This window comes from Coregonus clupeaformis, unplaced genomic scaffold (genome assembly GCF_020615455.1).
Source record: "Coregonus clupeaformis isolate EN_2021a unplaced genomic scaffold, ASM2061545v1 scaf0416, whole genome shotgun sequence".
In the NCBI taxonomy this organism is placed as follows: domain Eukaryota; kingdom Metazoa; phylum Chordata; class Actinopteri; order Salmoniformes; family Salmonidae; genus Coregonus; species Coregonus clupeaformis.
This window is the reverse complement of record NW_025533871.1, coordinates 253,299-381,535: the sequence shown is the minus strand read 5'-3', so window position 1 is coordinate 381,535 and position 128,237 is coordinate 253,299. Positions and strand designations below refer to the sequence as shown.

Sequence of the window (128,237 nt, the reverse complement as noted above, 5' to 3'; positions counted from 1 at the left end):
TCTCTCCTTATCAACAGCGCCGGAGAAGATGGCTGCCGTTTTACAGCCCTCTAACCAATTGTACTATTATGTGTGTTTTTCCGCGTTATTTGTAATTTATTTTGTACATAATGTTTATGCCATCGTCTCTTATAACCAAAAAAGAGCTTCTGGATATCAGGACAGCGATTACTCACCTCGCATTGGACGAAGACTTTTTCTTCAACGAGTCGGACGCGAAGGATATTCTACAGACACCCGGCAAGGCCCAGATCCCCGTCATTCGCCTGAGGAAGAGACGGAGATATCGTGGACGTAGGTCGGGGGTGCCTTGTAAGGATCCGACGGCGAGCGAGTAAACTGCCTCTCCCATCAATACTATTAGCCAACGTTCAATCTTTTGAGAATAAAATTGACGATTTAAGATTACGGTTATCCTACCAACGGGACATTAAAAACTGTAATATCTTATGTTTCACGGAGTCGTGGCTGAACGACAACAATGATACCATTCAGCTAGCAGGCTACACGCTACATCGGCAGGACAGAACGGCTGGCTCCGGTAAGACAAAGGGTGGCGGTCTCTGTATATTTGTAAACAACAGCTGGTGTACAAAATCAAATACTAAGGAAGTCTCGAGGTTTTGCTCGCCTGAGGTAGAGTATCTTATGATAAGCTGTAGACCACACTATTTACCAAGAGAGTTTTCAGCTATTTTTTTCATAGCTGTCTATTTACCACCACAAACCAATGCTGGCATTAAGATTGCACTGAATGAGTTGTACAAGGCCATTAATCAACAGGAAAACGCTCATCCAGATGCAGCGCTCCTAGTGGCCGGGGACTTTAATGCAGGGAAACTTAAATCCGTTCTACCTAATTTCTACCAGCATGTCAAATGTGCAACCAGAGGGAAAAAAACTCTAGACCACCTTTACTCCACACACAGAGACGCATACAAAGCTCTCCCTCGCCCTCCATTTGGCAAATCTGACCATAACTCTATCCTCCTGATTCCTGCTTATAAGCAAAAACTGAAGCAGGAAGCACCAGTGATTCGGTTAATAAAAAAGTGGTCAGATGACGCAGATGCCAAGCTACAGGACTGTTTTGCTAGCACAGACTGGAACATGTTCCGGGATTCTTCAGACAGCATTGAGGAGTACACCACATCAGTCACTGGCTTCATCAATAAGTGCATCGATGATGTCGTCCCCACAGTGACCGTACGTACATACCCCAACCAGAAGCCATGGATTACAGGCAACATCCGCACTGAGCTAAAGGGTAGAGCTGCCGCTTTCAAGGAACGGGACTCTAACCCGGAAGCTTATAAGAAATCCCGCTATGACCTCCGACGAACCATCAAACAGGCAAAGAGTCAATACAGGTCTAAGATTGAATCATACTACACTGGCTCTGACGCTCGTCGGATGTGGCAGGGCTTGAAAACTATTACAGACTACAAAGGGAAGCACAGCCGCGAGCTGCCCAGTGACACAAGCCTACCAGACGAGCTAAACCACTTCTATGCTCGCCCGAGGCAAAGCAACACTGAAGCATGCATGAGAGCACCAGCTGTTCCGGACGACTATGTGATCACGCTCTCCGTAGCCGATGTGAGTAAGACTTTTAAGCAAGTCAACATTCACAAGGCCGCTGGGCCAGACGGATTACCAGGGCGTGTACTCCGAGCATGTGCTGACCAACTGGCAAGTGTCTTCACTGACATTTTCAACATGTCCCTGACCGAGTCTGTAATACCAACATGTTTCAAGCAGACCACCATAGTCCCCGTGCCCAAGAACTCTAAGATAACCTGCCTAAATGACTACCGACCCGTGGCACTGACGTCTGTAGCCATGAAGTGCTTTGAAAGACTGGTCATGGCTCACATCAACAGCATAATCCCAGAAACCCTAGACCCACTCCAATTTGCATACCGCCCCAACAGATCCACAGATGATGCAATCTCTATCGCACTCCACACTGCCCTTTCCCACCTGGACAAGAGGAACACCTACGTGAGAATGCTATTCATTGACTACAGCTCAGCATTCAACACCATAGTGCCCTCTAAGCTCATCACTAAGCTAAGGATCCTGGGACTAAACACCTCCCTCTGCAACTGGATCCTGGACTTCCTGACGGGCCGCCCCCAGGTGGTAAGGGTAGGTAACAACACATCTGCCACACTGATCCTCAACACGGGGGGCCCCTCAGGGGTGCGTGCTCAGTCCCCTCCTGTACTCTCTGTTCACCCATGACTGCATGGCCAGGCACGACTCCAACACCATCATTAAGTTTGCCGACGACACAACAGTGGTAGGCCTGATCACCGACAACGATGAGACAGCCTATAGGGAGGAGGTCAGAGATCTGGCCGTGTGGTGCCAGGACAACAACCTCTCCCTCAACGTGACCAAGACAAAGGAGATGATTGTGGACTACAGGAAAAAAAGAGGACTGAGCACGCCCCCATTCTCATCGACGGGGCTGTAGTGGAACAGGTTGAGAGCTTCAAGTTCCTTGGTGTCCACATCACCAACGAACTATCATGGTCCAAGCACACCAAGACAGTCGTGAAGAGGGCACGACAAAGCCTATTCCCCCTCAGGAGACTAAAAAGATTTGGCATGGGTCCTCAGATCCTCAAAAAATTCTACAGCTGCACCATCGAGAGCATCCTGACTGGTTGCATCACCGCCTGGTATGGCAACTGCTTGGCCTCTGACCGCAAGGCACTACAGAGGGTAGTGCGTACGGCCCAGTACATCACTGGGGCAAAGCTCCCTGCCATCCAAGACCTCTATACCAGGCGGTGTCAGAGGAAGGCCCTCAAAATTGTCAAAGACTCCAGCCACCCTAGTCATAGACTGTTCTCTCTGCTACCGCACGCAAGCGGTACCGGAGTGCCAAGTCTAGGTCCAAAAGACTTCTCAACAGCTTCTACCCACAAGCCATAAGACTCCTGAACAGCTAATCATGGCTACCCGGACTATTTGCACTGCCCCCCACCCCATCCTTTTACGCTGCTGCTACTCTGTTAAGTATTTATGCATAGTCACTTTAACTCTACCCACATGTACATATTACCTCAACTACCTCAACTAGCCGGTGCCCCCGCACATTGACTCTGCACCGTTACCCCCCTGTATATATAGCCTCCCTACTGTCACTTTATTTTACTTCTGCTCTTTGTTTTTCTCAACACTTTTTTTTGTTGTTGTTTTATTCTTACTTTTTTGTTTAAAATAAACGCACTGTTGGTTAAGGGCTGTAAGTAAGCATTTCACTGTAATGTCTGCACTTGTTGTATTCGGCGCATGTGACCAATAAAATTTGATTTGATTTGATTTGATTTGATTTGATTTATTATGTGACAAGAATGTTTTATACACCTTTATGGGATTTTCTTACATTTACAATGTCTCTCCTAAATATGCCATATTATAGTATTATAAATATATTATTACGTTATAATATTGGTACTATAACATGTTATAACAGTGTATCTCCTTTTCTCACATCAGTTGTATGTTCTACTGATAGCCAGACCAACAATGAGAGGCTGTGGACCACTGTGGTCTCACCACACACAGCCTAACACCCCAGAGACTAACCCAGTCCCACGCTGCACCATCACAACACGGCCACACTGCTCTGGTGGCAGCCAAATCATTTCCTGTGAGAACACCATCGGCATGGTTACTAGGGCTTTGAGAGTCTAGTGCCACATAAAATCACATACAAATATATATATATATTTGGCAGTGGTAAGACCAGGGTGAAAGTTGGGACAATAAAAAGACCTCATCTGGCCTGTATGAAAAAAAAGAACAACTGTGTTTCCCATCCATGATAATGCAGGAGAATAACTCCTGATCTCTCACAGCACAGGAACCTTCCAGCTAGCATAAAGGTGCTACGGTATATCTGTTAAATCTGCCACAAGCCCCACAGGTGTGAGAAATGTGTATACACATGTGTTGGCAAAGGATCCAGGCTGATTGTGCGTAGTTCAGACTGCCTCACATGGCTACGTTTTAATACTATGATTTCAAAGTGGCTTAACATTTTTTGATAGTCACAACACAACAACCAACCTCAACTGCAGTGGCCTGTGAGAGAAAAAGAAACAGTGTGTGCATAACTGACCCCTTCATTAAGCCTTGACCTGACAGGAGAGGCTAAGCACTAAAGTCAACACAGCTTGGTTAAGTGGGTGCAGCTGGGACAAAGTCCACAAAAACACAGACCTATACAATAACAAAGGAGAAAAGGTATTACAAACTTTCGATTCTGCTCTGCTGGATTGAAACTGGCCCTCCACATTCAGTTGGTGTGTTGTAAAGGAAAACTAGAGGGGCGTATTCTTCTCTACACATTTGTAGGGACATTGTATTCCCTATGGGACACATGTTTAATGCTAAGCTCATTAGCCTACATCTCAGCTCACTCTCACCTATCTGGAGCAGGTTGGGAATCAGCACTGCCTGCTGCAGAAGACAGGAAGAGTGATGGTCTGGAAACGAACTGCGAAAGCATTTGCCTATTCCCCCCACATTTAATCATTCCGTTGATGAATATGTCCAAAGCAGGGGGCAACTAGTGAGATGAGCACGGCTCAGTCAGTGATGCAGATATCTTTTCAGGTGCTGTTGTAGTATTTCAAGAAAGCAAAACAACCCTACCTGTAGGAAGGTAAAGTGGTGAACCAATAATATGGATATGTGCTTACAGAATGTGGTAATGAAAGTGGGATTACTTAATCTGACCCAGAGATCCTTTAAGAACAGCAGCTTTCCACATATGGTGCTGACTGCAAGAGTGTGTCAGTGTGTCAGTGAATGAGTAAGATTTGTGTAGTTTGGCTAGCGGCATGGCCTTTTTGGGGAGAAGTTCCAGCCCAGGAGGACCCTGTTGGCGGCGCACAAGGGATAGTCCTGTTATTGTGGAACAGCTAGTTATGAGCAGGATATGCAGCTTGGGGTGCTGGATCGAGTTCCTCAGACCGAATGAGCTGGGTCATTAAGTTCAAAATGTGTGTGTAAAAGTGCCCAATTTGCACTCATGAATGCCTTACGAATAAGATACATTTATAGTAGTGATCTGACTTTTTGTTTCAGGACTGGAACAGACTTGACCTAACAAATATTTTGGTGTTCTTGCAGGGTATCCAAAATTATTAAGAATACCTGTCCCCAGCACACAGAATTGTTATTTTGTGCCATCAGATGAGCGCAAGGTTGTCAAGGTTATGCGCAACCATATCTATTGAAAGATGGGCAGTCAAATTGCAATATCAGCTAAACTTAACAGGGATTTGGTGAGAGGTTTTTAATAACTTGTGTGTTTTGCAGAATATTATGATACATTAAAACTAGTTTTTGTATAAACACTACAGCATTGTTGTAACACAGGGAACTTTCTGAACATTGACATTTTCAGTGAAGATGTTCCAATTACCTCTGCATTAAAAGCTTCATCCTCTCCTCCGTGTGTCCCGAGACAGGTGACCCAAAGCACGAGGAGAGAGGGAACTAAAGTCCGTCTCCAGAGTAACCAAATCCAGTTTTCCCATGAGGATGTCATAGCCTACTCGTGGCTTGCCAAAACCCCGGACAAGGAAATTGATACCTTGTCCAAGTGTCCACTGGGTACAAAGACGCGCTTCAAGTTGTTAAGAATAATTTATGTTGGTCACCTTCCAAGGAGTCTCTCAAAAATACTGTAAATTTTAAGAGGAAAAAATATTACATTTGCTATGGCGAGGACATCAATAAGGACAGTGACATTCATCAACTCCGTCAGTATCGCTTCCAGAAAACAAGGTTCATTCGAGTATCCAGAGGTGTTGCAGCTGTTAAAAAGGTTGTCCTTTTTGGTGCCACACTACATGTCCTCTCCACAGCTCTGTTTGAATAGACCACAATCCCAGGAGGGGGATCAGAGAAGTCTTGCACTGTTGCCAGGATTTCTAAAACGCTTAGGTAGCCTATTATTGCTTGCGGGCGTGTCCCAATTTTACTCACAATTCCATATCAGGATGTGCGGATAAAAAGTAATTTCCTAACAACCAGCTTTATGGTAATTGGCGTGTTGGTGTCACTGCACCAGAAGCCAGCTCACAAAGCACGCATAGTGACTTTAATCTTAATATGTCAAGTAATTTACTGAACTGCTGTGTGTAACATGCTTAATGTTGACAGAACAAACACATTGCAAATGAGCCCAATAGCAACGGAAGACGGTTGAAGGTTAAATAACGGGTCCAAGTTTGTTGACAATTATTTACAGACCACGACAAAGAAGTTGAAGTCGGCTGCAGCTGTCCAACACTCGTGCAAATCTAGCGCGGTGTCTCCGTAAGCCTGTTTTGAATCACGGCGCCTTCTGTAAAGATTTCATATGATCGTTCTCCGCCCGTTAAAATCTAGATTTTTCTTCCAGTTTTCCTGGACTCTGTCCACCCTGTTCCGTTACTCTCCCGGGTCGATTTAAGTGTGTTTTATGGAGCGGGGCAGCTCGAAGCTGGACTGGCTGCTTCACCAGTGACTATGTACCTTGTGCGTCGCGATCAATGTCGCTCCTCCAGCTATCAAATCAGTAAGGAGAGCGGATGTAGCCCCCCACCACATTAGCGGATGTAGCCCTCCACCCCCTTCGAAACTATTGAGCGTGTATAGGCTACAAATTAGTATTTTGATGGCATTTACGTTTTCAGAGGTTTCACACAGCGTTCTATTAATATTGTTATTGGCTGAATTCATTCAGCTTCATAGTTGGAAATAACAAATAGCCTAGCCCTGAAAATGATTATACTGTAGGCCTACTGCCTGGTAGCCCTAAAACTTCAATTAACCACCCTAGGCTAATTGCCCATGGGCAGAATAGTCATGGTGAACGAGATAACGTCTTAGTAGGCCTATTTTATGATGTTGTGTCCCTTTATCATTAAATATCTTATTCATTGATAGTCTATCCCTCAATAGAATGCCCCAGGAGGGGACTAGCAGCAGCCAGGCAGAGCATTCATGGTTGTCAACAACGAGCCAGTTGCAGAGGAAATGTGTGCGAACAGCTGGACAGAGACAGGTGAGTGTATAGCAGCCCTCTCATTAGTTCTGTCACATTCAGCCAACTCCTTTGACTAACCTATGTCCTGTCCTGACTCCTGCCTAATGGCAGCTGGGGACAGACATGTCTGTAGAGTCAATGGAGCAGTCCTCTCCAAAGGAAGGGGATCCACACCTCAGTAAGCAGCCCGATACCTCCTCTCCATGAGTAAGGTTGCTTTACAACAAAGGAGGCACATTCTGATCAGGTGAACAGCTTTTGCATTTCGTTATCAAGTGTGATAAAAGGGGGGAATTTTGCCTCCCCGTACTATCAATCACTTGTCACCTTCTTATCTGTCTATCATCTATTTTACGCGACTGCCTCTGGCTGGTTATATCCTCACCTGCCTAATAACAGGAAGTTCACCTTTATTGGATATTGCCTCAGCCTCACCACATAGTACACAGGCAAAGTGTCATCTGATGCACAGGATGTAGCTCATTAGCTGTAAAACAGCAACATTTTCTCTCAGCCTCATTGCAAAATGTGTAGAATATCATGAGGTTAACTATAAAACAGCATATTTTTCTCTCTATCCCATGGCAATATGTGTAGAATTGCTGAAAATTAGCTTTAAAAATTCGACATTCTCTCAACATTGCAAAATGTGTAAAATAGCATGAGAGTAGCTATGAAACTGAACATTTTTCAATTTACCCCATGGCAAAATGTGTAGAATTGTAGGAAGTTAGCTGTTTTCCCCCCCAAAAAACTCCTACCTTGCAGGGGCCCCGCGAAACTGCGGTATGCCACTGATGTAGCTACATATGTTATTGCTTTAAAAAAAAGATTAACTAGAAAAAAGGCATGCAAATGTTATTTGGGGAGAGATCTCAAGTAGGCTAGTCATTTTAAACATGAGCAGAGCATGGACCTCTGCATGTGCACCACCACCTGAGAATGTTTGGCCTCCCGTCCCATGGGTCCATCCAGCCACTAAACATGCTGATTGATAAAGCAGAGTGGACTAAGTGACAAAACAAAGATGTGGCTGGAATGTATTTAGAATGAATGGGCACAGCTTTGCCCTGGGTATGTACAGTGGGGGAAAAAAGTATTTAGTCAGCCACCAATTGTGCAAGTTCTCCCACTTAAAAAGATGAGAGAGGCCTGTAATTTTCATCATAGGTACACGTCAACTATGACAGACAAAATGAGGAAAAAAATTTCAGAAAATCACATTGTAGGATTTTTAATGAATTTATTTGCAAATTATGGTGGAAAATAAGTATTTGGTCAATAACAAAAGTTTCTCAATACTTTGTTAAATACCCTTTGTTGGCAATGACACAGGTCAAACGTTTTCTGTAAGTCTTCACAAGGTTTTCACACACTGTTGCTGGTATTTTGGCCCATTCCTCCATGCAGATCTCCTCTAGAGCAGTGATGTTTTGGGGCTGTCGCTGGGCAACACAGACTTTCAACTCCTTCCAAAGATTTTCTATGGGGTTGAGATCTGGAGACTGGCTCGGCCACTCCAGGACCTTGAAATGCTTCTTAAGAAGCCACTCCTTCGTTGCCCGGGCGGTGTGTTTGGGATCATTGTCATGCTGAAAGACCCAGCCACGTTTCATATTCAATGCCCTTGCTGATGGAAGGAGGTTTTCACTCAAAATCTCACGATACATGGCCCCATTCATTCTTTCCTTTACACGGATCAGTCGTCCTGGTCCCTTTGCAGAAAAACAGCCCCAAAGCATGATGTTTCCACCCCCATGCTTCACAGTAGGTATGGTGTTCTTTGGATGCAACTCAGCATTCTTTGTCCTCCAAACACGACGAGTTGAGTTTTTACCAAAAAGTTATATTTTGGTTTCACCTGACCATATGACATTCTCCCAATCCTCTTCTGGATCATCCAAATGCACTCTAGCAAACTTCAGACGGGCCTGGACATGTACTGGCTTAAGCAGGGGGACACGTCTGGCACTGCAGGATTTGAGTCCCTGGCGGCGTAGTGTGTTACTGATGGTAGGCTTTGTTACTTTGGTCCCAGCTCTCTGCAGGTCATTCACTAGGTTCCTTCCGTGTGGTTCTGGGATTTTTGCTCACCGTTCTTGTGATCATTTTGACCCCACGGGGTGAGATCTTGCGTGGAGCCCCAAATCGAGGGAGATTATCAGTGGTCTTGTATGTCTTCCATTTCCTAATAATTGCTCCCACAGTTGATTTCTTCAAACCAATCTGCTTACCTATTGCAGATTCAGTCTTCCCAGCCTGTTGCAGGTCTACAATTGTGTTTCTGGTGTCCTTTGACAGCTATTTGGTCTTGGCCATAGTGGAGTTTGGAGTGTGACTGTTTGAGGTTGTGGACAGTTGTCTTTTATACTGATAACAAGTTCAAACAGGTGCCATTAATACAGGTAACGAGTGGAGGACAGAGAGCCTCTTAAAGAAGAAGTTACAGGTCTGTGAGAGCCAGAAATCTTGCTTGTTTGTAGGTGACCAAATACTTATTTTCCACCATAATTTGCAAATAAATTCATTAAAAATCCTACAATGTGATTTTCTGGATTTCTTTTTCTCAATTTGTCTGTCATAGTTGACGTGTACCTATGATGAAAATTACAGGCCTCTCTCATCTTTTTAAGTGGGAGAACTTGCACAATTGGTGGCTGACTAAATACTTTTTTTCCCCCACTGTATGGCTACTGGGTAGGACTAGGACCTGTGTTTCTGTCACTAATAGGGCCCGTATTTATCAAGCCTCTCAGGAGTGCTGATACCGTGCTCTCACCACTGGTGTCCCCCAGGGCTCAGTTCTAGGCCCTCTCCTATTCTCGCTATACACCAAGTCACTTGGCTCTGTCATATCCTCACATGGCCTCTCCTATCATTGCTACGCAGACGACACAGAACTAATCTTCTCCTTTCCCCCTTCTGATAACCAGGTGGCGAATCGCATCTCTGCATGTCTGGCAGACATATCAGTGTGGATGACGGATCACCACCTCAAGCTGAACCCCGGCAAGACGGAGCTGCTCTTCCTCCCGGGGAAGGACTGCCCGTTCCATGATCTCGCCATCACGGTTGACAACTCTGTTGTGTCCTCCTCCCAGAGTGCAAAAAGCCTTGGCGTGACCCTGGACAACACCCTGTCGTTCTCCGCTAACATCAAGGCGGTGACCCGATCCTGTAGGTTCATGCTCTACAACACTCGGAGAGTACGACCCTGCCTTACACAGGAAGCGGCACAGGTCCTAATCTGACTCCACACCACATCTACATCAGCCCATGACAGAATAACACACCTTGATGGAGTCAGCAGGAGCAGCGGCGGCACCCAAGTCGCTGGAGGAACGGATCAGCGATCAGGACACCATGATCCGGAAACTTGGGGCCGCCATGACCGAGGTGTCTAACACTCTGCGCCGTTTGGTCACCGGAGAGGTGCCCACACCTCCGCACACCTTACCATCACCATCGGCCAGTCCTCCTCTCCCAGCACCGGAACCCAGTGGTATTCGGCCCTCGCTCCCGAGGGCATATGATGGTACCGCAGCCGGGTGTCAGGGGTTCCTCCTGCAGGTGGAACTCTACCTTGCCACCATACACCCGGCGCCCTCGGGATACGAGGGCGTCTCCGCCCTCATCTCCTGTCTCTCCGGCAAGGCGTTGGAGTGGGCCAACGCCGAATGGAGGGGAATAGACGCCGCCACCATCACCTACTCGGAGTTCTCCCGCCGCTTCAGGGCAGTGTTCGACCATCCACCTGAGGGGAAGGCGGCGGGGGAGCGTCTGTTCCACCTCCGACAGGGGAAGAGGAGTGCACAGGATTTCGCCCTGGAGTTCCGGACTCTAGCGGCAGATGCGGGGTGGAATGAGAGGGCCCTCATCGACCACTATCGATGCAGCCTACGTGAGGACGTTCGTCGTGAGCTGGCCTGCAGGGACACCAACCTATCTTTCGACCAGTTGGTGGACATGTCCATCCATCTCGACACCCTGAATGGGGGTCGTCCATTCCATCCTCCAGCGCCTCCGAGCCGATTCCTATGGAGCTCGGGGGTGCTGGCGCTAGAGAGAGGAGGAGAGAGAACCCGAGGGGGGCCGTCCCCTGCACCAACTGTGGCCGTGGAGGCTAGGTGCTGGGGAGGGTCTCCTGGGAGAAGGGACAACAGGTCACGCACTGGGGAGTCATTTCAGGTGAGTAGGCGCCCCACTTACCCAGAGCTCTCTGTTGTTCACCTATGTATACCTGTGAGATTTCCACAGGTGGCACCTCATTCCCAGCATAAGGCGCTAGTAGATTCAGGCGCAGCTGGGAATTTTGTGGATCGTAAATTTTGTTCTAGGTTAGGAATTCCCCTCCGGCCGGTGGAAGTCCCCTTCCCTGTCCATGCCCTAGACAGCCGGCCGCTGGGGTCGGGGTTGATTAGAGAAGTCACAGCACCACTTAAGATGACTACGCAGGGGGGTCATGAGGAGACCATTCAGTTATATCTGATCGACTCTCCTGCGTATCCCGTGGTGCTGGGGCTTCCCTGGTTAATCGCCCATGATCCTACGATATCGTGGCCACAGAGAGCTCTTATGGAGTGGTCTGCCCAGTGTGTAGGGAGATGTCTAGGTGTTTCCGTAGGGGCGACCTCGGTGGAGAGTCCAAACATGCCCGCAATGCACATTCCCCCTGAGTATGAGGATTTGGCATTCGTGTTCTGTAAATCAAGGGCGACGCAGTTGCCCCCTCATAGACAGGGGGACTGTGCGATAAACCTCCAGGCAGGAGCAGCGCTTCCGCGGAGCCATGTGTATCCTCTGTCTCAAGAGGAGAAAAGGGCTATGGAGACTTACATAGCCGAATCTCTGAGACAAGGTTACATACGGCCCTCCACTTCCCCTGCGTCCTCGAGCTTCTTTTTTGTGAAGAAAAAGGATGGAGGGTTGCGCCCGTGCATTGATTACCGTAGTCTCAATCAGATCACTGTGAAATACAGTTATCCACTCCCTCTGATTGCGACTATGACGGAATCATTGCACGGAGCGCGTTTCATCACAAAACTGGACCTCAGGAGCGCGTACAACTTGGTGCGCATTAGGGAGGGCGATGAATGGAAGACAGCATTTAGTACCACCTCGGGTCATTACGAGTATCTCGTCATGCCATACGGGTTGATGAATGCTCCTTCAGTCTTCCAATCCTTCGTGGATGAGATCTTCCGGGACATGCAGGGACAGGGTGTGGTCGTGTACATTGATGACATTCTTGTGTACTCTTCTACCCGAGCCGAGCATGTAGCTCTGGTGCGCCGAGTGTTGAGGAGGCTGTTGGAGCACGACCTGTATGTCAAGGCAGAGAAATGTCTGTTTTTCCAGGAGTCGGTCTCCTTTTTGGGTTATCAGTTGTCCGCGTCAGGGGTAAAGATGGAGGTTGACCGTGTGTCAGCCGTGCGTAATTGGCAAACCCCAACCACGGTTAAAGAGGTGCAGCAGTTTTTGGGTTTTGCCAATTACTACCGGAGGTTTATCCGGGGTTTTGGACAGGTGGCAGCTCCCATAGCGTCCGGTGCGGTTGCAGTGGTCAGCTGAGGCGGACCGGGCTTTTGGGAGACTGAAGGACCTGTTTACTTCGGCTCCGGTCCTGGCGCATCCGGATCCCGCTTTACCGTTTCAGGTAGAGGTGGACGCGTCAGAGGCCGGTATTGGGGCCATACTATCACAACGGTCCGGCACGCCACCTAAACTCCGCCCCTGTGCTTTTTACTCTAAGAAGCTCAGCCCGGCGGAGCGAAATTATGACGTAGGGGACAGGGAGCTGTTAGCCGTGGTACTGTAAGCAAGAAGACAGTGTTAGGTCTGCATGACAAGGTCAACTTCTCCATGGCTCTACTTGTAAAAAATTGTAGACCTCCACAAGTCTGGTTCATCCTTGGGAGCAATTTCCAAACGCCTGAATGGACCACGTTCATCTGTACAAACAATAGTACGCAAGTAAAAACACCATGGGACCACGCAGCCGTCATACCGCTCAGGAAGGAGACGTGTTCTGTCTCCTAGAGATGAACATACTTTGGTGCAAAAAGTGCAAATCAATCCCAGAACAACAACAAAGGACCTTGTGAAGATGCTGGAGGAAACTGGTACAAAAGTATCTATATCCACAGTAAAACAAGTCCTATATCGACATAACCTGAAAGGCTGCTCAGCAAGGAAGAAGCCACTGCTCTAAAACCGCCATAAAAAAGCCAGACTACGGTTTGCAACTGCACATGGGTACAATAATGACCATAGTTATGTTTGGAGGAAAAAGGGGGATCTTGCAAGCCGAAGAACACCATCCCGACCGTGAAGTATGGGGGTGGCAGCATCATGCTGTGGGGGTGCTTTGCTGCAGGAGGGACTGGTGCACTTCACAAAATAGATGGCATCATGAGGAAGTAAAATTATGTGGATATATTGAAGCAACATCTCAAGACATTAGTCAGGAAGTTTAAGCTTGGTCGCAAATGGGTCTTCCAAATGGACAATGACCGCAAGCATACATCCAAAGTTGTGGTAAAATGGCTTAAGGACAACAAAGTCAAGGTATTGGAGTGACCATCACAAGCCCTGACCTCAAATTTGTGGGCAGAACTGAAAAAGCGTGTGCGAGTAAGGAGGCCTACAAACTGACTCAGTTACACCAGCTCTGTCAGGAGGAATGGGCCAAAATTCACCCAACTTATTGTGGGAAGCTTGTGGAAGGCTGAAATATGAGGACCGCCCATAGAGGTTAAGAGGTTTCTCTCTCTCTCTCTCTCTCTCTCTCTCTCTCTCTCTCTCTCTCTCTCTCTCTCTCTCTCTCTCTCTCTCTCTCTCTCTCTCTCTCTCTCTCTCTCTCTCTCTCTCTCTCTCTCTCTCTCTCTCTCTCTCTCTCTCTCTCTCTCTCTCTCTCTCTCTCTCTCTCTCTCTCTCTATCTCACTCTCTCTCTCTCCCCTAACTAGGTGTTACCTCTCTAATGATGTGATGAAGCTGGTGACCACGGTGGGTCTGTTTGGCCTGGTGTTTGTGTTTAACCTCGGCATGCTGGCTGTGACTGTGAGGCGCCTCCTGTTTCTGCACACTGAGCAGATGTCAGGGGAGAAGGGTCGGGCCAGGAGGGACACCTGCACCGTGCTCGGTATCACCTGTCTGTTGGGCATCACCTGGGGCATCACCTTCTTCTCCTTCGGCCAGCTTACCACGCCTGGCCTCTACCTTTTCTGTGTCCTCAACTCTCTACAAGGTAAGAGTCATTATCATGACTCTTATTTATAGACGCAGGTCAAACTGACTGTGTTTATTATTCAGTAGTAACCTAATGATACTTCATTTTGATACAAAAAGTTACTTTACTGCCATTGTGTGTATGCAATCAGTGTGCTATGTAGGTGAAGTGCTAAACAGTATGTTGTTTCCAATCCTTGCCTTAGGAACATTAACGTCATAACAACTGTGCAGTAATGCAAGAATGACCAATACGTCAACATGCAGGATAATCTCCTCTATCTTCACATTGACTTTCTCTATGTACTTTTGCTTTCAGTGGAGACTTTATTTTTATTTATTTATTGGACTGAAACAATATACATAAATTTACATTTCTGTAAATGTGCCAAATTTAGCTGGCTAGTTTTCATCTGTAGTCTGGGCAGATAGATAACATAATTTAGCGTCACAACATTCCACATATTTCTTATTTATTTCAAATCCCTAGATGGATCTTAAAGAGCATGTGGCATTGATATGAGCCAGAAACAGTTATTCTAGTGTCAAAATTGACTATAAAGTGTAAATAGAATAATTTTGGTCATGAAGTCAGTCTCGTCTACAACGGAGTTTGGAACATCTGTGTTTCCCAACGGGTAAATGAAGGGTGGGTTTTGATTTGAAGATGTCCATTTGCCCACTAACATTGGGTGAACAGCTGCAGTGATTGCTCTCTATCCAGTAGCATAGACAGTGAGACAGACTTGTCCAGCAGCTCTGACATGTTTTTACTTCAGAAATACTTCACCAAACACCTTAGTTACAGTTGAAGTTGGAAGTTTACATACACTTAAGTTGGAACATTAAAACTTGTTTTTCAACCACTCCACAAATGTCTTGTTAACAAACTATAGTTTTGTCAAGTCGGTTAGGACATCTACTTTGTGCATGACAGAAGTAATTTTTCCAACAATTGTTTACAGACAGATTATTTCACGTATAATTCACTGTATCACAACTCCAGTGGGTCAGAATTTTACATACACTAAGTTGACTGCTTGGAAAATTCCAGAAAATGATGCCATGGCTTTAGAAGCTTCTGATAGGCTAATTGACATCATTTGAGTCAATTGGAGGTTTACCTGTGGATGTATTTCAAGGCCTACCTTCAAACTCAGTGCCTGTTTGCTTGACATCATGGGAAAATCCAAAGAAATCAGCCAAGACCTCAGAAATAAAATGGTAGACCTCCACCAGTCTGGTTCATCCTTGGGAGCAATTTCCAAATGCCTGAAGATACCACGTTCATCTGTACAAACAATAGTACGCAAGTATAAACACCATGGGACCACGCAGCCATCATACCGTTCAGGAAGGAGACGCGTTCTGTCTCCTAGAGATGAACGTACTTTGGTGCGAAAAGTGCAAATCAATCCCAGAACAACAGCAAAGGACCTTGTGAAGATGCTGGAGGAAACAGGTACACAAGTATCTATATCCACAGTAAAACGAGTCCTATATCGACATAACCTGAAAGGCCGCTCAGCAAGGAAGAAGCCACTGCTCCAAAACCGCCATAGAAAGCCAAACGACGGTTTGCAACTGCACATGGGGACAAAGATCGTTCTTTTTGGAGAAATGTCCTCTGGTCTGATGAAACAGAAATAGAACTGTTTGGCCATAATGTCCATCGTTATGTTTGGAGGAAAAAGGGGGTGCTTGCAAGCCAAAGAACACCATCCCAAACGTGAAGCACGGGGATGGCAGCATCGTGCTGTGTGGCTGTCTCCTAGAGATGAACGTACTTTGGTGCGAAAAGTGCAAATCAATCCCAGAACAACAGCAAAGGACCTTGTGAAGATGCTGGAGGAAACAGGTACACAAGTATCTATATCCACAGTAAAACGAGTCCTATATCGACATAACCTGAAAGGCCGCTCAGCAAGGAAGAAGCCACTGCTCCAAAACCGCCATAGAAAGCCAAACGACGGTTTGCAACTGCACATGGGGACAAAGATCGTTCTTTTTGGAGAAATGTCCTCTGGTCTGATGAAACAGAAATAGAACTGTTTGGCCATAATGTCCATCGTTATGTTTGGAGGAAAAAGGGGGTGCTTGCAAGCCAAAGAACACCATCCCAAACGTGAAGCACGGGGGTGGCAGCATCGTGCTGTGTGGGTGGTTTGCTGCAGCAGGGACTGGTGCACTTCACAACATAGATGGCATCATGAGGAAGGAAAATTATGTGGATATATTGAAGGAACATCTCAAGACATCAGTCAGGAAGTTAAAGCTTGGTCACAAATGGGTCTTCCAAATGGACAATGACCCCAAGCATACTTCCAAAGTTGTGGCAAAATGGCTTAAGGACAACAAAGTCAAGGTATTGGAGTGGCCATCACAAAGCCCTGACCTCAATCCTATAGAAAAGCGTGTGCGAGCAAGGAGGCCTACAAACCTGACTCAGTTACACCAGCTCTGTCAGGAGGTATGGGCCAAAATTCACCCAACTTATTGTGGGAAGCTTGTGGAAGGCTACCCGAAACGTTTGACCCAAGTTAAACAATTTAAAGGCAATGCTACCAAATACTAATTGAGTGTATGTAAACTTCTGACCCACTGGGAATGTGATGAAAGAAATAAAAGCTGAAATAAATCATTCTCTCTAATATTATTCTGACATTTCACATTCTTAAAATAAAGTGGTGATCCTAACTGACCTAAAACAGGGAATTTTTACTAGGATTAAATGTCAGGAATTGTGAAAAACTGAGTTTAAATGTATTTGGCTAAGGTGTATGTAAACCTCCGACTTCAACTGTAGATGTAAAATTGTCAACTACAACATCCTCGGCAAAAGCATCAAAATTAATGACAGATTTCTTGAGTTATCTTAGATTTATTCTGGGGATTTTGAGGAAGTGAAATAGGCTTCTGCGTCTATAGTGTCTCATGGGGGACAAACATCATAACCAAATGTGGAATCGGTCAGGAAACACCTCCAAGGCTAAAATCTAGTTTTTTAAATGAGCAACAGAAAAACACATGTGCCAATCGCCGTGTTCAGTGGCTTTTTAAAATAATAGAAGCAAGAAGTGAAAAATAATAGTAAGAAAAAAGTAGAATAGGCCTAATTGTGAAACATTTTATATAATAAATACAATCACATTGTACAAACAACCAAATAGTACAAACAGCAACAGAAAAGGTTCATACCCTGCTGTTCCTTGAACCACTTTTTTACTTTTTGTGTGAACTCACCAACACTACCAACACATTTGAAGCCTTCTGGAAGTTGGATAAGTATTGATATTTGGAATATATTGTGTGGGTTATAAGAGGTCGACGGAATACTATAATGAAGTTCTGTCTCGAAGAGTAATATGTGTCATCTTCTTTTGTAGGTTTTTTCATCTTCCTCTGGTTTTGTGTGTTCAAATGGAAGGCTGAAGACAGCCAACCTGGCAGTGACGATCACTGTACCAAGACCTGATCTGCCTTCGGACACAAGTCTGTTGTCAACCAATCCAGAACTGTTGTTATCAATGTTCATTTCAAACTTTATTGAGATGTTTTATTTTGAGAATACTATCCCTAAAATTGCATAATCTTAACACAACTGTAGACCTTCGAAAATGTCTACAAACCACCCACGTGTGTTGTACCAATAAAATAGCATGTCATATTGTTCTTTATTCTTTTTGTGATTGTTTAGTTATGGAATGAAGGAAGGTGTTTTCAGAACTGTTTTCATGTGTGGTTTGTTCAATTATAAATCATGTGAGCCAACAGGATCTGATGTAATGCTACAGTGAGGGAAAAAAGTATTTGATCCCCTGCTGATTTTGTACGTTTTCCCACTGACAAAGACATGATCAGTCTATACTTTTAATGGTAGGTTTATTTGAACAGTGAGAGACAGAATAACAACAACAAAATCCAGAAAAACGCATGTCACAAATGTTATAAATTGATTTGCATTTTAATGAGGGAAATAAGTATTTGACCCCTCTGCAAAACATGACTTAGTACTTGGTGGCAAAACCCTTGTTGGCAATCACAGAGGTTAGACGTTTCTTGTAGTTGGCCACCAGGTTTGCACACATCTCAGGAGGGATTTTGTTCCACTCCTCTTTGCAGATCTTCTCCAAGTCATTAAGGTTTCGAGGCTGACGTTTGGCAACTCGAACCTTCAGCTCCCTCCACAGATTTTCTATGGGATTAAGGTCTGGAGACTGGCTAGGCCACTCCAGGACCTTAATGTACTTCTTCTTGAGCCACTCCTTTGATGCCTTGGCCGTGTGTTTTGGGTCATTATCATGCTGGAATACCCATCCACGACCCATTTTCAATGCCCTGGCTGAGGGAAGGAGTTCTCACCCAAAATTTGACGGTACATGGCCCCGTCCATCGTCCCTTTGATGCGGTGAAGTTGTCCTGTCCCCTTAGCAGAAAAACACCCCCAAAGCATAATGTTTCCACCTCCATGTTTGACGGTGGGGATGGTGTTCTTGGGGTCTTAGGCAGCATTCCTCCTCCAAACACGCGAGTTGAGTTGATGCCAAAGAGCTCGATTTTGGTCTCATCTGACCACAACACTTTCACCTAGTTCTCCTCTGAATCATTCAGATGTTCATTGGCAAACTTCAGACGGTCCTGTATATGTGCTTTCTTGAGCAGGGTGACCTTGCGGGCGCTGCAGGATTTCAGTCCTTCACGGCGTAGTGTGTTACCAATTGTTTTCTTGGTGACTATGGTCCCAGCTGCCTTGAGATCATTGACAAGAACCTCCCGTGTAGTTCTGGGCTGATTCCTCACCGTTCTCATGATCATTGCAACTCCACGAGGTGAAATCTTGCATGGAGCCCCAGGCCGAGGGAGATTGACAGTTATTTTGTGTTTCTTCCATTTGCGAATAATCGCACCAACTGTTGTCACCTTCTCACCAAGCTGCTTGGCGATGGTCTTGTAGCCCATTCCAGCCTTGTGTAGGTCTACAATCTTGTCCCTGACATCCTTGGAGAGCTCTTTGGTCTTGGCCATGGTGGAGAGTTTGGAATCTGATTGATTGATTGCTTCTGTGGACAGGTGTCTTTATACAGGTAACAAGCTGAGATTAGAAGCACTCCCCTTCAAGAGTGTGCTCCTAATCTCAGCTCGTTACCTGTATAAAAGACACCTGGGAGCCAGAAATCTTTCTGATTGAGAGGGGATCAAATACTTATTTCCCTCATTAAAATGCAAATCAATTTATAACATTTTTGACATGCGTTTTTCTGGATTGTTTTGTTGTTATTCTGTCTCTCACTGTTCAAATAAACCTACCATTAAAATTATAGACTGATCATTTTTTTGTCAGTGGGCAAACGTACAAAATCAGCAGGGGATCAAATACTTTTTTCCCTCACTGTATGAGATCCTATCCCTCACTAGTTGATAAACCTGCAACAGAAAATGAATATGTTGACATAAGTTGAACTGGAGCCTATTCATTGATGCTCCTCTGGAGCATGCTGAAGTTCAAACTAGATTTGCATAAAACAAATGCAATGCCACCAGGTTCCTCTAAAGGTAAGATAAAGATATTAACATTTTGCGGCCATAAAATGATATAGGGAGAACACATTTGACTATGAACAAACATGAAAAAAGCAGCTCCAAACATTAGACGATAAGTTTGTTAAAGCCACAGTTGGATATGTAAATAGTGTGGGAGTTTACTGTGTTCAATGATGTAATTCTCAAAGCACACAAAGGTTTGATGGACTGTTTGCTCACCCCACAAGGACATCACATGTGAGTGAAATCAACTTCTAGCATGTAAGTAACTCTATGTTTGTGTTCATGTGTGAGGAATATGATTCAATCCTATTTGTCATTGTAAAGTTCAGATATTGAGTTGATGATGTTGTGTCATTATCTTACCTGAGTGATTGCAGAATGATATGTCTGGGAATAAGCAGACATCACTGTGTTGATAATCAGAAGGCATGGCTAGGTTTTATTAGTGCTGACGCATTGTTGAAAACAAACAGAATGTGTTAGGTATACGTTGTACTATTAAGTAGTGTTAGCCTAGGTGTCAAGCTGAAATTAAATTGTCAGGCTGCATAGTGTACTGAGTGTAATGTTGAATGAGTGGTAAGGGCTATGACAGTATGTTGAAAACAAGGATTACTTTGTAAAGTATGTTTTTGTCATTCATATTTTGTACTGCGCTACCCTTAAAACAGCCACAATGTTTCTTCTTCATCTACTTCTACTGATATCTGGAACACTGGCTGTGAATTGCTCAAATGCAGGTACTAACACACTAATTATTTCAAACTGTGTTACATTTTAATGCACTGTGGGACCAAATCAGTGGAGGCTGCTGAGGGGAGGACGGCTCATAATAATGTGTGGAACAGAGCTAATGGAATGGCATCAAACACATGGAAACCATGTGTTTGATGTATTTGCTACCATTCCACCTATTCCGATCCAGCCATTACCACGAGCCCGTCCTCCCTGATTAAGGTGCCACCAGCCTCCTGTGGACCAAATATTGTATAAAGTATTGATAGGGAGGACTTAAGTACACTTGTGTTGATATAGGTACAATTGGCATATTATTTTATACTGTTGTAATAATTAGAGTAAAAGCTGTAAATAACCCCATTCATGGTTGTTGCAACTCATAAATTGAATTGCAGGGTTTCAACCAAATAATAATAATTTTATAAATGTTAGAGATCTATTGCTATTTCATTTCCACAGATGCTACCTTTTGTTTAAACACCACAACTGGGGAGATTTCGACGACAATAAAGATTCTACAAGAGACTATCACAATCAAAGATAAAGCTAATGATAATTTGAAATGCTATTGGGCGTCCAGTGAAAGCTATGTTGAGTGCACCTCAATGAATGTGACCTCAAGTAACCTAACTGAGTGTCAGACGGTGCAGATTACTGAAGTGAAGAACTCAACCAACAAGTTAATCTTCAAGATATGTGAGCAAAGCAACGTATTTTTTTATATTCATAATGTAGAAATTCTGGATGAAATGTGAAACTTTAGCTGTGATTCCTCTGTCATTTCATAGGTTTTGTATATTCATTGCAAAATTACAGTAATAATCCCTCCTAAACTGTAATGTTAGTACAAATGCTATTTTTTGTCTCTCAGCTTCATCCACGTGTGAGGTCACCAATTGTACTGTGGAAGCAATCACTGCCCTGATGAGAGGCATACAAGACCATCCCAATGAAGGTCTAAAGGACCTTAGAAGTGTCCTGAACATGCGAAATATGTGTACATACCTGTTTAAAGACAATCCGACCATGGCGATGATGTTTATTAGGTAAGTAACCAGCCAACCGATTTCCATTGACTTCTGACAGAGATGTAACTTTGATAACCTGCCCTGTATCTGTGCTGTATTTGCAGCGCTGAACGGGGCCTCATACACAACATCATGAACATCTCATTCACTGGAAATGATGTGTCCTACAACTTCAGTGATCTGGCTCTGACTGTGTTCAACCTGACCAACCTAACCAGTGCTAATGACAAAATGGTCCAAATAAAAGCCCCAGAGGTAGCGCTGCTGTTATCTGTGTTTGTGTTTGGGCATCTTGTCTCAAATTGAGGTCAGAGAGGTACCCAACCTATAGAACGTGTAAATGCCAAATGTATATGTCCTGAGTAAATATGTGGTCTGTGTATATTTTATGTACATATTGTAATACTCTGACTGCAGAAGGGAACCAGCTAATGAGAATGAGTATAGTGTGTCAGCTAGGTACTTATTTTCTCGCTAATCCATGGCTAAAAATCATTTCGCTCCTCCCTGAGAACAAACCTTACATTCCGGAAATATGGATCCCTATTGATGCACTCCAGAACATCCCAGAGGAAGAGCGTAAAGTGGGCGTGGTCACCTATAAATCACCCAATCAGTTCTTGGTAGGACTTCTCATATTATGCATCTATTCTATTATTCAATTCAATCATTCTTCCAATTCAATGAATTTAAATAAATGAAGAATTGTGTGGTTTGATGGACTAGGCTTTCATGAAATCGTGACCCTCATAATCTTCCATGTCAATATCACCCTCTTCTATGCAGTTTAAAGAGGAACTCATGAGAACCATGGTCATGCGGATAGAGGTGGAGGGCGACAGACGACTTGAGAACTTGATCACTCCACTGAAGATGAAGTTCAAGTTGCTTGACCCTAAAATACCAGTAAATTGTCATCATAAGATGTAGGATGTTCCTGTAATTGAGCTCCAAATGTATTTGGACAGTGACACATTTTTGGTTGTTTTGGCTCTGTACTCCAGGACTATGAGTACAGAGCCAATGACTATGAGGTTAAAGTGCAGACTGTCAGCTTTAATTTTAGGGTATTTTCATCCATATCGGGTAAACTGTTTAGAAATTACAGCCCTTTTTGTACATAGTCTCTCCATTTTAGGGGACCAAAGGTATTGGGACTAATTAATTTATGTGTATTAAAGTAGTCAAAAGTTTAGTATTTGGTCCCATTTTCCTAGCACGCAATGATTACATCAAGCTTGTGAATCTACAAACTTGTTGGATGCATTTGTTGTTTGTTTTGGTTGTGTTTCAGATTACTTTGTGCCCAATATAAATTAATGGTAAATAATGTATTGTGTCATTTTGGAGTCACGTTTATTGTAAATAACAATAGAATATGTTTCTAAACACTTTAACACATTAATGTGGATGCTACCATGATTACGGAGAGTCCTGATTGAATCGTGAATAATGATGAGTGAGAAAGTTACAGATGCACAAATATCATTCCCCCAGTAAATGCTAACCTCCCCTGTTATTGTAATGGTGTGAGTTTATCATGTCTTGGGGGTATGATATTTGTACATCTGTAACTTTCTCACTCATCATTATTATTATTATAAACGGTTCACCCGATATGGATGAAAATACCCTCAAATTAAAGCGGACAGTCTGCACTTCAACCTCATAGTCATTAAATCCAAAGTGCTGGAGTACAGAGCCAAAACAACAAAACATGTATCACTGTCCCAATACTTTTGGAGCTCACTGTAGTTCATAGTTTATTCTATTATTGCATTTGTGTATCTTACAGTTGCAGTTGTTTTTTTCTACAGGTGAATTACAGCCTGTCATGTAAATATTTCAATGAATATGGTGTGTATATTTCTGTTACAGTATGTAGACCTACAGTAACTATGTTTGCATAAAACTACAGTCCTTCACATACCACAGTCCTTTGCATAACATTTTGTTGTTGTCTCATATGGTAATATAAGCTGTACACATACTGACTGCATTTGTGAATGACAAAAAATTGTACTCTCTTCCAAAAAGGGAACATAGGCCTCCCAGACACTGTCTTTTGGAAAACTGATGGATGTGTTACTAAGATCAACAACAGTGTGGTGGAGTGTATCTGTAACCATGCTACTCCATTTGCCGTGCTACTGGTGATCAATTTATATCAATCTATTTACCTATCCACATCATTCTATCGTAAATGTAATCTGGTGATAGTCGTCATGCTTTATCCATTCTTACCCCCTCCAGGTCGCTGACCTATCTATTGACAGTGTGCACTGGCAGGTCTTGTCTTACATCAGCTATATTGGCTGTGGCTTGTCTGCCTTCTTCACTGCCATATCCCTCCTCACCTACGTCATTACCGCGTATGTGACCCCACCTCACCCAAATGTTGTGTGCCCTCTTTTCCCTTCTTTCTCAATATTCAATTGTATCTCTTCAGTTGTATGTTTTATCCCATGTCTATTTAAGCATTATCCCTGCGTCTGTATATGACTGCACCCATATTAGTCATTTATCCACCCTGTTATATCAGTTGTCTGATATTATTGTACCCTTACTTTAGGAAGTCCAGGGTGGACAAAGCCAACAGCATCCACGTGTCACTGAGCGGGGCTTTGTTCCTGCTCAACACCTCCTTCCTGCTCAACGAGTGGGGGGCCAGTCTGGGCATCGGAGGCGTGTGTATCTTCATTGCGGCGGCCATTCACTACAGCCTCCTCAGCTGTTTCACCTGGATGGCCATTGAAGCTGTCCACCTGTATCTCCTCCTGGTCAAGGTGTTCAACACTTACTACCGACACTACATGGCCAAGCTGTCTGTCATTGGCTGGGGTAAATGAATCAGTTATAAACATGCTCATTCAGGTGCGAGAGACAGTGAAACAAGATATTGCGTACATGCAACCGTGGTCAGAAATTTGAATACACTCATCCTGTGTGTGCACTGTTCAGGAGTCCCTGGTATCATTGTGGGAGTTTCATTGGCAGTCAAGGACATCACACCATTATATGGACCTACAAAAATGACTATGGCAGACACTAACCAAACAAATTCAATGTGAGTAAATGTTATCTTTCTCTTTTTGAATGTTCACTTTATATCAATACAGTTTCAGCGGTGGCCTAATGTACAGTTGTATATTTATGTTCCTAATCAATGATCTATTTGGAGATCAATAGGTGAATATTAAGGACAAGGTGATTATGTGTTTGGTAAAGACCAGATGCAGTTTGTCCAATATAATCACTGTTTAATCACTATGTCACTGCATTTTAACCAACACTCTCTCCTCGCCCCAGCTGCTGGATCATGGACATCCCCTTCTTCTACACTATGAACCTGGCCTACTTCATCCTCATCTTTGTCCTTAACTCTGGCATTCTGTTAACGGTGACCTCCCGGATCTGCCAGCTGCAGTGCTATGGCAGTAAGGGCAAGCCTGGGAAGGCAAGCCTGGCCTGGAAGGACATCTGCACCGTCCTGGGTCTGACCTGCCTCCTGGGCATCACCTGGGGCCTGGCCTTCCTCAGCTACGGCTATATCAACCTTCCCATCCTCTACCTGTTCAGCATCTTCAACTCCCTCCAAGGTGACCCAGGGAACATCACGAAAGACAGGGACAGACAGAAAGAGATATTAAAGCTGATGTAGAGGGGTGGAAGGGAAGAGAGTGGAGATAAAATAAGATTATGTACAAAGGGAGAGGAGTCTCAGGTAGAGAAAAGGAGGGCGTGTGATGTTTAGTATTCTCAATCATACTAACTCTAATCAGCCCCATGATCTTGAATAGTTTGAAAGCACCTGTTATTGAGCACCTATGTGGGTGCAGTTTGGGTGATGATCTGTCTGTGTTTCTCTCTCTAAGGATTCTTTATATTCCTATGGATCTGTGGCACTGCCAGGAAAGACAGGGAGCGGGCGGCGAACACCAAGAGCACATCAGCAGCTCTGAACACCTCTACAGCCAAACCCAAGGAGGAGATGTTCCCTGGCAACAACCTCTACCAGTAAACAATGTCTGTCCACGATGGAGATCACTCATGTCTACTTAGATGGCAAGGGGAGTTTTTTCTCTGCGTCTAATGGCATACGCATTGTCTCTTTCTTTCTTTTTCAAATTGAGTTATGGTTTCTACACTGGTTGTGTTGATGTATTTTTTTCTGTATCATTGCAATGTATTTATTGGGAAAGTGCTTTGAGAGAATTATTTCATTTGAAGTGTATGTTGGTTATGATTATCAACCTTCATTAATATACGATCTCAAGTTGCTGAACTGACTGTTGCATAATTAGTCAGTGTAAAACTAAAGGATTTAGTTTCCTGCATACCATGAGGTTTCTCTATAATTGCTGTGGTAAAGCAGAATGAAATTAGCTTCTCAACTGTACTGATAATAAGGCACACATATATATTTTTTTATGATACTATCAATATTCTGTTTCAAATTAGTTACGATAATGTTGTCGTGACGTGACTTACTTTAATGTATGACTGTTATTTATCGAATCACCTAACTATGTTTAATTGTCACTCGATTAAATTAATCATGTAACAATTAACTCATTATGAATTTGGGGCATCACGGAATAAGTTGTTTAACGAGTTACCATCTCCCAAATTAAACTCTTAGATATATATATGTTATATATCGAAAACAGTCACTTATCAAATAATTAGTGTGGAACCCCGTATTATCGGCACATTCAACAGCGTTTAAGAAATATATTATCTTCAACAGTGTTATCTTGTGATCAATCCATCAAAGTTTTGTGATTATTGGTGTCGTAAAAATGTTAGCTAACGGGTTAGCAATTAGCATGTTTGACATTTCAGTGGAAATACTACTATCAGCTTTTTGATAAGCGGTTTAGCAAAAAAAAATACGTCCCGTATTATCGGCATACGGTCCCCAGTTATCGGCCACCTTACTATTTTGTTCAATTACAAGATATATCTGTTTAATTTTGTTCAAAAAAGAGACACCAACCTCGTATCCGAAGTGTTTACTAGATAGTTGACTAGTTGGCTAGCCTTCCGGTAAAAGATTATGACTTGCCTGTCAACTTTTCATTGCGTAGCCCTCCCGTGGACTCTTAAAAAATTGTTCTTCACCAACATATTCAGTGTTGTAACCAAATAATGTCTCATCATTTGTTTTACAGATTAATCTTATGTTTTGTGAAAGAAGATAACAGTTGAATACTGAAATATGAGTATTAATAATTTACATCAAATAAAACTTTAATTTCAGTTATGTGCATTGACATAAACAATGAAAACACTGTTGGAGTTTGTGTTGCAGAGATGCACTTGGAAAGTAAAGGAAGAAATACACAAGATGGGTTGAATAAATATATATATTATATTTTAGACATTTCTTTGTACAAATAAATCATTTCATATGAACACAAACAAAACAAACAATTAAATCTCCACCTCCATCCCTATATTGTCACAAAAATCACAATATAAATCCAGCTCCACCGCTACCTCTGGATCCCACTGCACACACCTGCAGTGGAACCAGTGCTGGCAGAAGTCACAGCACACCCATGGCACCTCGGATCTACACTCCTGAGGGGAGCTTGCAGGCGGATCATGCTCCCCGCAGCGAGCACAGCAGGTGGTCTTCTTTTATAAAAAAAATAATAATAATATGATTAATATGGTTTTGCAAAATGTAGAAGTTATTCAACAACAATTGTAATTGATACAACTGAGAGAGAGAAAAAACTATTATAAAGTACCTGAGAGTGGTGCCATGGGTGGCGTGACATACGTGACCGGTTCAGCTTTTCTCTTCCTTTTCTGTGCTGCAGTTTGAGAAAAAGTAGTGTTAGACAGAGCATGTTGCATGAAAACCCTTTTCAACTTTTTTTTACATCAATACCTCTGGAGGAAGCTGCAGAAGTTTTGGAGGAGGTGGAGATGACTTGAGGGCTGGTGCTATGGACTGTAGATATGTAAAGATATATATTTTTTACATTGCTGTTTTATAAAACAGATAACAAACAGTCATTTTTTCATAATTTAACATGTGATTACCTGTGGAGGTGGCGGTATTCAAATTGCAGGGGGCAGTGACACCAGACGAGGCTGCTATGGTGGTGTGACCAGGGGAGACGGAGGAGGCAGTTGGTCCAGAGGAGGCCATGTTGGTGGTGACAGACAGGGGGGGTGGTGTGCATCGTGGTGGTGGTGGACAAAACCGCCGACGATGGCTTGGAGGAGCTGGTGTTTGTAATGGTGGGGTTGAGGGGCCAACGATGGTGTGGCCGGGAGAGGAGGCACGTGGCCTTCTTCTGCAGCTGGGGACTTTGGCGGCTCCTACAGGTGTTGCACACTGGGAGGCACTGGTATTGGTGATGCAGCTGTCAGGAGTGGTTCCAGCAGGTGGTCCAGCAGAGGCGATGGCGTCAATGGTCTCATCCATGGCAGCCCTCTCCTGTGCCCTCTGTGTTCTGAGGGCTGCCCGACGCTCTTTCTCCTCTGCCTCGGCTCTCTCCTTCTCACCCCTCTCCTGCCACTGGCGCGTGTATTCCTCCCCGGTCCAGCCGATACTTCAGGACAGTATGGATGTGCCCCAGCTCCTTCGCTATCAGCCACCCCCCTCTATTAGGGGGTGCTCTTCTAGAGCTAGGGCTGGGACTGGAGCAGGGGCTGAGGGTCCTCCTGTGGTCTCTGGGGAGGAGGTGCTGATGGACGGCACAGTGCTGCTGATTCCAGGAGAGGCGGTGGTGGGACCCGATAGGGACCGAGACGGCATTAAACGGGACCCTTCAATGGCTGAAGGGTCAAAAGGGAAGAGGCCACACTTCTTAAACCCTTCCACCACATAGCGCATGTCCTTGCATCGCTGGTAGGAGTGGTCAAAATGGCTAAGGTCTCCAGCTACCTTGGAAAACTCAGCCTTTAAAGGGCCAAAGTATGCCACATCCAGCAGCTGCAGGACATGGGTGCAGTGTGGTGGAAGACAAAGAAGTATAACCCCTTCCCTTAGTGCCGCCGCGAGCACCTCCGGGTCCATGTGGCTCTTGTGCCCATCGAAGAGGAGAAGGAGAGGGCGCTCTTTCACTGCATGCTTAATGAAGTGCTGAAACCACTTCCTGAACAGGTCCCCGTCAATGTAGCCACTGCTTGACCGTCCATACAAGGCTTGGGGGGGGGCTCCCAGTGTGTAGTGGCCACCGGGGAAACACTTGGGGTAGATGATAAACGGGGGGCCGTCCTCCCCAGCTACGTTGAAGCAGGCCAGCACTGTGATGTGCTCCTTGGTCCCTGGAGCCTGCTGGTACATGTACTTTGCGCCCCGGGGAGCCAGCACTTTGTGCCTGCTCTGGTCGCTACAAAACCCAGACTCATCGCAGTTATAGATTTGTCTGGGTTTCTCCCTCAACCCACTCTCCTCCAAGTGCTTCTCATAAGAAGTGAAGAAGGTGTCCATCGTCGGACGCGTGGCACACTCAGCTCTCCCCCTGTCCATGGTGTCCGGCCTCCTCATGCTCAGGTTCTTGTGCCTCCTCCTGAACATTTCCCACCACCTCTTCCCCAGTGGTGGGATTGTTTCCCCTGGGTGCCGAAACCTACAATAGAATATAATATATAATTGTTCATCCAGGATGTAAATGTTTGTGTTGGCATCACCATACACATACACATTTACATCACACACATTGAGAACAGTCAGTCCACCAATCTACATACATAAACACATACCTGCGTATTTTGTTGGCGTATTTCATCAGCCTCTATCTGGTGAAGGGGAACCCATGGCTGGCACAGTAGATACAGTACTGCACCAGAGAATGTTCATCCTCTGGTGCAAGCAATGTGGGTGGTCCACTGCGACAACCATGGGTCACCCGGCCGCTCAGCCTGTCCGCCAGGGTCTGCCGAGGCACCTTGGTAGATAAGAAAAGAAAACTGTTACTAGCAGATATAATTCACATACACATGGTCCTAAAAACAAAATATGCCTAACCTTGGCAGCCTGGCGGATAGCCATCCCTGCCCCGCAGTCCTCCATGGCATGGAACATGTCCACCTCACTCCACTGCTTCCTCTTGACTTTCTCCATGCTGTGGTGTTAATACATGTAGCTAAATAACTTGGCATACTATACACATTTTAGAAAGATAACTCAATCTGAATATGTATAAACATTTACATTTCAAAGCTAAGGCATTGAAAGGTGATGAAAGTTTTCACAATAACTGAAAGTGTACCCACATTTTTTGTTTGATGTTATTTGTAATGAAAATGTGTGTCCCATTTAGTTTAATATTGATGCATACATTGTAACATTTGACTAAATACTGCCTCTATGTAGCTGTTGTAAGATGAAACATAGCCAACAGTGATAGGTGTCAAAAAGTTAATGGTTCAAAGTTCCATTTTTTTTTTTGCAGATTAAGCAAAACGCCTCCGTCAGAGGACTCCAATTTTGATACGGTAAAGCTTGACAACATTCAGCTGTTTTCGTGATATGTATTATCTAACGCTTACAATTTCTTTCCTTTTTGCTTACTTAGCAGTTCTATCAACATTTAGCAACTACGCTAGCAATATTAGAAAATCTGTTAGCTATATTTCAGAGGTAAAAAGTTGGATATTAAATTAGGTCTGTCGCGCAGTCGAATTTTACAATATGCAGCGTGTTCCACAAAATATGTACATATATAACTTTTTTGAAAACATAAATTACACTGAAAATCGGTGGTCAGCTAGCTAGAAGGGTGTCGTTAGTCGCAAAACGTACCGTTATTTTCCAGTCCATTTAAATGTTGAGCTCAAGGTGATTTAGTCCTCCAACCGCTAGAGAGTGTCCGAAGTTAGGGGGTGTCCGATGTTGGGGGAAAATTAGCTACCTCTTATCAGTCTCATTCTGAACGTCGCATAATCCTTGAACCTGCAAGAACCCTAACCTTATTGATGAATCAGCAAAACACAAATTGGCTCAATTATTTAATGATTTACTAACTAACACAATACAAACACACACACACACACACACACACACACACACACACACACACACACACACAGGTTATTGATTACTTACGTAATACAATGAAAACAGGTCCCTAGTGGACTGGACTAACAATAGCATGAATGCTTGGGTAGAAGGAGGGTCAGAGTGGAAGGGAGAGAGGGGGAAAGGAGGAGACAAAGGAATTCACCTATCGGACATTTGTAAACTACGCTCACGGAAATACAAATGCTTAGAACCCTAATCATTGCTCATTCGGATTAGAAATGCAACATGTACAGTGGGGAGAACAAGTATTTGATACACTGCCAATTTTGCAGGTTTTCCTACTTACAAAGCATGTGGAGGTCATACATTGTATGATTTTTAAGTAATTAATTTGCATTTTATTGCATGACATAAGTATTTGATACATCAGAAAAGCAGAACTTAATATTTGGTACAGAAACCTTTGTTTGCAATTACAGAGATCATATGTTTCCTGTAGGTCTTGACCAGGTTTGCACACACTGCAGCAGGGATTTTGGCCCACTCCTCCATACAGACCTTCTCCAGATCTTTCAGGTTTCGGGGCTGTCGCTGGGCAATACGGACTTTCAGCTCCCTCCAAAGATTTTCTATTGGGTTCAGGTCTGGAGACTGGCTAGGCCACTCCAGGACCTTGAGATGCTACTTACGGAGCCACTCCTTAGTTGCCCTGGCTCTGTGTTTCGGGTCGTTGTCATGCTGGAAGACCCAGCCACGACCCATCTTCAATGCTCTTACTGAGGGAAGGAGGTTGTTGGCCAAGATCTCGCGATACATGGCCCCATCCATCCTCCCCTCAATACGGTGAAGTCGTCCTGTCCCCTTTGCAGAAAAGCATCCCCAAAGAATGATGTTTCCACCTCCATGCTTCACGGTTGGGATGGTGTTCTTGGGGTTGTACTCATCCTTCTTCTTCCTCCAAACACGGCGAGTGGAGTTTAGACCAAAAAGCTCTATTTTTGTCTCATCAGACCACACAACCTTCTCCCATTCCTCCTCTGGATCATCCAGATGGTCATTGGCAAACTTCAGACGGGCCTGGAAATGCGCTGGCTTGAGCAGGGTGACCTTGCGTGCGCTGCAGGATTTTAATCCATGACGGCGTAGTGTGTTACTAATGGTTTTCTTTGAGACTGTGGTCCCAGCTCTCTTCAGGTCATTGACCAGGTCCTGCCATGTAGTTCTGGGCTGATCCCTCACCTTCCTCATGATCATTGATGCCCCACGAGGTGAGATCTTGCATGGAGCCCCAGAACGAGGATGATTGACCGTCATCTTGAACTTCTTCCATTTTCTAATAATTGCGCCAACAGTTGTTGCCTTCTCACCAAGCTGCTTGCCTATTGTCCTGTAGCCCATCCCAGCCTTGTGCAGGTCTACAATTTTATCCCTGATGTCCTTACACAGCTCTCTGGTCTTGGCCATTGTGGAGAGGTTGGAGTCTGTTTGATTGAGTGTGTGGACAGGTGTCTTTTATACAGGTAATGAGTTCAAACAGGTGCAGTTAGTACAGGTAATGAGTGGAGAACAGGAGGGCTTCTTAAAGAAAAACGAACAGGTCTGTGAGAGCCAGAATTCTTACTGGTTGGTAGGTGATCAAATACTTATGTCATGCAATAAAATGCTAATTAATTACTTAAAAATCATACAATGTGATTTTCTGGATTTTTGTTTTAGATTCCGTCTCTCACAGTTGAAGTGTACCTATAATAAAAATTACAGACCTCTACATGCTTTGTAAGTATGAAAACCTGCAAAATCTGCAGTGTATCAAATACTTGTTCTCCCCACTGTAGTAACGAATTTGACATGATTGTTCTTTAAGTCCCCACCGACCATTTCCCACATTATTTTTGGTAGAAATATTGTTATCCACTTTTGGATGTCGGAGATTTGGCGTGAAGAATCTCTGTGTTAACAAAGGGGTCCTTTCTCCCAATACTTCATGGCAAGGAAGAGAAAGTCTGCACGGTATTTACGACCCGTCATAAAACTGTTTAAAACCTTTGCCTAGCCGGCATCTTTAATCCTCAGCCCATGAGGGCAAGTCAGGATAAAGCCCACATATTCTCAACACGCTGAGACACAGCACTCTCATGTGATAGACATTTTCACACAGCCTCATCATTATTAGTTTCACAATCTATCCCTTGATTTTCTACAGTCTAGCCAACTATGGAAAGTGTGTTGCAATCTTGTAATGTTTTTTACATTTTAACTAATATCACTTCTGCAGAAAGTGTCTCACTGTGAGCAGTAGGTTCTCAAATGCGCTCACGATTGACCATTTCCTTATGATTGTGAAACAGAGACATCCTCTTTTCTAGTTATTTTCTGGTGAGTGGCAGAATGAGTCTTAGAGATGTTGTAACGATGAATGTCTGTATGAGACAAATGCCACCATCTAGGATTTTTGTCTGATTCTCACTGAAATGTTTTCAATATATTGATTTACCTAACATTAACCCCTCACACACCAACCCTTCCCCCCCAAAAGGACTATAAAGGAAATAAGCTTTCAAGCTTTATTGTGTTAATTGTGTTATAATTGTGTGTGGAGGCGTCTTATGTACAGTATGCTTTTATTTTATTTTATTGTCTAATAAATTGAATTAATCACTAATAAATGTCACACCCTGGTTCTGGGACTCATTATGTTGAGCCAGGGTGTGTGCAGTCTATGTGGTTTGGTTCTATGTTGGGTGTCAAAGTGTTGTAATTATGTTGATTAGTCATATGACTCCCAATCGGAGGTAACGAGTGTCAGCTGTCGGCTCGTTATCTCTGATTGGGAGCCATATTTATTCTGTATGTGTTCTTGTGGGCATTGTGGGTTATTGTTCCGTTTTCAGTCGTGTACTGTTGGACTTCACGTTTCGTCAGTGTTTATTGTTTTGGTTAGTGTACTTTATCTTAATAAAGTCATGTTCACTCACGCGCTGCGCTTTGGTCTCCTTCACTCCTAGACGATCGTGACAGAATAACCCACCATAAAAGGACCAAGCAGCGCGTCCAGGAGCAAAGGGTCTGGACATGGATGGAACTGTTGGACGGTAAAGGGTCCTGGACTTGGGAGGAGATCCTGGATGGTATGGATCGCCGACCATGGAACGAGACGGTGGAGAGGCGACGGCGAGAGGAGCAACGGCATCGGCAGGGCCATCGTCGGAAGGACGAGAGGCAACCCCAAAAAGTTTTTGGGGGGGGGCACATGGCTTGGGCGACTGAGCAGCAGGAGGCTGCCACAAGGCAGATTCAGAAGGCTACCAGGTTAAGGGGGGCTGACGGAGGCAGAGAAGGGACGGATTCAGGAGGCTACCAGGTTAAGGGGGCGACTGGGAAAGGCAGGGAAGGAAGGTGTAGAGGCACGGCGAGAGGTACTGGGGTGTGTAACCAGTCCGGTCCGGCCCGTTCCTAATCCCGAGGTACAGCCAGTCGTGTGTGTCCCCAGTACGGTACGGCCTGTTCCGGCCCCTCGCACTAAGTGTACGGTGCGCGTCGCCAGCCCAGCCCGGCCTGTTCCTGAGCCTCATACGAAGCCTACGGTGCGCGTCGCCAGCCCAGCCCGGCCTATTCCTACTCCAAGCACCAGGTCCACGGTGTGCTACGCCAGCCCGACCCGGCCTGTTCCGGCCACTCGCACCAGGGATACGGTGCGCTTCGCCAGCCCGGCCCGGCCTGTTCCGGCCACTCGCACCAGGGAGACGGTGCGCGTCGCCAGCCCAGCCCGGCCTGTTCCTACTCCACGCACCAGGGATACGGTGCGCTTCGCCAGCCCGGCCCGGCCTGTTCCGGCCTCTCGCACCAGGGATACGGTGCGCGTCGCCAGCCCAGCCCGGCCTGTTCCTGCTCTCCGCACTAGGCCTTATGTGCGTCCCCAGGGCCAAGCATGCCCTGTTGCTGCTTCCCGCACTAGCCCTGAGATGCGTGTCCTCAGCCCGGTACCTCCAGTTCCGGCACCACGCACCAGGCCTACGGTGCGCCTCAGACGGCCAGAGTCTGCCGTCTGCCCAACGGGGCCTGAACTGTCCGTCTGCCCAACGCCGTCTGAACTGCCCGTCTGCCCAACGCCGTCTGAACTGCCCGTCTGCCCAACGGGGCCTGAACTGTCCGTCTGCCCAACGCCGTGTGAACTGCCCGTCTGCCCAACGGCGCCTGAACTGCCCGTCTGCCCAACGGCGCCTGAACTGCCCGTCTGCCCAACGCCGTCTGAACTGCCCGTCTGCCCAACGCCGTCTGAACTGTCCGTCTGCCCAACGCCGTCTGAACTGCCCGTCTGTACTGAGCCTGCAAAGCCGCCCGTCTGCCATGAGCCTTCAGAGCCGTCCGCCAGACCGGAGCCGCTAGAGCTCTCCGCCAGACAGGATCAGCCAGAGCCTTCCGCCAGACAGGATCAGCCAGAGCCTTCCGCCAGACAGGATCAGCCAGAGCCTTCCGCCAGACAGGATCAGCCAGAGCCTTCCGCCAGACAGGATCAGCCAGAGCCTTCCGCCAGACAGGATCAGCCAGAGCCTTCCGCCAGACAGGAGCAGCCAGAGCCTTCCGTCAGACCGGATCAGCCAGAGCCTTCCGCCAGACCGGATCAGCCAGAGCCTTCCGCCAGACCGGATCAGCCAGAGCCTTCGGCCAGACAGGATCAGCCTGATCCGTCAGCCTGCCATGAGCAGCCAGATCCGTCAGCCAGCCATGAGCAGCCAGATCCGTCGGCCAGCCATGAGCAGCCAGATCCGTCGGCCAGCCATGAGCAGCCAGATCCGTCGGCCAGCCATGAGCAGCCAGATCCGTCGGCCAGCCATGAGCAGCCAGATCCTTCAGCCCGCCATGAGCCGTTCAGCCAGGATCCGCCAGAGCCGTCCAGCCAGGATCCGCCAGAGCCAGCCAGCCAGGATCCGCCATTGAGTCAGGTGCTGCCCCTTATCCTGGGGCTGCCCCTTAGTCCGGTACTGCCCCTTAGTCCGGTGCTGCCCCTTAGTCCGGTGCTGCCCCTTAGTCCGGTGCTGCCCCTTAGTCCGGTGCTGCCCCTTAGTCCGGTGCTGCCTCTTAGTCCGGTGCTGCCCCTTAAACCGGTGGGGGTCATTTGGAGGAACCTACGTAAGCGGGTAGTGACGATGGTGGGGTGGTGGTCTAGGCCGGAGCCAGAACCGCCACCGAGGAGGTATGCCCGCCCAGCCCTCCCCTGTTTGGGGGTTTTGAGGCGCGGTCGCAGTCCGCGCCTTTAGGGGGGGGTACTGTCACACCCTGGTTCTGGGACTCATTATGTTGAGCCAGGGTGTGTGCAGTCTATGTGGTTTGGTTCTATGTTGGGTGTCAAAGTGTTGTAATTATGTTGATTAGTCATATGACTCCCAATCGGAGGTAACGAGTGTCAGCTGTCGGCTCGTTATCTCTGATTGGGAGCCATATTTATTCTGTATGTGTTCTTGTGGGCATTGTGGGTTATTGTTCCGTTTTCAGTCGTGTACTGTTGGACTTCACGTTTCGTCAGTGTTTATTGTTTTGGTTAGTGTACTTTATCTTAATAAAGTCATGTTCACTCAACGCGCTGCGCTTTGGTCTCCTTCACTCCTAGACGATCGTGACAATAAAAGTGTTGTATTCATTACATGCTGTGTTTACAATAGCCTACTTGTATTCACCCAAGTAGACTATCGTGGAATTTGACAAAGAAATCAACTTCCTGGATGTGCAAATATGTCCAACCCCATCTGTAATTGTAGTGACGATATGAAACCAGGAAACATCAACACACAAGCGAAGATCAACTAAGAAGACAGACCTTTAATCCATCAGAGGTCACAGATTGAAAGAGGGAGAGAGTGATGAAGACCAGTGATTTCATTCTCATATTTATATGCATCCCTGCAACCCTGAGTACCAATGGTAAGCTCCTGTTTTGTTTCTATGTTTTGACCAAGTGTTAAAAGGGATGGCACATGTGGATGAGTATAGGTTGAGGTTGTGTAAACATTTTTGGACATTCATGGACATCAGTGAAAAGAGGTGGACCAGTTAAATATTAAATCTGGATTGGCCAACCCTGGCCAGGAGAGCTGTCATATTTAAATAAGATACCTAATCAAGGTCTGTTAAATATACGTGATTAGTTCAACCAGGTGTGTCTCAACTTGGCTGAAAAAAAGCTTGCACTCACTGCAGCTCTTGAGGACCAGGGTTTGCCACCCCTGATTGATGTGGTCCCCACTGAGTTTTTGTCACCAACATTGGCTTTAGTGCTAGAGTGCCTACAGTAGTTTTTGATTTGGTTGTTTTAATGTGATTGTCTTGAGATGAAGCATTGCCATTTTCAGAGTGATACATGCACTATAATGGCTAACCTTGTCAATAACGTTTCCAGACAAACTTCCAAACTGTAAAGATGCTCTTGAAGATTGTCTTCACAAAGAAGTGGCATGGACCAGGTACTCCAATAAAAGTCTTGCACCTATCCTTATCCTCTATTGTAAGGGGGTTTTAACATGCCATGGATTGACGTACCTGTTAAGCCTTTTAACTACAAAGTTAAACATTTAGTTAGTCCATATTGCAATGTCCATTATGTTTACATTTTAGTCACTTACCGCTCTTATCCAGAGCAACTTACAGTAGTGAGTGCATACATTTGTACATTCACATACTGGACCCCTGTGGGAAAGGAACCCACAACCCTGGCGTTGCAAGAGCCATGCTCTTACCAACTGAGAGCACAGGATTTTATATCCATTTGTATCCATTTATTAGTTGAATATAAGAAAGGGGTTTGTGTTTTTGGTAGGTGTTATGAGGATAGAATTACAAGGTGCACTGTAAAGGCCAGAATTCCCATCCCAAACTTCTACAGATGGTCTGTCAACTCATCTAACCAGGTGAGATCATTAATACATTGCTGTTGATCTCACAACCTTCTGGTTCAGTCATATATACCGGGGTGCAGCAACAGTGAAGACTTCCGATACAAGCTAATCTCATGTTTTTTTTACTGTGGCATATTGCAATTTTGGGTATTTCCAATGGATATGTTGCACACAAAATTGTAATGTCCATTAATTCCACCATAGGCAGAAGAGAGCACGGATTCTGGACACAGAGTACACATCCCTGCACATGCCCTCCAGAGAAGCAAGAGGAACGTCTCTCATAGCACTGTGCACATTACTATGGCTGTACTCAACAGCTCTCTATTCAGGGTTGGTAACTGCCTCTTAGGCTATTCTTAGTTTTAGCTGAAACCACCAATGGTATTGGATGTAAAAGTATCACTGCTGCCATATCAGGTATACAATTTATCACTACAGTAAAACAATTAATATATTATTTAGTATCATGAAGTCGTTTAATACAAATGTTTCTTACAAGGCCCTTGAGGAAGGATTTTATGAAAGTAAAAGGCACATATGACCTCTCTGAATGACATTTGCTCCTCTTTTGCTGCATTCTGTTGCACTTCCCTCCAATGTTGCCAACAGCTTGGTCCAGTTCGAGGCTCTAGATCAGGGGAGGTCCTGGGGCAGTCTGTGCTGGCTGTGAGGGTGGGGGACCACGGTGTGAGTGACCTTGACCAGCCTGTCAGAATCGCCTTCAGAAACACAAATGTGGTGGGTGAATGGACAGACTGTGGAAAGGAGGCCACTTGACACTAACTGGAGGAATAAGACTGTGACTGTGCACCTATCTCTAAAACAAATATTCTACACTTCAATGAAGTAACCATACATTTTACATTGCCTTTGTTTCAGACTGAGAGAGGGACTTGTGTTTTCTGGAAGGACTCAGAAAATAATAATGGCGAAGGTGGGGGATATGGCTCGACTCATCTTTTAATGGTTGAATGACTGCTGTGGACTACCATGTTCTTTTCCTGTGTACGTGGGTGTTTGTGTGTGTGTGTGTGTGTGTTGAACTCCCTTTGCTATGTGTGTGTGTGTGTGTGACATTTGTGGATTTTCTGTCTGCAGGGGGCTGGAGCTCAGAGGGTTGTATCACAAGCCTCATTCATGGAGAGTTTGTGTGCAGCTGCAACCATCTCAGCTTCTTTGCAGTGCTTGTGGTAAATATGTGCTACAGTTGTATATATAGATCATTACTTTGATAATTTGAATAACTCTATACAAAGCTGTGTAATATATGCAAAGACTGATACAGAGTCTTCAAAACACTCACTTTAAATGGACAGTTCACCCAAATTACAACATGTCATATTGGTTTCCTTACTCTATAAGCAGTCTAACGACAAGGTATGACAGCAATCCATGCTTTGGTTTGTTTACCTGGCCACTGTTTCCAAATGCTAATGTTTTAGCATTTGTGGCAAAAATCCAATGCAAGTCAATGATACAGATATTAGCATATTTTGTGCTTCATGTCCAAATCATCTATAAGTAACTGAATTGTGCTACGCAATCAGTTGTAGATACTTTAGGATAATTTGGACATGTAGTGTGAAAAATGCTAACAGGTCCATTGACTTGCATTGGATTTGTACCACAGATGCTAAAACGTTAATTTGGGTGAACTATCACTTTAATAATTACATTTTGGGGTGGGGGGTGGGGGGTCAGTCCTAGCTGGTAGGATACTCTTGATTCCTTATCCTATTTTCTCACTGACAGAACTCAAAGTTGTCTGTAGACCCTGTGAATGCTGCCAACCTAGGCTACATCTCCTACATTGGTTCATCATTCACTGTGGTTTTCACAACAGTAACCCTTGTCATGTACATATGTCTTAGGTAAGTGTTCTCTCTTCCTTGAAAATAAACAGAGTAGTTAAACCATTCACAATGCAGCTACACATTCACAAACGTATATGTGTCAAAAATATTTAGCAATTAAATTCAAAGTAGAGGTAAGCGAGAGAACTCACTCACAGATGTCCACAGACAAAGGCCTGATCATAGAAATAGATCATAAATAAATTATACATTATATAAACATCTCTGTGGGCCTTAGCCTCTTGTTTTCTGTCCCCATAGGAAGGGGCGTTCTGAACAGTCAATAGGTATTCATGTGCAGCTGACAGGAGCACTCCTGTTTCTGCACCTCTCCTACCTCTTGAGCGAGTGGTGGGTGTGGTATGAGGCTGATGGGGCTGAGGGACGTGTCTGTCTGGCCTTTGGGTTGATACTGCACTGGGCTCTCCTGTCCACCTTCACCTGGTTGGCCATTGAAGGCTTCCATCTCTACATGCTGTTAGTCCGCATCTTCAACATCTATATCAGCAAATACCTGCTCAAACTGAGCCTGGTTGGATGGGGTGAGATCACAAGTTACACTTCTAAGCATTTTTTACTTTGACAGTTGAGCAATATTCTATACCATTCAATGTATAGTCTAAATGCAGTCCCTGATTCCAGGCATACCCACTGCGACTGTGGTAGCCTGTGGTTTCTTAGGAGTCTACGGCAGACATAGCTTCTACATGAAGGGGGCCAATAATGGCTCATCAACAGACATGTGAGGTTTAATTCACAGTATTTTGTCACAAGAAGTGAATATTTAAATATACAGTACCAGTCAAAGGTTTGGACACACCTACTAATTCCAGGGTTTTTCTTTATTTTTACTATTGTCTACATTGTAGAATAATAGTGAACACATCAAAACTATGAAATAACACATATGGAATCATGTAGTAACCAAAAAAGTGTTAAACAAATCAAAATATATTTTATATTTGAGATTCCTCAAAGTAGCCACCCTTTGCCTTGATGACAGCTTTGCACACGCTTGGCATTCTCTCAACTAGCTTCACCTGGAATGCTTTTCCAACAGTCTTTAAGGAGTTCCCACATATGCTGAGCACTTGTTGGCTGCTATTTCTTCACTCTGCCGTCTGACTCATCACAAACCATCTCAATTGGGTTGAGGTCGGGGGATTGTGGAGGCCAGGTCATCTGATGCAGCACTCCATCACTCTCCTTCTTGGTAAAATAGCCCTTATACAGCCTGGAGGTGTGTTGGGTCATTGTCCTGTTGAAAAACAAATGATAGTCCCACTAAGCCCAAACCAGATGGGATGGCGTATCGCTGCAGAATGCTGTGGTAGTCATGCTGGTTAAGTGTGCATTGAATTCTAAATAAATCACAGACAGTGTGACCAATAAAGCACCCCCACACCATAACACCTCCTCGTCCATGCTTTACGGTGGGAACTATACATGCGGAGATCATCCGTTCACCCACAACGCGTCTCACAAAGACACGGCGGTTTGAACCAAAAATCTCCAATTTGGACTCCAGACCAAAGGACAAATGTCCACCGGTCTAATGTCCATTGCGTGTGTTTCTTGGCCCAAGCAGGCCTCTTCTTCTTATTGGTGTCCTTTAGTAGTGGTTTCTTTGCAGCAATTCAACCATGAAGGCCTGATTCACACAGTTACTCCGAACAGTTGATGTTGAGATGTGTCTGTTACTTGAACTCTGTGAAGCATTTATTTGGCCTGCAATGTCTGAGGCTGGTAACTCTAATGAACTCATCCTCTGCAGCAGAGGTAACTCTGGGTCTTCCATTCCTGTGGCGGTCCTCATGAGAGCCAGTTTCATCATAGCGCTTGATGGTTTTTGTGACTGCACTTGAAGAAACTTTCAAAGTTCTTGAAATTTTACGGATTGACTGACCTTCATGTCTTAAAGTAATGATGGACTGTCGTTTCTCTTTGCTTATATGAGCTGTTCTTGCCATAATATGGACTTAGTCTTTTACCAAATAGGGCTATCTTCTGTATACACACCCTACCTTGTCACAACACAACTGATTGGCTCAAACGCAATAGTAAAAATAAAGAAAAACCCTTGAATGAGTAGGTGTGTCCAAACTTTTGTCACAAGAAGTTAATATTTAAATATACAGTACCAGTCAAAGGTTTGGACACACCTACTCTGGTAGTATATACGTAGCCATGAAAACAAACAAAGGTTCAAATGGACTCTTTTCTAACTGCAGATGTTGGATAAGCAGTGCTACAGACAGCCCTGGAGTGGTGGTCAGCTACGTCACAGTGAGTGGATACTTGGGCCTGGTCTTCCTCTTCAACACAGCCATGCTAGGTGTGGTGGTGGTGAAGCTATGGGGGCAGAGAGGGAAGGGTAGGATGTGGAAGGACTGGGCCACGGTCCTGGGGCTCAGCTGTGTGCTAGGAGTACCATGGGGGCTGGCGTTCTGCACCTACGGCCCCCTTTCTCTCCCTGGGCTGTACCTCTTCAGTATATTCAACTGCTTCCAGGGTCAGTATCGTATCACACACAACCTCTCTAAGGAAATATATATGATTGACTGCTTTAAATCTGAGTGATCACTGGGTGATTTGTTGCTTTTCAATCCCTCCAAAATTATTCCTACTACAGGTGTCTTCTTGTTCCTGTGGTTTCTTGTCCTTTCACGTAAGGGCCGCCCAGAGCGCTCCTCTGTGAAAGACCTTTCCAGTCAAAAGATGATGGAGACAAACCTCAACTGATACTGTGGGACGTGCAACACATTCCAGCATACTTTAAATAGTGTTTGCAGACCAAGTCCCATTCAACCCATACATACTCTGAGTATAAACCAGGGGTGAAAGTATAATTAAGTTATTCCCGGTACGGACCTCTTATCCTGAAAAATGTGTATGGGCCTATTCATAGAATTACATATAGAATCCCTATCGATTCAATAGGATCTCTCTGGGCTTTGTCGTTAAGATTTAACTTGTAAAATGTATGACCTTTTAATATGGCATCAACAAAACCAGTCATGATATTTTCAACTGATTGTCAATCACTTCAAAAGGCTCCTTTACTAGGCTACCCATTTACCCACTCACAACATCTTTCCAGCCTCCAAACAGTGGTGAATGGAAAGAGACAGCTGTTACACAAAACACCAAAAAGTGTCATGACATTTGGAGCTTTGTCATTAGGCCAGAATTTATGCGTCCACTGCTGTCTGCGCGCATCTCGGTGTCGGCCACTCATCTCTGCCTTGGCATAATTTCAGTGTTTATTTTTGTTGAACCACATTGCATTTTGGAGCATAGGCCTACCACCTGTTTTCATGTCCATTCGCACATTGTTCATGCCTCTGAAATGCGGTACTGATAAAAAGTGGTGTAATAGCCTACAGTTTTTTGGACATTTTGATTTAAATGATTGTGATAGGCTCATTTGTACCGGTACAGCGTACCCCCACTATTTATTTTGTGGGGACGCTGTATCAGACCATACCACCTTACTTTCACCCCTGGTATAAACATGACATTTATGAGACGACACATAAAGTGTGACACATGGAGCCAATAGCCGTTAGCACACAGCCTATCTACTAGATAAAATGATGTTTGGTGTTGTGGTGTTGATCAGATATTTGAATAATTGAATGTTTTCTTATTGTTTCGTTCAAATAATTTACCAATGCTATTTGACCTATGATTCAGCCTTTTCCCCAACGGTTAATGATACATAATCGAATGTCACTTTGAACTTTAATATAATGTAATTTATTGTAAATAAAAAACAAAACATGTTTTGACTCGTTGTATTGATGGCAGTGAGGTGTGTGAGGTGAAGCATGGTAGGACAGAGATAGCCAGATTTGTAAATTGGGCTAAGGAACAGAAGATGGGTTTTGTAGGAACGCCATCGGTGTGTGCTCTGCAAGTAATACAGCAGATGAAGGTGCGGCAAGAGCGTGGTGAACTGATAGACGTGGTTATGGACAGCAAGGAAGAAGGAGAATGCTGAGTGCAGTGGGAAGATGTGTGTTGAGGCAGAATGGCGCCAAGTATAAACCATATTCTGCTGTCTCTGATGGCTCAGAAATTGAACCTGACGAGAGCGAGAATGAATTACTTGTGGTGGCAGGTGTGGTGAAGACCTCCGAGTCCGAGCATCGCCCCGATGGTCATGCAAAGGATGATGCGGGCCTAGTGGTAGTGACATTTTTGGAGAAAGTGGATCCCTGCCTTTTGGCTGATCCATTTGTAGTATCAGGCTGGGTAGAAAATAAGTTGGGAACTGTTAAATCGGTGAAGGTAGCTCGAAGTGGACTTGTGATGACTTTCTGCATTTCTTCTGTTCAGAGGGAGCAGGTGCTTCGTGCCACATGACTAGGGACAAGATCTGTGACTTGCTTTGCTCTGGAGCAACTGAAATTGTAAATTCCATGTGTCTGTGACGCCCGATGTTTGGTGCGACACAGATCCGGTGGCGAGCGTGGTGAAACCGAAAAGACATTGTCTGTCCTTTTGAGTCTTTACCTGATAAAGTCATGTTAGGATATGTCAGTTATCCAGTGATAGCTTTTGTGCCGAACCCACTAAAGTGTTTCAGATACCAAGCTTATGGTCATGTTACAGCAGTGTGTAGGAGGGAGGGAGATTACGAGGGCGGTGTGTTTGGGATCATTGTCATGCTGAAAGACCCAGCCACGTTTCATCTTCAATGCCCTTGCTGATGGAAGGAGGTTTTCACTCAAAATCTCACGATACATGGCCCCATTCTTTCCTTAACACGGATCAGTCGTCCTGGTCCCTTTGCAGAAAAACAGCCCCAAAGCATGATGTTTCCACCCCCATGCTTCACAGTAGGTATGGTGTTCTTTGGATGCAACTCAGCATTCTTTGTCCTCCAAACACGACGAGTTGAGTTTTTACCAAAAAGTTATATTTTGGTTTCATCTGACCATATGACATTCTCCCAATCCTCTTCTGGGCGCTGCAGCAGGCAGCAGAGTCAAGTGAGTGAGAGGAGATAGAGCAGCATGCGTGCACGTCGTGACAACTTTTTACCAGTTGTAGGTCGGCTATTTAGATTGTCATTATGGAGACACCTATTTTCCAACCCTTTTTCCATAAAACACAGGCTATTAACGTGCTAGAACTGATGCGCATCAAGAAATAATGGCATCAAGAAATAATGGCGACAACAGGAAAACGACTTTAGGCGCTCTAGAGCGCATTAGATTTAAACTGCATTCTAATGTGGACTACTTATAGAAAGTACGTCTCGAGTGCAGCACGAGTGGAAATTTGAAATGGAAGTTATGGAACTCCCTAGCATGCGTCCGTTATAGGGAAAGGTCCACAATGAAACTTACATTAAATGTGGAAAATGATACATTTGCATCTGGAGGCTACTGAAATGACGATATCACTGGAGTCATTGCAAATCAATTTGTGACACTTGTGTAGCCTACCTGGAGCTGACAATCGGATTTAATCAGTGGTGGAAAAAGTAGGTTACCCAATTGTAATACTTAATAGAAAATGACTCAAGTAAAAGTGAAAGTCGCTCAGTAAAATACTTGAGTATAAGTATCAAAAGTAAAAGTATAAATCATTTCAAATTCCTTACATTAAGCAAACCAGATGGCACAATTGTCTATTTTTTTTACAAATGGCCAGGGGCACACTCCAACACTCAGACATAATTTACAAACAAAGCATTTGTGTTTAGTGAGTCCGCCAGAACAGAGGCAGTATGGATGACCAGGGATATTCTCTTGATAAGTGCGTGAATTGGACCATTTTCCTGTCCTGCCAAGCATTCAAAATGTAACGAGTACTTTTGGGTGTCAGGGAAAATTTATGGAGTAAAAAGTACATTATTTTCTTTAGGAATGTAGTGAAGTAAAAGTTGTCAATAATATAAAGTAAAGTACAAATACCCCCCAGAAACAACTTAAGTAGTACTTTAAAGTATATTTACACCACTGTATCCATGTTATTAATATTTGATTCAGTGATTGAAATTACGACCCAGCCTATTGGGCAATGGAAGCACTTCTTACTTCAAAATCGCCTCGCTATTCATGATGAATAGATTAGTCTCCTTAATCGTTCATTTTACATCTTGTCTACATTTTGCCTAGGCTACTGCAGGCTATCTGAAATTAGATGTAAGTCTACCAGGGGCTATAGGCTACCTGCATCTAGATAACCAAACCCTGGCAAAGTATAATTACAATCATAAACCCAGATTTTAGGCGGTAGGCCTAGCCTATGCCCATAGAAATAAATTAATCTCGCAAATAGGCCATTTATAACGGTTTGTAGTCTTAACGTCTGGCACAATTGCCAGAAAATAGCCTAACATTAGTTTTTTGAAGTTTAGTAAGGGCTCATTATTTTCTCTTGCAACATATTCAAATTCCTTTATTATTCACATTAGGTCATAATTATTTTGATGGAAAACCACATTTTGCTTCTTAGGTCGTTAGAAGTTAAGTCGATATTCCTTCTTAATTTGCTCGATAATGTTATTGAAAAAGGGTTTATTGGCTAAATGTGGCAACTCCTCTCTTGCTGCGAAAAAAATATTTGGGGCTAGTTTTTAGGCCTTGTGGGCGGGTTTTGAGTATTCATTGGGGCTAGAAATTTAGCTAGACCGGGCAACCCTGCCTCCTGGAACATCATCTGACGTCCTTTCCCGAGAATGAGTCTCCTGAGTGGCGCAGTGGTCTAAGGCACTGTATCGCAGTGCTAGCTGTGCCACTAGAGATCCTGGTTCGAATCCAGGCTCTGTCGTAGCTGGCCGTGACCGGGAGACCCATTGGGCGGCGCACAATTGGCCCAGCGTCGTCCAGGGTAGGGGAGGGAATGGCCGGCAGGGATGTAGCTCAGTTGGTAGAGCATGGTGTTTGCAACGCCAGGGTTGTGAGTTCGATTCCCATGGGGGGCCAGTATGAAAAAGTAAAAAAATAATGTATGCACTCACTAACTGTAAGTGGCTCTGGATAAGAGCATCTGCTAAATGACTAAAATGTAAATGTAAGGAGGGGAAGATGGCGAAAGTGTGACGTGTTGGACCCAGGAGCAGAGAAGAGACCAGACAAGGAATCAGTGGTTTAGAATAAACGTAAATACTTTACTGAGAATTGGTAACAGAAGGATCACAGTAATACTGGGAAAACAACTAGGGCTAGAAAACTCAGTCAGGAAACAAACGCAAATGAATCAAGCTTCTACAAAGGTAAACAGAAAACACACCTCTTAAAGGGAAATCATAATTAATGATAGAACATACCTGAGTGTTATTATTGTCTCTAGGATGGTCTCTGCCGACCCTCTGGTGACAGGTGGAACCATGACAGGAAGTGGATGCTGAGTTCGGATCAAGCAGCACGTCGAGCAAAGTTGGTGAAGACGAATGTTCTGAATGGACAACAGTAGTATCGAAAACTGGAACAAAAAATAAATTGTCTAAAATTGTAGTGGATGATACGTGTATGAATGATAATGAATTGCTTCTTGTTGGGATGCTTTTGTTGAGTAGGAAGCATATGTGGGAGACCTGTTTGAGGTGTCGAAAAGTGTGAAGTATGCGCTGGAGTCTGTCAGAGTGACCAGGAGTGGTCTTATTTTGATTAATTGTATTTCTGAAGAACAGAGGAAGATTGCAGTGAGCGTCAAAATAATCCGGACAACAGAAGTTTTGTGTTTTGAACTTCGGAGTAGAGCACCCATCAAAGGAGTCATCTCAGGGGTGACGACGGATGTTCAGGTTGAATACCTGAAGAGAATTCCTGGTGTGGTTGGTGCCCGGCATCTGAACCGCTGGGTGAATGGAGAAAAATAAGAAAGTCTGTCGGTCCTGTTGTTTTTTGATAAAGAGCAAATACAGTTGAAGTCGGAAGTTTACATACACATTAGCCAAATACATTTAAACGCAGTTTTTCACCATTCCTGATATTTAATCCTAGTAAAAATGCCCTGTCTTAGGTCAGTTAGGATCACCACTTTATTTTAAGAATGTGAAATGTCAGAATAATAGTAGAGAGAATGATTTATTTCAGCTTTTATTTCTTTCATCACATTCCCAGTGGGTCAGAAGTTTACATACACTCAATTAGTATTTGGTGGCATTGCCTTTAAATTGTTTAACTTGGGTCAAACGTTTTGCGTAGCCATCCACAAGCTTTCAACAATAAGTTGGGTGAATTTTGGCCCATTCCTCCTGACAGAGCTGGTGTAACTGAATCAGGTTTGTAGGCCTCCTTGCTCGCACACGCTTTTTCACTTCTGCCCACAAATGTCCTACAGGATTGAGGTCAGGGCTTTGTGATGGCCACTCCAATACCTTGACTTTGTTGTCCTTAAGCCATTTTGCCACAACTTTGGAAGTATGCTTGGGGTCATTGTCCATTTGGAAGACCCATTTGCGACCAAGCTTTAACTTCCTGACTGATGTCTTGAGATGTTGCTTCAATATATCCACATAATTTTCCTTCCTCATGGTGCCATCTATTTTGTGAAGTGCACCAGTCCCTCCTGCAGCAAAGCACCCCCACAGCATGATGCTGCCACCCCCGTGCTTCACGGTTGGGATGGTGTTCTTCGGCTTGCAAGCCATCCCCATTTTCCTCCAAACATAACGATGGTCATTATGGCCAAACAGTTCTATTTTTGTTTCATTAGACCAGAGGATATTTCTCCACAAAGTAAAATCTTTGTCCCCATGTGCAGTTGCAAACCGTAGTGTCGTGTATTAGGATTATGTCTTTGTTAAATGTTTTTAAGTGGAACTGAAAGAATGTTCATTTTAGTATCAAGAGGGAATGTTTTAGGGTAACGTCACATACAACAGACAGGAAGAGTGTTGTAGACAGGGGAGACTGGTGATTGGCCAGAAGAGGGAGCCACCCATCTTTTTGCATTGTTTATAAATAGGGGCTAGACACAGAAAGGGCAGAACGGCCATTCCAATCTGAGGCGCCGTTCTCCGGATGTCATGACATCTGTCACTCATGCTGAAAGCTTGTAATATGAATAAACTTATGATCAAGGTTCAGTATGAGCGGACTCCTTTGTTCATCAGCAATGATTGCCACCATTCACCCGATACGACAAATGGCGCCCAACGTGGGGCTGGTCTGCATCTCTCCTTTGCTCATTCGTAGCCGCCAAGCTAACTTCGGTCTGGAGTCATGACCAGACAAGGGTGAGTGTTCCTCACAGCTAAGTTGTTAGTTTTGATACTGCTTGTGTACACTGGAGAGGTGTACCATACGACCGTGCCTCGTGTGGAGTTATTGCTGATTACTGGGGGTCTGGCTAATCATTATCAATTGTTGCACTGGTAGACAGGGCAAAAGGGGGAGAGTAGGCTTGGAATCTTAGAGCAATCGATGGTAGAGATATTAACGGCAGATATTGGCAGAATGAAGTCAGGAATACGTATGCAATTAGGGCATTGTGAATCTGGAAAGACCTCGAAACGAGGCGACTCTTTAGGAGTGGGCCATAAATCCGGGCAACGTGCTAGGGTGGTGTCAGGTTGGTTCTGGGAACCATGAGCTGGACGGGTTATAGTGTATGTTATGCTCATCTTATAGTCGACGGGTTATTCGTTTGGGGTGACCGCTCATATAATTATCCAGAACTCACGGCAGCATAAAGTTAGCAGGTGATATATGGACAATGATTTGGGCACAATGCAAGGTTACTTAGGGCGTGGTAGGCCGCAGTTAGCTAAAGGCTAAGGCTAATTCTAAATGCTGGATTGGGTTTCATGCTACATGGTACATAGCGGCTAATGCTAAATGCTAATTGTGTTGCGTGCTACATGCTAATGTATCCTTAGAGGTCCCATTGCGATGGACTAAGCCTCTTAAAATATGTATGTGTGTGTAGAATTCAAAGTTCTACGCAAATGTGAGCTCTGTTATGTGTAATTGTGTGAGTATAAGGTATAAAATAATGAAGCTGTAGCGTAAGGCTATCGTTCTATTGTCCGGGAATCGTATCATTGAATGCATTTGCGCATGCGTTTAATTTTGCGACACTACACTACAGAAAGGGGGAGTTTATGGCACGAGATTAGGACACGTTTTGGTTTACGGCACTAAACTACAACACGAGGGTATAGTAAAACTACAAAAACGGGATTGTGGGTAACGTGTCATATTTCTGGGGGGCTGCGTGCTGCAGGAAGAGACACAGACGTGGGAACAAAGAAGAGAGATTTTAACGCGAATCTTATAGTTTAAAGCGGCTGGTGTTTGAACATGAAACTATTTGTTGAGATGTAGTGAATTTATACATTAAATATATGTTGACGGAGTATAATGAATTAAATTAAATGACGGATTAAAATAAAATAAAAATGTTTTTGAGCGATCTATTTAGTTCTGAGTTTAGTCTTAGAGTGAATAATGGGTGAACGAAGGAATGTTGAATATGGTTGAGATAACTCAGTGATTGCAGTAACTACTAAAATCTTTTCCTGTGTCTCTGTTCTTCTGTCATATGAGAGGAGCAATAGGACGATACGACAGGAGAGAGAGAGAAAGAGAAGAAGTGCTGACGTGACATCACGTGACGCGGCAGAGGATCGGATCAGATATCAGGCTAGTTCACAAAATCTTCCCCTAACAGGATATGTGATGTTATGACAATTTTACATAGGCTTGGCAAATGATTCATTAAAAATTGCATTTGGGAGGCTCTGTGCATCACTGGGGTTTGATTGGAATTGTGTTGGGAATCAAGGACTGACATTATTCTGTAAATTTAAGATAATTAGGTGCTTATAGAGCAAGGGCTTATAGAGCAAGGGGTTACAGGCTTTGTTTTTGGGATTCCTTTGAAGTTGACTAACTTACATTTACTTGCATTTGATGGGTTGTGGTAAGATAGCCACCACTAATTGATAAATTGGTGACATAGGATATAGGAATAGAAATTGGTTTTAATTATTCATGATTTTTAATTGATTTATTTAAAAAAATAAAAAAATAAAAATAAATTGGGGGGTTGTTTGGGTTATATTAATAATTAGAGGGGGGAAGCCATAGGCTATATAGTCTAAAATAAGATAATTCATAATAAAGGAATATAAAAGAGTAGTTACAATGGGGAGAAAAGGACAGCAAGGCTATAAAAGTCATTACACCGATTGATATAGTGCAAAATGGTAATCCTTTAACTAAAGTATTGCTAGGTTATCCGGCAAATGAAACAAAAGTTGCCCTTCATTCTCAAACAAAAACTGATAAAAGATTCCAGCGATAAGATAAACAGAGGTATAGAGAAGGTGACAGGAGAAACTAATGGCAGAAGTTAGTACACCTTTCTCACGCACGGATTCAGCAAAATGACACCCACCTTACAAGAAGGAAGTAGAGCTTAGGGATGTTTATCCTCAGCTTCCAGTGATCATCCAGGAGGGTGATTGTTGCATCAGAGATGAAGATGAATAATAGATAGAGGACAAGCAGAAACGACAATGAAGATGAATCCAAAACTCCAGAAGGAAGAAAATGAGATGTCTGAAAGAGAAGAGTGAGGTTAAAGAAGACGAGGATGATGAAGATGAGAGTGATTGAGAAGAGGTCATGGGTGGATATGACTCTGTGATCAGAAGGAAGTTGGCAAGAGAGGAAAGAAGAAGGATACTAGAGATTTGATCTCTGATGGAAGTTGAAGGAAGAAGGATACAAGAGATTCGAGTTCAGATGAAGACAGCGATAAAGAGGGGACTAAAGGTGCTGTGTATTCAAAAGGAGTTTATCCTACAAGGACTGGCACAGAAGAAATAGTAAGAAGATGATGGAAGATGATATTTCGAGGACAGAACTTAGAATATAAGCTTTTGAAGAATCCTGATATGTAAACAGCAAGAAAGAACAGGATCAAGAAACTCTCAGAAAACTCAATCATACAACTGGTGGAGAAGAGAAGCTTTGGTTATGAAGAATCAGAGTGAACCAAATCAACAATCACTGTTACAGCTTCAACTGAACAATATCAAATGCAATTGTACCAGCCAAGGGGGGTACCAGGTGTTCCATATCCACAGCCAGTTTCTGGACAGACACAGAATTGGAGAGGAAGAGGACGAGAAGGCTTAGAAGGAGGAGGAAGATTTCAGCTACACTTCCAGCAACTTTCAGAAGACTGTTATAATTATGGACAGGTTGGTCACTTTACCTGTTAATGCAACAAGTCAGGAGGAAACAACAGAGAACATTTTTAAGGAAGATACAGGGGCCAGTCAAGATCACCTGTTAGTGCCTAGAAGATACGAAGGGGGGTGTCAGCTGATAGCACCGATTAGAGAAGAGAAAATAGCTAACAATTGAAGTAAAACCAGAGGACTATGAGAAGTGATAGTGAATAGTGTAAAAACGTATCTGTGTTGAGCCTAAAGAGGTTAAACATCTCACTATGTAAAATTAACTAATTAGGATAGGGATTTGAGGTAGTAAAACAGTTAATTACTCTTAAGATACTAATATTAGAGCATATACCTATTGCAGTGTTGGGAAGAGATGCATGGTGTAAATTGAACTGTACAATAAGATGTACACTAAACGGCTGTCTGGTAGAGGATTTTAAAAAGTAGGGTTTTTGGGAATCATATTTGCTTAAAAAGATAATATCATAGGAAGGATGATAATCTATTAGACTGCCTATTAGACAATCTGTCTGAAAAATAAAGTTAAAAGGGGTGACTGTTATTCTGGGTTACATTCTTACACTAAGAGATTTCAGGCTAGGCTAAAAGGTGTTTAGTCGTTTGCCAAGTCTGTGTGTAAAGAAGTCAGAAGCAGGTGGGGACTTTCCCGATCACATATTCAAAAAATTTGATGGTAAAGGGATTTTGTGAATAAATCAGTGGAAAAGGTTTTTAAAGGTTAGGAGAAAAGATTAGATTAAAATAAATAATAATAATATGCCATTTAGCAGACGCTTTTATCCAAAGCGACTTACAGTCATGCGTGCATACATTTTTTTGTGTATGGGTGGTCCCGGGGATCGAACCCACTACCTTGGCGTTACAAGCGCCGTGCTCTACCAGCTGAGCTACAGAGGACCACAAAATAAGTTAGGAGAACTAGGTTGAAGGAACTCTAAGACAGTAAGCTAAGTTTCAAAGTTAGTAGTAAGAGAGAGAGAACAGTGGTGAAGGACATCTTAGAGTAGGAAGATCAAGGTAATTGTAGGGGAATTTTTTATAATCAAAAGTTTGAAAGTCAGGGATTAGAGATAGGACTGAGAGTTGGGAAAAAGTGACACTAGTGGTGATAGATGGAAGTACAAGCAAAGAGTTCAAAGATTTGGGGAAATTGATTTTCAATATGTCCCAGAAGCAACAGGGAATATTTCAGTGGGATGTGAAGCAGCAGAGACCACCAAGGGCAACTCTGTTACAGGAGAAGCTAGTGATTCAGTTAGACAAAGTAGGCCTAGACCAGTTAGGAGAAAAGTCAGACCAAAACGTTACGAAAACTAGGGATGAAGTTACAACAATAACACCAACACTTCAGTCTGTTATAACAACAGTGGGAAGCAATTTAACTCTTTCAACATTGATAGTTATTAAAGCCATAAATATATCGCATTTGATTATAAGGGAAGCAATAGCTCCAGCACCAATTTTAGACGAAAATACTTTTTAGGGTTAGGATGGGGACGTTCCTCCCACATGGAGAGATAATTATGGAGAAGAAGTATTGTTATCAGGACCAAGAGTAGAAGCTGGTGCCCCCTAGTGAAAGAAAGTATATTTTGTACAACAATAAGAGGGTTGTGAATGATTGTTCACTTATGTTGCGTAATGTTACAGAGAAAGATCAGGGAGAATATATGTGTACTTATCTAGTGCAAGCATTAAAATTTGTTCCGGTTAAGAATTATTGGTTAAAGGGCTATGTAATTCATAAAGTAACGCTTATAATGGAAGATTTGAAGTCTGTTGATGTTTCCACAGTCACCAAAGGAGGTCAGGAAGAATATGTTGCAGTAGTCACTCCAACAGTAAATAATACAGAGTATATTGGTAACTTTCCCACTAGAAGTAATTAAAGGTGGTAATACATCAACTAAATCAACTACTTTAATGGTAACTTTGGAAGGGATTAATGATACGATGGCAATAGCAAATGTAGGAAGTATGACACCGACAACAACTTTTCTGAAATTAAAGGAGGCAGCAAGAGAGACTCAGGGGTTTATGTTACGAATTGGAGAGTGCTGTCAAGGATAGTACGAATAGGGTTAAAATAGGAGAGCAGATAGTAATAGAGACAATATAGATTCATCTGAAATAGTGAATGATACTATCATGGAGGTACAGGATGAGGTCTTTGATTTTGATGTAGGGAAGAGAGAAACTAAATGCATGTGGTTTGATTCTTCTGTTGTGAAAATTAAAGATAGCAGGTAGGAATCTTTGGTTCCAACAGCTCATTCTGTAATATCAGTGAGGAATCTTGAGGGTCCATGTCTGTTGAGAATTCCAGCAACAAACATGTTAGAGACGGTCGCTCGACCTCTATCAAGTGTGTGTGTCAGTATTATGCTTTGTCATGACTGATGTATCAGCAACAACAGTCAGTAACAGATAAAATAATGTCGTTGTCAAAACATTTGTTTAAGCCTAGGTATAGGTGTTCTTGATTAAATGAATTACCCTATGGGAATTTGTTGGATGGTAAGGAAAATCAGGTAACAGCGTAACTGAAGTATTGGAGGTGAAAGCAGTGAGGGCTAAAAGTTGTTTGGTTCTAATAAAACATATGAGGTAAGGGGTATGTTTATGGGAATATCAGATTGTGATGTTATATGATAACTTTGGGTATGCATGACCTTAAGGGTAGTAATGAGAAATATGTTACTTTTTATGTACCAGGTAGTAAGAAGAGCAGGACTTTGATGGTAAAAGATTAGCTTTTGCCTGACAATGTGACTATGGGGAATTTTAGAGATATTTGGAGGGTTTGTGGTGATAAAGCATATATATTCTTACCCTATGGATGGACAGGATGTTGTTACATGTCAACGTTGAAGCTTCCATATGAGGTTTCTACCATTAAAAGAGGGATACCACCAGACACAGAAATCTGAAGCTAGATTTGAAATTGGATGAAAAGAGACATGGCTACATGTCATAGTCTTCAAGCCTGTCATTGAAGGATACATCTAAGGGAGAAGGGGGGACTTTTTCCATGGTATGGTGTAACATTTGGGAAGATCATATTGATAATATTAGGTATACTTTGAGTCCAGATAGTTCCGATAATATCACGAGTGTTATAGATGTGTTGAAGAATATAAGGGATGCGTTTGGGAGATCTGAGAAGACTTGGTTGCAAGATCAGGTAGGCCAGTAGGGGCAGTGATGGGTTACATTTTAATGGCAGCTTTGATAACACTGTGTGTGAGGTTTGTAATTTGTTACTGACCTTTGAGAAAGCTATGATATTGAGATAGGTTGGAGTAGTGATGCCTGGAGACAACACTCAGATGCCGGTGTTGACTGTTCCTGATCTGGATGAAGATGGACAAGTGGAACTGAATGGATAAATATCATTTTTGATGTTTTGATCATTTAAAAAAAAAAAAAAATCAATATTGGGGTGATTTTGGTATGATTTTATGAATCACAGGGGGGAAGTGTATGAATGAATAATTATCCTAGTTCATTATTCTATCATTTATGTGATTCATACATCATTTATATATCATTTTTATATTCTTAGTTGATATTGATGTTTAATTTGAAAGTGTTGTTTTGCAAAATATACTGTTTGGTTTTTCCTTTTCTTCCAGAAGCATTTGGGGAACATATGGAGATTGAAATACTCAAACAGGGACAATATGACTGGAGGAGATGAAACAAGGAGGGTGTGGCCGATTCCATCATCAACAGTCCATTGGAAGAGGAGACTACGGGGAGATGAAGTGTAGTGGACTACATTCCAGTGTCTGCAATGAAATATAGACATATTTGCATGTGTAATACATAATTGTGTCATATTCTTAGGTATTAATTTTTGTAGAATGATGTTTGATATTATTGAATACATGTGAGGATCTTAGATGTTTTTGTTTATTTCGTGAATGCTTAGGGACAGGGAGTTTAGGCAGGGAGAGGTCCACTTTAGGGTCCAATGGGTTGACCAGCCTTAGAGTGGATATTTTGTGGATAGGATTTTGTTTGCAGGGGCTTACATGTGTATTTAATTGCATCATAGTTTCAAATGCATTTACATGGTTTATGAGTTTATTTGGAGTACCGTGGTGGTTGCCTGGGGCAGAGGGACCGTGAGAGAATTTTACTGTCTTGATTGATGGATGGATATCTGAAAAGATGGCTGCCGGACAGTTTTTCGCTCTTACACTCCATAAAGATTTGTTCATATTTCATAGTAATGTATTCACACTTCATAAACAGTTATTCATATTTCATAGAAAGGTATTTACACTCTAGAGGAGAATGTTTTTGGTTTAATGTTAAAGATACTCAATAAGATAAATTGTTACTTGTCATAATCCTATTCTGTTTGTTTTCGAGACTGTTCGTCTCGAAGGGGGGATATGTCGTGTATTAGGATTATGTCTTTGTTAAATGTTTTTAAGTGGAACTGAAAGAATGTTCATTTTAGTATCAAGAGGGAATGTTTTAGTGTAACGTCACATACAACAGACAGGAAGAGTGTTGTAGACAGGGGAGACTGGTGATTGGCCAGAAGAGGGAGCCACCCATCTTTTTGCATTGTTTATAAATAGGGGCTAGACACAGAAAGGGCAGAACGGCCATTCCAATCTGAGGCGCCGTTCTCCGGATGTCATGACATCTGTCACTCATGCTGAAAGCTTGTAATATGAATAAACTTATGATCAAGGTTCAGTATGAGCGGACTCCTTTGTTCATCAGCAATGATTGCCACCATTCACCCGATACGACAGTAGTCTGGCTTTTTTTATGGCGGTTTTGGAGCAGTGGCTTCTTCCTTGCTGAGCGGCCTTTCAGGTTATGTCGATATAGGACTCGTTTTACTGTGGAAATAGATACTTTTGTACCTGTTTCCTCCAGCATCTTCACAAGGTTCTTTGCTGTTGTTCTGGGATTGATTTGCACTTTTTGCACCAAAGTACGTTCATCTCTAGGAGACAGAACGCATCTCCTTCCTGAGCGGTATGATGGCTGCGTTGTCTCATGGTGTTTATACTTGCGTACTATTGTTTGTACAGATGAACGTGGTACCCTTAGGCGTTTGGAAATTGCTCCCAAGGATGAACCAGACTTGTGGAGGTCTACAAATGTTTTTCTGAGTTCTTGGCTGATCTCTTATAATCTTCCCATGATGTCAAGCAAAGAGGCACTGAGTTTGAAGGTAGGCCTTGAAATACATCCACAGGTACACCTCCAATTGACTCAAATGATGTCAATTAGCCTATCAGAAGCTTCTAAAGCCATGACATCATTTTCTGAAATTTACCAAGCTGTTTAAAGGCACAGTCAACTTAGTGTATGTATATCTGGAATTCTGCTACAGTGAATTATAAGTGAAATAATCTGTCTGTAAACAATTGTTGGAAAAATTATTTGTGTCATGCACAAAGCAGATGTCCTAACCGACTTGCCAAAACTATAGTTTGTTAACAAGAAATGTGTGGAGTGGTTGAAAAACAAGTTTTAATGACTCCAACCTAAGTGTATGTAAACTTCTGACTTCAACTGTACCTACGCATGTGAAGCTTGGTTATGTAAGATACGATGTAAGAGATTTTGTCCCCAAACCATTGCTGTGTAAGAATTGTAAAGGATTTGGCCATGTTTCAAGTGTGTGCAGACGGACAGAGTATACTGAAGAACGGTCTGGACGACGGTGTTGCAATTATCGGGATCATGATGCCGAGTTCCTGGAGTGCCCTGTAAGGGTGAAGGAGATTGAGGTGGCAAAAGTTAGAGCGGTCAATCGAATCTCCTATGCGGTGGTTAAAATAATAAATGATATGATAGTGGACGCACCACAGCCTGTAGTTATAAACTGTATGGCACAAGTCTCAAAGAAGTCTAAGAAACTAGACATTATTGTGGCTGCGGCAGAAAAGTTTTTGGGACTTAAGGATTTTACATCTGAAGACTTGCAAGGTGTACTGTGCCGGAAGACCTGCCCTCCCAGGTTACCCTTGAGTCTGTGTAGGGATCAGATCTGTTTTATTTTTAACAAGAAAGTTGTTTGATTTGTTTCTTTTATTTTTTGGTAGTTTGTTCCGTTTTTGGAGAATCCTGTTTCCATCCCGCACAGTCGGTGGAGGGATGCACATTAAATTGTGCAATCGACAATATACCATAGAAGGGAGGATACTGGAGGAGAGATCAGTGAGAGGCTGTCGGGGGAGGAAGTGTCTGTGGATGGTGGTTGGAAGAGCGCGCTTGTTTGAAATGGAAAAGCTTCTTGGTAGCTACCGACGAAGAAGAACATCAAGACGAAGCAGCTGCTTTACAAGTGGGATGCACTGTTGAGCTCTACATCCTGAGGGGTTCGTGTTGATTGTATGGAGATTGTGACAGCCAGTTAAATGGCGTCCCTTGAAAGGGCAAGAACAAGATGTATGTCAGGAGAAGTGCAGTATTATCATAAGGAGAAGTATACTTGGAATACGGAGAAGGAATGGAGGGTAAAAGAGAGGCAGAGGAGGATGAAGAGAGAGCGGGAGGAAGAGGGTGAGCTTGAGTCGCTTAAAAATGGCAGAAAAAAGGGAGATGGTTTGTTACAGAAGAATGGTAGAAAGTGAAAGCAGAGTGAGCTGTATGTCGGATCGAAGACAAGAGGAGAAATGGAAGTGAATGAGGGCGAAGTATCGGAGGTGGTAGGTGTGGTGCAGTTCAAGGAGCCCAAGGCTTGCACCGAGGGTCAGGATAAAGATGAGTCTGTGACAGTAGGAGTGACATTTTTGGAAAAAGTGCACCCTTGCCATTTGGCTGATCCATTTGTGGTTTCAGGGTGGGTGAAAACAGAGTTGGGTGGTGTGGAATCGGTGAAGATAACCAGAAGTGGCCTTGTGATAATTGTTTGTGTTTCTGTTGGTCAGAGGGAGCAAGCACATGGGGAAAAGAGAGGTTAATTGTTTTGTTTTCAAGGAAAGGGTGCCATTTGTCACGTCTCCACCCGTTGCTCCCCTCCGGCGCTCTGATTCGCCGGTCTACTGAGCCACCAGTCTGAGCGCACCACCTCGGCAACACCGGAATGGAAACCCAACGCACCCTAATCACCTCCAGCGCACCTGCACCTGCACCTCATCATCTCATCACCACCCCTATTTAGCCCTGGACTGTTCCTTATGATGTTGTGTGTGATTGTTTAGCTTCTTGTCGTGTACTCTATCTTTGTTATTTCTCTTTGTCATTGTTTAAGTAAACCTTGACCTTGTTAATTCCTGCGTCTGCTTCCTGCCTCTTTGTATACTCAGTACTCATCATAGAATCACACACCAAATGAAAATGGATGCAGCAGGAGTTTCCCAGTGCCTCGACCAGCACCAACAGCAGCTTGCCCAGTTGAACGCCGCCATGCAGGAAGTGCTCCAAACTCTGCATAATCTGCCCAGCGCTCCGGTTCCATCTCACGGAGCGGCGAGTGCCCCAAATCCACCTGTTCCCGGGCTATCACCCACTTCTGCGGGAACCCTCGCCCTACCGGAGCGCTTTGACGGTAAAACTACTAAATGTAGCGGCTTCCTGCTACAGGTTTCACTTTATCTGGCGCATCAGCCTGGGGCATATCCATCTGACCAAGCCAGGATAGCGCTGGTGATTTCGCTACTTAAAGGGAAGGCGCTGGATTGGGCCATGGCAGTCTGGTAAGGAGAGGAGGCAGTGGCACTACCCTACCCCACCTTCCTCGCTCCGTTCAGGGTGGTGTTTGATCATCCCACAGGGTAAAGGACGGGGGTGAGCATCTCCTCCATCTACAAAAGAGAGAGGGGCCCGCGTCCAAGTACGCTCTGAGCTTTCGCACGGTGGCGGCGTCTTCTGGCTGGAATGAGCGTGCTCTGCGCACAGCCTTCAGGAGAGGCTTATGGGACGACATCAAGACGGAACTCACATGTCGGGACGACGAGATGGACCTTGATACCCTCATCACCATGTCCATCCGTCTTGACGACATGTTGAGAGAGAGACGGCGTTCCCAACACCTCCCGGAGTCTCGACGCTCACCCCATCTGAGCTATGGAAGCCGCCCTGCTTCCGATCCTCACCCATGGAGGTGGGCAGCACCCCCTACACCACCACGGACCACAGATCTCCTGGCGGCTCCCTATCTAGGTGGTATGACTCCCGTTGCGACTGTTACGTCAGCTCCTATCACAAAACCATTGTTTTTAGTTCCCATAACGGTGTCTGGTTATTCCTTCTCTTCCATTTCTACTGCTATGATAGATTCCAGATCAGCGGGGAACCTTTTGATAGGGAGCTGGTCTCTGAATGGGGGTTGCCCACTGTGCCACTGCCATCTCCGCTACATGTCACCTCACTGGACAAGAAACTAATTGGATCAGACACCATTACGCACGTCACTCTCCCCATCACCATTCCCACACTACCGGAGCACCACAAGGAGCTGTCATTCCACATCGTCACGTCACCCCTTAACCGGATCGTCTTGGGATTGCCCTGGCTCAGACTACACAACCCCACCATCAATTGGAGCACCAAGAGTATCACAGCCTGGTCTACCTCATGCCGGAAGACCTGCCTGCCGGTGGTTTGTTGTTCTACTTCAGTGAAGAGTCTGGAGTCCGCCCTCCAGCCCAACATTCCACATGAGTACGCAGATCTCTCCGATGTCTTCTCTTCAGTAAAGGCTACGTGTCTCCCTCCTCACAGGCCCTGGGACTGCGCCATTGACCTGCTGGAGGGACAACACCCCCCGAAGAGTTGCATTTACCCCCTTTCTATGGCGGAGGCTGAGGCCATGAAGAAGTATGTGGCGGAGACCCTGAGACAGGGGTTCATCAGACGCTCTACCTCTCCTGCCTCCGCCAGCTTCTTCTTCGTGGCCAAAAAGGACGGAGGACTGAGACCATGCATTGACTACGGGGGCTGAACGCAGTCACCACCAAGTACCGGTACCCCCTCCCTCTGGTTCCGTCGGCCATCGAGCAGCTACGAGGCGCCCGGTACTTTACCAAGTTGGACCTGAGGAGTGCCTACAACCTGATCCGAATCCGGGAAGGAGACGAGTGGAAGACGGCATTCAGCATTACCTCAGGCCACTATGAATACTGCGTCATACCCTACGGCCTCAACCAACACACCTTCTGTGTTCCAGTCCTTCGTCAATGACGTGTTCCGGGACATGCTGAGTAGACAGGTGGTGGTGTACATCGACGATATCCTGATCTACTCGGCTACGTTCGAGGAGCACGTCAGGGACGTCCGAGCTGTCCTACTCCGCCTCTGGGAACACAGCCTGTTGGTGAAGGGGGAGAAATGTGAATTCCACCAACAGGCCATCTCCTTCCTGGGATACCGGATCAGTCCTCAGGGGGTGTTCATGGAAGGAGTGAAGACTGACGCCGTCATGGCCAGTTCCCACCACCATCAAGGGCCTACAGAACTTTCTGGGCTTCACTAATTTCTACCGGCGTTTCATCAGGTCCTTCAGCTCCATAGCCGCCCCGCTCACCTCTCCTTAAGGGTGGGCCTCAGAAGCTGGCCTGGAACCCTGAGGCTGACGCTGCCTTCAAGAGGCTGAAGGAGCGGTTCACCACAGCGCCCATCCTAAAACACCCAGATCCATCTCACCCTCTCATCCTGGAGGTGGACGCATCGGAGGAGGCGTGGGTGCGGTCCTCTCCCAGCGGCACGGTAAACCAGAAAAAATTTATCCCTGTGCCTTTTTCTCTAAAAAGCTTTCCCCGCAGAGAGGAACTATGGAGTTGGAGACAGGGAGCTGTTGGTGGTGGTCCTCGCTCTGGAGGAATGGAGACACTGGCTGGAGGGCGCAGTCCATTCATTCCGGATTCTAACTGACCACTGGAATTTGGAGCACATACAGTGGGGAAAAAAAGTATTTAGTCAGCCACCAATTGTGCAAGTTCTCCCACTTAAAAAGATGAGAGAGGCCTGTAATTTTCATCATAGGTACACGTCAACTATGACAGACAAATTGAGAAAAGAAAATCCAGAAAATCACATTGTAGGATTTTTAATGAATTTATTTGCAAATTATGGTGGAAAATAAGTATTTGGTCACCTACAAACAAGCAAGATTTCTGGCTCTCACAGACCAGTAACTTCTTCTTTAAGAGGCTCCTCTGTCCTCCACTCGTTACCTGTATTAATGGCACCTGTTTGAACTTGTTATCAGTATAAAATACACCTGTCCACAACCTCAAACAGTCACACTCCAAACTCCACTATGGCCAAGACCAAAGAGCTGTCAAAGGACACCAGAAACAAAATTGTAGACCTGCACCAGGCTGGGAAGACTGAATCTGCAATAGGTAAGCAGCTTGGTTTGAAGAAATCAACTGTGGGAGCAATTATTAGGAAATGGAAGACATACAAGACCACTGATAATCTCCCTCGATCTGGGGCTCCACGCAAGATCTCACCCCGTGGGGTCAAAATGATCACAAGAACGGTGAGCAAAAATCCCAGAACCACACGGGGGGACCTAGTGAATGACCTGCAGAGAGCTGGGACCAAAGTAACAAAGCCTACCATCAGTAACACACTACGCCGCCAGGGACTCAAATCCTGCAGTGCTAGACGTGTCCCCCTGCTTAAGCCAGTACATGTCCAGGCCCGTCTGAAGTTTGCTAGAGTGCATCCAGAAGAGGATTGGGAGAAAGTCATATGGTCAGATGAAACCAAAATAGAACTTTTTGGTAAAAACTCAACTTGTCGTGTTTGGAGGACAAAGAATGCTGAGTTGCATCCAAAGAACACCATACCTACTGTGAAGCATGGGAGTGAAAACATCATACTTTGGGGCTGTTTTTCTGCAAAGGGACCAGGACGACTGATCCGTGTAAAGGAAAAATGAATGGGGCCATGTATCGTGAGATTTTGAGTGAAAACCTCCTTCCATCAGCAAGGGCATTGAAGATGAAATGTGGCTGGGTCTTTCAGCATGACAATGATCCCAAACACACCGCCCGGGCAACGAAGGAGTGGCTTTGTAAGAAGCATTTCAAGGTCCTGGAGTCTCCAGATCTCAACCCCATAGAAAATCTTTGGAGGGAGTTGAAAGTCCGTGTTGCCCAGCGACAGCCCCAAAACATAACTGCTCTAGAGGAAATCTGCATGGAGGAATGGGCCAAAATACCAGCAACAGTGTGTGAAAACCTTGTGAAGACTTACAGAAAACGTTTGACCTGTGTCATTGCCAACAAAGGGTATATAACAATGTATTGAGAAACTTTTGATATTGACCAAATACTTATTTTCCACCATAATTTGCAAATAATTCATTAAAAATCCTACAATGTGATTTTCTGGATTTTTTTTCTCATTTTGTCTGTCATAGTTGACGTGTACCTATGATGAAAATTACAGGCCTCTCTCATCTTTTTAAGTGGGAGAACTTGCACAATTGGTGGCTGACTAAATACTTTTTTTCCCCACTGTACGGGCAGTGAAACGGATTAACTCTCGTCAATCCAGGTGGGCCCAATTTCTCACTCGCTTCAAATTCATTCTGTCCTACCAACCAGGATCCCAGAATGTGAAGGCCAACGCACTCTCCAAGATGCACCATACACGAGAAAGGAAGGATCTGGGGGGTCCAATCCTGCCCTCGTCTCTCATCGTTGCACCTGTCTTTTGGGATATGGACGAAGACATCCAGGGCACGTGTACAGTCGTGGTCAAAAGTTTGGTCTTCACAAAGTTTGCTGCTTCAGTGTTTTTAAATATTTTTGTCAGATGTTACTATGGTATACTGAAGTACATTTACAAGCATTCTATAAGTGTCAAAGGCTTTTATTGACAATTACATTAAGTTTATGCAAAGAGTCAATATTTGCAGTGTTGACCCTTCTTTTTCAAGACCTCTGCAATCCGCCCTGGCATGCTGTCAATTAACTTCTGGGCCACATCCTGACTGATGGCAGCCCATTCTTGCATAATCAATGCTTGGAGTTTGTTAAAATTTGTGGGGTTTTGTTTGTCCACCCGCCTCTTGAGGATCGACCACAAGTTCTCAATGGGATTAAGGTCTGGGGAGTTTCCTGGCCATGGACCCAAAATGTCGATGTTTTGTTCCCCGAGCCACTTAGTTATCACTTTTGCCTTATGGCAAGGTGCTCCATCATGCTGGAAAAGGCATTGTTCGTCACCAAACTGTTCTTGGATGGTTGGGAGAAGTTGCTCTCGGAGGATGTGTTGGTACCATTCTTTATTCATGGCTGTGTTCTTAGGCAAAATTATGAGTGAGCCCACTCCCTTGGCTGACAAGCAACCCCACACATGAATGGTCTCAGGATGCTTTACTGTTGGCGTGACACAGGACTGATGGTAGCGCTCATCTTGTCTTCTCCGGACAAGCTTTTTTCCGGATGCCCCAAACAATCGGAAAGGGGATTCATCAGAGAAAATGACTTTACCCCAGTCCTCAGCAGTCCAATCCCTGTACCTTTTGCAGAATATCAGTCTGTCCCTGATGTTTTTCCTGGAGAAAAGTGGCTTCCTCGCTGCCCTTCTTGACACCAGGCCATCCTCCAAAAGTCTTCGCCTAACTGTGCGTGCAGATGCACTCACACCTGCCTGCTGCCATTCCTGAGCAAGCTCTGCACTGGTGGTGCCCCGATCCCGCAGCTGAATCAACTTTAGGAGACGGTCCTGGCGCTTTCTGGACTTTCTTGGGCGCCCTGAAGCCTTCTTCAAAACAACTGAGCCTCTCTCCTTGAAGTTCTTGATGATCCGATAAATGGTTGATTTAGGTGCAATCTTACTAGCAGCAATATCCTTGCCTGTGAAGCCCTTTTTGTGCAAAGCAATGATGACGGCACGTGTTTCCTTGCAGGTAACCATGGTTAACAGAGGAAGAACAATTATTTCAAGCACCACCCTCCTTTTAAAGCTTCCAGTCTGTTATTCTAACTCAATCAGCATGACAGAGTGATCTCCAGCCTTGTCCTCGTCAACACTCTCACCTGTGTTAACGATAGAATCACTGACATGTCAGCTGGTCCTTTTGTGGCAGGGCTGAAATGCAGTGGAAATGTTTTTTGGGGATTAAGTTCATTTTCATGGCAAAGAGGGACTTTGCAATGAATTGCAATTCATCTGATCACTCTTCATAACATTCTGGAGTATTTGCAAATTGCCATCATAAAAACTGAGGCAGCAGACTTTGTGAAAATGTATATTTGTGTCATTCTCAAAACTTTTGAACACGACTGTATGTACCCACCAGTGTCCGTGACCGCCTGCTGATCTGGGTGCACACTACCCTTACGGCAGGTCACTCTGGTATTACGTGCACCCTGCGTGGTGTCCCATCCTTTCAGGCTGTTGGCCTGAGGTAGGATTAAATATATTTAAATAGTGGAGTAGGGTGGTGGGTTTTTAGTGAGTGTAGGGTTAGATGAAAGAGTATATGTTGATTTATTTATTTTATGATTATTTATTTCAAGTATAAGGGAGTTATACTCCAGTCTAGTAGGTGGCGGTAATGCAACATTTATTGGATGCCAACCGCCGTTAAACCTCATCGAAGAAGATACCATAGTAGTAGAAGAAGAACCATGCCTCCTCTTCCACAAGTGCGACTATAGCTAGCTAGTTACGGTAGCGCCAGCTGGAGCAGTAGCCATGGATCCAAGCACCACAATTCTCCGGGTGAAAAGAAAGAGAGGAACCGACCCTGCCGATGCTTTGCTGCTTGCCTGTAAACGTATTCGGCCGGAGACCACATCCCAGACCGCTGGGGAAACTGTGCCTGAGCCCGATGATACAGAGGTTGAGAATTCAGTCTTCAAACTCGTGGCGACGGTAGCATCACAGGTATGGGCCGCTGTCAAACCACGGTGTCTCGTGGGCGCTGGACACAATCGGCTGGTGCTGTGCAAGACACTAAAGTCTGCTGTTTTTGTTTAGCTAGCGTCTTTGATGTTTAGCTAACTAACCGTAGTTAGCTTATCAGTTGGTTAACGAACGTTAGGTTTATTGCTAGTTAGCTATCTAAATTAGATTTTATCTCCAGCCCAAGTCATCCTTACTTAGCTAACTGGCTAACTCGCTTTGTGTTGATTAGCAAGCAAGCTAACAACAGAGATAGCTAGGTAGCTATCGTTAGCAAACTAGCCAGCCAGCCTACGTTCTCGCTAACTACGTTAACTTCACAGCACCATTACCTGGTGTACCTGCCTTTTGCACACCTGCCCTTTCAAGACCATGGGACAATATTAATTTGTATAGTTAGCTAGCTAGCTATGTGGAGATAATCCTTCGCAACACCTGTTGTTTGGGTAGAAAATAACTTGGTTGGCATTTGAGTTGTGTGGTGATGGTCCTGAAATTCAGTCATAGCTAGGTTGCTAGTTTCCATAACCTATTTCTACATTGTTTTATTTTCAATCTTAATGTATTCTTAGCACTCAAACAGTTCTGGTAGCTAAGTTAATTTAGTGAACCGTTCATGTAATGCACTGCAAGTCTTAGTCTCAACCCTCTTTGTTAGGATAACTGCTTCCCTACACTGTCACTATTCTCAGGATGCCCCAGTCCAGACACAGGTTCGTGAAGCACTGGCCCGCCCCCGCATGGCCCACGCCCTGCGCCCCTCCGCAGGCAGCTCCCAGAGGATTGTGGGAGATCTGCGGAGCGCTAAGTGGAGCACCAGGCGGGAGGAGCGATACAGGATCCTCTCCAGCCATCGAGCAGGGCTGCCTGCGGAACAGGCCCCCTCAATGCAGCCAGAGCCCACAGAGGAGGAGCTAGGCAAAAATGCCTGGAGCCTGGGTGAATATCAGGTGTTTGACATCATCCAGGAAGATGGGGACCAGGACAAAGCTCCTAGTAAGGTAAGTGTGAGCTGGGCTCCCCTAAGGTTTAGCTAGAGATGGGGAAACTTTCTTAAAACTAGGATGTCCTATGTAAACGTGTCAGTTCCCATATGATTAATTCAGTTGAGCCAGATTATAGCCTACCTGCCACTGACACATAGGCCTAGTATTTGGATGGCTAGAATTTTATGCTTATTGTGACTGCCCTCTGTTTCCCAGTTGCTGAACCCTGACCCAGAGACTATCCTGTGTAACTCGATGAAGATGATCCGTGAGAAGCTGAGTGTGTCTGGAGAGGGTGTGGGTGTTGAGCATCGTCAACGGGAGGACGACTACGTGTATGACCTTTACTACCAGGAAACAGTCACTGCAGGCTGGATCCAGGACATCCTGTCCGTCAGGCCCTACTCAGACGAGGGAGAGTTGGTAAGGTTCAGAACACAATACTGCAATGCACATGCATGATACAAGTATGAACATTCATAGCCATGTAGATAATTTAGCCTAACACATAGACCAATCTCAATTGTACCTGCATAATTGATTTGGTAAACTGCTGTGGTGTCTGACTAATCTTGTCCACCAGCCGGCTCTTTCAAACGGTCTGGTTTCACAGTGCCTCAGAAAGGGACTTGAATGGAGCCTATGGCAGGACCGGGAAGAAGTCCAGCTGAATTTATTGGCTGATCTGTCATCACCATCTAGCATAACCCTCAGAACCTCCCCTCTACATTGGGGATTTCAAAGCGCAAGCGATTTAGGCTAAACAAGGAAGTGAGCTCGTGAAATCGGAAAATGTGTATCTTAGAACTAGTTTTCACAAACTTTATATGCCCAAACTCAATCAATTGGGCTTCCCAAAAAAGTGCTGTGACATAACTTTTTTTAAAATTCTAATACAGCTGTAACAGGCTCTCTCGCCTCGATTTTAACCCACGCCACTTTCAATTCAAGTCCCACTTTGTTGCCCAGTGTTTCCAGGCTCTAAATGCCGAAGCAATTGAGCCTGGGACGAGGTTAGTATCTGAATAACATAAAATGGTGCCGGAGGAATAACCTTGACGTATTGGTTTTCCAGGTGCCTGACCTGGTGGTGAATGAGGAAGAAGTGTATGAGGACGAGGATGATGAGAACGAAGAGGGGAACTGGAGGAATGACTACCCAGATGAAGACGGTGAGGATGGCAGCGACAGAGAGGAGCGCTATGGAGGTAGGCTAGTACAAAGTTCACTAAAGTGTCACACAATGATTATCAAAGCTCCCATAGTAAGCGTAATTGCGTTACTAGTTCCTCTCCGAAACCTAATTTTGCCGTTCTCATCCTGAAGGGTACTGGGAAGAGGAGCACTCGTACAGTCGGAGATCCTGGGACCGGTACCAGAGCGAGGTGATGCAGGAGTTAGATGACGACGATGGAGACAAGGATGACTCCGACTGATCTCCAACTTCAAGCACTGGTGGATGTGTTTGAGTGTCCTTTTTTACTGTGCAAGTGTTGGTGTGATTTTGTGTGAGTGTTCAAAGTGAATGGTGGTAGATGTGTCGCACATAACTGTGGTATGCTTTGTGTGCTTCTTGTTAAACTTGTTTGTGAGATGGTTTGGACTGCGTGTTTGCATTTTGTGCATGGTAGTATGTACGTGTAAGCGTATGGTAGTGATTGCATCTGAAAGTGTGGAGCGTTTTGTGTGTTACAATATGTTTGGGTCTACATTCCCTGTCACATGGAGATTGTGCTCTTGATGTGTGAGAGATGTTTGATGAAAGATTAACTCCGAATCCCTTTTGTAAATATGTAGATGTGTATAAAATAAAGCTTTCAAAATAAATGTAAAACTGCCAAAGAAATTATGTGCATTATTGCTGTAATGAATAGAAACATACTGCAAACTGGTTTAAACGTTTTATTGATAAACAACACAATAAATTAGATAAAACTATCAATAACCAATCTTCCATGGGGCATTTCGTGAAGTTAGCAGGTAAACCAATGAGCGAGCCAACTGTCATTCCTCAAATGTACTCTGAACAAGTTCACTGTGTCTTTTATATTCGCTGAATAACTTAGTGGCTTCATTCAATATTGGCCCAGGAGATCCTATGCATGGTTGACTTACAGGTACAATAAAGTTAACATTTGTTTAATTCACTGCTGCTGCCCCAATAGGCCCATCAAGTGATCCCAAACTGTTGGTAAAGCTGAGATGGCCTCACTCACCATGGTCTTTGGAGAGTTACATTTGCCATTGCTGAGATGACATGGCATTTAGTTGGCTATTGCACATTTTCCAAAGCAATACAGTACAGAATAATTTCTTTGTGGGATTGGGTTTTCAGGTTTATGAATATTGTATTATGGATATTAGAGGTCCAGCCCAATTAAAGAAAACGGTGCATATGGACGAATACGGTGTATAGATAGATTGCATAATTGAATGCTACATTAACCTTACTCTGAGGTCAGTCTGCAGTTCACAGAAAAATGATCATATGATCAAAACTGAAGTAACACCATGAGTGAGAGGGCTGGAAAAAACACAGAACTAAGGACTGTAGTAGAGCTGTGTTGAACAACCATGTAGCAGCAGACGTTGAGTCATTTGTTCCCTTTTTCCAATAAACCATCATCCATAATAACCAATAAACTATCATCCATAACTCAAAAGCTCCACGAGAACACAGACCTTAGCCTCACCTTTATTTATAAAAATCAGTCTGTTTGCATGTCCCTTTGGGATACGCAGACATAGACAGTGTACAAAACATTAGTAACAACTTCCTAATATTGAGTTGTACCCCCTTTTGCCCTCAGAACAGCCTCAATTCGTTGGGCATGAACTCTACAAGGTGTCGAAATTCCACAGGGATGCTGGCCCATGTTGACTCCAATGCTTCCCACATTTGTGTCAACTTGGATGGATGTCCTTTGGGTGTTGGCCCATTCTTGATACGCACGGGAAACTGTTGTGTAAAAAAACCAGCAGCGTTGCAGTTCTTGACACGATCAAACCGGTGCGCCTGGCAACTACTACCATACCCCATTCAAGGGCACTTAAAGATTTTGTCTTGCCCATTCACCCTCTGAATGGCACACATACACAATCCATGTCTCAATTGTCTCAAGGCTTTAAAATCCTTCTTCAATCAGTGTAGATGAAGGGGAGGAGACAGGTTCAAGTGGATTTAACAAGTGACATCAATAAGGGATCATAGCTTTCACCTGGATCCACCAGGTCAGTCTACAGTATGTCATGGATAGAGCAGGTGTTCCTGATGTTTTGTACACTCAGTGTATATGAATTTGACAGGCACAGCATATTATAAGACTAAAAATGAAAGTGTATACCTATACCCTTTGAGATCATAAAACAAAAGTAGTCTTGTCCAACCTCTCTAGGTAATTCCAGAACCCGATAAGAGCAGTATTGCCATCTTACATGGATTTTCAGCCGCTGAGAAGGGAGGGACCACCTCTATAGGCCCTGATGTGGATCTCACCCCCTCAGCTCATACACCAGGCAGGGGATGATGATGTCAGGAGATTGGGAGAAGTGAAACTATGAGTAGGATAATGACAGGAGGAGGAGAGGATGTCCCAGAGTACTGGCCAGATGACCATGGCTTTCCTTGGGATCTGTCCTTGCCCAATGCTTAACTTCACATGAACCATCAGGCACCAGGCTGATGGCAGTCAAAAGAGTCCCACGCTGTCACCTCTCGATACCTGTCTGTGCGTGTAAACGTGTGGATTGTGTCCCAGCTTGTAAACTACAGACTAATGTAGTAGTCAGGTCACTGGAAGTAAAATGTTGAAATATTCCCTTGTTTTTGCAAAAGAGGTGAATTTCCATGAGTTGGTCCCATGTGTCTGTTTGTGAATTGCAAAGGGTGGTGGGTAACATGGTGAGAACTTTATGTCGTGGTTGGGAGTGAGGGTTTACTCATTGATGTCCATCTCGGTGAGCACACAGAAACAGGTGAGCTGGGTAAAGCGTGTGAAAGAACCTAGCACAAGAGAAAGAAAGAGGTTAGAGCGCAATCATAAATTACTAAAATAAAATTCTGTTTCCACATCTTTCAATGGACATATTTTCAACTATTATACAAGACAGAAATTTAATCAGTCCTCATTTGGAAACAGGCTGTGGAAAGGCTCTTATTGAGAGAGGTTAACTCACGTAGTAACTTGGTAATGTAGGGTGGGCGTTTGGACTCGGGCAGGTGGATGCCCAGGAAGTAGACCGGCACTCCGGAGAGGGCAATGGCGATGCCAATGAGAGAATTGATGGTGTCACTGTACAGTGGCACTGCCACGAGGAACACAGTGCAACAACAGAAGATGATGGGGTACAACAGGGTCAACTGCACACAGGAACACATAGGGGAGACAAGCACAGACATCCATTGTTGTCTTACATGTAACTACTTATCTTCCAAGAGATTTTATCTTTAGTCTATTAATTGATAAAGTATGAACATATTGGTTCACAGGTGAAACAGTCAAGTTATCTCACCTTGAGTGGTCTGGGTCTGTCTGGTTCCTTCCAGCGCAGGTAGATCTGCCCGGCGATAGACAGACCCATAAAGAACCAGTAGCTGAAGCTGTAGTAGTTGATCAGCTGGAAGATATCCTCCACAGTCAGGTATACCAAGGCCATGGCACACTGTGGACACACAAAAAAAAGAAACTGGTCAACAAGAGGCAGAATGTATGACTCGCCAGCAGGGGGAGACATGGCTCATCAAAATCATCCACACCAGATAGTAAGGAAGCTGCACTGGTCATGTCTATCCACCAGGTGTCAGCACTGACAGCAGCATTGAGTTGATGTGGACAGTGGAGATGATTCTACTTTGTTTGTTTGGCATAAAAGTTGATGAAAATGTACAAAAGTATGCGTTGTAGGTGATGTAAGGAAAGGGGGTGCTTACGTTGAAGAGTAGAGCAGGGACAGGGGTATACCTCTCCGCATGAATCATTGATAAGGCGTCCGGGAGGTGACCTTCACGAGCACCCACGAAGAACAGCCTGTCAACGGCAGAGGTATCACTTAGATATAGTGCTGAGCGATTAGTGCTTTTTGTGGTCGGTTCAGTTTCGGATAGATTATAAAAAAAATAATCACGGTTTTCGATTTAGATGATTATTTTGTACATTAAATGCACTATGCATTATGTGGGTTGAACAACACAGAATAAAACAATTATTAAAAGTCCCATGATGGTAGTGACTGCCCATTACTGCTTATCACTTATTAATCATCAGTTATTCACATTATTTTATTTTTATAAAATACTTCAGTTGTTGTATATATTACATTTGTTTTATTTGATTACTTAATTATTTAATTCCAAGTCATCATCTCATCTCTATAGAGCTGCTGCCTATGCTCTGACTAAATCACTATTTTAGTAGTTCTTCAAAGTAAATAAGGCATACTTTTATAACTGCTGAATACCAACTATCAATCACTTTGATCATGTATTTTCAGGTAGAGATACCTCGCAAAGTGTCTGCTCTCTATCCCTCTCGATTGTGCGTCTTCGGTCTCTTCCCTCTCTCTCCGTGTCTGCCCCACACAGACCGGACAAGTAGCCGCGCAATGGATTATGGTCATTTGAGTTAATTATCACGTTTTCTGCGCTAAACTATGTAGAACATTGGCCTATAGGTAACTACAACTCCCTGCTACGTCGCACAATTCAGGCATGATCTGATTTATCTCTAGAGAAACTGCAGCCAATGTGTGCATTGAGCTCACAGAAAAAAAACGAACGAAATGGAATTCAAATAATTGAACAGATGTCGATCAATTAGTTGTTTAAAAACCAAAAAATAACCGACATTTCGGTTAATCGCTCAGCACTAGAGTATCTGGTCAACCTAATGGTACATCTGTGGCATACAGCATACACTATATATACAAAAGTATGTGGACACCCCTTCAAATGAGTGTAATCGGCTATTTCAGCCACACCCGTTGCTCACAGGTGTATAAAATCGAGTACACAGCCATGCAATCTCCACAGACAAGCATTGGCAGTTGAATGGCCTTACTGAAGAGCTCAGTGACTTTCAACGTGGCACCGTCGTAGAAAGTCAGTCCATAAAATTTCTGTCCAGCAAAAGCTGCCCCGGTCAACTGTAAGTTCTGTTATTGTGAAGTGGTAACGTCTAGGAGCATCAACGGCTCAGCGGGGAAGTGGTAGGCCACACAAGCTCACAGAACGGGACCGCCGAGTGCTGAAGCACGTAAATCGTCGGTCCTCGGTTGCAACACTCACTACCGAGTTCCAAACTGCCTCCGGAAGCAACGCCAGCAAAATAACTGTTAGTCGGGAGCTTCATGAGATGGGTTTCCATGGCCGAGCAGCCGCACACAAGCCTAAGATCAACATGCGCAATGCCAAGCGTCGGCTGGAGTGGTGTAAAGCTCGCCGCCATTGGACTCTGGATCAGTGGAAACACGTTCTCTGGAGTGATGAATCACGCTTCACCAACTGGCAGTCCGACGGACGAATTTGGGTTTGGCAGATGCCAGGAGAACGCTACCTGCCCGAATGAATGGTGCCAACTGTAAAGTTTGGTGGAGGAGGAATAATGGTCTGGGGCTGTTTTTCATGGTTCGGGCTAGGCCCCTTAGTTCCAGTGAAGGGAAATCTTAATGCTACAGCATACAATTACATTCTAGACGATTCTGTGCTTCCAACTTTGTGGCAACAGTTTGGGGAAGGCCCTTTCCTGTTTCAGCATGACAATGCCCCTGTGTACAAAGTGAGGTCCATACAGAAATGGTTTGTCAAGATCGGTGTGGAAGAACTTGACTGGCCTGCACAGAGCCCTGACCTCAACCCCATCGAACACCTTTGGGATGAATTGAAAAGCTGACTGCGAGGCCTAATCGCCCAACATCAGTGCCTGACGTCACTAATGCTCTTGTGGCAGAATGGAAGCAAGTCCCCCTTTTTTCCAACATCTAGTGGAAAGCCTTCCCAGAAGAGTGGAGGCTGTTATAGCAGCAAATGGGTGACCAACTCCATATTAATGCCCATGATTTTGGAATGAGGTGTTCGACGAGCAGGTGTCCACATACTTTTGGTCATGTAGTGTACCTCCGTAATCATTACCAGAAAGCAACTCCAGATGGTGTTAATTATAGAACGTCACTATAAAAACCATCGGAGCACAACATAACCAGAAATATAACCAGATGGAACATGGAAATCGATAAAGCTTAGGGCATTGTATGGGAGTGTGAGTGTGTGTGTATGTGTGTGTGTGTCACAGGGTTTACCTGGATGCAGCGATAATAGATGCGTTTAGCCCTCCATAACAGGACAGAGCCACAGCGATGGGGATGGTCCAGCTCATCACTCCCAGAGTGTGGTCTGCAAACGTCTACAGAGGAGAAAATAAAACATATTAGGATTTTACACAGAATCTCAAAAACACACTTTTCCAGGGGGCACTTTTACACATTGATAAAGAAAGATCCATATCTAAATGGGAGTCTGTCAGACTCCAATGAAACATCCAGACTGTCAATGGGCTAGACAGCCCAGCCCTGACACAGTTGCCTGAGGGTGATCAGGTGCTTATAAAAACAAAGACAAACAGGCCTAGGAACAGAACTGAACATCAACTCAATGTATACATAAAAAACAAGCAAGGGCATTAATCGCATTGGTAATAACTTCAACATGTGGCATGTGGGTCGGCACTGTATACAATTTCCCTCTCAAACTACATTCCCGGAAATCAGAGCCATAAATAATCTGCTCTTCAACAGAGACCCATTGGCCCAATAAACTAAATAAAACCTATTCCATGATATAAAAGAAAGAGCTCTTAATTCTGAACTCACCACAGCCACGGCATCACTGGCGAGGATAGCACTCATGTCCAGCACGGCGTAGTAAGCCACGTTAGTCATGATATATATGATTGTGACGATGGGCATGGAGATGGCAATGGACAGGGGCAGGTTCCTATGGGAACAGAGTAAGAGGTCAAACATTATCATTCATACAGTATACGTCTCTCTTTGTTTGGCATATACTCTTACCGGAGCTGACTTGCTTAAACCTACAGCGCAACATGGTGGTAAGGTTACATGGCACTGGCGTTAATGTGTGAATGTCCATCCAGTAGGTTCTACTTTGGAATAACACCCAGCTGCCAGCAATCACTATGGCACTCCATTATCTACCACTGCATTCACACATCCTTGTTACCAAAGCTTCCTCAGATTAGTAATGGAACCCAGTTACTGTTCTAGTTTGTGCTTCAGCCAACCCTTCTGTTGGATTCGTTGTCATGCCAAACAGTCATGTATGACAATGAATGACAAAGGAGTTGGCTAAAGCACAAGCAGATCTGCGGCCAGGCTAGTTAATGACTGACTATAGAGGCGGAAATCAAGCAGGTCAATAATGGTATGTTTGGTATGTGTTGTCAGGGTGTCATGAGTACCTCTCTGGGTCCTTGATCTCCTCGGTAACAAAGTTGAGTGTGTCCCAGCCTGAGTAGGAGAACAGGGCAGAGTACAGGGCCAAGGCAATGTCTCCAGGGTCTGTAGAAGAGCCCTGGAACGACGCCTCAAAGTTCATGGTGTATCCTGAGAGGAGGCAGACACAGTAATTACTATACAACCATTCATGCAATGGGATAAAAATCGGATATGAAAATGAATCAACAGTAGTGTGTTGGCAGCAGTGATACAGTGTCACTGACCTTGGCATAGTTTCACTATGCCTGTGATGATGATGACGATGAGGGCGAGAACTTTGGCGTAAGTGAAGACATCCTGCACCCTGGTGCCCCACTTCACGTAGGCCGAGTTGATGAACGTCAGCAAACCTGGGCCAACCAAAGACAGGAGTGTTCACACAACGTCAGCAGACTACTTAGCAGAGGACTGTTAAAAGGTCAAAGGTCAGAGCCAAATCCTTTTACTGTGCTGTGAGTCTTTCAAATCACGGAGTACTCATTCAATTAGTTACATGTTATGTGTTACAATTCACAGGTCACATGATGAGAGGACTCGAAGCTTCTTAACTCAGAGTAGTTCTGTCAGCTCCGTTCTGTTGGGCTTCTGTCTGTACAGATGCACAGTGCAGTGAGTGCACACACATGCATGAAAACAGATCTGGAATCAGTTCATGTACACTCTGTAATGCAGGAACAGTATGTACTATTTCTCGGCCCCAATGTTAGCATAACTGTCTGCCGAAGTAGCGTAGGGTTACTGAAATGGGTATGAGGTAGGAAGGTTCTGGAAAACCTAGAGAGCAAGTCCTACTAAGGGCAATTTGAGAGCATTTTAGTGACTCAACTTAAATGAAACAGTCTGCTAATGTTCTATTTTTACATTGTCTGCATTTTCAGAGTGTCCTTTGACACTTTGTTTGCCATTTGTGAGAGAAGGATAAAGGAAAAGGTTAGTCAGAGGGCGTAAGCGCGTCATTAGGGATTACTCACATATGCAGGCGGCTGCGATGAGGCGCGAGGCTGAGTAGGGTGGCTCACACGTGGGGAAGAGCGGCTGCACCAGGTAGTTAGCGAACGTTATGGCGATGACCGCCTGACTGGTGGGCTCAATGATGAGCAGTGATGTCCACAGGCGAATAAAGGCAATGAATGGACCAAAGGACTCCAGGATATAGGCATAGCTGGCCCCGGACTTGGTGATGGTGGTGCCCAGCTCTGCGTAACACAGAGCGCCGACCACTGAGAATATTCCACCGATGGCCCAGATGACCAGCGACAGGCCGTAGGAGGCGCTGTACATGAGCACGCCCTTGGGAGACACAAAGATGCCTGAGCCAATCATGTTGCCCACGATGAGGCTGATTCCGTTGAGCAGGGAGATCTCCTTCTTCATCTGCATGCTCTCTTTAGCCTGCTCGGGGGCCACGGCTGCGGTTTCGCCGGGGTGCGAGGAGCTCCCGTTCAACTTGCTGGACTCGTCCTGGTTCTCCATGCTGAGACTCTGTCTGGGGGCCTGGCTGGCTGGCTACTTCTGGAAAAAGGGTCCCCTCTGACTGGGTGCTACCTGCCCTAAGAGACAAGAAAGGGGAAGACTGAGAATTTGAGATTTGAAAGAGAGAAAGAGAAGGAAAAGTAGCGTAGCTAATGCCTCTGAAGCAGACAGAGAGCGTGGAGTGGTCTAGTCCAAATGTAATCCCTCTACTCTCCTCCAGGCCCACTCACTGGTGTAGCGGAAACTCCCGCAGCTCTGGGGGCCCATGTGCCCATCATCTCACACCTATGTCTAAATTGTATTACTTTTTTAAAGAAATCATTTTGACAGTAACCCTGCTTTTTAATTTACACATGTAGCAAGCGATTTTACAATTGCATCGTCTATGACCATGTTTGACAGCCATCGTGGATGGTGACGACATTGTGATGTCACAAACAATGGTTTAGTATATTTGAATTTGACAGCACCTCCGCAACAGGGAGACATGCCAAATGGCCTATTCCCTATTTGCCATAGCCTATTACATTTCAATATAAAATGTAGTAGTTAGACTACTAACATAATGCAAGAGAACAATCTAGATTGTATAAAGACCAGAGAGCACCAAAGCAGCCCAAAATGTCAGATAGGGGCCCTTTTTCCCAAACAGACAATAATATAGGCCTACACATAGGCTACTGTCAATAAAAGGTGCAGTAAACGTTCCTTTTACAAGTTAAACTTATAAACAAATATGTATAATATTGTCGAAGTGTTTAGCCTATTCATGTCCTTAAATTGCGCAACGGGCAATCGGGCATAAGCTCCCGCAGCAGCACTTTCAATAAGCGGGAACAAAAAAATAGGCTAAATGAATGATGAGTCGGTGTATGTATGAATGAATGATGAGTCGGTGTTTTCTATAGCTTACAAATTGTGCATTTATATACAAGTCAACAACAAATCAGATAAAATAAATGATTATTTAGCCTTTAACAATCTTTATAACACTTGAAGGAACATTGATTTAGGCTAAAAACAAATAGGTCTATTATGCCTTGCTTATCGAACTGTAAAAACCATAAATATACAATCAGATAAAATTATTATTTATAACATTCTTTATAACACTTAAAAACTAATGAACATATGCTACAAACAAATAAGCCTATTAGGGTACTGTACAAATCCTTTCACAAGTTAGAAAAGATATCAAGTAGCCTAAAAAGTATAAGTACGGAATAACCTAAATTAGTGCAAAAAAACTGTGCAAATAAGTCTTTCAAGGTTTGACAGAATATTCCAGGCTATCCTATAGGCTATGTCTTTCGATTAAGATGAATCTGGATTTGAATATAGGCTACATTTAAAATTAAATAAAAAAGTGCAATGAGGAACCATTAGGTCTAAGTTGTTTTTTCCCATGTCTTAGGCCCCATAAAGGTTTCTGGCAAGGAACACCAGCATGTTCACCCAGTGACGAACTCAGCAGGATGATGGACTTTTCCATGAGTATTTTTCATACAGGAGTAATAAAGGCCTAGTTCACTAATTTTGTGGGGGAAAAAACTATATTTTAATTTATCAGGTGCTTCAGCACCCTCAGCACCCCTACTTCCCGCGGCTATGCTGATATGAGTATTGTTATGGACAAGAGAAACATAGCCCTACCAATTTGAAAATCATGCAGCCTAGACTAGATAAAAAATAACTAGGTGTAACACTGTTTAGGCCTAGCAATGTGTCCTTTATATATTTTGTTCTTCCCGCCCACCAATTGACGCCTCCGTGCACACCCCCCTAGAGAAAAAAAAAAGAAGATACAATCGTATCTCAACGATATTTGGACAGGAGGATGGGACAATGTTTGTGTTGTCCAATCTACATGGGTAGTAGGTGAGTCAGACAGACAATATCAGGGCTCTCCCCAGGATTTTTTAACAAGGTGGTGTTGGTATGGCTTTAGGACTCAAAGTTATTTGCGTTTTTTGAACACCTGAAACTGCCATTTCTTGCAATCTAGAAAAAAAAAGTGCCTTATATGATAACAAATCATGTAAAAAAATGTTTTATATATAGTAGCACAAGGTGTTGCAGCGCCTCTCTTACATTATTTGGGGAGAACCCTGCAATATAGTTTTCATGGGGCGAAGGTTCACCTTCCAGCAGGACAATGACCCTAAGCACACAGCCAAGACAACGCAGGAGTGGCTTCGGGATACGTCTCTGAATGTCCTTGAGTCCGGACTTGAACCCGATCGAACATCTCTGGAGAGACTTGAAAATAGCTGTGCAGCGACACTCCCCATCCAACCTGACAGAGCTTGAGAGGATCTGCAGCGAAGAATGGGAGAAACTCCCCAAATACAGGTGTGCCAAGCTTGTAGCGTCATACCCTAGAAGACTCGAGGCTGTAACCGCTGCCAAAGGTTCTTCAACAAAGTAAAGGGTCTGAATACTTATGTAAATGTCATATTTCAGTATTTTTTAGAAGAATCTCAAATATAAAATATATTTTGATTTGTTTAACACTTTTTTGGTTACTACATGATTCCATATGTGTTATTTCATAGTTTTGATGTCTTCACTATTATTCTACAAGAGATTGTTCATTAAGCATAATTACATAATTACCACATAATTTTGAGAAAGACAGGTAAGAGGTAAACAGACCTCTTAGAGTTTAATGAAATACATGAATGGCTCAGAGAGGTGCAGTGAGACATGAATGAAAGGGTGTAAGCCCCATGCAGCCTCATGTGCTGAAAGTGAGCTCATTTGTTTAACTAAGAACATGTTCTAAGAAATTCCTCCCTACTTTCTGGAAAACCCTCAAATACAGTGCTATGGCCAGTTGCTCTTCCGGGAATAGAGGCCAGAGTCACCATATTTGCATGGGATTGTCAGCAATGTTCCCTCTAAGCTGTGCAGGCACAGCTCCCCTCGGACTGTCAATCAGAATAAATATCAACCTGCGCAGAGAAGCACGAGATTGAACTTCACTCAACTTTCTAGAGTTTTCCCCTTTAGTTATTTACACTATCAACGTTTCGCTCTACTGTGGGAATTGCTCGAATCAAAGCAATATTAGCCACTTTCAATGTAGCATAACGAAACGAACTATGCAAGACTTAGTGCAAAACTAACTGTGCAAAAAAATATTGGCGGCAGAGTGCATCAGATTAGGATTCTATTGCATTGACAGGCACAACTCAGGCCCATACGCTACACAGTCTGGTGCACCATAACCAATCAGAGCTGCAGTTGGCCTATATGCAAATAGCCATTGCCATATATGGATCTGTGCCATTCACTTTGAAATTGACTGTTTACAGCATGAGCGGTCGCTAGTAGATGTGCTTGTTTTGAGATCATGTGCACATTTGTTCATATTCTTTGCTAGTTAGTGAGTTATTGGCCCAGTTATAGCTAATTTCTAGTCAGCAATGGGGGAGTGGTTGCTTCCTACAAGAGCACAAAAGGTGTGCATTTCTAGCCATCTTTGAAAAGCTAGTCAGGTAAAGAGCTTTTGTTATGTCTTAAAGGGGCAGTGTTGTATTTTGAGACTGTCTTGAATAAGCCAAGTAGTCAATAGGCAGAGGGTAGCATAATTTGTCTGATTCTCTGTAATAATGATATGGAAATAACAATGAATTGTATTTTGTAAAGTGGTTTCTTGCATCAAACAACAATATTTTCAGTCACCTCCTTGCCTGAAAGACAAGTGGATAAACAGGTTAATGTCAAGCCCTGCATGTTTTTTTTCCAAAAGTCTCATGGAATGTAGTCCACATTGAACACCACACATTTGCTGCTACTATAGGCTGAATGATAGAACAGCTATTTCCATGTTATAAAATGTTATGGGATGCATTTCTCTCCATTGTTTTTGATGGTAGGCCACTGGTAGGCCTACATTATGATCAAATAGCCACAGTAGCCTACTTCGCCACTTTTAAAATGGTAACTTAAAGTGGGTACAGCCTCAGTGTTCACAGTAAATGCGCGCCGGAAGTTGCACAAATGTTCACAACATTCAAGTTTGCGCTCAGCAGACCTGAAATTTCTCAGTGCCGAAACATTGGAAACATTGACTGTCATTCCACTAAGATATGCCCTATACATGCAGACTGTGAGAGAAAAAGAGATGTCAATATCCACATCCCACAGGTGGTTATTTGAACAAAACAGGGGTTGTGTTTCTGAACTGCCCGGTCTGGAAGGGGCTCTGCTTTTGTTTGTTATGGTACCATAAGGTGCATACAATATCAATGACAAAAAAAATATATATAAAAAAAAATATATATATATATATATATATCAAACCCTAGTGCTATACGATGGTAGGGTTAAGCGATATATCGTCTTTTGAGGTATACCGGTATGGATTTTTACAATACAGTCTATGAAAAGGTATTTTGATACAGTGCTAAATAAATGAAAAGTTGAACAAATTTGACTACTTCACTGTCAGTTTTGTCCTAGTTTGGTTTGGTTTGGTTGAGTATAAAACAATCAGAATGGAGAAAGTCCATTTAAACCACTTAGAATTCATTTATTGTCATCATTTGTTGTCACTACTCATGAAATATATTTAGAACTTTTATTATTCAGAAACATAAAATACCGTCAAAAGTATGTAAAATATTGTGATATGATACACTACATGACCAAAGGTTTGTGGACACATGCTCGTCAAACATCTCATTCCAAAATCATGGGCATTAATGTGGAGTTGGTCCCCCCTTTGCTGCTATAAAAGCCTCAACTCTTCTGGGAAGGCTTTCCACCAGATGTTGGAACATTGTGCAGGGAGTTGCTTCTATTCAGCCACAAGAGCATTAGTGAGGTAGGGCACTGATGTTGGGCGATTAGGCCTGGCTCGCAGTCAACGTTCCAATTCATCCCAAAGGTGTTCGATGGGGTTGAGGTCAGGGCTCTGTGCAGGCCAGCCAAGTTCTTCCACACCGATCTCAACAAACCTTTTCTCTGTGAACCTCGCTTTGTGCACAGGGGCATTGTCATGTAAGTCGCTCTGGATAAGAGCGTCTGCTAAATGACAAAAATGTAAATGTAAATGTCATGCTGAAACAGGAAAGGGCCTTCTCCAAACTTGCCACAAAGTTGGAAGCACAGAATCGTCTAGAATGTCACTGAATGCTGTAGCATTAAGATTTCCCTTCACTGGAACTAAGGGGCCTAGCCCGAACCATGAAAAACAGCCCCAGACCATTATTCCTCCTCCACCAAACTTTAACGCTGGCACTATGCATTGGGGCAGGTAGCGTTCTCCTGGCATCTGCCAAACCCAAATTTGTCCGTCGGACTGCCAGATGGTGAAGCGTGATTCATCACTCCAGAGAACGTGTTTCCACTGCTCCAGAGTCCAATGGTGGCGAGCTTTACACCACTCCAGCCAACGCTTGGCATTGCACAGGGTGATCTTAGGCTTGTGTGCGGCTGCTCGGCCATGGAAACCCATTTCATGAAGCTCCCGACGAACAGTTAGTGCTGACGTTGCTTTCAGAGGCTGTTTGAAACTCGGTAGTGAATGTTGCAACCGAGGACAGACGATTTTTATGCACTATGTACTTCAGCACTCGGCGGTCCCGTTCTGTGAGCTTGTGTGGCTGAGCCGTTGTTGCTCGATTTTATACACCTGCCAGCAACGGGTGTGGCTGAAATAGCCAAATCCACTGATTTGAAGGGGTGTCCACATACTTTTTTTTATATATAGTGTATTTTGGCCATATTGCCCAGCACTATAGGATGGTGGTATCACCCTGGAAACCCCATACCACAACAGTACAGCCCAGTAAGCACAGGCACGACGGTGGTAGGCCTGATCACCGACGACGATGAAACAGCCTAAAGGGAGGAAGTCAGATACCTGGCAGTGTGGTGCCAGGACAACAACCTCTCCCTCAACGTAAGCAAGACAAATGAGCTGATCGTGGACTACAGAAAACAGAGGGCCGAGCACGCCCCCATTCACATTGACGGGCATGTAGTGGAGACGGTCGAGAGCTTCAAGTTCCTCGGTGTCTCTATCATGGTCCAAACACACCAACACAGTCGTGAAGAGGGCACGACAACGCATCTTCCCCTACAAGAGGCTGAAAAGATTTGGCATGGGCCCTCAGATCCTCAAGAAGTTATACAGCTGCACCATTGAGAGCATCTTGACTGGCTGCATCACCGCTTGGTATGGCAACTGCTCAGGATACGACCGCAAGGCGCTACAGAGGGTAGTGCGTACGGTCCAGTACATCACTGGGGCCGAGCTCCCTGCCATCCAGGACCTCTATACCAGGCGGTGTCAGAGGAAGGCCCTAAAAATGGTCAAAGACTCCAGCCACCCAAGTCATAGTCTGTTCTCTCTGCTACCGCACGGCAAGCGGTACCTGAGCGCCAAGTCTGGGACCAAAAGGCTCCTGAACAGCTTCTACCCCAAAGTCATATGACTGCTGAACAGTTAATTAAACGGCTACCCTGACTTTCTGTTTCTCACCCCTTACCTACATGTACATATTACCTCAATCAATCACCCCAACTACCTTGTACCCCAGTACACTGACTCGGTACCAGTACTCCTTGTATATAGCCTCGCTATTGTTATTTTATTGTGTTACTATTTTCTTTGTATCTATTTGTTAATTTTCGTACTTTTAACTACATTGTTGGGAAAGGGCTCGTAAGTAAGCATTTCACGATAAAGTCTACACTTGTTGTATTCGGCGCATGTGATAAATACAATTTGATTTGATCTGACAGTGGCCATGACACTGAATAAGACATCAAGTCCTGTGTTGCTGAGTGGGTATGTCCTGTCTGTGAGTCATACTCTTATGGCACAGGGCCAGCAGCTCCTCAGTGCTTTGCACTTGAATGGCTTCTGTACTGTTGCAGTCTCCTTCCTGAGCGGTATGACGGCTGTGTGGTCCCATGGTGTTTATACTTGCGTACTATTGTTTATACAGATGAACGTGGTACCTTCAAGCATTTGGAAATTGCTCCCAAGGATGAACCAGACGTGTGGAGGTCCACACATTTTTTTCTGAGGTCTTGGCTGATTTCTTTTGATTTTCCCATGATATGATGTCAAGCAAAGAGGCACTGAGTTTGAAGGTAGACCTTGAAATACACATGGGGAGAAATGTCCTCTGGTCTGATGAAACAAAAAAAATTACTGTTTGGCCATAATGACCATTGTTATGTTTGGAGGAAAAAGGGGGCAGCTCGCAAGCCGAAGAACACCATCCCAACCGTGAAGCATGGGGGTGGCAGCATCATGCTGTGGGGGTGATTTGCTGCAGGAGGGACTGGTGCACTTCACAAAATAGATGACATCATGAGGAAGGAAAATTATGTGGATATATTGAAGCAACATCTCAAGACATCAGTCAGGAAGTTAAAGCTTGGTTGCAAATGGGTCTTCCAAATGGACAATGACCCCAAGCATACTTCCAAAGTTGTGGCAAAATGGCTTAAGGACAACAAAGTCAAGGTATTGGAGTGGCCTTCACAAAGCCCTGACCTCAATCCTATCGAAAATTTGTGGGCAGAACTGAAAAAGCGTGTGCGAGCAAGGAGGCCTACAAACCTGACTCAGTTACACCAGCTCTGTCAGGAGGAATGGGCCAAAATTCACCCAACTTATTGTGGGAAGCTTGTGGAAGGCTACATGAAACGTTTGACCCAAGGTAAACAATTTAAAGGCAATGCTACCAAATACTAATTGAGTGTATGTAAACTTCTGACCCACTGGGAATGTGATGAAAGAAACAAAAGCTGAAATAAATAATTCTCTCTACTATTATTCTGACATTTCACATTCTTACATTTTACATTTTAGTCATTTAGCAGACGCTTTTATCCAGAGCGACTTAGTTAGTGAGTGCATACATTTTCATACTGGCCCCCCGTGGGAAACAAACCCACAACCCTGGCGTTGCAAGCGCCATGCTCTACCAACTGAGCTACAGGGTGGTGATCCTAACTGACCTAAGACAGGGAATTTTTACTAGGATTAAATGTCAGGAATTGTGAAAAACCGAGTGGAAATGTATTTGGCTAAGGTGTATGTAAACTTCCGACTTCAACTGTAACTAGAATAAGATTCACTTTATATGATCTCTCTCCCTTTCTGCTCTGATAGACATGAGCCTGCAACTCATCTCTCCAGCGTTGCACTTCATCATTTATTTCCTTATAGAATCACACAAAGGGTTCTGAAGGAACTGCAGCACCCCTGATAAATTTAAATACATGTGCCAAAGTTATATAATTACTGCTGTCTGTTCAGAAATAAATGAAATAATTCAGAATAGCCTACTACCTCATGAGAAGGCCTATCATTTAACCACAGAGGATCAATAGCTTCTTTTTAAAAACAGGCTAGCCGTGAATTGTAGCCCAATAACAAGGAATAGCCTACAGTCGGGAACGCGAGGCAAATCTGTCAGTGAAAAAACAAACAGACAAAACAGTCCTTTAGCAATATTTCAAATACAATTGAGGAAAAACACAGGTTGGAAACCAAATGGCTCCTGCTGAAAAGAGAAGACTATGCTGTAGGCTACCAAAATATTTGATCAACTTCCAAATATTGTTTTACAAAGTAAAACAAAAGAGAGATAGGCCATCACCAGCGAGTGAGCTGCACATCATTGGGTGAGTCAGTGAAACTGGAAAGCATTTTTAGGACTATAATTTCCTCCTCAATATGGGTCTCCACACACCTAGGCCTAGGCTATTGATGGAATCAAGACAAGGTTGTTTTTATTGATCTCAGATTCTCAGTTTGTCAGTGTCAAAGTAGCCTGCCATTTCAATAATTGATTTGTGCGGTATTAAAAAAGATTCTGCCAAAGTCTCGAGTCATGTAAAATGATGTAGAATTGCATGAAATGCCTTTATAAAAAGGATCCCCAAAACATCAGAGACCCTAGGCTACTAAAAATGTTCCCAATGTATACAACTTCTGTAAGTGTCTCTACTCTACTGCTCTATGACACTTTCTTCTCATGCGTTCTAGTACCTCAAAACCTCAGAACTCCCCAGGTCACTCCCCTCTTGCGCTCACTTTTTGTTCCGGCACCTCCCGATTTACAAATTAAGCACTGGCCTAACAATTACCCTTTACCCTTATTCTAAACCTAACCCTAACCGTAACCTTAGCAAGCAGTTGCTTATCAACAGATGTTCGAAATATCAGGCTATTGGTTTTCAACTAAGTTTCGATCTGAGTAAGCCTAATTGTAGCTGATTTCACAAAATATGTTACCATGTTATATTCATTGTAGAAATAATGTATTTCTCTGCACCGGTATATCTAACAAGACTATTTTCAATATTAGGAGAAAGACCAAGGTCTTGGGTTGAAATGGGGACCCTTTTTTATCCTCATATCTTATTCCAACATGGAGTTATAAGCCATTAAACACAATCTGCCCGGGGTTGGTTGTCACAGAGTATGGGGTTGGTTGTCACAGTGTTTGCCATTTGTTTTTCAGCAACAATTGAACCAAAGTTTTAGAAAAAGTAAAGCCTGAACAGTATTTCTATCTAACATAGTAAAAATAAATGAGTAAAAATAAATTCAACATTGTTGAATATTTGCTTTGACATTGTAGTTCTTACTCCACTCAAATCGTCACAGTAGAGTACAGTATAATATACTGTATTGTATCCTACTGTACTCTACTGAATTAAACTCAACTGTAATGTACTGTACTATACTCTAATGCAGTGGTTCCCAACCTTTTTTTAACTGTGGCACACCTTGATGGGACATTCAATTATGCGGCACACCTAAAATGTCCCTAATTTATTCAGTGGTAATGACCTCCATCTCATCTGAATCATTATGCAATCAATTTTCTGTGACAATTTTTTTTAAACAGATTACATAGGGTTTATTTGAAATATTTTCATAGTTTTGATAGCTCCTTACTCGTGATGGATAATTTGTGTTTACCCCTTTAAGAGCGTCCTGCCAGAAAGAAGAAAATGTAGCTCAGGTAAAATCGGTTTGGTCTACAGATGAGTGGTTTTCTGCGACACAAGGCCATGCTCAGTTTGTTTATATCGCAGAGGCTGTGGAATAGCTACAGTTAGCCCAGAGCCATATATTAAGAAATAAATTACTCTGGCTAAACCTAATCAGAGTTGCCTGTGCTAATGGTTTTCACAGACAAAGTAAAATTACACAAATGAAACAACAGCCTGAGCACACTGGATACAGACGTAACCATGTTCCATTGAATGTATTATCTGACCAGCACTAGGGTGCCCAAGTCAAAATTCCATGTGCATTCCGCAGGCCACAAGATTAGGAAAAGTTTCGCAGCACACCTGAGAGTTCCTTAAGGCACATCAGTGTGCTGCGGCACACCGGTTGGAAACCACTGCTCTAATGTCCTGTCCTCTACTAAAATTAAACTCAACTGTATGGTACGGTACTTTTCTGTACTGTACTGTACTATACTGAATTCAACTGTATTGCACTGTACCGTACTACTGTACTCTAACATACTCTGCTGAATTAAACTCTACTGGACTGTGGAGTACTGCGCTATCCAAACTTGTGAAACATAGTCGTCTTTTCAACGTCCAGAAAATAAGTATTCTAGGCGTCTTTTCAACGTCATTTATCTTACTGGGTACATTGTTACAATGGGGATGGTTTTCAGATTGTGACAAGCGGGCTTGACCTACACATTTCTTTGTTGTTTAAATTATTACACAGCCCACCTGGATTTTGAGTAAGCACTGTGACAACCAACCCGTGAGACAACCAACCCCGGTCTCCCCTACAGGGAAATCGAGGATTTGAATTTGTAGCCTAAATGAGATTGATTTTGGTCTGTTTCTAAAACAATATCGACATTATATTTACTGTAATGTTCAGTAAAACATACAGTAAAACCAATGCAAACGCAGGGGACCAGTTATCTTTTCCATCTTCTTGTTAGGAAATAACAACCTCCTTTGTCCTACATGGCAGGTAGGCTGTGAATCAGGCAATTACACTGACTAGTGAAATTAGTAGTAACATAGCTACATTCGTATCCGCTATTTGTCTTACCTTTTTCTTGTTTTCTGGTTTTCGCTCTTGACGACCTGCCAAGATGTGTGGTTGCGGCATCCCCAATGAACACACAGCAGAGGAGACAAATTATCACAGTCACGTGACGGCGGCAATAAATGATCACGTGAATGGATACAGTTGCTGTCAAATGCAGTATATTGGAACACTTGCATGATTCACTATTTATTTTCTTCTAAAATAAGTAACTATATATATATATATATAATTAGGTGTTTACAGTATTTGTTTGATTTACAACTGCACTGGACCAAGAAACAAAAATGAAACAGATTTTTCACTTCAAAGTAAAATAAATACCTGGAATCAATTATTCAGAATTCAAATGAAATGAATTTGGTTGTCGGCAAGTGAAGCGATTCCCGTTTAATGTGTAATTTATCTCACCTGTGGTAATTTACAGGTGCCTTCAGGGTGAAAATAGCCATTCAACCAGTTTTGAAGCCAGAAAACACCCACTGGGCACAGATGTCAATTAATCGTCTATTCCACATTGGTTCAAAGTAATTTCATTGAAATTATGTGGAAACATCATTGATACAAGTGTGTGTGTGCCCAGTGGGCAATATATTTGAGCGCAACAGTAATAGGCAACAATTCTCCAAGTAGACCTACTTTATGCCACTGGATCAAAATTACAACCTCTTTTAAAAATCTTCCTTTGTTTCTGAGTGCATGAACTAAAAAAACAAAACAAGAAAGGAGCTTCTTGAGTGTCAAGGAGGAGTCTTGATCTAATGTTATGTCGTTATAGATTCATTTGCTTTATTATGCAACTCAAAATATTCAGATCATTAGGCTGTTCACACACAGACAGTGCTTTGGGGAAATGACTGTCTTCTGTTCTCATCATGATGTTAAACAGACCCCCCCTCCAAAAAAAAAGATGTACGCTATGGCCAATACTTCACTGGGCCTCTCACTTGACAAGACCCCTTTTTACCCTTTTAGTACATAAACGTCTTTAGACTGTACTTAAAATGTGTGACAATTAGTACTGTGTGAAGACCAGACATGCAATTAGACATTGTATTGCAGTATGAAAATGTATGCACTCACTAACTGTAAGTCGCTCTGGATAAGAGCATCTGCTAAATGACTAAAATGTAAATGTAATTGTTAAAAGGCATGATGCGCAAGATGGGCAACAAAATCAAAGGGTACCCTGAGGGGAATGTGACATTGACCTACAGGTTCAAGGATTTCACAGATTTACAAACACAAACAACCAGCAAAAGTAGCATAAAATGAGACTTATCTGATGATAAACCAACAAATAATAATCTTGTTACAAGATACCAAGTCAGAAACTGCTGAACAGGATAATCCAAACTATGTTGAACATATAGTTTTGTACAATATGTACGTTATAAACAGGCTGTCAAAAGACAAGCTACATTGTGGCACCATGCAATAACCCACAGAGGAGAGAGAGGGACAAAAGTCATAACACAGAAAATGTAGCATCTAATATAGAACAAACAGTTTTCTGTGTGCTAGCTCAGTACTCCCTCAACACATAGTTAACACTCATTATCGCTAGTGATGGGTCATAAACATGATCAAAGCAGATTAATCACTCCTAATCATCCACACAGCTATTCCCTTTCATTGGTTTCTCTCCAACATTGTTTCTATAATTTTACTGTCACAGAAGCGTCCTCTAATCAAACATATTATTGACATCAACTTCAGAGGTAGCACCACTCTGACTGAATACTCAGACTTCAAAGGCATGGATGGGTGTGTCACCAACATGGATCTCTATGGATATAGATGAGTCATTGCAGCTGTTCTGATGAAATTAGGAATCTCAGGTTCTCCAATTGATATTCACTCTGATGGACTGTGGTCTGTCTTAGACCTGAGTCAGTATAGAATAGATTTGGTTAGGGTTCCTCAGCTCTTCACTCCAAGGCTCCAGTCTCAGTTGACTCTCTGAGATACAGTATGACATGATAAACAGTGAACAGATACATTTGGTTAGGGGCCCATCACTACACAACCCCCATTCTAATAACCATCCATCCACCTTCAGTGAGACATCTGTGGAGGGCCACAATTGGTGGTAATGGACATCAGACCAAGGGTGGTAGCTACCAGGGAAGCTGCGTGTTCCCCCAGACAGGCACAGGTGTCCAGTAGGGAGCGTGTGCGAGCAGTCAGTGTCAGAGAGGCAGAGATGACCTCATAGGCCTCCAGGGGAAGGGCCCGCCGTGAGATGAGCACATCCAACAGGTTGTTGAGTCGTCCCTCCGTCATGCCTCGAATTATGCCCTCACGCCTCTCGCGCAGGATACGACAACAGCTCACCGCCATCGGAGTCACACACTGTGCAGCTGCTGACAAGAAGGGAGGGTGAAGTTTCAGGGATGATACAAAAACTATAATATCACATCTCTCACACACTCATAAAACACAAATCATGTAGAGAGGACCTTCAGAAAAATACTAAGACAACTCAGAGAAAGAGGACAAGAGAGAAGTAGTAGCTATCTGATATGAAAGACAGTAATTCGTAGATTATTTCACTGAAGACTGAAATTCATAGACCTACTAGACAAGTTACCCTCTTATTCAACACACTAGTCACCATCATAAATGTGTGGTAGCCATGTATTGCTTTTTAAAAGACAAAATGTTTTTGACTCAGAGCATTTACTGGGACAACAGACAACTTATAGAGAGAAACAAAGATTCTCAAGAGAGGAAATGCATTGGATACAGATAAGACTGTGAAAGGATGGCCATGCAGGAAACCAGCAATCCCCAAAACTGCTTACTGTGCACATACAAACACACAGAGGGAGGCATTGTTTCTAACGTCTACTCATTTTCATATTGCTTTACTTTCTCTTCACCTTTTACAGCAACATTTTAGAAACATGCTAGAAAAAGATAAGTAAATTCTAGATAGCTACTGTCTGGCACTGTACATAAGTTTGCAAACAAAACTGGGTAATAGGTGGGAGGTCTAAGCTTAAACACATTTCCTACCATGGGAGCTGGCAGTGGGCTGGTTGAGAGGGCTCTGTCTGAGGGCTTTGGAGGGGCTGGAGGAGAGTGGGGGTGGTAGGCTCTGTCTTTGTCCCTGGGAGACGCATCCTGTCCCTCTGGGATGCTCAGGAACCGGGCCACTGCTGGGACACCTGGGACTGGTGGGACTGCTGGAAGACACCACAGAGCCAGTGACACAGTCTGGGGAGAGACACATGTTGCTGTTATACTGTTCGGGATAAGGTATAAATTAATCATTCCTTAATAAAGAAGATAAACAACAGGGTGGTTTCACTGACAAACTGAGCACATTCACAAACTGCTCTCATTATCGATCAGTTTGAAGTTCTTACCCTGACAGTGCCTCCTCTGGGGTGCTTCCCCTGTATATATGGCTGTAGGGGGACTAGGGAGTGTTTCACTAGGGCTGGTAGTCTGTGGTAAAGGCAGTGTCTTGTTGCCCACACATTTAGTGTCTCCGGAACCAGCGCAGGCCTAGTAATGAGATATGTAAATATTGTTTTAAATGTAATAGACTTCACAAGCATTAAGTACAGTCATAATACCACAAAAATGTGAACCAAGCTCACCTCTAGGTTGTTTATCTCAATGGGAATATCCTTCACAGGATGTATTTTAGAGTCATGTAGCGCCCTCTCCTGGTAAAGGGACAGAAGACGCATACACATGTTTGCTCATGACGAGAGACTGTTATCAGTAGTAACTGTTGAGAGATTAAAACCACATGAAACATATCCTGATTCCCTCAGTCAAAACAAACCGATAGCAGATCAGGGTTGTGGTAACAGAGAATATCGGACTTCGGAGTGTAATATTAGAACTTATTAAATAAGGATGATCAGTACCTTGCTTTCCCTCACCCTGAGGATAGCCCTTGTCATGGCATCAGGATCAAAGGTTGCTATGGCGCTCCTCAGTTCCAATGCACAGTCTGTGGACAGAGAGCAAGAGAAAGAAGAGGACATGAAAAAGATGTCTGCCAAGTAAACATCACATTGATCATAATGCACCAACATTTCAAGATTGTTTTTATATACACATGGCAGTCATAGGCAATTAAATACATGGATATGGACTAACATCAGATAATAAACAATTACACACAATTTAGATGGCAGAAGTAGGGTATGGGATTGTATCTCTCAGTCCTGGCGTGTGGAACAGAGAGGAGGTGGGTGCTGCAAGTGGTTGTGCCTGTCACTTGTCCTCAACAGGCAGGTGGGTAACCAGTCAAGGAAGGGGGACTTGTAAGGAGAGATCACAAAGTCCAGGCACAGCTGCTCTCTTCACCATTGTCTATCTATACTCTGATTCACCCTCACAGACAGACTCACCCTCTGCTGTTGGACGGCTGTGTGGGTTAGTGCTCCAGCAGTTGTTCATCAGCTGGGAGAGGGTATGGCAGTGGGGCACATGCTTGGGTAGCAGCTCATCCTCCAAGCCTGAATCAACCCCATCCTCACCTGAAAGCAGCTGGAGCAAATCTGCTTGGGCATAGACAATGACATGATGTCTCACAAGTTACAAATGTAATAACATATTGAGACTGTATGATATACGGCCAGGTATAACCTAGTCTCCTCTGATAAAAACAGAGCTGTGCTTTGAATAGACGGAAAGATATAGAAACACACCTCCACATGGTTGCCTTCTGTTCAAAGTCTCCCACAGCAGCACACCAAAGCTAAAGAGAGAAGATATTCATTGGGTAACTGCATGTTCATTAGTAAAGGCATCTGTAGAAAAGTGGTAAACCCCTCCTGCCCCACCTGGTACATTTCATTGGTGAATATGACTGTTTGAAGTGACAGGATCATGAAAGGTGATCTCACCTGTACATGTCTGCCTCCACAGAGGGTGTGGTCCCTGTCAGGGCCTCAGGAGACAGGTATACCAAGTCCCTGAAGCAGGGCCCTCCTCCAGCAGAGAGAGAGGAGCCAACCCTCCACTCCCTGGGCAGGCCCCAGTCACTCACCTGGAGGTAGGAACATGAACACCCACACACATTAACATAAACGACAACACACATGAACATAAACACCCACATACAAATCGACAAAAAACACCTGTTCTAACACAGACTCAAACCCACATACGTACACTGTAAAGCTTACACCTGTAACCGTTCACAATACACCATATCCAATGGCTCATATACCATCAATCAAATGGAGTTCTTTCTCACATTAGTTTCACCACTCAGAGAGAAGGCTTTTGTCTCGGTAGTACAGGATTGGGTCAGTTATCAGTCACTGTTCTCTACCTTGGCCCGGTACTGCTCGTCCAGGAGAACATTGGTGGGTTTCAGGGCCTGGTGGGGGAGTGGTATGCAGTGGAGGTGGCACAACCCCTCTGCCACATCTAATAGGATGCCAAGCCTGAAACTCATCGGTAGACCTGGATACAGCTGGGTCTGACAGGGATAACAAGGGTTGCAATCATTCAACAGATTCAGTATAAACTCTCTAAATAAATCAATAAAGGGGAACTGAAAATGACTTGTGGGGAAAAAAGCACATGACAACACAAAGTTGAAATTGTGAACTGAAAATCCTAAAGAATTCAACCTGATCACGACCCAACTTATTGTAGGTAAAAACAGTTTAACCACAGATAGACTAAGTCATGTGCAATGGAATTAAGTCACATGTCTACTGTCTGAGGTTATGTTCCAGCCAGGGCACTTTCTCCTGAACCAGGAAGAGCTCTTTGTGTAAATAAGGCAGTGACAGATAGATCTCTTTTTGCATCAGCCAGGGGCTTTCCAGACACAGCATGTGGGCGACAAGCATAGCAATGTTCTCCTTGAAAACACGGGAATTGTAAATAAAGCAATCAAAAGAAGGACATTATTTGATTAACTTTATATGTGTCTATCGAAGCTCTGACCACCAGTTTGTTGACATACACTGAGTGTACAAAACTTTAAGAACAGCTGCTCTTTCTATCACATAGACTGACCAGGTGAATCCAGGTGAAAGCTATGATCCCTTATTGATGTCACTTGTTAAATTCACTTAAACCAGTGTAGATGAAGGGGGGGAGACAGGTTAAAGAAGGATTTTTAAGCTTTGAGACAATTGAGACAGATTGTGTGTGTGCCATTCAGAGGGTGAATGGGCAATACTCAATATTAGGAAGGTGTTCCTAATGTTTGGTATACTCTGTGTATACTGTAGGCCACAACCAAGGGAAAAGATGCAGAACCTATTTAGATTAATCAATTAGCCTACTGCCACACACTAGACATGCATATTCATATTTGAGTTAGACTGAGTGCTCATATATTACACTGACCTGGTATAGTAGAGAGTGTAGAGAGCCTTCAGGCATCCAGTCATACAGCAGGCCCATCAGACACCAGGCCTTGTACACACCCAGTGGAACCAGAACCCGCTCTGAATGGACTTGTCTGACCACATCCACGTCTCTCATCCACTCAGTCCACTCACTGGGGCAGAACAAAACGCACAGTCAGCACACCACATACAAACATATGCAGTAAACAAATATAAACACACAAACACCTGCTGAAGTGGTCTTGGTTCACAAGGCTTTTGTTTACACTAAACAAGTAATCACCATGATGTGACAGATTTGCCATCTTTTAGAAAGTTTTGTGAGAGAGAGAGAGAGAGAGAGAGAGAGAGACAACTGGCCCCACCCTACTAAAATCTGAAGTAAAATGTTTACTGTTTGCTGATGATCTGTCCCCAACAAAGAAGGGCCTACAGCAGCACCTATAATACAAATAATGGTGTTCCAAAAAAGGTTCAGTTGCCAGGACCACAAATACAAATTCCATCTAGAGACCGTTGCCCTAGAGCGCACAAAAAACTATGCCTACCTTGGCCTAAACATCAGCACCACAGGTAACTTCCACAAAGTTGTGAATTATCTGAGAGACAAAGCAAGGGCCTTCTACGCCATCAAAAGGAACATAAAATTTGACATCCCAATTAGGATCTGGCAAAAAATACTTGAATCAGTTATAGAACCAATTGGCCTCTACAGTTGGGAGGTCTGGGGTCCATTAACCAACAAAGAATTCACAAAATGGAGACAAACACCAAATTGAGACTGCATGCAGAATTAGGACGATACCTGCTAATTATCCAAATCCAGAAAAGAGCCTTAAAATTCTACAACCACCTAAAAGGAAGCGATTCCCAAACCTTCCATAACAAAGCCATCACCTACAGAGAGATGAACCTAGAGAAGATTCCCCTCAGCAAGCTGGTCCTGGGGCTCAGTTCACAAACACAAACAGACACCACAGAGCCCCAGGACAGTAACACAATTAGACCCAACCAAATCATGAAAAAACAAAGAGATAATTACTTGACACATTGGAAAGAACTAACCAAAAAACTAAGCAAACTGGAATTCTATTTGGCCTTAAACAGAGAGTACACAGTGGCAGAATACTTGACCACTGTGACTGACACAAAATTAACAAAAGCTTTGACTATGTACAGACTCAGTGAGCATAACTCTTGCTATTGAGAAAGGCGGCCATAGGCCATAGGCAGACCTGGCTCTGGAGAGAATACAGATGGAAACTGAGATGCACTTCCTAACATCCTGCCAAATGTATGACCATATTAGAGACACATATTTCCCACAGATTACACAGATCCACAAAGAATTTGAAAACAAATCACATTTTGATAAACTCCCATATCTATTATGTGGAATACCACAGTGTGCCATCACAGCAGCAAGATTTGTGCCACAAAAAATAGCAACCAGTGAAGCACAAACACCATTGTAAATACAAACTATATTTATCTGTCTATTTATTTTCCCTTTCATAGCCTACTTCAACTATTTGCATATTGTTGCAACACTGTACATGGCTAGTAATAAAACATTTAAAATGTCTCTATTATTTAGAACATTTTGTGAGTAATGTTTACTGTTCATTTCTGATTGTTTATTTCACTTTTGTTTATTACCTATTCCACTTGCTTTGTCAATCTAAACATGTTTCCCATGCCAATAAAGCCCTTTGACTTGAATTGAATTGAGAGAGAGAGAGAGATTTTGTCATTGAATTTGAGCTTGAGATTTGCCAACTTTACCTTCGACCTGCAGTGCGAGACGACAGGAGCTTGATTGACACTTGTAGCTCTGTTCTCCGGTAAGTACCCCGAAGACACCCGCCTGCGCTAGTTCGGCACAAGATCACATTTAGCACGTCCTCTTCACGAACAGTTTCCACCGCCATCTGATAGGAACAGAAACCAGTCGACTCAATAATAATAGAACTTAGTTTTATTGTGCTTGTTGCTCTGCCATGAATTAATCTATTTGTCTTTCACTGCACTGACAAATTGAACAGCAAGCAGCGAGTTGGGTGTGCTATGATGACAGTGTGTTTACATCTACACGATTGGTTGCTTTGTTCAGGGAAATCCCCTGGCTAGCTACAGTAGGCTATAAAATGAGGGATGAAGTCATTTTTTTACTGTCAATGGTGTAAAAACAGATAAAGGCGGTGGCATCACTTCCATTTGAGAGAGAGAGCGAGAGAGAGAGAGAGAGTGAGAGAGAGAGAGTGAGTGAGAGAGAGAGAGAGTGAGTGAGAGAGAGAGAGTGAGTGAATCAATGTGGAAAACTAATTGGATTTGCAAAATGTCATCAATATAAGGGCATTTTGTCTTTTTTCTCCCAACTTTTAACCGAAGTCCAATGACATTTAACCGAAGTCCAATGACAAGTCCAATGATTTCACGATGAATTCAACCAAATGTTAAACTGACCTCTGTGCCTAGTGGGTACTGACACCTGAACACAGACCCGTCGCCAGACCTCAGTCTTAAGGGGGGCATATGAAATGCATGGGAGGGCACGGCACAATTATTATTAGCCTACAGTACCTATATTTAATAATAAATTCCCTCAAGTGGGGGGGGGGCCGGCCCCCTATGGCCCGCCCATAGCGAGGGGTGTGCCTGAACAACTCCTTCAGTCTGAGAATGTGTGAAGTCAACTTGGAATTTCCCAACTCTGTCACCTAACAGCCCTCTACAGGAGGCATGGGAAAATCCCTTTACACCCTTTCACTTTCACTTTTGTCAGTCAGGAATTAAGTAGTTGTGGGAACAAAGTAGCCTAAAGGCAATTATTCCATGGTAACGGAATTATGCTGAGATTCATTCACTTTAAAATGTATACCAACAAAAACCATTGATTTCAGAGTTTAACAAACCATAGAACTCTATGCACAAGGACTACTTTTAACAATTTCCACTGAACATTTTACAAAAACACATTTACAGGAGAACTGTGCAGATACCAAGTTTGGTAACAGAATAAAACTAATTATGTTACCAAACTTTGCATTTGCACAGTTTTTCCAGTAAATGTTTTTTGTTTGTTTGTTTTACTGTGTAAATTGTTCAAAGTAGCCATTGTGCATAGAGTTGTATGGTTTGTTAACATTTTAAATAAAAAATGTGTTTAGCATACATTTGTAAGTGACAAAATGGAGTCTCAGCGTAATTCCGTTACCATGGAATTGCCCCTAAATGAAAAGCTGATGGGACACTGTTTCAAGGTCAAAGGAGAGATTGGTATAGGCCAATGTTTATATGAGCACCTTTCAAACAGTTCCATTTTTACCACATTCTTGCCAGCATAAGCCTTTTATACATCCTGTTCGCATGCCGACACCTGTTGGTTACCAGTGGGAGTATGTGCTGATGTGGGTGGGAGTCTATTTTAATAAATCCATTGAATATACTGTACACCATCACAAAGAACCCATTATTTATTCATTTAGGCAGGTTCTAAGAAACATTATAAGACTAAAAAAAATTGAATAGCATATTTTGAGTTTAATGATGTTACTGGTCTGTGCAGCCTATAGGCTGCATGGCTGTGCCATGCAAATGAAATCAATAGTTAGTATTTTGTTCATTAAACAGACAAGACATGCCCCTGCACTGATCACAGTCAACACACATATATTTTACAGTAAGAAAATAATGGAATGTAACAGAATAAAACAACTTGAGTGTCACAGGAACAGAACTGCTGTCAGAGCCCATACCCTGATTTTTTTTTGTTGAGTTTGTAGGTCCCTGTAACTTAGAATCTGCTCTTTCCAATTGTGTAAAGAAATCTGACCTGGGTGACCTGAATGAATTGTGCACGTGCTCATCTGAAAAAGAGAGGCTATGTGTAGCTGAAGAAGCTCATTCATATTAACCCATAATTCCTTGGATAATTATTAGGCCTGATAGGCTACTGTAGTACATTGATCATCACCAGTCAATGTTATCACACCACCGCCTGCTTTCTTTCCTTTCAAACTCCCCACCAGTTATTTTGGCTGAAGACAGATTTGTAGTTTGTTAGAATATATTTAAATGGAGAGAATAAATCCATTAAAAGCATTTTCTGTTAAGCTTTGTGATTGACAGGGAAAAGTTTGATGTCAGACAACAATAGAATGTTAATGATTTAATGTGTGACAAAGCCGGTAAATGAAAGGCGACGATACTGAGGCGTTGGCGGGACTTTTAAACATAGCCTAATACCGCAATCATGACTTCCTCGCTTGGAAATAAAAGTACAGGCTTTGTTACCGGCAATACCTTTCAGATATGAAGAAAAGGCAATATTAAGTTGGGGGCATGGTAAAGTTGGTGCCTTTTCGTCTGGGTATGAATGGGATATCACATTGCCAAAAAAGTTAACTCCCCAGTCGCTGTGCCCAACAAGCGCTTTTTAGCCAGACAGCGTAATGTCGCAGAGTAGCCTGCGGAGTACACCACTTGTCAAAGCGGCTAGTGCAGGGGTGTCAAACGTACGGCCCGCGGGCCGGATCAGGCCCGCAAACGGGTTTAATCCGGTCCGCGAGATGATAAAAAAAAATAATAATAATTTTAATTAATAATTGTCAAGTATAAAAATGCGCTGCAATTTTTCAATAAAATAAACTGCTGTTCCAATTGCGTCCACTGAATGGCGCAATAGCAATTGTGTTAAGCAAGCAAACTGTTTATACCGGGGCAGAGCAAGTAGGTCAAGCACGTGCAGCCAATGAGCTACTTTGTTTTGCCCGCGATATTTATTACGGCTTCTACTTTTAACATTATGTGCTTTGGCACCCTCATTGCCCCAATATGTCTCTGTCAAAAAAGAGAAAAGTGGACGCAGAGTGCAGAGTGTTCCAAGAAAAATGGTCATCCTATTTAATCACGGAATTGAATGGGAAAGCTGTATGTTTGGTGTGTTCAGAGCATGTTGCAGTGCTGAAAGAATATAACCTTCGTCGCCACTATGTGAGTCTTCATGCCGACAAATGTGACAACTTTCAAGGACAGTGGAGATGAGAGAAGGTGAATGAACTGTTGGCGGGTCTGAAGAAACAGCAGTCTGTGTTTACTCACAGCCGAGACATCAGTGACGCTGCAGTGAAAGCTAGCTACCTCATTGCTAATGAAATCGCAGTGGCTTCAAAACCATTTAGTGAGGGTCAATTTGTAAAAACATGCATGATGAAGGCAGCGGAGATTGTGTGCCCTGAAAAGCGGCAGGCTTTTGCAAATATCAGCCTGACAAGAAACACAGTTGCAGACAGGATTTCCGATCTTTCAGTGGATTTGGACAGCCAGTTGAAGCAAAAAGTAAAGTCATTTATTGCGTTTTGGTTGCAATTGATGAAAGCACGGACATTACAGATGTTGCACAACTGGCCATTTTTTCATCCGCGGAGTTGATGACACATTGACCGTCACGAGGAGTTCGTGGAGTTGGTGCCGATGACAGATACAACGACAGCAGCTGATATTTTTACCGCACTCGTCGGCGCGCTGGACAGGGTCGGAGTGGACTGGTCCCGCGCTGTCAGCCTGGCTACAGATGGTGCGCCCTCAATGATCGGGAAAAAAGCAGGCGTTGTGACAAAGTTCAGAGAGAAAGTGCAATCTGCAAATGGAGGACGTGATTTTTTTGACTTTTCACTGTATTTTGCACCAGGAGGCTTTGTGTTGCAAGTCATTAAAGATGGATAACGTCATGAAGGTGGTCATCCAAACTGTTAATTTCATCCGATCCAGAAGCCTGAATCACCATCAGTTTGACAGCCTTCTCAGAGAGAAAGACCACATCTATGGCCTGCCATACCACACTGAGGTAAGATGGTTAAGCCGAGGTGCTGTGCTGAGGCATTTCTTTGATTTACGAGAAGAAATTGAACAGTTCATGGAAGAAAAGGGCAAACCAGTGTTAGAATTTCATTCCGCAGAATGGATGCCGGACCTTGCATTTATGGTGGATGTTACAGAGCACCTGAATAACTTGAACATCAACAGCTGCAAGGGCGCAACAAAGTTGTCACGCAGTATTATGACAGCATACGTTCTTTCAAGTTGAAGCTGTCATTGTGGGAGACGCAACTTGCCGGTGGTGATGCAGCTCACTTCCCCTGTCTGAAAAATGTGTGCGCGACCCAACATGTGACAGACATGAAGCGGTTCAAAGATAAAATAACGGGACTGTTACGGGAGTTTGAGCAACGCTTTCAGATGTTTGTTTATATGTTTTTATGTTGATGTGCTATTGTTTTTAATTGATTTTATTTTATTTGTATATTTAACCTATTCTTGACTCTGTGGTTCTTGCACTTGTTTGGGGAACAGGATTTCATTATTTTTATCTACATTTCTGCCTGAGAAATGACACCCTGATATAGTTCTGTGATCTGTGAAACAGTTCTGTTAATCACTGAGGCATTGTGTGTTTGTGTGTTCTTTTTCTTTAGAATTTTCAAATAAACTTGACGTGTTTTATGATTAATAGTGATGCTGTGCTTGTACTATTTTGGACACACTGTCCTCAGGCTCCAGCTTTATGTTGTATGTTGATCGTATTAAAACAAAGAAAACAATCTGAAGTTGTTGTTTTAAAGTTATATATACCCTGTGGCCCCTGAGCTAAAATGAGTTTGACACCCCTGGGCTAGTGCCTTTGCACATGAAACTGATCATAGCAATGAAATAAACAAACATTATCAACATGCGGAAAAAATAATCGCTATAACAACATAAGCATGCATAAAAACGTATTTACATGCAACAGAAATGATTCACAAAAAAATGGATTAGAAAACAATGATTTTTATTGTTAAACGTTAGAGCAAACCAATTGTGCTAGCCAGCTAGCTAGAGTGGGAAAGTTAACTGTGACGTTTCACCACGCAGGCGACGTTTTCTACTGTGATTGGTCAACAATGAAAGGCACTTCGGGGGTGGTTGGAGCGGATCAATGCAGTACATTGATCATCTCCTAAACCTCATACCTTATTTTCGGCGTTTATCACAAAACCCTACAAAAACGCCATATATTTCCACATAGGCTTTGTCCAACGAACCATGGCGGAGTTAGTGCCTACAAAAAGACGCCATTGCTATTTCGCTCGTTCTCAAACTCGCGCTCCTAAGGTGGCACGCGCGCCACCCCCTAGCCAATCTCCTGAGCTGAGTTCAAATACTCATACTAACCCCACTAACCATACTATTTGTGACGTAAATTGAGTATGTAGTATATATTAAGTATGTAGTGTACAGTATGTTAATTTATGTATTCGAACACAGCTCTGGTCTGGAGAACAGGGAAGTGATACAGCCATATTAGCCTTAATAACTAAAATACTCAAAGGTAGAGAAAATATCGACATTACTGTAATGAGCTACCTGGGAGTGGATATGGCTGAGCCATGAATATGTTTCAGCCATTAAATGCGTAGACATTCACTTTTACAATGTTTTATAAGTCGGTGTCCGACTGTCTTTAGCAACGTGAGAGAGTTTATAAGCCTAGGGGAAATGGTGCGCAATAGTCACAATGCTCATGGAAGTGGTCATCTCTGGGCTCATCATACACATCTTTGATTTGAATCTATCTGACTTGGATCATCATTTTCTCCATGTGATGAGTTTATGACTGGCTTTGATGACTCAGACACAGAGGAAGTGATATTTGTTGGGACTGATGAGGTAGACAGGTGATGGAGGTGTGAAACAGAAATAGAGAACAGCATGGCCTATGTGTCTATCTTTAGTGCTGATTCCGTTTACTTTAAGATGTGGTTAGGGTGTTACCTTTTTAACAATAGGCTACAATGGATGAGTCCACAATGGGTAGGTTGAAATGTTTGTGGGTATGAAAAGAGGACTGTGTCTTGTTAAACACTATGTTTTACTCACACCTGGCTTTGTGTATTAAAAACACAGGGAGATGGTGTGGACACAATTAGTTTGCTGTATCTAAGTCTGGTAACAGTAAATTATAATGTAGGCTAAATATAGTAAATCCTCTACTTAAGAATGGACATCTCATTGACAGGCTAAAAGAGACATAAGTATCAGTTTGATGGCTTACTTCCTCATTCTCCTCCACCCTTGTCCATCATGTGTTTTTACAGTGCATTTACCCTGCTCCCTGTCACTCTGAAAGTAACCCAGTGTGTGGCCACGTAAAAACCCTGTTGTGCAAGTTTCCACACTGTCACTGTAATCATTCTGCAACTGAGCAATCATGATACACTCAGTGTTTTCCTTTGAACCTCTGCAATTTACTGTAAACCAGAGCTACAGCGTCAACATACACTGAGTGCACCAAATATTAGGAACATCTTCGTAATATTGAGTTGCACCCACTTTTGCCCTCAGAACAGCCTCAATTTGTCAGGGCATGGACTACAAGGTGAAAAAAAATTGTTCCACAGGGATGCTGGCCCATGTTGACTCCAATGTTTCCCACAGTTGTGTCAAGTTGGCTGGATGTTCTTTGGGTGGTGGACCATTATTGATACACACAGGAAACTGTTGAGCACGAAAAACCCAGCAGCGTTGCAGTACTTGACACACTCAAACCAGTGCGTCTGGCACCTACTACCATACCCCGTTCAAAGGCACTTAAATATTTTGCCTTGCCCATTCACAATCCATTTCTCAAGGCTTAAAAATCCTTCTTTAACCTGTCTCCTCCCCTTCATCTACACTGATTGAAGTGGATTTAACAGGTGACATCAATAAGGGATCATAGCTTTCACCTGGATTCAACTGGTCAGTCTATGTCATGGAAAGAGCAGGTGTTCCTCATGTTTTGTACACTCATTGTAGTTGTATACAATGCAGGTATTTCACTTATGAATTGTAGAGATATCAATTATTACATATTTTTGTAGTTATACATTCAAACTAAGGTCCTTGTGTTCTTTTCTTATACAGTAAACTTTTATTGAAGCAACATACATTTACATCCACACAAATATACAAATACAATATTACAATACGTTTTCAAAAGTTACAAAATATATACACACAATAATGGCAGTGACACAACCAGTCATGTTTTCTAAAAATACATCTCTGTACAAGTGAAAAAATAAAGTGCAAAACATAGTCCAGTAACTATGATCTGAATATACAGTGTGTCTGACACAGAATAGAGCAAGTTGCCAACTTCAACCAAATGTCATAGGCCATCATCTGAAAGACAGCAGACATGCTACAGAGTGACACTTCTATGAGTCCTTTTCTGAGTGAAGTAGATGGAAAACTCACTGAAACAGTTAGTCATACATAGTTTTAGAGATATTGTAAATTACAAATCACCTACCAATATCCACAATCTTAATTGAAATGTCTCCCATACAGCACATTTCAGTTTCTTCTAACTTCTTCTAACGTTCATATTACTGATGTATGGGCTGCCATTCTCTGGAAAACTATGTATGAAAGTTTCTTACATATGGGATTCTACAACATGATTAATGGGTAAACGACAAGGCTACGAAACTAAAGTGCTACTTCAAAAGTTTGAAATGACTGATATCTCTGAAATAATAAGCTTACACAGAATAAAACAAGCTTATCAAGGGTCGCCCTGGGGCTTAAAGCTGAGATCCGTAGCAGTGAAACTGCCACATCCGTTTGCAATATTACAACAACAAAGACGTTACTTCAAACAACGAACACCCATTTTTTTCATTGCACATGCGATAGATCAGCAGAGTACTATTCGATTTTTTTATCAAGATGCAGGATGCATCTCTGCCCCGTTTCAAAAACAAAAAGAATAACAAATGCGGACGACCAGTGGCGCTGTTTCACCTTATGCAGACTTTAGCTTTAAGCTTTAATTTTGACAGTCGTTCTTTACAGTCACTCAGATATGTGTATGGAAATGGCTTGTACATTGCAATATTCTGAATCTCAACCCCAGAGTTGGAATGTTCTGAGTGACAGAGTTTGGTACATTGCTCCTCCTTTACCCTACAAAAAGAGGGGTACCCCAGCTCAGCTCTTCTCCTGCAGCATGTGTTGCCTGGTGGATGATGCTGTACTACTGCTACCATCCAAACTAGACTGTTTCCGCATCCACTCAAGAATATAGAATCGGAGCATCAGGAAGAAACCTATGGGACAGACCACACAATGTTTCAGATTATTCTGTGATGGACCAATAATACATTACAGAAGCTAGAATTTATGCTCCAGAATTAGATTCCAGATTCTGAATTCAAAACAGCCTATAATCAACATCATTCTAAGATATCTGTAACAGCTAAATGCTTGTTGAATGTCACTTATTCCAACAGTAGTGAAGCAAATTACATGGAAACAAATCCATATAGGTATTTTAAAAAGGTCACACCAGCAATAAAGTGCAGCTTTTTTGTGAACTTCTAGCAGACAGAGCTATACACCAGCTTCTAATTTAAGCATGTAGCTACTAGCTAGTGAATACAAACGGAAACTGGTTGCAGGGAGGTTTTCTCCTGATACGCTGTTGAAACAGAACACTTTTACAGGGCATTGTTTCAAAGCAACACAATGGACGGTTGGCTCTGACAGCCTCCTCTGGTCATGTGACCATATTAACCTTTTGATAGACTCAACAGAGGTGGACCTACCCTGTAGGGAGTTGAGGATGCAGAAGAGGAAGAGGATGAACTCAGAGAGCTGTCCAAAGTCCAGGAATCCCAGGCTCCATGTGGTCCCGAACAGGCAGCTGAGACCCCAGATACTGAGGAACGCCACCTTGTTCTTCCTCCACTCGTCTCGGTTCTGGATCTTTCTCAGGACCAGGAATAGCATGATCAGACCAGAGAGGACCACTACAGCCAGGAAGGTCAGGTTGATGAAGTAATGGGCTAGTAGGCCAACAGAGCCTGGAGAAACATCCATCCAGCACCTAGAAGACCATGGTGAAAAAGCATGAATCACTGGGCTAACTTACTCATCACCTCAGTCAAATGTCAAAACTTTATCTACTGTTCATCTTACAGGTGCAGTTGATCCAAAGTGCACTTACATCAAGTAGGGGTTGCTGACATCATCACTGGACAGAACCTCTATCACACCATAGACTTTTCCAATGGCAAGCAGTACAATGACAGGAACAGCTGGGAGACCTGGACAGAGGATCAACATTATAGTAACAGTCAATGGCTTAAAGGTGTATTCAAGTCAATTGTATTCATCTACCAACAATAGGCAATGGAATATAAACCAATTATTTGCGTATGTTTCCACTCACCAAAGCCAACCAGGTGCCAGACGTAATGATTGGGGGAGGGGCTGAACACCATGTAGACCAACCAAAAGGTGTGTAACACTTCAATAAACATCCAGGAGAAGGAACTGAGCAGAGCATAGTGGAGAGCCGCCCCAAAAACCCAGCATGCCTTGTTCCCTCCCACGTTGGCCACAGTCCCTGTCAGGAAGAAGAGGAGGCTAAGAAGGAACAGTGCCATGGCCAGACCCCGATGGACCGCAGTGGACGGGTCCTTTGCTCTCCTGCCACAGTGCAAGAAGAGGATAGAAAGTGAATGAGAGGGAGGGAGGGAGGGTTGGAGGGAGAGAAATAGATAGACAAAGAGAGAGTGGGTAACTGTTACGAAACATATCACTCATATCTTGTTTTTGAAAGACATTTAGGAATTTCCCATGAACTCTGAGATATTTACACAACATGATTAGGAAGTATTGTCACATGTTGAGGCCTGGTAGGAGATATTACGGGTAGGACAGGCTGCAGGGAGACAGACTATTGCATGTAAGGAGAAGTACCTCTGTTTGTTAAGGAAGACGACGAGGACAACACAGCTCAAAGTAGAGGCAGCGCAGCCAATTGATGTAATGGCAGTTAGAGCCTCCAGATGGCGCACTGGTCGTGGTTCCAATTGCTGAGGTGAATAGAAGACAAAACCAAGTTTAGGCCTACTATTACCAATCTACTTGAGATTAGTTGTTATTGATTTATTCAAATGATTGCCCATGAAAATATTCTAGATAGAGGTTATAGCTCACCACTAGGATGGCGAAGTATGTGAGATGATTACAGCGGCACTCTGTGTCCTCTGCACCTTTCTGTATGGTCTCACAACCTTCCTTTTTCCATGTGACCTCTGCTGGATCTGCAACAATTAAACCAATACCGATGACCTTAGCAAGGCCTGGAAATGCTAACACTGCATAATTAAGCATTAAGGCCCAAGGGGGTGTGGTATATGGCCATATTAACAGCTAAGGGCTGTTCTTAGGCACGACGCAATGCGAAGTGCCTGGATACAACCATTAGCCGTGGTATATTGGCCAAATACAACAAACCCCCGATGTGCCTTATTGCTATTATAAACTGGTTACCAACATAATTAGAACAGTAAACAAGTAATTTTGTGTCATACCTGTGGTATATTGTCTGATACACCACAGCTTTCAGCCAATCAGCATCCAGGATTCAAACTATAATTTATAAGCTTTCAGCCAATCAGCGACCCAGGTTATAATCCTTAATAAACATCCTCTATATTCAATACAAATAATAATAATACAAATAAGTACGCTATTATTGCAACCAAGTTTAAACATGCTTCTTTACAAACCTTTCTTTGTGTCCCACGAAACACATGTTCTTGAGTGAGTTGTCTGAAAAAGAAAAGTTACAAAAGGGATGTGAGAGGCAAGTAGGGACTTATTTAATTCACTACTAGATGGTGACCTGGATACTGAACAACACATCCCGAATACTGTATATCTGTCTGGCATGCAAGATTAGCTTCAATCATATTTTACAAGTGTTACTGTTGACTGACTCACACACTGAGTCAGAACAGAAAGGATAATGTGCAATAACCTGAATACAACAGTTTCAATTTAACTGACGCAACTGTATCAATCAAAATCTCTAAAAGTGATAACAGTAAGACCATGCTGAGATAAAGTCCAGAAACACTAAACACTACAACCATACAACATAAAGTTAGCTTTACTCTAACTGTACAACTGTTAAAGGATCCATGTCTACTGTCCTCTGTGCCAACACCCCTGTGATGTACAGTATTGAATAAAAAGCTACTTGCTACAGTACAATTGCTAGAGTGACTAATTCTGAGATGAAGCAGACATATATTTTTCTACAAATCTTTCACATTGTTTTCTTTTGGGCTTTTGAAGTGGTTTGTGCTCGGAGAGTTTGAGACATTAAAATACATCAAGGGAAGAAAACGGCGTGCTTCAAGTCTAAAACTAAGACACACACACACACTTACTGGTATGACAGAATGATGGAAACCAATCCTGATTGGCTCTGGAAGGTTTGTGATGATCTCATTCTCCACAGTGATTCCCACCACATCTTCTAGAATCCTGATGTCATTCTGGTCCGCCTTAGAATTCCCCTGTGAACACACAACAACCAGAATCACAACTACATTTCATAATCTATGGACACAGATTAAACCCAGTCTTGGATTACAAATGTTTTGGTGCTTTAGTGTAAACTGTAATGTACAGTTTACATTGACTAGGGTAGCAGCCAAGTGGAAAACCCATTGGCTCTTACCTGGAATAAGGTACTGTATTTGAAGTACGTGCAGACAACCTTGACCTTTTGCTTTTCTGGAGGTTTCAGACAAGAAGGCAGGTGAACTGATGGAATCATTTGAGGAGGAACTCCTCGAGGCACCTGCACAACACCAACACACAAGTTAGTTACAATAATGGGGCGGCAGGTAGCTTAGTGGGTAAGAGCGTTGTGCCAGTAACCGAAAGGTCGCTGGTTCTAATCCCCGAGCCAACTAGTTGAAAAATCTGTCGATGTGCCCTTGAGCAAGGCACTTAACCCTAATTGCTCCTGTAAGTCGCTTTGGATAAGAGCGTCTGCTAAATGACTAAAATGTATAATCATATAACATTATGTGCGCGTGTGTGGTCTTACAGGCAGAATGATGTTGTAGCCCTGAAAGCCTTCCTTCATCTCCACCACAGAGCTCAGGGCACAGGGCAGCACAACGTTCCCCAGCACCTTGGACCTCATCACTGTCTCCTCTATCCTACAGACCAATACAGACACAGTATTTACAACCCACTTTATCTCATACAGGTAGTTTCTATGCATTACATACAGTATAGACATTACCTTTGGGCATGTGATAGTGATATAGAAACTGGTGTGCAATAGATGGATGTTTTGTTAAATCACACTGAGCTAAATGTTCTGTTTGTGGCCTAAGCTCTGCGGCTCACTCATAATGGATGACATCATACTTCACTACTGCCCGAGCATGTTTACAACAACATTTTGTCATGCTGGTTAGTCAACTCAATAGGCATAGCCATAGAGGATAAAGGAGTTCAAGATATGACATGGAGGGATGTAATTCAAAATAAAGAGGTAAAACGTACATGTTCACCTTATCACCAGATCCCTGACTCGCCTCATCACAAAACTCGTTTTCTGAAAGGCAAAGAATCCATTCAGAAGCAGTCTAGTATTTATATTTTCAAGATTGTATAACACACCCAAAATGTACTTAGATTAACAATAACTTATTAAAGTTGATTTCCTCATCAGACAATATAACTGACAAGATAACCCAAAGTGTTGCTTACTGCAGTTGACAATTCCGCCAAAAAACTCATAGGCTGGGTGTGTTTGGTAACTTATGATATCATCCCGTTGTGTCGCGTTGAGTATCCCGTATATCGCAGTCCCTTTGTTTCTGCCTTGGGACAGGTCAGTGCAGCAGTTCTCCTGTAGACCAGACGGCCAGCACAGAGTGTGGTTCTGTCCATTCACCTCTACCCAGAGCTGGTCCAGAAGGGGCTCCCAGTACACACAGAAGGGGCTCTCTCTTGCCTCTGGGCTCGGGCCCAGCTTGATGACAGAAGAGTTCTCACATTGGGCCGTTATCTCACCTCGGATGGACAGGGAGCTCTCATTGGCTGAGATGGTGATGGTGCCACAGCCCCTTTTCAAATCGTGAGCCAGAGTTAAGAGCCCGTTGCCATGGCGCCATGTTCCACACATTTTGAAGTCCCTGTCGTTTTCCCCTGATCCTGTTTGGACAATAGTTTTTGAGAATGATTTATGTTTTACTTTTTGAATTTTAAAGAAACAGTCTATGCACTGCAGCATCAATCCCTCTCATACAGTATTTTGCTTTATTTGTAGACCATTGCAAATAAAATGTTAATTTACCTGATGCAAAGAGGGCAATGAGAAAGATCATCCACAGGGTCCCTCCAAACCCCTGGTTGGGCCCCATTGTTACTGTATGGTTTCACCTTTGACCTCTATAAAACGGCAAGAAGAACAACACAGTTGTAAAACATGAATACTGCTCAACTTTAATCAGTGTTCCAGACACTTCTTCTCTCTGTGAAAAGCAGGATATATCTGTCCCAGGGCGATTGCAGTCACTCTGTCAAACACATATCTGTACAATTCCTTCCAGGGGCGATTCTCTCATTATTTACCCTGTCTTCTCTAAACAACACATCTCCTAGACACCATTCCTGTTCTTAGATACACTTATTCTTCATTTTTTTTATCATTAACAATTTCCTTTTCATAAAAACATTTGCTCAGTCCTAAAAATACATTCAGTGTCCTTTCTTGAGTTCTTATCAATGAGAACACTCTTTTCCTTCCAACAGTCACACAGACACCATTCACTGTGTCTTGTATTCACTGAGTCTTCAATGACAAGTGTGTGTTCTGAGGTCTCATAGATGCAGACTTACCAATGAATGCAATGCTAATTCACTGTATTCACACTAATTCCATTTTATATTGCATTAGCTATTCTGCAGAAGATGTGTAAAACCCCTATGGCTGCTGCCATGGTGATCTACTTTACGTGTCTTACCACAGACACGCCACACTCTTTTTTTCAATTCCAACTGAGCTGTAGTAGCAGACAAGTGACCCCTACATGTGTACAAGTTAAAGTGTTAGGGAAGCTACTCTCAAAATATAGTTTACCAAGCTACACTCTTACAAAAAAGGGTTCCAAAATGGTTCTTCGGCTGTCCCCATAGGAGAACCCTTTGAAGAACCCTTTTTGGTTGCAGGTAGAACCCTTCTGGGTTCCATGTAGAACAGTTTCTACATGCTGGGTTCCATGTAGAATAGTTTCTACATGGAACCCAAAAGGGTTCTACCTGGAACCAAAAAGGGTTATCCTATGGGGATAGCTGAAGAACTCTTTTGAATGAAGAATAAGTGTATCTAAGAACAGGAATGGTGTCTAGGAGATGTGTTGTTTAGAGAAGACAGGGTAAATAATGAGAGAATCGCCCCTGGAAGTAATTGTACAGATATGTGTCAAATGTAACAGAATGTTTAATTTAGCCTAATAAACACAAAAACTATATTTCAAGTAAGAATTATGCAGGTCCGATGCCGAGAAAGAAAGGAAATTCTTGCCTACTTCACCCACATATTATTTTATTTTTGCAAAAACAGTGTGTAGTTCCAGTAGTTAGCTACACCGCTACATGGAAGCTAGCTAAGGGTGGATTTCGTTATATTAGTAAAATATGTTTAGTGAGATCTATCTCTCTTCAACATCAGATTGACAACTTTTCTGTTCACACTAGCCTCAGATGTGGTGTAGCCAAAGCCACATTACTGCTTCCTGTGTGAGTGCAGCTATTAACAAATACCGTAAATACCATAGTATATAGACAAACAAAATAAGGATACCAATTCAAAATATACAGGAGCTTCTCATCTAAACCATATTGTGCATAGTGTTGCACACTTGATTAATGCAATGATATTATTCACAAATATTTTTGTGGATATTTTTAAAGCCTTTAATTTACAATTTGGCTAACAGAGCAAAAATGCTTTCTACTGGTATTAAGGTCATTCTTGCAGGGACATTATCTTTATGCTGTAGGACTCAGAGGGGGGTATGTGGTGTAGATATCTCCCATACTATCTCAGGAGGACGTGTTGGAGACATCTCTTGAAGAAAGATTTGAATCTAGATCTGTCTAGAGATCTGTCTAAATATACAAAAGTATATTTCCTGGGACTAGTTTGTGTCGTCAAAGTAGTGTAGTGTAAAGAGGCCCTAAGATTGAGGGGATAGGACAGGATTTTAGCTAGCTAACGTTAACAATGCTAGCTATTTTTGACAAACTTTGCTAGCTAATGGCAACATTGCCATCTCTCTAAAGTAAATTTGACGACATGATAATGATGGCAAAGTTGTTTCCTACAAATTATTTGCCTACTTTAGCAATGCAATCTTAATTTAGACAAAACAGTCATTAGTCCCCTTTCAGAATGACTGGGCATCAGTCAACTTTTGGGCACCAATATGGTGGACAGTAGCTTTAGAACGTTTATGGCCCTACGCAACCGAATGATGGAAGTGCAACCCATGATTAAGCTATTGGCTACATGCTTTGGTTTCTGTGGGAAAACTGCACGTCTCCATAACAGAAGTCAGACAAAAACTGCACTCAGCCGTTGAACCACAGTCAAGTGGGGTTTGTGGAGTAGACAGATTACGTACAACATACATCAGAAACCTGTCACCTGCAAATGCTACACACAAACAAGCACTGAGCTAAATGTTAACACAGAAAGGTTTCCTACGAGTGAAGGCAAACATTTTTTTCTTATGTAATGAGTGTGAGCACCAATACAAGTGAGACATCAATTGATCCCAGAATAGGCCTACTGTAAAAACATCATCATATGATGATATCATATGAGAGATGTCACAAACCGAACAATGAATGACATTTTCTATATGTCTAGATTGTGGTCTCTGTGTTTCCTCTTTGTGTTGTGAGAGTAGCATCAAAAGTGTATTTTTAATAAGGTGTGACTTCCCCGTAGTTTCACGTGTTGAGGAACTTCTCAATTTCCACACCCTTTTCTCCTCTGAGTGGGATTTATAAGTCTTTACCGATCCTGCTTCCCTACACAATATTTGTACTTTGCTCAGAACATATCTCACACATAATCTAACACAATTGGGTCTGGTCACACACATCTGCAATACTACGCTTCTCCATCTCCAACCACTCGTTCTTCCTCTCTGAGCGTGGCCCCCTTGGCAAACAGATCAAACTACTGATAAGCTATACTACGGTTTTGTTGTACAGTCTCTTGTTTTGGCAGCAGCAGCAGTTTGTCTTCTTTCACTGGGGCATGAGGGGGACTGCAGTAACATGCTCTAACTCAGTGGTATTCAAACTTTTTCAGCGGGGACCCCATATTTTCCCCCAGAATTTCTGGGGTCCCCATTTTTTTTCCATAAGAACTTCTCGCGACCCCACCCCACTCCACTGCGTGGCTAGCCAGTAAAGGCCTTAAAGATGAAAGAATAATGACATGGCCCCCTTCCTCACCTGACCTAAACCCTATTGAGAACTTGTGGTCCCTTCTTAAACGGTCGATTTACGGTGAAGGAAAACAGTACGCCTCTCTGACCAGTGTCTGGGAGGCTGTGGTTGCTGCTGGACAAACAGTTGATCATCAACAGATCAAGAAACTGACAGACTCCATGGATGGAAGGCTTATGACTGTTATTGAAAAGAAGGGTGGCTATATTGGTCACAGATTTTTTTTGGAAACGTCAGAAATGTTTATTTGTAAATTTTGAGTTGTTTGTTTATTATTCTCAATTTAACAGATGAAAATAAACAAGTGAGATGGGGAACATTCGTTTTTCATTTAGTTGCATAATAATTCTGCACACTAATAGTTCAGGTTTGAGGTTTATTGACATTTTGGATTGACCGAGAGCACTGTAGTTGTTCAATAATAAAATTAATCCTCAAACATACAACTTGCCTAATAATTGTGCACACAGTGTAATTACACAACCTTAAAATAGTTACATAACTTTTTTTACATCAACAAATAACCTTCAATTCCTTACATTTTCATCTCTTATCAAAATGAAAAGAAACAAATAAATACATTTACTCAATAACATTTTATTTTTCAAATTATCTTTCTCAAAAACATTTTTATATTGTCCTATACAATAATCTGTACTCTTAATTTTTGGTTCCTAAAAAATAAATACAAAATAATAATAATTTGGCGACCCCACTGCAGTTTGACCCCGACTTTGAATACCACTGCCAGTCTAAGTGAAACAGACTCTGCTGAACATACCAGTAAGATGTACGCATCAACCCACCAGGCAGGTCTAAACTTTGAGATTATTTTTATTGCCCTTGCATGACCTATTCACAACAAGCAGTATTGCTCACATTTCCTATCTGTCACATTACTGCTAAAGTGGGCATCAGATCATTTGCCAACAAGTTGAAGTACAAAAACAGTGTAGCAGTAGTGTTATTATTAAGCACAAAGTGAGCACAATAAGAGAGGCCTTGATTATTTGTCTATGAGTAAATGCAATACAGCACATTTTTGAAAGTATATGAAGACAAAGTCAAATATCAGACAATCGTCAACAGCATGGTCTTTATGGATTATACAGTGGACTATACTTTAACCATACTTATAAGAAATGCACAGTCTCCCCCACCACATAATCAGACTTCACATAATCAACAAGTGCACACAGGGTTCTCAGTTCTCTTCTGTTTGAGAAGGGCGAACCTGACCTCCACCCAGTCTCTGCCCCCCCCTCCATTGTTCAAGCCGAGGGACTCAATGCAGTGAAAGAATGTCCCTTTTCACTTCTCAACTTTGTGTGTTTGTGTGTGTGTTGACACGGTTCAGACAGTTATAAATGCTCAAGGCCAAAGCATGTTGTACAGTAGCTAGCCACATAATGCATGAATTTGGTGTAAATAATGAGTCATATCATTGTCTAAGCAACTCCAGTTTCCATTTCGATACTTCTGAGGAGACAGGGGTAAATTCTTACGCACGCACACACAAACACACACACTTGAACTATTTACTGTAATAATTTATCACACTTCCCCCACCCTTTTCACCCTTTCGTTTCAAAGATGCTGCATGTGTGAAATTTTGGCCTTAATTGAAACTTCCGCTATGCCATGAACTCTTGTTCAAACTTTTCTTCTTTAAGCTACAGTATGTATTCAACAACAGTGACTCACCCTGTCTGTCACTGACAGCATCTGTATATCACTTCAGAGTAGTATAGCTCTGAGTGGTAAAGCAGTCAAAGAAAGGGTGAGTCAGACAGACATGCAACAAGCTTTACTTCACCCCCTTTTGTCTGAGAAGAGGAAACAGAGCATAAACCTCCCGCTATTGCGGAGAAATGTGACCTGGTCCGTGACATCAGAGTTGACCAAAAAAAGCTCTGTTGTTGAGGCCCTAAGCCAAACAGAGACTGAGTGTGAATAAAGTTCAAGGGTCATATGATGGTCCAGCATCTGCTTTAGCTATGTTGACCAGTGTCCCCTCAAAGAGCTGAGTTCAGCCTTTTAGATGAACAGGTGAGCAGAGTAGTTGGTTCAGATCAGAGATGAAAGCAAAGCTAGGAAACTCAGCTGTTTCAAGAGGGCCAAAACAAAGATGAAAATGCCAAAAATATTCACATTTACTACATTTAATTTAGGGGTATACAGTACATCCAGTACTTAGTATGACTTTAATATTGCTTCCTTCTGTGAGGAAGCCATGGCCCAGTAAGCATTTCAAAGCCATTTTTGTCAATCAAACATGGAAAAAAAAACTAGAGTCGATGTCCACTCCCCTGCGTAAATCTAATTAGCATAACAAAAATCTATCAGTTTAAGCTAGAGATATCTGTTTTTTTTACATTGTATGCTTCTCAATCCACTGAATCCGCTGATATTGCACTACCACATCTGCGGTGAAAGGTGACAGAGCTAGAGCGGTGTTTGTCAGACCATGAGACATCCGATGGTACATCCGATCAGCCAACTTCTGTCTGTAGCGTCAGAACAGTTTGTGCTACACACTAATATGATGTCAGTTGTTTTGCTCTAGGATGCCCATAGGCCTCACAAGACTCTAAAGGTCCCCAGTACCAGTTTAAAACATTAATGGAAGTATATTTGGAGACAGTATAGTGTCAAAAATATGGGGTTAAATACAGGTAAAATATATCTATATATTTTCATGATCTTTCTTATATATTTTTTTATACTTCAAATAGCTAAATGATCCTTGGTATGACCTTAAAACAATTCCATATAGCTTAGTAGAACTCCCCACCTCCCCCGCCATAGACAGGGCATAGTCTGTAGAGAGGTAAGAAAGTTGGGCCAGTACCCAAAAGGTTACTGGTTCGAATCACCGAGCCGGCAAGGTGAAAATCTGCCATTCTGCCCTTGAGCAAGGCTGTTAACCAGTGGTGTAAAGTACTTAAGTCAAAATACTTTAAACTATTTTTGACAACTTTGACTTTTACTTCACTACATTCTTAAAGAAAATATTGTACTTTTTACTCCATAAATTTTCCCTGACAACCAAAAGTACTCGTTACATATTGAATGTTTAGCAGGACAGGAAAATAGTCAAATTCACGCACTTATCAAGAGAACACGTGGTCATCCCTACTGCCTCTGGCCTGGTGGACTCACTAAGCACAATGCATCTTTTGTAAATAATCTCTGAGTGTCGGAGTGTGCCCCTGGCTATCCGTACATTTTAAAAACAATATAATGGTGCCGCCTGCTTTGCTTAATATAAGGAATTTTAAGTGATTTATACTTTAACTTTAACTTTTGATACTTAAGTATATTTAAAACCAAATACTTTTAGACTTTTACTCAAGTAGTATTTTACTGGCTGACTTTCACTTGAGTAACTTTCTATTAAGGTATCTATACTTTTACTCAAGTATGACAATTGGGTACTTTTTCCACCACTGCTGTTAACCCCCAACATCAACTGCTCCCTGGGCGCCTATGATGTCGATTAAGGCATCCCCCCACACCTCTCTGATTCAGAGGGGTTGGGTTGAATGCGGGAGGCACATTTGGCTTGAATGCATCCAGTTGTGCAACTGACTAGATATCCCCTTTCCTAAGGTGCATTTAGTTGAAGCCAGTAGTTATTTAACTTTGCAGTCTTTGCAAGGCATTTTGTCCCAATGTTTATAGCAACAATTATAATATACTGGTTAAAAGGTTTATACTGATAGAGTAACTGTTGTATGTTGCCAACCTGGCAAGCAAGTGGACAAACATTAAACTGCATCAAAACCATCACCCATCACCCAAGCCTTGGTATAAATACTAGCAGCACCTCATCCTTGTATTCTGCATTTCATAATAGCAATAAGTAATACGCCTACTAAAAGTAAGAACAGATACAATTTTGAATAATTGCTACATACCTCAGAGCAAGTTATGTATGCCTACTGTATTGGTTAACCTGACAAAGAAAGGAATATGTTCCCTTGACTTGATAACAATCAACAACAGAAAAAAAAAGAAAAAAAACACAAACGTAAGAACTGGTTTGTAACTGCTTGTAGCCTAAATTAGCACAATGTGAAGAAGGCCAAATCTGAGGTAACCTAAAATACAGAAACACCTGCCTCTGCTTTGTCACCTGCCTCTGCTTTGTCAATACATTCATTGTCTGAATTTATTAACCGGTAGGCTACACACATGTTATGGTGAAATTAGGAAATAAATTGAATATCACAGATTAGTGCAGTAAAAAACGGGTTTACATTCGTTTATTTTTACCTTTACACAGTCGGAACCCGTCTGCGCCTCTGCTGAAAGTGGTGGTTATGGTTTTTCGTCGATGTCTAAAGATGAGAGGTCCTCCTATAAGCGATGCTCTTCACAACTCCTCACGCGGACTTAGGAATTGCTATATATTGACAGAAACAGAAACTGACCGGGTGAAGTGGAAGGCGAAAAAACCCGGATTCTTCCCCCAAACTCAGACAGCCACAGCAGCGTGTGAAAATGAGCTCAGCAACGCGTGACTTCCAGACACTTCAGACCGTCGACATTACACTGGCACCCGTGCTACACAGTACAGCCACATAGAAAAGGTCTCCTTAGGGGAATAGCTGTCAGCACGGACAAGATGTGAGCGCTAGACTGCCTGCGGGTGTTTGGTAAGAGGAGGGGCCACTGTGTTGTGAGCTTTCTCTCTACAAGAAGAATAGAAAATAGGCTATTCACTATACAATCGATTTTAGGCTATAACGTGTTCCTAGCTTACACTTTCTGTGTGTTTTCTTAGAGAACTTCATTGGGGAGTCTACATATTTCTATTGTTATGCTCTGTTATTTCCCCAAGGTTATCAGCAGTAGGCTAGCCAAAGGTGATATTGTTCCAAGTTAATGTTTAACCATGGGTAACAATTACCTGTAGACCTTTTGACTTTGACATTTGACATTTTGGCAAGTCACATTTTCAGATGAAAAACCTTCTCACAGGACGGAGAGAGAGAGAATGAGGTAGAGGGGGTTAAACAAAGCACCTGGCTCCTCTTCTCTCTTCAGCTGTCTGTGTTTGTGTGTCTGTACAAGAGGGTGTGCGCATGCGTGCATGTGAAGAAAGCATGCTAACAAAGGTATACTTGTCTGATATGTGGAGTGGAAGTATTTGCCCGTTTTATTATATGGCTGTTGCCCTCAACGAGATAAGGATAAGTCCCACTTCACTGGTGATGAAAGGTGTCTGCTGATTCTCTGCCGCTTGTTTTGTGGTTGGTATCGGGAATAGGACAATACAGAATACATATAGGTATAGGGGGCTACAGTTGAGTTTCACAACTGGCGTCCGTCCAGCACTGCATGCACTCTGACACCCCAATAACTGTCCAGCCTACCCCAGGAGTTAAAAAGGGAAGCAGAAATGTGTCACACCTCCACGTGAGAGACAAAGAGGAAAATGAAACAAATGTCATTATTTCTTTGCCAATCTCCAGACAGTGGTTATGATGGTTGATGATTAGGCTTTTTCACCATTAGGACATAGTGTGTTTGTGTGGTGAGGTAGTAGGCTATTAACTGCGCCAGTCAGGTGGTCAAAAAGAGAGGCGGTAACAACTTCACAATGGTTCCTCAGCACTCACACACAGACATACAAATGCCTATCATCTGTTATAGAAGGTCTTTCATTTGTTAAAGATTTGTAAAACAGTATTGGTCTTTGTTAAATGTTAAAATTGCATGTTGGTGTAGTTTTCACTGGGAGACCAATAGGTACTGATGAATCAGCTCAGCTGTATTCCTTTATAGGTTTGGCGGCCTCTGTCTGGAATCCAACATCCTGCAATTATGGTTTTCACCTTCAACCTTTCATAAACAAATATCAAACACAAATGTGCTTTGCTTTTACCCGCTTGTGAAAATATTGTCTTTCATTTCTGCAGAGAAGTCATCATAAAAAAGTATAAATAAGATGTGGACTTGGTGTTAAAGGGAGCTACACTTCCTCAGACCTTTCTTTGAACATCATGTCATTTGTAGGAGGTTTTATTCAGTCGTTAGTGCCCTGAAGCTCAAAGCTTCAAACATTCCGTATCATCTCAGACAGTATCAGGTAGACTCCCCTCATACACTTGCACACCCACAGCTATGGCTCAAATACAGCAGGTGCCTTGTGCTCCGAGATACTTTTGTTACACTCCTCACACCCTTTCTCCCTCCCTCACCCCTGGAATGCCGTGGCGCCCCAAGGTAATAACACTGATGCATTGTGCCTCGTGTCGCGCACACGCGCACACACACACACACACACACACACACACACACACACACACACACACACACACACACACACACACACACACACACACACGTGTCTTAGGTCTTACCCTATTAAAGATTTGATGGATGCAAACCAAGACACTGGGACTCCCCTTCTCTGAGACCTCCTCTTGTTATTGTACAAGTCAATGGTTTTATGGCAATGTGGGTGATTTGGGGCCTCACCACAAACTCCAGTCAATGGTTTTATAGCACCTAAAGCCACACTAAAGGATATAGTACCACATTCACAGCAAACACAAAGATTTAATAGTATTTTGGACCTGTAATGCTGAGTTCACTACACTTGGGTATCACATATTTTTGGCATCTCTGAATTTACGTGCCCTCATTGTCACCACAGCCACAATCATGACTACACATGTATGTATTGTAGTTGTTATTCCAGGGTGGGGAACATTGAGACTGGCTGCCTGCCAATGAGGTGCCAGCAGACTTCTTAAAACCACCGCCCGTATCCCTACTCCCACGCCTCTTTTGTCTAGCGCCTACTACCCACGGTGATAGAATGTGGGGGAAATCCAGGTGGTTGCCTCAAAGGAGAGATAATATCTGTTTAAGTGAGAGGCTCCACACACTTAAAGCTCATATTGTAGTGTTTCCCAGACTGTAGCCTATGTACTGATGATTGGGTGCTGTTTGAATAGTTCTTGGCAGGTGGAGTTAATCTAACAGTCAAATGCTGATAAGAATCTCCAATTTTAGATAGAATGCAAACACTTCCCCTCTAGTCTACATGACCTGTGTGTAATTTATGATATGTGTCTGGTATGATATAACATTTGAATAAAGAAAGACAATTGATGTTTTCAGTGGGTAGCTGACATTTTTTAATCTCCCATTCTTCCTCCCCTGTTATCTTATTTAGAAAGCAGAATAACAAATGTTCTTCCCCCTTCCCCACCATCTCCTGTTGAGAATTTCTGTCCTGAGGCGATAGCTAGCATGTAATTTTCCCTGTCTCCCTATCCGTCCTCTCTCCATCCTCTGGATATTCCCTATCTTGCTCTTACTCTCACTCTCTCTCTCTCTCTCTCTCTCTCTCTCTCTCTCTCTCTCTCTCTCTCTCTCTCTCTCTCTCTCTCTCTCTCTCTCTCTCTATCTCTCTCTCCATCTCTTCCTCTCTATCTCTCTCTCTCTATCCCCCCTCTCTCTTTCTCTATGTTTTTCCCCTTTCCCTAGGTTCGTCTGTGTCTGCCCACAGAGGGAAGTAACATTGCAGCTGACTGACTGTCTGGTGTGGTTTGCCTCGTGTTGTGTGGTCAGTAGCATCTCTCACAATACAACCCACAGTAGACAGATGGCAGGGGTTTGGCTTGGGCTGACAAAGACTTCCACAGATGGACCTTGTCCCCTGCATTATTAAAACCATTTTAACTGAACATAGGGACTCACTAGGACACTGAACAACCCTGCGATTACGTAAGGTCCTCATCTGCTGTGTCCTGTCACCAAGGTGATGAGTGTGTGCCCTGGGACCAGCTGGTCAGCGTTGCTCCTCCCCTGCAGTCAGTCAGCCACTGAGCTGCCTCATTCCTCCATTACCATATAGATAGAGCTTGTTTAGCCATTGAATGACTGTGTCACTTATACTAGAGTACTGTATCATAAAAAAACAAATGTCACAAAATAGTCATATTGATAGTATTTTACTTTGGTCCTTATGATAAAGGAATAATACATCCCAATGCTATGGTTTATGGCTACTGAGTAGTGTGTATATTTCAGAACCATCGGACCCGGGGAAGTTGTAAGAACGTGTGGAGACCTGCTCTGTTGCTAGTAAGAGAGTAAAGTGTACTGTACATGATTACAGAGTAAACATGCAAAGGTTTCCATTGTATCACTCCATACTTACTCACTCACTCACTCATTTCCTCATCTTTCCCAGCTGCCTCTAGGTTATATGAAAAACATTACATTCTGTGCTTAACTGATAAATTATCTACTGTTAATTTCCCTGGCCTTACTTGATAAGGATCCTAACACCCCTTACAAAAAAACGTGTGAAAAAAACGTGGTTTTCGGACACGTGTGAAGTTTCACGTTAATTTATGTGTTTTTCGTCATGTGAAAAATAAATTCTCCACATGTGATTTTTTTTCACACATGTATTTTTCAAATGATTATTTTTGACCACTTCCAACTACTTCTGGTCTCCCATCCAGGGACGACCCTGCTTAGCTTCAGAGGCAAACCAGCAGTGGGATGCAGGGTGCTATGTTACTGGAATGAACGTGCCAGAACTTACACCTGGACAAAAGGCAGCGAAAGCAAAGGCAAGGGTAACATAACCAAAGATAGGAAAGAGGAAAGGGTTTTATTAAATTGCTTTTTCATAAAAAAAACATATTTTTTTGCATCCAACATAAATTTGCTCTGGCATTTAAAAATGATTTACTTGCAATATTTTTTTCTTGCTATCAATACTTTTGGGTTTATCTTTATGTTTCTTTCAATATCATTATGTTTGTTTGCAATACTAAGAATTTTGTTCTCGACTTCTGAGGTTTTGCTTGATATTAATGGCACAAAATTAACTCAATCACTAGACGATTGCACCACTATTACTCTATTAAAGGTGTTTAAAAAGACAATCCTTAATTGAAACATTAACACAGTTTTGGTAAAAAGCTGAGGGATGGGGCTGGAGAAATACAACCACTCTCAAATCCATAGACAACGATATGGATGCAAGGACTAACCATCCATGATATCAAAATTATAGTATTGTGGAATTGCAAGTTTACAATCAGATGTTAAAATACAATTTGCAGTTTCATATGTGAAGAACTTTTCATATGTGAAAAAAAGTTAACGTGATTGATTGATTTTCACATGTGGAGTTGTTTTACATGTGAAATGGCAAATGTGATTTTCACATGTGCAACTATATCCTGGACTTCCTGACGGGCCGCCCCCTGGTGGGGAGAGTATCCAACAACACATCTGCCACGCTGACCCTCAACATGGGGGCCCCTCAGGGGTGCGTGCTTAGTCCCCTTGTGTACTCCCTGTTCACCCACGACTCCAACACCATCATTAAGTTTGCTGATGACACGATGGTGGTAGGCCTGATCACAGATGACAATGAGACAGCCTTTAGGGAGGAGATACGTGACCTGGCAGTGTGGTTGCAGGGCAACAACCTCTTCCTCAACGTCAGCAAGACAAAGGAGCTGAAAACGGAGGGCCGGAGGGCTAAGCACACCCCCATTCAGGAAACGGAGGGCCGAGCACGCCCCCATTCACATTAACAGGGCTGTAGTGGAGTGGGTCGAGTGCTTCAAGTTCCTCGGTGTCCACATCACTAAGGATCTATCATGGTCCACACACACCAACACAGTCAGCTTAGCGGTTACAGCATTGGACCAGTAACTGAAAGGTCACTGGTTCGAATACCTGAGCTGACAAGGTGAAAAATCTGTTGATGTGCCCTTGAGCAAGGCACTTAACCCTAACTTTCTCCAGGGTGCCATACTTCTATGGCTGACCCTGTAAAACAACACATTTCACTGCACTTATCTGGTGTATGTGATAATAAAGACCTTATTTTTTCAGGAAGCTGAAAAGATTTGGCATGGGCCTTCTGAGTTCTACAGCTGCACCATTGAGAGCATCTTGACTGGCTGCATCACCTCTTGGTATGCCAACTGCTTGGCAGCCGACCGCAAGGTGCTACAGAGGGTAGTGCGTACAGCCCAGTACATTACTGGAGCCGAGCTCCCTGCCATCCAGGACCTCTATACCAGGCGGTGTCAGAGGAAGGCCCTAAAAATGGTCATAGACTCCAGCCACCCAAGTTATAGACTGTTTAGCGGTACCAATACACCAAGTCTGCAACCAACAGGACCCTGAACAGCTTCTACCCCCAAGCCATATGACTGCTAAATAGTTTGTTAACCAAATAGCTACTCAGACAATCTGCACTGACCCTTTTTGACTCATCACATACGCTGCTGCTACTGTTGATTATCTATCCTGTTGCCTAGTCACTTTATTCCTAGTTATATGTACATACTGTATCTTCCTCAATTACCTTGTACCCCTGCACTTCGACTCGGTACTGGTACACTGTGTATATAGCAAAGTTATTGTTACTCATTGTGTATTTATTATTACGTGTTATTACTTTTCTGTTATTTCTCTATTTTCTTTCTTTCTGCATTTTTGGGAAGGGCCCGTAAGTAAGCATTTCGCTGTTAGTCTACAGCTGTTGTTTACATGTGACGAATAACATTTTATTTTATTTGATAAAGATGTGATTTGAGGTGAAAATATGTTATTCTCCTCACGTGAGAAATGTAATGCATGTGAAAATATGGTTTCACATGTAAAATTTAAGCTCAACATGTGAAAACAGATATTTCATATTTAAAAATGCAAATTTGACGTGTTTATTTGTAAGGGACGTCTGTTTTACAGGAAGTCACATTGGGAAGAAGGGGATGGGAAGGCAGAATAATTTATCAAAATGTAAAGTATTTGTGCCTTAATAAAAAGAGATGATATCTGACTCAGCTGTGATTTCATCTCTTTTTGGTCAGTTTGTATCACCTCTGATATCCTCCCCTTGCATCCCCTCAGCATTTCCTCCCAATCATATCGGTGTGATCAGGCGTGTATCTGACTTTGATTATTTCTGTTCTCATATGATAGTGAAAAAGGGAAAGAATAGAAATGTGTTTAAGTCATCCTTAACAGTCAGATCAAAATGTAAGTTTCAAGTTGAATATGTAATGGGAGTATTGTTCCTCATGACATATGCATCATTGTGACTCAGATGTTACTGGTTATCCCTCATCATACTAGGTAGGGGCGCTGAGCCATTTCATGGTTTTCTAATGTGAACACAGCACCATTGAGACTGTTTCAGTTCCAGATATGGCGTATTCTTGGCTGGGTTTCATACTTTCATACTTTATAGACTTTGAAAGATATTGCCTCAGATTAACCTCCAGCCCTAGAAACAGTATTGTGGTGTCGACTGTATGTCTGTCTACACAGTGAATGAAGCAATTGCACTGAGGCTACACTGAACTTTCTAAAAGAGAAAAGTGAATATATAGTGCCAGCTTTGGTCAAAATGTATATTGCATGCAATTAAGTAGGAAAAGCACAGAGGTCAAGATTCCGTATAACGCTTGTCTACTGTTATTTGATTTACATGTTTATATAGTCCTCCCCTGCAGTGTGTTTGTATGTAAAGCACAGCTGACAGATGTGGTGTCCAGTGACAGAGCCTGATCCAAATCACTAGTCAGGAAAATGTATGATGCAATTATGTTTCCTGCACGAGAATGAGAAATAAATTATACACCAATACTGACACACACACACACACACACACACACACACACACACACACACACACACCTTTCATGTGCTTTGCTTGTGCTCCCAGACATTCTCTCAGCTTCAGTGTTTTTCAAAGCCAATGTATTCGTCTTCACTCCTTCTGTCACGCCCTGGCTCTGGGGACTCTTAAATGTTGAGCCAGGGTGTGTAGTGTCTATGTTGTATTTTCTATGTTCATGATCTAGATCGTGTAGATCTATGTTGGCCAGGGTGGTTCCCAATCAGAGGCAGCTGATTCTCGTTGTCTCTGATTGGGGACCATACATAGGCAGCCTGTTTGGCATTGTTTATTGTGGGATCTTGTTCCAGTAGGTTTGTGTTCAACCCAGGACTTCACGTATCGTTTGTTTTGTTGTTTTGGTTCGTGTTGTGTACTGAAATAAAAGAATGTACGCATATCACGCTGCGCCTTGGTCCGCTTCATCTTATAACGTTCGTGACACCTTCTATCTGTCTTTTCGTGTCTCCCACAAAATCTCTATATAAAGTTATCTCTTATCTGGTTATGCTATGATTGGTGCACTTCAATCATACAAATTGGACAGACAAATAAGTTACTTACTTTTTATTTTTTCTCTCATCGCTGCAACTCACCAAAGGGCTCAGGAGAGGCAAAGGTCAAGTCAGGCATCCTCCGAAAAATGACCCGCCAAACCGCGCTGCCCTATGGGACTCCCGGTGATGGCCAGTTGTGACACAGCCTGGGATCAAACCCAGGTCTGTAGTCACACCTCAAGCTCTGCGATGCAGTGCCTTAGACCACTGTGCCCCAATTCTGCAATACTGGTATAAAGTGAACTTGTGTAGCACTGGGTGGGGAGCAGAATCTAAGTTTGTTAGCTAGCCCTGGAAAGTCCCTGTGCTCTGCTGTAGATCTGTGTGTATTATTGTGTGGTCTCTGTGAATCCTTGTTGAAGTGTACACCACCATCACGCTGATCCTAATAACTCAGAGGTTTGGCTTCTCTCTACGAGCTCTACTTTGAAATGCCCCCTCTCCTTACTCTCTCTCACTCTCTCTCTATCTGCACCCTCTCTCTCCTTCTCTCCTCCGCCTGTCCCTCCTCCTCTTCTTGGATGCCTCCCTGCTGTGGCTGGGCAGAGCTTCAGTGAAAGCTTCCTGGCTTTGAAGACAACTCCAGGGCTCCACAATGTGACAAAGCATTAATTTGTTTTCTTTGGAAACGACCTGTGCATTACTTTTTGCATTGACTTGTGTGTGCTTGTTTGTGTGTGTGTACTCTATGTATGTTTGAGTAAGTAGGAGTGTGGGTGGAATATTCCCTCATATATATACATGATGATGACTCCTTCTGTGTTGTGTATGACTTCTCATGAACCAGATATGCAGAATACATGCTGATCTTTCAACACAGCGAGCCCCAGACACTAGCTGCTAGACTGAGGAAGAACAGGAGGAGAACCCCCTGGCCCCATCTACCCTTCCCACCCTCTCTGCCTAGCCCCATCCTTCTCCACACTGCATAAACTAGGCCTGTGAAGATGTGCTCAACTGAAAGTACATTTGTATTACACACATTTTCCCAAGCATCTGAGAGGGCTGCTGACTGTGCCGCGGTAGGCAGGGGAGAACAAGAAAGACGATTTATTCCTTTCTTGCTGTTCACAGGGTATACTAGGATCTCTGCCTGAAGAATCCCCTGCTTGAGTTGTGTGGATGGTCTCCCATCCCTGGTTCAAAGCTGATGACTGAATAAGAAGTGACAGTGCCGTTGTATGTCCTGTTATGTTTTACATGTAAATAAATAATGCACATACTTCCTGTACAGTCCAGCTGAGAATAATAATGGGTTAGAGAAAGGAAGGACTCCCCCTTTCATAATTTCTATCAGTGTTTTACTATCAGAGCTTTGAACAATATGTTTCGCCTTGCCCATACCATCTCAAATTCAAATCCTCAGTCCCCCGGCACCCAGACCACAGTTAGGTGAGTCTCCTGGCTGTGTGGAGACTGAGAGGAAACCCCCAGGGGAATGACCTCTTATTAGCTATTACCAGTCATCCTGTAAGAGAGGCGTGCAGTCAGAGCGCCCCCTACAGGGCACATGTCATTCTGTCTTTGGCCTCCATATGTTGCACTTGTCTCTGAAGCATTCTTTGCCACCCCCTCTTCCCCCACAGGGGGAAGAAAAGCTGCAATTGTTATAACAGAGAACAGTTAGACAGGATTATACATAACACAATGAAATCATTGATATGAAGAGATGTGCCTCTTTCTGTCACTAACCTTCTCACCTCCACCTCGTCCTTGACCTCCAACCTCAGGTACGCCCAATACCACACCATTTGGGTAGAGTCAGGAGTTTTTCCTGACCACTTGACCCAACCAGGAAAACCTATAGGCACTAGTTAGTTAACATTTCAAAATGTAGTTATAGCTAAACCCCATACCAAAACTATTACACTAATATTATATTATAGTGTAATAGAGGCTAGTATCTTCCTCTTTGCCCCTACTCATGGAATAGATTTCTGCGAAACATTAAAAGCTCCTCTTATGAATACAATATTTTTCTGGCAGGGGTTTCATAGTCTCTCCTCAGTCCCTCTGGTTTTGTTTACCCCCTCTCTGGCTCCCTGGCTGTCTCCCTGGGAGGGGGTGCAGACTGCACCACACTGATGGACAGGCTCCCACAGACGATAATAGGCTAGGGAGAGAGAGTTACTTTGGCACCAGGCCCTCTCTCTGTACTGCAGAGTTTGTGCACAGAGTAATCCACGCCTGCCATCATCAATCAGCTGAAGCATTATTTGTGGATCTAGCACCTTGCTAAGTGTTATAGTCTCAATGGATACACCCCATTTTTTTGTAATTTAAGATCTAACAGTTTGGTGGAGATATATGTTCAATCCATTGAGAGAGTGTATAATGTGTAGAAATGATAGCATCAGTTTACAGTGGGGAGAACAAGTATTTGATACACTGCTGATTTTGCAGGTTTTCCTACTTACAAAGCATGTAGAGGTCTGTAATTTTTTATCATAGGTACACTTAAACTGTGAGAGACGGAATCTAAAACAAAAATCCATAAAATCACATTGTATGATTTTTAAGTAATTAATTTGCATTTTATTGCATGACATAAGTATTTGATCACCTACCAACCAGTAAGAATTCCGTCACTCACAGACCTGTTAGTTTTTCTTTAAGAAGCCGTCCTGTTCTCCACTCATTACCTGTATTAACTGCACCTGTTTGAACTCGTTACCTGTATAAAAGACACCTGTCCACACACTCAATCAAACAGACTCCAACCTCTCCACAATGGCCAAGACCAGAGAGCTGTGTAAGGACATCAGGGATAAAATTGTAGACCTGCACAAGGCTGGGATGGGCTACAGGACAATAGGCAAGCAGCTTGGTGAGAAGGCAACAACTGTTGGCGCAATTATTAGAATATGGAAGAAGTTCAAGATGACGGTCAATCACCCTCGGTCTGGGGCTCCATGCAAGATCTCACCTCGTGGGGCATCAATGATCATGAGGAAGGTGAGGGATCAGCCCAGAACTACACGGCAGGACCTGGTCAATGACCTGAAGAGAGCTGGGACCACTGTCTCAAAGAAAACCATTAGTAAAACACTATTTAAGTTTGCCAATGACCATCTGGATGATCCAGAGGAGGAATGGGAGAAGGTCATGTGGTCTGATGAGACAAAAATAGAGCTTTTTGGTCTAAACTCCACTCGCCGTGTTTGGAGGAAGAAGAAGGATGAGTACAACCCCAAAAACACCATCCCAACCGTGAAGCATGGAGGTGGAAACATCATTATTTGGGGATGCTTTTCTGCAAAGGGGACAGGACGACTGCACCGTATTGAGGGGAGGATGGATGGGGCCATGTATCGCAAGATCTTGGCCAACAACCTCCTTCTTTCAGTAAGAGCTTTGAAGATGGGTCGTGGCTGGGTCTTCCAGCATGACAACGACCCGAAACACACAGCCAGGGCAACTAAGGAGTGGCTTCGTATGAAGCATCTCAAGGTCCTGGAGTGGCCTAGCCAGTCTCCAGACCTGAACCCAATAGAAAATATTTGGAGGGAGCTGAAAGTCTGTATTGCCCAGCGACAGACCCGAAACCTGATGGATCTGGAGAAGGTCTGTATGGAGGAGTGGGCCAAAATCCTTGCTGCAGTGTGTGCAAACCTGGTCAAGACCTACAGGAAACGTATGATCTCTGTAATTGCAAACAAAGGTTTCTGTACCAAATATTAAGTTCTGCTTTTCTGATGTATCAAATACTTATGTCATGCAATAAAATGCAAATGAATTACTTAAAAATCATACAATGAGACTTTCTGGATTTTTGTTTTAGATTCCGTCTCTCACAGTTGAAGTGTACCTATGATAAAAATTACAGACCTCTACATGCTTTGTAAGTAGGAAAACCTGCAAAATCGGCAGTGTATCAAATACTTGTT

At 43.2% G+C, this 128,237-nt stretch overlaps 7 protein-coding genes across 12 annotated transcripts; 4 read left to right on the top strand and 3 right to left on the bottom strand.

Annotated features, from left to right (window-relative positions):
* Window positions 1-13,998: 13,998 nt before the first annotated feature.
* On the top strand, window positions 13,999-18,031 carry LOC121574279 (adhesion G-protein coupled receptor G5-like). Its single transcript, XM_041886898.2, has 2 exons — window positions 13,999-14,307; window positions 17,675-18,031. Exons 1-2 carry the CDS (start codon window positions 14,049-14,051, stop codon window positions 17,761-17,763), a joined length of 348 nt encoding a protein of 115 aa, XP_041742832.1. The 5' UTR covers window positions 13,999-14,048; the 3' UTR covers window positions 17,764-18,031.
* A 1,737-nt stretch (window positions 18,032-19,768) lies between these two features.
* LOC121573335 (adhesion G-protein coupled receptor G2) lies at window positions 19,769-25,935 on the top strand. Of its 3 annotated transcripts, none has more exons than XM_041885221.1 (15): window positions 19,769-19,841; window positions 20,018-20,090; window positions 20,504-20,572; window positions 21,030-21,266; window positions 21,442-21,616; window positions 21,703-21,853; window positions 22,111-22,221; window positions 22,385-22,504; window positions 23,416-23,455; window positions 23,636-23,751; window positions 23,852-23,970; window positions 24,171-24,439; window positions 24,560-24,665; window positions 24,908-25,197; window positions 25,474-25,935. In XM_041885221.1, exons 3-15 carry the CDS (start codon window positions 20,509-20,511, stop codon window positions 25,617-25,619), a joined length of 1,944 nt encoding a protein of 647 aa, XP_041741155.1. In that variant the 5' UTR covers window positions 19,769-19,841; window positions 20,018-20,090; window positions 20,504-20,508; the 3' UTR covers window positions 25,620-25,935. The 3 variants fall into 3 exon arrangements, with proteins under 3 accessions (XP_041741155.1, XP_041741156.1, XP_045071210.1); XM_041885222.2 differs by having other exon boundaries at window positions 19,806-19,841; window positions 20,057-20,090; XM_045215275.1 differs by lacking the exon at window positions 19,769-19,841 and having other exon boundaries at window positions 19,967-20,090.
* Window positions 25,936-36,397: 10,462 nt separating this feature from the next.
* LOC121574280 (adhesion G-protein coupled receptor G1-like) lies at window positions 36,398-43,070 on the top strand. Its single transcript, XM_041886899.1, has 12 exons — window positions 36,398-36,506; window positions 36,982-37,045; window positions 37,399-37,489; window positions 37,682-37,810; window positions 38,090-38,218; window positions 38,360-38,414; window positions 38,579-38,670; window positions 39,233-39,351; window positions 39,595-39,875; window positions 39,976-40,075; window positions 41,565-41,845; window positions 41,966-43,070. The coding sequence occupies exons 1-12, from the start codon at window positions 36,446-36,448 to the stop codon at window positions 42,073-42,075; spliced, it is 1,512 nt and encodes a 503-aa protein (XP_041742833.1). The 5' UTR covers window positions 36,398-36,445; the 3' UTR covers window positions 42,076-43,070.
* Window positions 43,071-65,088: 22,018 nt separating this feature from the next.
* LOC121573336 (probable RNA polymerase II nuclear localization protein SLC7A6OS) lies at window positions 65,089-68,182 on the top strand. Its single transcript, XM_041885224.2, has 5 exons — window positions 65,089-65,344; window positions 66,055-66,363; window positions 66,565-66,771; window positions 67,424-67,556; window positions 67,675-68,182. The coding sequence occupies exons 1-5, from the start codon at window positions 65,153-65,155 to the stop codon at window positions 67,782-67,784; spliced, it is 951 nt and encodes a 316-aa protein (XP_041741158.1). The 5' UTR covers window positions 65,089-65,152; the 3' UTR covers window positions 67,785-68,182.
* A 1,319-nt stretch (window positions 68,183-69,501) lies between these two features.
* On the bottom strand, window positions 69,502-87,478 carry LOC121573337 (Y+L amino acid transporter 2). 3 transcript variants are annotated; one of them, XM_041885225.2, is made up of 10 exons: window positions 87,401-87,478; window positions 75,828-76,406; window positions 75,081-75,206; window positions 74,820-74,964; window positions 74,212-74,335; window positions 73,642-73,745; window positions 71,279-71,375; window positions 70,861-71,010; window positions 70,525-70,708; window positions 69,502-70,351 (listed from the first exon to the last, which is right to left on the bottom strand). In XM_041885225.2, exons 2-10 carry the CDS (start codon window positions 76,327-76,329, stop codon window positions 70,284-70,286), a joined length of 1,500 nt encoding a protein of 499 aa, XP_041741159.2. In that variant the 5' UTR covers window positions 76,330-76,406; window positions 87,401-87,478; the 3' UTR covers window positions 69,502-70,283. The 3 variants fall into 3 exon arrangements, with proteins under 3 accessions (XP_041741159.2, XP_041741161.2, XP_041741160.2); XM_041885227.2 differs by having other exon boundaries at window positions 70,525-70,653; XM_041885226.2 differs by lacking the exon at window positions 87,401-87,478 and adding an exon at window positions 76,560-76,640.
* Window positions 87,479-88,170: 692 nt separating this feature from the next.
* LOC121574281 (receptor-interacting serine/threonine-protein kinase 2) lies at window positions 88,171-95,762 on the bottom strand. 2 transcript variants are annotated; one of them, XM_041886900.2, is made up of 11 exons: window positions 95,524-95,762; window positions 93,737-93,890; window positions 92,703-92,852; window positions 92,272-92,414; window positions 92,074-92,123; window positions 91,774-91,923; window positions 91,285-91,370; window positions 91,009-91,077; window positions 90,772-90,913; window positions 90,419-90,619; window positions 88,171-89,763 (listed from the first exon to the last, which is right to left on the bottom strand). In XM_041886900.2, the coding sequence occupies exons 1-11, from the start codon at window positions 95,667-95,669 to the stop codon at window positions 89,456-89,458; spliced, it is 1,599 nt and encodes a 532-aa protein (XP_041742834.2). In that variant the 5' UTR covers window positions 95,670-95,762; the 3' UTR covers window positions 88,171-89,455. The 2 variants fall into 2 exon arrangements, with proteins under 2 accessions (XP_041742834.2, XP_041742835.2); XM_041886901.2 differs by having other exon boundaries at window positions 88,171-89,760.
* A 6,915-nt stretch (window positions 95,763-102,677) lies between these two features.
* LOC121573338 (adhesion G-protein coupled receptor G5-like) lies at window positions 102,678-116,734 on the bottom strand. The gene is made up of 14 exons (XM_041885228.2): window positions 116,392-116,734; window positions 108,944-109,038; window positions 108,355-108,801; window positions 108,148-108,199; window positions 107,681-107,795; window positions 107,306-107,428; window positions 107,013-107,141; window positions 106,347-106,389; window positions 105,772-105,878; window positions 105,532-105,647; window positions 104,999-105,258; window positions 104,774-104,873; window positions 104,373-104,653; window positions 102,678-103,874 (listed from the first exon to the last, which is right to left on the bottom strand). The coding sequence occupies exons 2-14, from the start codon at window positions 109,008-109,010 to the stop codon at window positions 103,756-103,758; spliced, it is 1,959 nt and encodes a 652-aa protein (XP_041741162.2). The 5' UTR covers window positions 109,011-109,038; window positions 116,392-116,734; the 3' UTR covers window positions 102,678-103,755.
* Window positions 116,735-128,237: the final 11,503 nt, after the last annotated feature.

Coding starts and splice junctions, on each gene's coding strand:
- LOC121574279 (XM_041886898.2), top strand. CDS start 14,049: ATGAAGCTGGTGACCACGGTGGGTCTGTTTGGCCTGGTGTTTGTGTTT. Junction 14,308..17,674: donor TGTCCTCAACTCTCTACAAG/GTAAGAGTCATT, acceptor CTTCTTTTGTAG/GTTTTTTCATCTTCCTCTGG.
- LOC121573335 (XM_041885221.1), top strand. CDS start 20,509: ATGTTTCTTCTTCATCTACTTCTACTGATATCTGGAACACTGGCTGTG. Junction 20,573..21,029: donor TGTGAATTGCTCAAATGCAG/GTACTAACACAC, acceptor TCATTTCCACAG/ATGCTACCTTTTGTTTAAAC. Junction 21,617..21,702: donor ATGGCGATGATGTTTATTAG/GTAAGTAACCAG, acceptor CTGTATTTGCAG/CGCTGAACGGGGCCTCATAC.
- LOC121574280 (XM_041886899.1), top strand. CDS start 36,446: ATGAAGACCAGTGATTTCATTCTCATATTTATATGCATCCCTGCAACC. Junction 36,507..36,981: donor TGCAACCCTGAGTACCAATG/GTAAGCTCCTGT, acceptor TAACGTTTCCAG/ACAAACTTCCAAACTGTAAA. Junction 39,352..39,594: donor GTCATGTACATATGTCTTAG/GTAAGTGTTCTC, acceptor CTGTCCCCATAG/GAAGGGGCGTTCTGAACAGT.
- LOC121573336 (XM_041885224.2), top strand. CDS start 65,153: ATGGATCCAAGCACCACAATTCTCCGGGTGAAAAGAAAGAGAGGAACC. Junction 66,364..66,564: donor AGGACAAAGCTCCTAGTAAG/GTAAGTGTGAGC, acceptor TCTGTTTCCCAG/TTGCTGAACCCTGACCCAGA. Junction 67,557..67,674: donor CAGAGAGGAGCGCTATGGAG/GTAGGCTAGTAC, acceptor CTCATCCTGAAG/GGTACTGGGAAGAGGAGCAC.
- LOC121573337 (XM_041885225.2), bottom strand. CDS start 76,329: ATGGAGAACCAGGACGAGTCCAGCAAGTTGAACGGGAGCTCCTCGCAC. Junction 75,207..75,827: donor CATCGCAGCCGCCTGCATAT/GTGAGTAATCCC, acceptor TGGTTGGCCCAG/GTTTGCTGACGTTCATCAAC. Junction 73,746..74,211: donor CCAGTGATGCCGTGGCTGTG/GTGAGTTCAGAA, acceptor TCTCCTCTGTAG/ACGTTTGCAGACCACACTCT.
- LOC121574281 (XM_041886900.2), bottom strand. CDS start 95,669: ATGGCGGTGGAAACTGTTCGTGAAGAGGACGTGCTAAATGTGATCTTG. Junction 93,891..95,523: donor TCTCGCACTGCAGGTCGAAG/GTAAAGTTGGCA, acceptor GTTCTGCCCCAG/TGAGTGGACTGAGTGGATGA. Junction 91,924..92,073: donor CAGAAGGCAACCATGTGGAG/GTGTGTTTCTAT, acceptor ATGCCCAAGCAG/ATTTGCTCCAGCTGCTTTCA.
- LOC121573338 (XM_041885228.2), bottom strand. CDS start 109,010: ATGGGGCCCAACCAGGGGTTTGGAGGGACCCTGTGGATGATCTTTCTC. Junction 107,796..108,147: donor TCTGGTGATAAGGTGAACAT/GTACGTTTTACC, acceptor ATTGGTCTGTAG/GATAGAGGAGACAGTGATGA. Junction 105,259..105,531: donor GTCTTCCTTAACAAACAGAG/GTACTTCTCCTT, acceptor GCACTGTGGCAG/GAGAGCAAAGGACCCGTCCA.